The sequence below is a fragment of the Dunckerocampus dactyliophorus genome, chromosome 3, assembly GCF_027744805.1.
Source record: "Dunckerocampus dactyliophorus isolate RoL2022-P2 chromosome 3, RoL_Ddac_1.1, whole genome shotgun sequence".
Taxonomy (NCBI): Eukaryota; Metazoa; Chordata; class Actinopteri; order Syngnathiformes; family Syngnathidae; genus Dunckerocampus; species Dunckerocampus dactyliophorus.
The window spans coordinates 22,156,796-22,291,269 of record NC_072821.1 but is presented as its reverse complement, the minus strand read 5'-3'; the positions used below and the strand labels follow the sequence as shown (position 1 = coordinate 22,291,269).

Here is a 134,474-nt window from a genome sequence, read left to right as displayed (position 1 = left end):
TATCTTGTGCTGACCCGGCACGTCTGTCAAATTTTAAAAGTCAATGTGGCCCCTAGCCCGAAAAGTTTGCCCACCCCTGTATTAGACCATTCCTGCCTGGAAAAACCTCTACTATTCTACCCATTTTCCAGGTCTGTCTGCGTGCATTGTCATCCTTCATCAGTACAGCATCTCTTATAAGTGCTGTAGCCGTAAGAGTCTTACATTTGTGGGCTGATTTTTGAAGTCTCTGCCGATATTTCGACCTTCGACCCAGCACCTCACGATTTGCTGTGGCTGGAACTGGCAAAGGCACAGTCTTTGGAGATAAGGAAGTCAAGTGTTTACCAACCAGGAAGTGAGAAGGGAAAAGTGGCTGTGGTTCTAAAGTGTCACTGTGTACATATGACAGAGGTCTGGAGTTCAACACTGCCTCAACTTCAGTCAGGATAGTTGTTAACTCTTCAAATATGTTTTGACAGATCGCACAAGTCACCCCAACAAGCTGGTCACTCAACAGTGAATTTCCAGTTTATCCCTTTGTCAGTAAAGAACTTAAGTTCTGACCGTTTAATAGTTTGCCACAGTTCTTTAAGTCTTTGTCTCCTCTTTAAAAGGTTCTGGCATTATCAGAATAAATGGTCCTACATAATAAACCCTCGCCTTGCAATAAATATCTTTCAGACTAAGAGGAAGTTTTAAGTTGTCTCCAAATGCACGGCCCTAGGTACTGCACAGGTAAACAAAGCAATGTATACTTTTGCAGTCTGTCCCTTTGTTTTAAGATACAAGGGTCCAGCCAAATCTACCCCCGTGACGTCAAATGGAGGGGACTCACTGACTCGTTTTCGAGGTAAAGGAGCATTGACTTGCGATGCCGCTTTTACCTTTTAGTTTTTTTGCTAATGTGACAACCTGAAATAATGCGTTTTACAAGCTGACTCCCTTTCAAAATCCAGTAACATTCTCTGACTTGACTCAAAATTGATCTTACACCAGAATGCGTGACCCTTTTCATGACATGACTGAATCACTAACTCAGAATATTTGTGATGTGTGGGTAAAACCCAGGGGTGTTGCTCTGTGTAGCTAAAATCAGTGTTCTGTAGTCTTCCCCCAACACTTAGTAGACCATTTTCATCTAGTAAAGGTCTCGAGTCTTTGATTTTAGAGTCTCCTTTCACATTTTGGTTTAACCTTCGCTGGGATATTTCAGAGCAAAAGCAACTCTCTTATGTCACCTTTACCCAGTACACTTCTGCCGCATTTATCTCTTTGGCAGTTAACTCCCCCTGAACTTTCTGGCTGGGCCGTGTATGACTACAAACCTGACATATGCAGTTCTTCTTAACACAGTTTTCAGTCTACCGTACTTGTCTAGGTTTAACAGAGGTTCAGCTAGTTCAGTGCTAGTCAGTTGTACAACAATCTGATACTTAGATTTCAACTCAGTGTTTACCTCATTAGCCACATATTTTCATCAATGCTCATTTCCGTTTCAGCTGAGGTCAGTGAAGTCGGTCCCTTCCACCACAGCTGACACTCAGTGAGGCTCTGCAGGGCTGACCGCATGTGGGCAAATCAATACGGTTTATTTTACCAGCACAGTGGGACCACGATTCCAGGTTCGTGAGCCTTTGAATTTCAGCCACTCTGTTGGCCACGAATGGCTTCCACGGCAGAGCTGAGCTGCAGATCCATTGAAGAGCGATCATCGAGTCTCTCCACAGGCTTTGCTGGTTCCTGTCCAGGTTCAGTAGTTTGGGAAGACTGTGTCCCAACCATGCTCCAACAAGTGCGCACATCAGCTCCAAACGAAGAAACGGCATTTTCGTCATTGGGGCAACTCGTGACTTTGAAGCTCCAAAACTTGTAACACTCTCTCCTTGAGGAAAAGGCTTCTTGAGACGTCATCTGTACTTCTGTGAAGAAGGTGTCGGACGTTTCGCTCCTCATCCGAAGAGCTTCGTCAGCGAACTAATAAGTGCTGGTAGCTTAGGCCTAAAATACAGTAAGAGTGGGCGGAATTGGTGTGTCAACACCCTCCCCCTATTGGTTCGTTACACTAAGCCTGGGCGGAGTAGTGGTATAATCCTATCCTGTTATTAACACCTCCGATAAAAGGGGAAGTGTCGCTCCCTGAATAGGGTATGAACGACTCTGATCCTGGCTAGTTAGCATCTATTGTTCTGGCTCGGCCCTGGCTCCACCTCATTTGCAAGACTAAGAGCTGTGGGTTTTGGTCTCAGTAACCTGCTGAACACAGGGTCCAAATTAAACCTCAAACCACCATTCCGATTCAATGATGGGTTCTGTTGTTTGACAAAAATGGCTTCCTTTACTCCTCTTTCAAACCATCTGTTTTCTTTGGCCAAAATCTTTACCTCGCTGTCCTGAAAAGAGTGATTGGTAGCTTTCAGGTGTAGATGTACTGCTGATTGAGGACCACTAGAATTGTCCCTGCGATGTTGATAAAGCCTTTTTTGGAGCATTTGCTTAGTTTCCCCAATGTAGTGCTCTTTGCATTCCTCATCTTTACAGTGGATGGAATAGACTACATTGCTTTGTTTCTGGTTTGGAGCCTTGTCTTTAGGATGCACTAATTTTTGTCTCAAGGTATTTACTGGTTTGAAATAGGTAGGAATTTTGTGTTGCCATAAGATCCTCTGGAGTTTTTCGGAGACCCCCGCTACATAAGGGACTACCACTCCTCTCCTTTTTACTTCTGTGGGCTTTTGGGTTTCTTTCCCTACTCTCTTCTTTTGACATTTGTTAAAAGCCCACCGTGGGTACCCACAGGTTGAGAGCGCTCTCTGGACATGTTGTGTCTCCTTTTTCCTTCCCTCAGCACTAGTTGGTATTTGTTCCGCTCTATGTTGGAGGGTCCTAATAACCCCCAGTTTATGTTGTAGTGGATGGTTTGATTCAAAAAGCAGGTATTGGTCAGTGTGTGTGGCCTTTCTAAAGACCTCTGTAAGTAGCTGTCTGTCCTTTCCTATAATTACCTTGCAGTCTAAGAAGGCTAGTTGGTTCTCTTTAGTGTCCTCGCGAGTCAATTTTACTGTATTTTAGGCCTAAGCTACCAGCACTTATTAGTTCGCTGACGAAGCTCTTCGGATGAGGAGCGAAACGTCCGACACCTTCTTCACAGAAGTACAGATGACGTCTCAAGAAGCCTTTTCCTCGATGGACAACTCCTGTACGACTGAGAGCCTACACAGACACTCTCTCCTTGGTTGTTTTGTCCTTGCAGATATGCAACAGCACAATAAGCCTTTTCAATTGCATCACAGTAGACATGCTATTTTACAGTGGGTGAGTCTGGCTGAATCTCACTGTGGTACCATCTGGGAATGGCTAGCATGTGGAGAGGTGGTAACCACTGCACACCACTGTTCCAATTTTCCAGTCAAATCAATGGGTAATGGTTCATCTCAACTGCGTCTTCTCTCCCACAACTCTTCAAAGAGGCGCTTCACCCTAACAGTAAAAGGAGTGAGAAACCCAATGGGGTCAAATATTCTGGCTTATGTCTTTATTTCGCCTGTCGTTGTGTTCTCTTTGTCTATTAACATGTTAATTAGTCCCTATTGATCAAATACAAAATCATCCTTCTCTGGTCTCCAAAAGAGTCCTAGGACCTTGAGCACATTTCCATAGCACTCAGTTTCTCCAAGGAACTCTACTCCCTTCTCTTTCCACTCTGCTCTCAGATGAGGTGAGTTGGTTAGCCATTTGCACAGGTTCATGCCTGCCTGAGAGAGAATGTCCTTTGCTCTTATCGTCACATGTACAGCTTCCTGCATGTCTTGAAACTTGAAATTAAGTCATCTACATACAAAGTGTCTGTATTGCCTTCGGGTGTCCTGTCTCATGTTGTTTGAGATGTTTTCTTATCGTGGCAGCAAGCAGGAATGGGCCCGGAGACGCTCCAGAAACTACTCTGTTCATTCTCATAAGACGTACCTCATCTTTACAGTCATTGATTGGAGGTCCGTGCAGCCACAGGACCCGAACAGCATCTTGTCTGTTTTTGAAAGAGAGGTCTGGAAAAAAGCCTTGGTTATATCAGCAGTGAAGGCTATCTCATGCAGTCTGAACTGAATAAGCAAATCTAGCAAGTTTGTTATTAAAGAGTTATTGAGGGATTGGCAACCGTTGTCATGTGATGATGTATCAAATACCACTTTAAGTTTAGTCGTGGCCTTGACTTCTCGTACAACAGCGTGATGTGGTATGTAATATTTTACAGTCTGTTTTTCTGCCACTGTTGTGTCCTCTGCTACATCCTCACAAATGCCTTGCTGCAATGTGTCCTGTATAACAGGGGTCGCCAACTACCAGGCCGGGGCCCAGTACCGGTCCGTGGGTGGGGCCGAACTGGGCCGAGGAAACCTTTCAGGCGCAATGATAAAAAAAAATACACACACAAAAAAATACATTTGTAAATAACTAAATAAAATTTTAAGTAAATGCATAGCAATTTAGAAAATATGGGCCATTATTTTATTCAAAAAATAATATAGTTTGAAGTTTTTGCATGTTTATGCTGTTTGTTGCGAGTGTCCCACTTTGTTTGACGGTCCTCGAACGCACCATTGTACGTGCGCTAGCCTTCTCCCACGCTGCACAGATGGTCAACTACACTGCATTTTTATCGGGTTTTTTTCACTTCATATTTGCTCCCAAATGCCGATACTCTGCGGGAATGTATAAAGGTAAAGTATGATGACGTTATCGAGTGCTAATGTGTATATTTGTTCTGTGCACAGCTTCAAGTTTAGTCATGCTAGCACACTGCCTGTTAGCACACACATCAAGCAGCGGCGCTATAATCTTCCCTCTGAAAAACAAACTCCAAGCTTACATTGGTGGATGGTGGGTCTGCATTCATTTTGTGCTTTTAATTTGATGTTGTTCCCGTCTTACTTTTACACAATACATACTAAATGAGATAAATTACATCGCTATATGACCCCCACCACCACCACCCCGGTCCGCAGAGATTTGTGGGAACACGAGCCGGGCCGTGGCCCCAAAAAGGGTGTGGACCAGCTGTATAACATTGTTGTATCTGGTATACAAGGTTGCATCAGTCTTCACTTTTTTCACAAGACTCTCAAAACGTCTCCTACCCTAAAGTTGTCTGGAGTTTTTTTTTTTAACTGTGCGCCATGGTAGCTCAACTTGGTAGTGTGATGGGAAAATTTGTCATTTACAGACATAACGTCAGTCACATGTTATTTGAGTTTGTATATTGTCTGGGGGCTGAGTGTTACATTTCTATACAGGGGCTCTCTTCATGTAAATTAAATTACTGCAGGTCAGCTAAAGGATCAGCCAAGATACCATTGTTTAATCAGGCTGCCTAGCACCCTGCTTAGCACCCTCTAGTGGAAACTCTGCAAGCTGCAGCCCTCTTTTCTTAATTTCTGCTTGAATGGGCTCACTTGGGACCTTAATCAAAGCTGCGCACACCTGAGGAGTTTCTACTGCTTCTATCTCAAGTCTTTGTTCAGTGTTCCACATGTTCTGAAGCTCAACTCTCACAATATTGCGCATCTCTGTTACAGGACCGGTTCCTGAAGACAGCACAGCAGGTATAGGTTCACTATTAGTAGTGTCAACATCTGGCTTAGCGTCAAACTGTTCACAAACTGAGTGGTGGTGCCTGCGGTTGCGTAGGCTACATGAAACCTTAGCTCTGCAGTACTTTGCTATGTGCTTTGGGCCTAAACAGACATAACACCTGCCCACTTACGTGCACTTACTGTATGGTGTGTACAGTTTTCTGGTCTATAATTAGTGCTGTCACAGTACACACAGGTCTGGGGTGTACTGTTGGCTGTTCGCTGAAGGGACGTTCCACTTTCGAGGTTTGCCCTCACCGGCGCAGGACACCCTTCCTGTTGCCCTATTGGTTGGAGAAGTATCTTTCCAAGTGTGGCCGGGTCTCCCAGTGATGGATATTGCTACAATATTGAATATTGTGGTAAGCTGCATAAGTACTGCACATAGCAGGCAGCCATAACTGTCACTGTGACAGTGTCCTAATCACTCCAAGCTGCGTATCTGGATCTCACAGTCGTCATACAATTGTATGTATACAAACAGCACTTCGTTCCAAAAAGTTAAAAGAAAAAAGTCCCTACTTCCAGGGTTTCGGCACCAAAATGCAGCAGAGTGAAAGCTTCTCAAATAATGAGAGCGAAGGATGTCTTTCCTGGAACTAAAAGTTCACCTTTTTATTGAAGGCCACAAAGGAGCTGCAGCAACGTAACAAAATACATGAACCGCAAAAAAGAGGGAGGCAATGGACAGTACTGAGACCAGGGTGCAAGACCTGCAAATTTAATGGCTTAAAGAGAAGACCGTCGTCATTTCAGAGGTGGCTGCAGTGCACACATGCATGCATGCATACGCATCTCTGGTTCCCGTGTAACAGTCTATCGGTCTATCAGCATTGAGGGTGACACTCTGTGTTTCTGCCTGTCTCATTTTACATCCATAACAATCATTTCTGGCTCCAACAACAAAACATAAACACTCAACTTACTGTAGCGTGTTCGCGGCAGAGTTAAACATGTGTGCAGAGAGCACTCAAATCCTCGCCGCCGCACTTCCGCGACATCGCTGCCGGCAGTGGTTCTTTTGTTTTTTCATTTTCTATATTTAAACGGCAAGGTACATATTTATTGGTTCTACAACGTTGATATTTAGTTTGATATGTTTTTACAGTTTTGCAAAATGTCACTTCAGCAGAATGTGTTTATTTTGTGTTCTTTTGCTAATTGATGTAAAAGTGACATTAGATGTTCAGTTGTCCATTCGTTTGTCATTTGTAATTATGTCTGCATCATTTTCTGCATGTAAAACTATCATTATTGTCTATAAAATGTGTTTTGTGTTAACATTTTTGAGTGTCTGGAATTGGATTGGATTTATTTTCTATGGGAAAATTTGCTTCGGGTAGAGTCCGTATTGGTTTGAGTCGGACCTTCTGGAACGGATTAATGACATTAACCAAGGCACCACTGTACCGCCATCATCTTTATGCTATTTTGTGGTCATTTATCATTATATAAAGGCATAAGTCTGAATTGAACAGTTCTAATAAAAAAATTTTTTTTTTAAAAACTACTAAGATTTGAAAGAAATATTCTTTGACCCTTTGGTGCGCTACTCAAAATCTGGTGAGATAGGAGATCGCTGTGATGATATCACTATCATAAGGCTGAACACACTCGTGTTTATGATCATTAAACAACACACAAATAGTGTTTTGAGGATAAAACATAATTAGTATCATGACAACAAGAGAGCAAAATTGTTCAGTGACAGTTGAAAAAGTTAGCACGCACCCCATGAACAAGACATCCACTTGTAGCTTAGCACATAACCACACTGCTTGTTTGTTTTCAAAACAAAATGTCACTGTGGTAAAAAGTCACATCTGGAGTCCAAAGACCAGAAGCTAGGTGGACAACTCTAGCTAACTAGCTAGCTAGCTGCCGCCAGTGACAGCTGGGCAAAGCGTGGAAACAAACATGCAAGAAAAGTCGTCAAAAGGTTTGATAAGGGAGTGATCAAACACGCTGGCATGGATTGGCGTAGCCTGTGTCAAGCTGTCAAACTGAACCATTGAGGTTTTACAGACTAGTGTTGGTTCTTGTGGCAGTACGGGACAACGAGCGTCCCTCGGCGGCTCAATTTGAGTGTTGGTAACCCTACGTGACAGACAACATATCGGGTTTGCCGGGGGGCTTTGAAAGGCATTTATCGGCATATGCCAATCACATGTGTTTGACAGAAATCGGCCTATACTGATTGGTGGCCGATTGATCGGCGTATCCCTAGTTGCTAGTGCTTTCTTTTGGTTTAATTCTTGTATTTGGCGCTTTATGTTGTGTGTTGTGTGAGTGACTTTGGAGTTAATTTTGATATAATTTCACATATAATATTCGAGTTACACCAAAACTGAACAATACAGTGTAGGAACTGAAGTCGTACGTAACCGGAGGACCACCTGTGTACCTGTATCGAGAAGCCTGTCTGTATCGAGAAGGAACCCATAGACAAGAATGAAAACAATAACATTTATTTATTGATAATAGGGTATACATTTTCATAGTATAATAGCGATATATTATTGGCAAAGATACTATTATCCAATTGCATTTCTATACATAAATACAAAATTGGAGGTAGGGCCTCAAAGATTGATGACAGATTAAAATAAATGCATTTCACATATATGTATATATTATATTCCTATATTCTTTTATATCTTACACCAATTCTCTTTCTATATATATATATATCTACTCTATATTTTCAAATCAAATGATATCATGTTGGAGGCACATATCTATGTCCATAGGCAGCTGTGCCTCACAGAGAACACACAAATGTATGACATTACTCAAGTAATTAGAAATTTAACCTATGCAGTCATAGGTCACACAGCAAAGTGCCAAAATGACACAACCGACATACAATAAGAATACGGATATCTCGTGACAGACAGTAAGCTTTTCCGTGGAGAAATATGTGAAATACATAGAATATTCTACCATTAGAAGACATCTATAAGGCCAATGGTTACCTGAAGATGTTTTGTAACGTATTGGCAAACACCAAGATATACTGCATGGGACATGAATGGCAGTAGCTAAACCTCCTATTGGCAGGTCCCATGTTCCTTTTTTTCTTCTCTTTATTTCCTCTTTACAATTCTAGTTTTTTTCTTTGGTTCGTGCCCAAAGTTGACTTGCAGGCAAAATAAGTCATTCGTTAGATCATTTCTTATTTAGCAAATTTTGTTTGTAAATCCTCTGATAACAGTAACACCCCAACATGTCGACCCGAACGCTTACTAAACATGCACTGACATATACGCACTGATTGAGAAAGGACAAGAGCGTTACTACACATGAACATTGAGTAGAGCAACACAAAGTGCACATGCAAGCTTATTGTCATAGCTCATGAAGCTATGAGGATTTAGCACTTTTTTTCCCCTCGAAACAAAAGCAGGGGTGAGGGCATGAAACACAAAGACACAAAAACATTAGCTAATAATATAATATATGGCCCTTTCCCCCGTTGTATAATGCACCTCGGGGCACACAGGGCTTTTCAAGTTTGCTAAGAGCGCACAGTCCGATACGTCCAACACATGATCCTTTCACCAGTGGGTCGATGCTTTCTAAACTTGTTCTATCATCTTAGAGCTTCAGGCCTTCTGGTATTGTGTGAAAGGGGGCTCCCCAAGATGGCCCCTGCAAACATCTGATTGATAGTTGAGTTCAGTAAAACTACAACACTAAGGCAAACACGCACGCGCAAGCATACACACATCATCACGTTTGAATGAATCAAGCTAAATACACAGCAGCTCAATAAAGCAACACTCTGGAGCAAGCAAGCTATTTACCAACAGGAATGTCACGTGTGACTGCCAAATGTGGGCATTGTTTTGCTTTCTCAACCTCTTGAATCCCATTTGTTCTGTGTTGGCAGAGCAGACATACATGGCTTAGAGAATCAGGGAGACTTCCACATCTCTGAGTAACTCTTATTGCATTCCACCAGAGTTCACTGAAGCCTTAAAGCACAGCTGAAAAACAAACACCTCCAGTGTTAAAGGCATTTTGGATGAAAAAGCCCATCACAACTTTGTGTCAGTGTGGAAATGTGTGTCCAACTGTACTGAGCATAAAAGCTTCAAAGTGCTTTTACTGCAATTTAAAAGAACGTATCCCGTCATGTTGCCTTGGTTCGAATTGTGCTCTATAAAAAAATGTGACGAGGGAGACGGACGTGTGCGCCTACCTGCTACGGTGGCACAACACATACACACTCTTCACCGCTGCTAATTTGTGCCAAGAAACAAGGAACTGCAGTCATTTGGCAGATCCGGGTGGATCATCATACAAACACGGCAAACAGACTGTCATTGAAAGCCTGCACTGAACGTTAAAAATGTTACCTACAGTGAATTGTGCCATGTTATTATGCACTGATGTCTATAATCAACAATCTGGATGTGGCGTCAACTGCTATTGTTCACTACTACTACACAGGAAACTAATAGCTACAGTAGTTGTGCTTGCGCACACTAAAACACTGCCCCCTTGCGTTTTGGTACAGAATTGCAAGTAATGAGCGCAGCCTAGCTAATCTCATAACACATCACTCAACAACAGACGCCTCGGGTTTAAAAAAAAAAAAAAAGTAACACAATAATTAGTTTCCTTGGTAATTACATCCGTTGCAATGACTAATTACCTTTTAAAAGTAATTTGCCCCAACATGGTCACTGAATGCTGTCATTGTCACATCTAGCGGAGTCGTTTGATGGAATTGTGTATACCTGAGACCCAGGACACAGAGAAGCAAGAGGCATTCGTCTGAAATGGCAAAGTCTCCAGAGCTTTCTCACACAACAAAGACAAAAACACATCGGTGATGCGAGAAGCCTTTCCCTCGTCTTATCGCCACCTAGTCACATGTTGCAACAGCCGCTCCTGACATTGTGGGGACGTGACAACACACGAAATCTACACTTTGTACATCTACACGCACAACACGCACACATTCGATCTGTCGTGCTCGCTCTCTCCTCTTGCTAAAAGCTACAGATACGTATATTCATGTGTGTGCATATTTTTGTCTGTTATGTTACTAATGCAGTGCACATTGTGAATCTTCACAACACATATAATACTGCGGTAAATACACGATCTAAAATATATGCACAGTGTGACTACCAGGCTGAGTCTGAAGAGATTTAAAAAGGTTAAATGGCTTCTTTATCATGAACTAAAGGACAGATTAGACTACTTTAGTGCTTCCATGCAATTGGCATGACCTACATTATGCCGTAAGACAAATACTAGATGATGTAATTGAGAAAAATCAGGGATATCACAAATATGCCCTCGGGTTCAGAGACAAAAACAGACCCAAGCCTCCATGAGTCATCCAAGGCCAGAGTATCTCGTGGAGGTGGTGATCATGGTGCATTCACTGCTCTACAGGGAGCTAGGAGGCAGATTCCTCATTTCTAATCTTCATGTCATATGATTATTTGTCAGGGAGCAGGAGCAGTTAGACACTACCTATACAACAATGTATACTGTTGTTTTTTTTAATTATTTTAAGAGACAGGCTTTCCTTGTGCTGCCGATATATGAACATGTATGGGGGATGAAACAGAACAAGAATCCTTTCAAGCTTGTTCAACCTTTGTTTCTCTGTCAGTCGACTTTTTTGTTTTCCTCTTCTGGCTATTCATTATTTTTAAACACACAAATACAGTAACGCACACAAGCGCGCGCGCGCACACACACACACAGCCACATACACATATGACTCCATAGGGAGCAGCTAAGGTAAGTCTAATATTGCAAGTTCACACTGAGCTCTCCTTTTATGACACCATTTGTCACAAGGAATCAGAGTACCACGGAAAGGTGGTGGTGTATTCAATGGTCATGTGTGGGAGGCAATGGTAGACTGTTAATTGAGCACAAAGCAGCAGCAGCCCCTCCCTCCTGAGAGAACAGCAAGTAGGGAAGAGGACTAAAGGAAAAATATTCCCAAATTCACACTTTGGAGGAAGACACAGGAACATGGTGGTGAAGCACATAGTGGAATAAAGGAGGCAGATGGAAAATGAAAGGTCGTCTCAAAGAGGCCATGTGGTCCTCTCCTGGTGTTCCCACCCACCAGGGGTTAGAGCTGTTGGGTGTGGAGCTCCCAGGGCCGCTGTTACTGGTAGGAACCAAGCTGTAAATCCTTACGAGGCAGTTTGAGGCCAAGGGAGCTGGTTCCCAATGGGTCGATCATGTTCTTGTAGCGTTCTCCGCGATGCTTCATGAGGAAGGGACCCCAGTCTGGCTGAGGAGAGCAGACCAGCTTCAAACGCTGCAGGAACAGAAGGCGGAGCAGGGGATGGGTTGCTGCATCATTCCGTCTCACTTAAGCGTTCAGAGTTTGTGAAAATTCTGTCCCAATTAATCTGATATGAGAGCAGTTTGTATGGTTTCATCTATGACCACACATTTCTTGACATGGCCTCACAATATGGAAACCAATTCAAATTCCCCCACAACCCACAAAACCCCCACAAAAACCAATTCAAATATCACTCAAAGTCACACAGAAATGTGGCTGTGACTATGGCAAATCTTGGGAGACTTCAGCTCAATGAACATTTAAAAGAAGTGGGCTGTGTGTTTTTTGGGTTTTTTTTAGCTTTTTGTAGAGCTAGAGCTAGCTAGTCAGTCTAGCCTGACTCCTAGAGCTGCCCTATCTAGTTAAGAACAAGAACTGACGAAGCCTGCTCGGATAAGAGGTGAAAGTCTTCTAAGAGAACCTGAACAATCCAGTCGCGATTGAGTCAATGCCCCTAGAGTGCTGTGACTATTCTGTGACTGTGACTGACAGCTCTAGCTGTTCTATCTAGCATGACCTGACCTGTTCAGGTTGTCTTACAAGACATTTCCCCTCTTATCCGAACAGGTTTCATCAGTTTAGGCTTACAACTAGACAGGACAACTCTCGTCTGACTACCAGAGTTAATCTGATTACTAGATAGGACAGTTCTACTAGAGAGGACAGCTCTAATCTGCCTACTCGAGCTAGTCTGACTACTAGAATTGTCCCATCCAATCATGAACATGAACTGCTGAAGCCTGCTCGGGTAAGAGGTGAAATGTCTTCTAAGAGTGGTTGGTGGTGTTATTTCATGTCTAGAGGGCTCTAACAGCGTTAAAAATGTATTTTAGAAGGTCGTAAACAGGTTTTCTTCAATAATATTCAATTTAGAAGTAGAAGCAGAAATTTACTTATCGTGAACACTGTTGCAACTCACGAACCCCACCCTCAATGAATTTAGAAACACAGCAGAGAGCTGCTTGGTCTGTTGTGCAAAATAGCCATGCAGTTGCTCTTTTTACATGCACATCTGTTTGGGCTGCTCAGTACAATCTGGCTAATCAATAAAACAACAATTACAATCTAATTAAAACATTGCCTGTTTTACAATGATAAGTTTTATGACGGTAACAGCGTGAAGCTGGAATAATTTCACTAATTTTCGAGAGAAATGGAATTGTTTTGAGCACCACAAGCCAGATGCAGGTTCTAAACTAAACATGGCATACAACAAGATAATAGCTACTGTATGTCTAATGACAATTAAATGCCTGTTGAAGGAACTACAGTATCTTACTTTTAATGTATAGCAAAAAAGCAATCAATCAGGCAACTATAAATGGGAGGACAGGCTGCTGATTGGGGCTGCTGTCACAGCTACTGAGGGAACAAAGACGTTATGACAAAATATTCAATTATGTAGTCAACACCCATTAATCAAAAGTAATTAAAAGCCCAGTCCGATTGAAAGAAAGGAGAAAAAAAAGCCCAAAAGAATACACAGCTGGGAGCATGCCTTTCCCTGCTGATGGGGATGAGACTGTTGATTTCTCTAACAGTGTGTGTCTCTTCGTGATTACCTCAATTAGGGAGCCAGGGGCGAGGTACATCTTGATGACAAACATGATGGGTATCCAGATGACAGAACAGATAACCATGAGCCAGCCCAGAACCATGGACCAGGTGGGGTAGGTATAGTCCTCGTAGGTCATCACCTTCCACTGGTACAGACTCAGGATCAAAATGCCCTGCACGGACCAAAAAAAAATCAACAAAATACACATTTAACTACACTACATGTCGGACAGGAGCAAGTGTTAAAACGCAAAGTGAAAATTTCATAATTCTTGTCACAAAGTCACAGGAGGTGGCTCTGAAAAGACCCGTTTTCTTTGTTAGGTACTGTTGGCTCAACAATAGGGTGATTGATTCCTCTGTAATTAATGCCTCAATTACACAAACAAAGCCACAGGCTCCACTGCCGCATATAAAAACAAAGATAGATGATGGCAAAAATGTGAGAAAACAAAGGGGCAGTGTGAAAAAAATACCTAAGAACAGCACATGTGGCTGAAAATGATTAGAATGTGCAAGACGAGGAAACGGGCAATAGGAGGAAGACAGCAATAAATTAGTCTGCATTGATGAGCTCTCCAAGAAAATGGGACATCCCTTGAGAGCTGCATGATGACCAACCAGCCGACTGCAGCTCCATTTGTCAACGTCACCTCTGCTTTGGTGCTACAGATATTTCCTGTACAATTACTAATAGAAATACTGGCTATTGGCCAATGCTGACATGGTGAGATGCTCTGTGCACAGGAGAATACACACACACACACACATGTAGATACACAGGTAAAAATGTTTGCATGACGTGATGGTACAGTATAAGGCTTAATCATAAAGCAATTGCCTATGAGTAACTAAGTTTAATATTATGATGACGTCACATAATTTTTATGCTGCAGAAACAACTTTGTGAAGTAACAGGAATCGAAAGAAGTCATTTTGAATTTTAGCATTACATTCGCCCATTGTCACATTGCGCTTATAATTTTGCTGCTTCACTCTATCACAGATTGACAAAATATACTCATAATCATCACTGTTTCATGGTTGACTACGCCTTATTATTAGTCAAAAAATATGCATGTTTATGAATTTTTGTCCTAAATTCAGCATTTTCCAGCATGAAAATAGCTAAATGAACTAAAATACAAACGTAAGACATTCAGAAAATGTATTGAAAGACACGTAATACAGTATGTATGACAATTATTGTGTAATATTCTACAGTGGTCACTTGGTGTCAGTAATGTTACATTAGCCACCACAAGAAGTCCCGGAAGTACACAATGAAACTAGGAACGCTCCCAATGCTAATGTGTGAGTCTATATCTTATTTTTGATTATTATGTCTACTATATTGTGTAATACGATTGTAAAGGTGACTATAGGAGCGATATTTCATGTCTGGCGAGCTCTAATTTAGTTAAAAAACGTATTTACAAGGTTTTCTATGCTCTAATAACTACAAAAATACTCAATTTATAAATAAAAAATCCTACTTTGCGGAAATTCACTTATCACGGTCAGGCGTGGAACCAATTAACTGTTAATAAGTGGATTGAAAATTGAGCTTTACAGTAAAGGCAATAAAAATTTACAAACATTGAAGTTGAGTGTGTGTTGTGTGTGTGTGTGTGTGTGTGTGTGTATGTGTGTGTGTGTGTGTGTGTGTGTGTGTGTGTGCGTGTGTGCAAGATGCGTAACAGACCGTCAGAATGGTTGGTGTCACAAATGCCCAGCAGAGTCTCCAGAAGTGGCTGGGCTGAAAACCAATCATCATTTCAATATCCTCGCAAAACCTTTGTAGCCCTGCATATAGGAGGGGAAAATAAGAAGAAAAAAAGAATTATTGAATTAAGAGTAGAAATAGGAGAAGGTCAGAAGACCCGGGTTTAAAAGGTCACTCAATTTGCTGGAAAATTCAAGCTATCTGTTTGAATATGTGCTTTAGCCAGACATGGAAAGACAGCATCATTGTCTCGCTGTATAATAGAGATGATGGATCAGGTGGCTTCATTTGTACATACGGACAAATGACACAAACACCCACAATGACATAATCATGTCAACGTGACATGTTATCTGATGGGTCGGGCATCATCTGAATGCTTCACAACAGAGACATCTAGTGGCCAAGGCTAGAATACCATACTCCACAGGGAAAACTTGGGGAGTGCAGTTTAACATGAAGGATGAACCCTTTGATTCCTACAGTCACTAAAGTCATGTTCTCATTCTGACAAACTACTAGTAGTGCCTGTAGTCTCAAAAAGGTAATATATAAATGATGATGATGATTATCCATTAATTTTTGAAACAACAGAAAAAGTCCACACACAAAAATGTTGAAGAAAGGTCTTGTCAGAAGACCAGTAGCTGTTGGGGGGGGCAAATACAACAAGAAGCGACAACTTCATATTATCTTCTCTTACTGTAGGTGTAGTGACCAATACGTGGGTTTATATGGTGTGTATTTGGTGTTCTGATGATACAGTAATCCCTCGTTTGTCGCAGTTTATTGGTTCCAGACCCGATCGTGATAAGTGAATCTCCACAAAGTAGGATGGAATATTTTCATAGTTAGAGCTTAGAAACCCTGTATATGACCTTCTAAATAAAGGTTTTAACATCATTATACTGTATCTCTCTAGACATGAACTAACACCCTTATTGTCACATTACCCAATATAGTAGACATAATATAAGTAAATAAGCCATTTAAGACATAAATAAGATGCATGCTCATGTGTGTTTCTATAAATGTGATCCCTAGGGGAGAAGAGTGCATCTTTTGAATTTGTATTTTAGTTCATTTAGGCATTTTTATGCTTGAAAATGCTTAATTTAAGCAAAAGTACGTAACATTAGCTTGTGCATGTTTTGACAAATAGGCCGTATTCAACCACCAAACAGCATGATTTATGAATATATTTTTGAAAAACTGTGATAGAGTGAAGCCGCAAAATTCAAACCGTGACGTGGCGAGGGACGACTGTACATGAATTGAATACACCTGCTTGAGTGGATAATGTCATCACTCACAGATAGTCAAGTTTCGTGAACGCATGCATTCCCCTCCAAAAAATGTGTTAGTCATTATAAGTTTGTCATGTCAAAGATGTGATAGAACAAGAGCTCCTTTACTCACCGTAGAGGTAAGAAATCCCCACCAGCTCGAAAATGGCAATAATGACCAAAGAGTAGGAGGCTGCATAAGTGTCCACCAACTGTAGCATGTACATGCCACTCTATCACATACAGTACACAAAGACAATCAGAAGAAATGACAGGATTATAATCAGCCACTGTTGTCATACTCAGTGGGCCAGTCGTGGGAGAAGCGTCATACCTCTGTGATCATGGGGAATCCCAATATGAAGAAGGCCAAGCAGCAGACCAGGGTGAAGAGTGGCTTGTGCGTCCTCAAGTATTTGGGGAATTCATCCGATACCGAGGTCACAATGGTCTCGATGGTTGCAAACTGAGAAAGGGAGGAAAAAAGATGTGGATTCTTACAGTTCAACATATCCCCATGTATTTGCTAAATGAACTAAAAATATATTCCAATCCGGAGTATGAACAGATTGAAAAATTAATCAGTTTGAATGATTCAGGTTGCAATAGAGAGACCTGACAGGTGGAGGCTGTCAAGAGATTAGTAAATACCACAAGATGGATAAATACAGGCTTGGGACCCTAAGGAGCAAATAGGATGAATATACAAACAGGCAAATGACAGAGATGGCTTTATGTGTGTGTGTGTGTGTGTGTGTGTGTGCGTGTGTGTGTGCGTGCGTGTGTGCACTAAAAAAAGAACCATGAGGCACCAATCTATCCGCCTCCTCTCGTCGTTCTGAGCCTGAGCTCCCAAAACTAATTTCCTGTCAACATCCCAAGTCGATTACAGTCAGAATGCTTTCCTGGCTTCCTTCGAGCCGCCACTGCTGAAACAAAGTAACATGATAATTTAGTCTGTTGGTTTGTGTGCTGCCGTGTCTTTGTTGCTTCTTGCCCCAACATGTGAAGGTGGCAGTGTTTTATCTAGAGACATTTTCTCAGGATTGTGGGTGCTCTGAACTTTAAAAACATGGGATGAACACGAGTGTTGTCTCTCTAAAATACTGTACAACTAAGCAATGTACGTAGTATGGCCTCCAATCGCCGGACACTTCATTAGGTACACCTGCACAATGTAACCTGCCCTATTTCTGCATAATAGGAACCTAAAATAATGTAGCTCACCATTTCCCTATTCCTCTTTCACTTTGTAAATGTGAAAATCGGAAACATGTTTAACAGTATAGCTAAAGTTTTATCCTACGGTCAATTTAGTTTCCTTCACTCCAATCACACAGACCCCCTTCTGCTACCTGAGAGTTGCAAAGCACTTCATCCAAAATCAGTCCCAAAGGGCTGCATGAATGGCTAATTATGTTAATTAGGTCAATGTGTGTAGCACTGCTTCAGCCGAGTGGAGCAAATAAAAGTGAGTGGGATTGTCATTAGTGATGAAAAGAGCCGTGTTGCAAAACTTTGGGATTAGTGCGAATTGAAACATTGACTGTTTTCACCCTTAGATGCATTCACTGATTGTGCATAACTTTGTAGCGAGACGGCAAGAGGCAAGACTAGCCTAACATTCAGCAGGAAAGCAAAGAACAGCAGTGTGTGTTGCTGTCTGCTCTCTCTGCAGTGGCATGCAAAGTCCATAGCTCTCTCTCTTCCATTCCTCCTGACCACCAGGGGCTGGATGTCTATCTCATGCATGCGTATGTGAAGTACAGCACAGTCACATGTCCATGATGCTTGATGACCCCTGGATAGGTTATATCTCCCAATGTCATCAAGACATCAGTCCCTTCCGCCTTCTTGCTCATTATTACTCCTCCGCCTGCAGGAGCATCATGTCAATGACATCTTCAGCCAAAGACTTTTGGGAACATGAGGTAGGCTCTCAAGTGTCAGACTGAAGATACACAGATAGCTTGGACAATTCTGCGAGGGCTATTAGTCATACGACCCTGACATGTGATTTTATCAGCTATGGTCCTCTACATGTATTGTCCTCTATCTCAGAAGATTACCTTAGAGAACTGCATTCATTTTGGAGGGACAGACCCTGTCTCGTGAGTCGCCACATACAGTATACTGTATGTTGGCCGTGCCATCAGTGTCTCTTCAATGTCCCTTCTGATTGAGGGTTTGCAGTCAGACAAACAGCGTCCATGTCTGCAATGTTGTGTCCAAATCAACCATTGGCAACTAAGGGCATTGTGGTTACTTCTCAGAGTTTCAGGCATGTCTGTCCAGGTTTCTAGGTCGGATGGTGTCTTGCTTAACCGTCTCTTAAGAGTACAGTAATCCCTCATTTATCACAGTTAATTGTTCCAGACCCAACCAGGATACCAGGATACCTTATTTATAAATGGAAGTGGTTAGAGCTTAGAAAACACGTTTATGACCTTCTAAACACAGTTTGTAACATTATTAGACCCCTCTAAACATGAAATAACACCCCCATAGTCACATTTACATTTATTTATTTGCTATTACCCAATATAGTAAGATATAATAAGAGTAAATAAACCAAAGTGACATTGGGGGTTCAGAGTTAAGGATCATGTTTGTATGGGTAACGGCTGCAACAGTAGCCCCGGTTTTTATTAGGGATGTTTTTGCCTGTAGGAGACAGGTTACGAGTTTGGCGAGAAGCACTGTATTTAGTGTGCACGGGTGTAGAAGCACGTGGTTACATGGGCACATGGCCGTGTACACTTGCGGACACAGAAGCCATAAATGGCGCACACTTGCTTGTGCCGGGAAGGAGGAGAGAGGAAAGGCTGGGAATCTGTAATTTTGGTTAAGGGTTCTGTTATGTTTTCTTACGTTTCCTTACACTGCTGCATGCTATCTGCCCCATCATTCTCACATGCAAAGTATGTTTGCCATCCCGGTTTGGTTTGATCACTATCGAAGCTACTTATTATAATAAACCCACCACACCAAGGTATTGTGTTCAGTGTCTCAGTTAAGCGTGTCATCAAGCACGTAGGACCCATTCCGACTGTCTCAGCGGCAAAGGAAAAAAGGAGGCCGCAATAGTGCCTTTTTTTTAGATAATTCAAACCTGAAATAAAAGCCTCTTGTTCCGGCGATCAAGTCTAGTGCTTGTATGTCTCACCGAACATTACAGTAACATTACTGACACCTTGTGACCAGTGTTGAATACTACATATTAATAGTATTTTTGGTTCATTTAGCCATTTTTATGCTTGAAAATGCTTAATTTAGGCAAAAAATATGTAACTTTTGCTTAAATAGGCACATTTTTTGACTAGGAAGCCGTATTCAACCATGAAAAGGCATAATTGACTACCGGTAATATATTTTAAAAACTGTGATGAGAGTGAAACTGCGAAATTCAAAGCGCCCAGTGGCGCGGGACGACTGTACCATCGGTACAGTAGTGGATTCAGGGGAATTGTTTCACTTTCATATTGTTTCACACTGTCATTGGCTGCCCCTTGCACTGCCCAACAGACACCACGGAAATGTTCATGTCCCTGCTCCATCCTCCTCCTACCACTCAACCACCAACGTAACGGAGGCAAAAAAAAAAAAAAATTAAGTGTGTCTGAACACAGCATACATTATTCTACTATTCATTCTTCTTTAAAATATCTTGCTGTTTCATACCAGATTTATTGGGAACAATGTTTAGTTTGAGTTAAATGATTTTCCTGACGTACCGATTGGGCACTGAGCACCCAGGCTTGACCCTGCATGGTGCCATTAAAGGTTACACTTCACAGTCATACTTACTCGTAGTGCAAGATGCGCCGTGACATATGAGAAGTCTCTTTCAAAACTCAAAATCTATGCTTACCTTGGGTCATCCTAACCTCTTCCATCTTATGAACACTTTGAACACATGCATAAAAATAAACTCACAGAAAAGGTAATGGTTACCATGGTATCCAGGCCGAGAGTGAGAAGCATGAGAAAGAAGATGATAGCCCAGAAGGGAGACAAGGGAAGTCTGGTCAGAGCCTCTGGATACACCACAAAAGCTATGCCTGGGCCTAAGACACACAAACACACACACACACACACACACAAACACACACACACATGCACATGGAGTGATTATTGTCCAGGCATGTTTAAGGTAGCAGAACTGGTCTGCAGCAGGCTTGATTCCCTACCTTCATCTGCCACTTTGTCAATTGGCACATTCAACTCGTTTGCCATGAAACCAATGACAGAAAAGATGACAAAGCCAGCAAATATACTGGTGGCGCTGTTTGTACACGTGACAATGATAGTGTCCCTGCAGGGGAAGATAGAAGAGATCGATTCATTTGGAGTTATTTCTGCTTTCCCGAAGTACAGCCATGAATACTTATGGTAGGTTTTTACAATAAACATCTAAAAACCAGAGGTGTGAACTCGAGAATTTTGATGACTCTGGACTCGATTTGACGATATCATCAAACACTCGCAACTCGACTTGGACTTTGACATCAATGACTCAGGACTTGACTCTGACATTAGTCTGATAGCTTGAAAGTGCTTGAGATTTTCAGTGAATGTGTTGAGTAAAATGTGCCCCCATTCAAAGTATTCCACTAACGTGATTGTTATTATGTCACACCGGTCATATTTTCTTCAAAAAACAGAATAATTCAAAATGCATTAAGTGTATTTGTCAAATTGAATAGACTGTTACATTGTTAAAATGGCATTTTATTTGGGAGACACTAACAGTGCTTATGACTCAAAAATTTCAAGCCTATTACATTGGAGATCTGACTTGGACTTGCACATCATTACTTGAGACTTGAGAGGCAAAACACTGACTTGCTCCCACCTCTGCTAAAAAACATACTACATGTCCTAAGTAAAGGGCATGCATGTACATGTACTAAGTGCAATGTGATTTGGTAAAAAATGTTCCATTTTTGTAGTTTTTCTTTATTCTGTAATAATCATCTTTATTTAAAAAAAAACACAATCTTCTCTCTCATACGTCATAGTGTCTTGAACAAAGTATCATATGCGTGTTCCTTACAACATGCAGTTCAAACCATATCCAAATTGTGTTTACATCAGGAAATAAGCTGCAACCATCTTAAAAACATATTGGAAAAAGTATCAGTGAGCAGTTTTACGATTCATCGCCATATGATGACACTTTGAATTCATTTGCCAGAAGCATGGTTTACCTTTTGTGTGTTTACCTGTAGCAGTTATTGTGGAACTTATTGTAGGAGGAGAGCGTGATGAGGCCTCCCCAAGCAGCCGACAAAGAGAAAAAGATTTGAGTGGCTGCGTCTTTCCACACCTAATGAAGGAGAAACCCCAGGTTAGGGAGTGTGACGCATCATCTTTTTACACTTAAAAAAAAGCAGCATTTTAAATACTTCTTTTTACTTCAAGCATCAAGCACCTTTCCATCCATGAGTTTCTCCCACTTTGGTGTGATGAAGTAGAGAATACCATCAGCTGCCCCAGGGAGGGTCACCCCTCTAATCAACAGGATCACCAGTACCACGTAGGGAAAGGTGGCTGTAAAATACACCACCTGTCAAAAGAAAAATTATAAATGAAAAACCATGATGACTGCAGCAAAACTAAATGATGCATTTTTTTCCCTTCAAGAGTCATTTGTAATGTTTATATTTACTAGTACATGTAGGGATAGAAGCAACATGTGTATTAAGCTAAAAATGTGTCTTAAACATGTTTCTCATACTGACATTTTGACTTTGATTGTTGTATTTTGAGAGTTTTTAATGGTTTGAGTTTTCAGAGGACCCAATTATTCAGTTCCAAGGATGCCCGGAGTGCGGCCACAGGGCCATTTCCGTGTTTTACTGGTCCACGGCACATTAAGAAACTAAATTAAATTAATGAGGAAAAAACAGAGTAAAAAGGCACAATGTAAAGAGAAAAGGCAAAAGGCAAAATATATGCGTGGCCTTTTTTGACAAAAAGTGGAAAAAATGTGGACACCCTGCCCAATTCAGGTCACTGTAGGGTGCATGTAATTACTCTCCCCACTAGAGGGCACTATGCTACACGATTATGAAGCGGTCAAAGGCCTAAATACTGTACAGCAGTGGTCCCCAACCTTTTTTGACCCACGGACCGTCTTGTGTTCCCACAAATCTCCCGCGGACCGGGGGGTGCGGGGTGGTTCGTACATTATAGCGATCTAATTTATCTTATTTATTATGTATTGTGTAAAACTAAGACATGAATAACATCAAATTAAAAGTACAAAATGAATGCCGACCCACCATCCACCAGTTCAAGTTCTTAAGTTTTTCCAGAGAGATTATTACATCGCTGTTTGACGTGATGACGTGTCTGGTAAAAGCAGTGCGCTAGCATGAATTAACTTGAGACAAATGTGCACATTAGCACTCAATAAGTCATCAAAACTTACCTTTATGCATTCCCACATAGTATCAGCATTTGAGACCAAATATGAGGTGAAAGAAAAATGGTAAAAATACAGTAGTAGTCTATCTGTGCGGCATGAGATAAAGTTAGCACAACAATGGACATGCGTCAATTCAGACGGATGAAACAGAGAGAATCCGGCCACTTTTCAAAATAAAACATAAAAAAATGAAATAATGGAAATTATTTTTCTTTCTGTGCGACCCTGTACCAAATGACCCACGGCCTGGTACCGGTACTGCTGTACAGTACTGTATAACTACCTTAATCCTGAATAGGGAAGTCACAAAAATCTTGGAAATTCACATATTTTAATTATTTAAAATTAGATAATAATAATTTATCTATGTTATATTAGTATATTTTCTGTTTTTTTTTAATCATTTATATTAATGATTTACCCCAACAATACAGTGCAATGATATTTTATATAATATAGGACTATTACCACAATTTTTGGCTGAATTACCATACCTGTCAGTCCTCACAAAATTACAGCATTTTGAGCTTTTTTTCCCCCCCAAATGACTAAATTAATAAATAAACTAAATTCAGATGTGGGCTCTATATGTTGGGTTGTGAAACATTCCATTCAGAACAGTTTCTATGAAGAAACACGTGACATGACAGCTGCTATATTACTGAAGAATGCATGCCATGTTTATTTACTGATAAGCGCAGCAAGAAAACACATGGAGCCATTTTAGTTTTCAGGTGTTTTTACCTTCCCTGATGACTTAATTCCCTTGGCCAACGAGCAGTAGACGATCACCCAGGCCAGAAACAGACAGCCTGCCAGAGGCCAACGAATGTCTCCTGGATATTCAATGCCTTTAGATATGTGCAGTACATTGTACCTGCAGGAGAGAGTCAACAGCAATGTGTGTTAAAATGAAAACCTACCAAAAACACAGAGTAAGTGGCAAAGTTTCCTTTTCCCCCTCACTAGTCAGAAGCCGCACTCACTTGAAGTACTCTTCACTGGGACTGACGTAGGTATTTTCATCTTCCGTAGCCATGTTTAACAGGTTCTTGAGATTTCCAGCAGCTTCAGCAGAAAGACAAAAAGTGGAGTTCTTGATGGAAGTGGTGTTTTCTTTCCACACGACGCAGGAGTCTGTTTCAAGAGAAAAATAGCATCATCTGTTGGGACACTTGTTAGCGCGTGCTCAGGTTATCACAACAGCAATGAGGTGGAGACGCATGAAGATATGACATGAAGATATCTTGGGAAGAAAGGCAAGATAATGCCTGGTAGTCTGGTGGCTACACTAATCCACACACAGTGAAATATTTCAAGAATGTATTTGTGAATTTCGGAATATTTTTTATATATATAATTGAAGCTTGCAGCTAATAAAACCCAAATTCAGTACAATGTGAAAAAACTCAACTAAAATTAACTGCAGAAACTTCCTGAGGCTTTTAATTGGCTTCTTAATCTGAAGTGAACTGATGAATTAACTGTTGCACGATATTCTCGTGATCATTTCACATTAGAAAGACAAAGGCGAATGGGATATTAGATTTGCATCCAATTGTATGAGCTGTAGTTCTTCCAGTAACCAGCTGGAGTCACTGCTGCGCATACCGCACCGCTGCAGCAGCTCCGTCAGTACAGTAAATATGTCAAGCAAGCAGTTTTTTCTGCTGAATTTACACAATACCAAAAGGCAAATATCACGAGAAATTCGTTGAATTTCGATACACGTTCGATGCAGAATGTCGCCAAACACCTGCCTTCGGGTTTTCCTGCAGGCAAAATTGGATTTAAAACATGGGGTTGGTAGAATAATTACATTATTAAGGACCAAACTGCAATTTCAAAGTAGAAAACGTGATAATGTGGCAAAGGGTCAAATAAGAATATGAATAGTGTAGATTCACATCGAAAACTGTGTGTACAGTGTAAAAAAATGTACACCTTATTTAAACTACAGGCCATGAACGGCGCATATACCGCAGGTCAGGTTTTGTTATCCTGCAGGAGAGTGGTGACGCATTGCGCATCGTTCAGTGTGTGTGTGTGTGTGAGTGTGTGTGTGTGTCTCACCTAAGAGCAGCATTTCTTTGTCCTTACATTCCCCGGTGTTCCACGCATTCCTACAGTTAGCCCATGGCAGTGAGCCCTTCAACGAAGCGAACAGGTAGTACAGTGTCCAGCACATAATAATATTATAGTATATGGCTATCAAGACAGATACTATCAACATGGCAATCCCGCAACCTAAAATAAATAAACGACACGAAATATATCAATTACTCTTAAGGAAAGTAGAGACTGGTGGGTGTTGAATGTTGTTCCAGTTGGTTGCTGCGGTGCATGTACCTTGCAGTGCTGGGATGCACTTCCACACCGACACCGGGCCCTGGCTGGCAAACTGGCCCAGGGACACTTCCAGTAAAAAGATTGGGATGCCGGCAATGCCCAACATTGTCAGGTAGGGGATCAAAAATGCACCTGCAAGGAAAGGCACACGAAGATAGGGAAGAGTGTTTTTTTAAATTAATATTTTACATTTTTAAAAAGGGAGAATGTCTTTCCATTCTTTTTTAAATAAATGAAATCAAATAGATTTGGCTAGAATAATAATTACTGTGTGATTTTTTAAATGCATATTTATATTTTTCTGGTAGTTAAAGGCCCATATGAAATAGTCCCAAGCATTCATATGCTGCTATAAATAAAACTATGTGAAAGCCACGTCTCTCTTACCTCCACCGTTCTGGAAGGCAAGATAAGGAAATCTCCACACGTTTCCCAGTCCCACAGCATAGCCCACCATGGACAGAATAAAATCCAGTTTATTGGACCAGTTTCCCCTGGCCTTATTCTCATCCCCTTCCTCGTCATCGTCAGCCTGAGAGGAGAAAAACGTCGAGATTATTTTTGGAAATCTGACTCACTAAAGGAGAAAAATCCCATTGGGACAATTTTGAGAAGGGAATTTTATGAATGAATGAGCACATCTGACGTCGTGAGACATAATTTGGTACAAAAAACTCCAACTTTCATTGAAAATGCACTATAAGAAACCTGTAAAACTTCAGTGGGAGTGGGCACACTTTTAAGTGACACAGTTCGCACTTGGATTCAAACACATTTGAAGTGATCCGACTTCACGAAATAGCAGGGCTCTTTAAAATGGCTTTGTTAGGTCGACATCAGCACATTATTTTACCCCCGGTTGTCACATGGTCATGCATGGTATGTGCAGTATCACATAGATTCAATATATGATAAGGACAAAACGTGTTCTATCGGCACAAAGCATCGACTACATCAAATATGTCAGTTCATTCTTCAATTAAAAGTTGTGAGGGACTGAAAGACCACAGTCTCTTTTCAAATCAGTCACTTTTGAAAACAAGGACGAAAAGGATGAGCGCGTGGACGTAGCCAAGCGGTTCATTTGTCAGACTTACCGGGTTAACGGTGCCGGCTTGGACAGTCATGTTTCCATCTGTCCCCAGTATGACGGTGGTCTGGCTCATAGCGGTCCAGTTGGCTGCGGTGTTGTTCTGCTCCGTGTGCTGCGTGGCATCCCCGCGGCTCGAAACCGTGGAATCCTTACGAAAGGCCGAATTAGCTGCAACCGACGCGGGGACAGCCGGCGCGGCGTTTTTGAACGTCCCATACGCTTTATTTGTGTCCGGTTCTCCGGGTTTATTTTCCGTGGGACAAAAAGTTTGGCTGTCGTTGCACGGAGGCGCCGGGTGGTGGGGAGGAGCGGTCGGCTGAGGGGGTGTGTTGTCGGCCTTAAGTCCCCCAGCGTCGCCCGGGACGCAGGCGGCCGGTGGTTGCTTGGCCATGTCTCTTTGGTCGTCCTGGAACATGGAAGCGTGTGATGAGCACCACAGAAGTGTCACAAGTGTAGAAAACGTGCAGCTGCGTTTTGGTGTGGAAAAGGTGCCTTTCTGCAACGTTTTGGGGATCCATTCTCCACTCACAGCTCACAGGCTTCGGTTTCTGTGTGTGCGTGTTAGTGGGAGGGGGTTGCTTTGCTATACCCCTCTTCTCCCCTTCTGCAGGATTCTTTAATTTTACGGCCCATTTCCCCCAAATGTCATTCAGCCTCACACATCCAAGATTTTTTATGGGCAATAGACAAGCTGCTGCGGGGCTCTGCGGCTTCAGTCTCCCGAGCAAGCATGCAAGATCACCGGCGTTACAATGGGCGGCTGACCTGGGGCTCCGAATTACTACACGAGTGTGCGGGAGCAAATAGAATTGTTACAAACAATTAATGGACGAAAATCAAGTGATTGCTTCTTTGTGGGGATGATCGAACAAAATTAAGCAGCAATACAAGCTTTGCATGTAAACAAAAGACAATAAAGCTCAAATCGGTGTCCAAATGTGCAGAAAAGTCAAGTTGGAATGAATGTGCATCCGCAGCTTGCAGTCCAGCACCACCGAAGACAAAAAAAAAACACATCAGCACTTTCCAACATTAAAGTGACAAATTCAAGTCAAAAGTGTCAAAAGAAGCTCAGCATGCAAGTGAAAACACGGTGAGGCGGTAGAGGGGAGCAAAAAACTTACCATTCTGCAGAGCTCTCCAAAGAGTGTGGAAGTGCTGTGGCAAAGATGAGAGAGGTGAGCGAGCAGAGTGCTTGTGTGCGCGCCAACGTGAGAGTGCACTGCTTTTCTTCCAGGGGCTCCGTGCGTCAGTGCAGGGCAAGGTGCCCTTGGCAGGACATTTTCTTGATAACTTTGATAAATCTTTCGGCCTTGTGGTTTCCGGATTTTTAAAGCGACACACCGCGTCGACGAGTTGGTGACAACGGAGCGTGCGTGGAGTCGACGCTTTGGTGTTACGCAGATGCGCACCATGCATGAGTGGAACGCCGGACGTGGATTTCATTTTTTTTTTACACACCAGTGTCACTTGAAACTACAGCTGATGATTGTTGGTGACGATTTTTTCTTCGCGGTTTATTGACGTCCCATGTGGCAATGCATGTGCAAAACGTAATTTTCTACGCACACACGTAACAACTAGTTAGTTGATGTTCCGAGATAATGCACTACAAGCCTCTTCTCTGTTGCTTTGTGCCAATAAAGACATTGTCAAGTTTTGGGGTGCCTCGTGTGTGTGTGTGTGTGTGTGTAAGCGTGTGTTCTGTAGAAGTGCAGTGCTTAGATCCTCAAATACTGCATTGCGCCTGTAGTCTTCCAAGCCTCCCGTTAAACAGGAAATGCTATATTTATTTGCATTAAAGCAATAAAACATGAACCAGTCACCATCCTTCCCTTTAGATTGATTGAATGGGGCTACTAGTTCAACTTTAAAATCTGGTTTGCTTTTATTCGTTGCAAATATACACTTTGCGCACAGTTGCCTATAGCAACCTAATGAAGCCATTGTTGTCAATATAATTAGAATATATTCGCACTTTAATCTTCATTGTGATACTGAGGTAAAATCATTGGCCTATAATGTACTGTATTATATGTAGTGGTGCTCAGAAACGTCATCAACGCAATATATTAGGGCTAAGCATGTTTGATGATTTCTAAAGTGCAACAAAGTTATCACCCGGAGGTTTGAATAAAGGCAATTACAGGCCTTTACTTACTGGCCTTGTAGCAAAAAAGAATGTTTACTCAGCATACTCAGCATACAAAACATTTTCAGTGGTGAGATACTGAGGAACCAACGGTTGCCAGGGACCACTTTGAGGAGTTTTTTTTTTTTTTAAGGCTAAAAGTTATACCTATATCTTTAAAGAAAGCTTTGTGTTATTGTCATACGGACAAAAGGCTGAATAACTCAAATTTAAAGTTATATATATATTTTTAAATCTTTTTTTTTTACAGACAAAATACATACATATGTAAAAAGTTGAACAAAAATGCACGATGTAAAAATAAAAAGGGGAAAAACATTGTGCCTTTTTGCCCTGTGTTTCATTTTTTTTTTAAATTTTATGTCTACAATGTGCCGTGGGCCAATCAAAAAACAAACCACAATTGGCCCGCAGAACGCTCTTTGGACAAACTTGTTCTAAGTATTAAAAACCCTCGTCAGTACAGTACAGCAGTGCAAGCACGTTAACGGATATTAAGCAGAGTTATTGCTCAAGTCAGATTTTTTTCAAACTACCTTTAAAAGGTTTTACATTTTAAAACGCAATTTTTTGACGAGTACTATTACTAAATTTAGGTTCATATTGTGCACAATACCTACCTAAAACAGCAGAATGTATACTCCTAGGTGTCTTTCTTACATGCCTGCTCTGTTTGCTGCCTGCCAATAAGGGAGAAATCACGTGTCATCTGACGATGACGTTTCACCGATTCAGTGTTTATGCTACATGGGGGGAAGAATCATATGAGGTTTAAGGTGCTTTGTCTCCGTTTCCAGCCATTAAATAGAATAAAACACATTTTTTCACCATAAACAACATGAGAGCCGCTGCGGCTCTTTATTATGCACACTGCCTCTGTTCTAGATAAGAGATTGGTCTTGACTTTAATTACATTGTCAACTAAGAATAATTGTAATTGATTTGTGATACTAACACACACGCTCGCCTTGTCTTACATGCTTTGATGAGCTTCCCAGCCTTACACAATGTTCATACCTCACTAGGTTTTTGTAGAAAACTATACCAGTGGAGTGTTACTAAATCAGACAATCTTTGCATGCTTAAGAGAAGGGTTGCCTGTTAATTAAGTATAATGAATGGATCACTCCCACTGTAGTGTGGGTGATAAGCAGCAGCATCCATCCAAGGCGCCTGGAAAGCAGTGATTCGGTGATGGAGGTCACCCAGAGGCCCACGACTCCCATCATCATCATCACCCTCATCACCATCACTCTTGGCTGACAGGGACCTGCACACTTACTACTGCGTCTGCTCTTAACCACTGAGACACTGCCGGATAAAACACAGCTGACATCTGCATTAAAAGTAAAACTTTCGTTTAAAAAATTGCTTAATTCTGGCAATGAATGGATGAATAGATGAAAGGGCACGTTTTAAAAGCACTGTGCAAAACCAAACTGTCCATTCGGAGTGCTGCAGCTACAGGGGTGAGACTTTAAAAGTTGAACGCAATCTGTTCCAGGTCACATAGGAAACCGTCAGTGATTGACAGGGGCCTAGTCCAAGGTGTACACTGCCTCTTGCGCAAGACAGCTGGGATAGGATCCAGCTCATTCATGACCGTGAACAGGAAAAGTGGTAGAAAATGAATAAAGTGCATTCATAAGTGTTCACAGCGCTCCGCTTTTTCCGCATTTTATGTTAGTCATTTTTCGCCTCAAAATTCTACACACATGAAACATGCAAAACACAGGTCTGTGCCTTTCCAAATCATGTCCAATAACTGAATTTATAACTGGTGGATTCCAGTTAAGCTGTAGAAACATCAAAGATAATCAGTGGAAAAAGGATGCATCAGAGCTCAATTTTCAGCTTAATGGCAAAGGGTGTGAATACTTATGCATTTTTTTTTAAGGTTTTTATTTTTAATATATCTGCAAACATTTAAAAAAATATTGTCGTCATTATCGGGTGTTGTGTGTAGAATCTTGAGGGAAAAACATGAAGCAATGGCAACTTAATGAATCCGCTCCAGTCAATCTGTCAACATTATAAACATTTGGTGACAGTGAGGCAATGTTTTTAAGTAACATTTAACAATACTAATGGCTACACAGGTGTAAATATAGATTAGCCACTTGAGCAGTGTGATACGTTAACAAGTAAAACACTCAACTTTATTGACAAATGCTGATTTATCCTGCCTACTGGAAGTCAAGGCACTGAAATTCTACACACCATGCTGGACAAATGTATTTGGACATTGCTCAAGTCTCACTGCTTTGAATGTGAGTCACATACTGTAATTACAGGTGAATTAGCTGTCTGTGGTGGGTCTATGCCAGCGTAGGTTGTCTTCAGTTATAAGGCTACATTACCCAGTCAGACACATACAGTACATATACATACACTCATCATGGGCTTAAATGTCTTATTCATTTCGGGCCCTTAATGATTTATTTGAACTGAGTCATAAATACAGTTTCAAATATACATAATCACCCAAATGTTTGAAGATGTGCTGCAGGATGGCTTAACTTGACAAGGCCAGCCCTGTGATTGACATGATGGCAGTTGGGAAAGGATTTGTTTAAGGGGCGGTCCACACGGGAACATTTTCAGGTCGAAAGTATTTTATCGTTATAGTCCTTCATGTCGTTCTGGGAGTCCTGAAACGGTATTTTTGGAAAATGGCTTCCAGAGTGGGAAAATCTGATAACGCCGGCTTGTCGTTACAATGTAGAGAAGCAAACCGCTACCTTCTGAAAACAATGACGTCATCGTCACAACGCCATCACGTGCCCAGAAGAACAAGAGGGATCCCTGCACATGAAACAACAATGGTGGACTACAGATTGGACTGTGATTGTGGTGCAGTTGGTGTTAAGAGCACTATTGCAACAAAACCTTGCAGCCCTGTATGAACTACACATAGACCAGAGATGTATACACAATTACACTTGTTTTTGCTTGTGTGTAGCGGAAGACGCATGCATTATTTCTTGTTTTATAGTTTGTGAGTCACGTTGTTCTGTCTGTGTGTTCGTTTACAGCGCCACATGTAGGTGTGTCTCATGTATTACATCGTTTTCATTGTTATGAACCTGAAAATCCATCTTGCAGCATTCCCGTGTGGACAGGGCCAACAGCACTTATTGGATGGACCTATACACAGAACAATGGGAAAGTCCGCGCAACTCAGTGGAGATCTGAGGATGGAGAATTGTACCTCTGGAATTTGTAGATTGGGCTGATGGGCTTCCCTTTTCAAGAATATATGGGGTATTTCAACTATATGGGCATCATATTCCTCATTCATCCTGTCGGAGTCTGTTCCAAAGTACTGGAGTAAAGCCCATTAGTCAAAGTTTGGCTTTAGGAAATACAATGTGGGTGTTACAGTCCTTTCAAGCCACAACTTTCAAGGCACAAGAATGATATTTTGTGCCACAAAGAATGCATACCATGTCCAGGGATTATCATAGGATCAGCTTCTTCACTGAAGGATCTTCATCTTCACTGGAGGCCATGGTTGTCATCTGGAAAAGTTGGGAACACCTTTGCACCCCAGGTCAAGGTGGGTGGGAAATCAGGGATTCCCCGCTGAGATCGCTACCTACAACACAGAACTGCACTCTGGTGGCAGGGCAAGAATTTACCCTGTTCAATTTCAACCAATTTGTCTAACCATAGACCTTTCCATGCCAGCTCTCCACGGTTGCTGTCCACAGCTCCTTAAGGATGGGATAAATGCAGAGAACACATTTTGATGTGACAACTGTAAATTTACCTTTACCCAACTTGAAGGATGATTCAGATATTGTTCCATGGTTTCTCATCAGTGACCTCCTGCGCTTTAGGACCTCATTGACAGTCAAATTCACGCCAATGTCACTAGCGCCATACATCACAGCAACAAGAAGAGTTAGACAGTATTTTCTTTATTAAACACAAGGAATGGCTAATTTGCTTAAAAAAAGAGACGGGGGCAGCAACACTCATGGCATTACTTTCACGACATTACTGAAGGTAGTAGGTCAGCTTTCTGTCTCGAAGAGTCAAGGTGACCAACAGCGAGCGAGGGTCCTTTTTGTTTTTACGCACCGTTATCTTTCCTTGAAGCTCTTCCCCTACAAATCATAGAGAACATATTAGTACATTAAACATGTTTAACTGGGATGGAAAATGAAGTCAACAAGAAAATGCAAACAATCATGGTCAGGTAAAAAATAAAATAAAATTCTGCCGTAGATGACATATATGTATATACAGTATATCCCACTGGACATCAGATGGTGTAATAAAATAATTCAAAATTAATCAAAAGACAATTATCCCAAATAAAAGATGAACTATTGCTGATAACTGTTCCCAGCCCTGCAGCAGCGTAGCAAAGCTGAGCTCAGATCTCTGCAGTGTAAGAAATGCACTGATGCCCACAGAAATGATGATGTGTGTGAAAAGCAAATGTGGTTTAATATATGTTAATAAGCACCACTGCCTTGTGCCTATATATGTGCATGAATGCAGGCCGTCCTCATGCTACGCTACGCTACGCTACACGCTTTTCACCGCCGGAGGTTACAAGAGGACATGGAGGGGGGAAAATGCTGAGCATGGCGCTTTCTTCCGCAAAGCACTCGCCATCTCTTCTGTCACGTCTCAGTCGTTGCCATGCCAACACTACTGTTACACAGTCCTTGCTGCTGCTGGCGCCGCACTCTGGGACTGTCACTCCAGTGCAGAGAGGGTGACGCTTTGCAGCAGAGTTTATATTGCTTGCAAAACGAAACCAAGAGGCAAAATGAACAACGGCATTGCAATTAAAATGAAGGAATATTACAGAGGTGAGAAGTATCTAGGCGAGGGGCACAAGAACAATGGGCAGATGAATGCATTTTTATCTCTTCAGATTGGCAGAAAAAAGGTTGTTTTGTGAGAGGACAAACAGAAATTGTATCATAAGCAGCTCTCTTCAGGCTAACTGGAAAGATCCACCATACGCTTTGAGAAAACAGTCTATTATTATATTATAACTAGTGCTGTCAAAAATAGTGCATTAATGCGGTAACAAATTTATTTCATTAATTACATTGAATTCTTTAGTGTAATTAACGTATACGCATCATGGCAAGTCACTGCTCTCTGTTATGACGGACAGCAGCACAGTGTAGCTCCCTACCGAGTCACAGAGTCTGACGCTCTTTTACAACTTTATTCTGACCTGAACACATAAACAGCAGTGCAATTCCATAACCATATATGTATCTCCAACTCCAAACAAACGCGTCTCCAGTCCATTTGTCATTGCAACGACACTTCCTCATCACAAGACAGACTGCGAGATGCATTCACTCCAAACATCACAACGTCTTTATGATGCATGTATGTGTGGTCTAAACGAACAGAAATGCAAAGGACGCTGTTAAAGAAACCAGTGTTAGGCAAAGAGATTTTCAGATACGTGTGCCATCTCTTAACTTGATTGAAATTTTCAATTAATTTGGCGTTGTTAACACATAAAATATATATAATCCTGCCCTGCCATTTATCTTGAATAAAAGACAGTAAAAACGGGCATATTTCAGACATAGTGCGACATGGTGATTAATCCCGATTAATTAATTTGAAAACCATGATTAATCTCATTACAAATTATAATTGGGGTTGTCAAATTATTAAAACAAATAAAATCCCAATATCTGGTCCCCCTAAACGTACATTTCCTGTTTGCCATGTTCTTCATGTGTTCTGTGTACATTGTGAGTGACTGAGTGTTCATTTACGTATAATTTAGGTGTAAAATCCGGTTTACACCAAAACTCAGTTCAAAAATCAGGAACGTACTGTAACCCAAGGACCACCAATCACGGTCAAAAGAATCAATACTTAACTTTTGGTAACCTTTTATTCAATTTCAGTAGAAATGTCTTACAATATTTGGCTATTCGACGATTTGATTCGGAGGAGTCTGATACGACTAGCAACCTTGTAGTCAAATCATACGAAAATGTCATGTGATCAAGATTGTACCATTCTGACTACATGGGGGGGGGGGAGGCACGGCTGCTACCGAGCATACATTTTTACATTGAATGAAGAACATAGAAAATCCTTAGTCAAAGACAGCCCTACAAACAACTGTCAAAAACAGAAAAACAATATATACAACTAGGGGTGAAATGATTCCTCAAGTAATTGGGGTACCTCGATTACTAAAAATAATCAAGGATTTTTTTGTACGTCAAGGAGTCGCCTACATCACCAACACGCTTACGACACCCAGGAAGAAGAGGAAGAAGAAGGAAGCAGATGTTTGGTTGAATGAGCGGGAAGACTGAAGAGGCGAGAGAAAAAGACAAGGCGAGAAAGGCAAAAGGCTAAACAGCAAATTGAACACCGTGATGTGTATCCGTTGTAACGTGGCCTCCGAAGACACTCAGACTGGAGCAAAAGACCCGAAACAAAGTAAAATTAGCGTAGCTTAAATCAATAAGATCAATGTTAATGTACATTACTAACGTAACATTAGCCGTATAGAGTGCTAGGTTTCTTTTAATTATGACTGTCGAACGTGTGGCTAGATTATTATGATGGTATGCCTATAACGTTAATGTGACCTTTTTCAGGGTTTATTTCATCTGCAAAAAGACAAAATGAGTTAAGATGGAAAATAAAAACATTTTAGCTCACTAATCAGTAGCTGGTCATTTCTAGCAAACAGTACTGGAACAAGAAAATGTGTGTCTCAATTTCTTGGTTGATGGATACAATATTCTAATGTGTATGTGTATTCGGAACCAGAGGCTATGTAAAATCACAGCAAAAATGATGCATTCGCTCACGTTCTCGTACGTGGAAATCTTTCAAATATGTATTTCGGAAAACGTTATTACTAAGACACTCCATAACGGGAAAAAAGTTCAGGAAACAACCAAAAAATAAAACAGAGAAGCCACCTTTCTTGGCGTTTGCTAATCCTGTCGCTCTCATCAAGTGAATCCGAGTATGGACACGCTTCAGTTCGCAGTGAGCAACAACAAGCAAAAGCTATACTAAAATCGAAGTTAAAACATTGTTGAAATTCAAAAATGTAAAATGTAAAAATACTTGCCTCATAACAGAAAACTATAGATTAGTCATTTCCTCATACTGCTTCATCTGAATGCTCCAGCTGTATAAGTGCCCAAATTTTCAATCAATACCATCAATATACAGCACCACCAAGATTACAAAGCCCGCTCTGTTGCAAGAAGACAAAATGGAAAAGTAATATAAATAAGAGGGGAAAAGTCTGAACCACGTATTGGAATTTGTGAAGCGACCATGTTGTTGACACACGCACATCGGCCTGCTTCACAGTCCCTGCCGCCCTATGATGACTCAAAGGCGAACAGCCGAGGTGTCCCTGGAGCCTCTCTACCCGGGTTCTGCTGAACTCCAATGCCGGCACCCTGGCTGAAACGGCAAGGTGTTCCACCAGGAAGAATGTCCAGCATGTGGCGTGGTCTGGAGCTTCCAGCAGCGTGGAAGGTGTGTGAAACCCCTGGAACCCCATAGGCTTGGCTATGGAGCTAAGACTTTAACAGTTTAGCGAAACGATGGACACATACAAGAATGTATTCATATACTGATTTGGTGTCAGAACGCAAATAGATATGTTAGAAGCAATAATTTCATCTGCCGCATTCATGTCTGACGCGCAAGATAAACTTTCATTGCTGTTCGATCATCTTGTTTTCAACTATTCCATGTCTTCATGCATCACACCATGTACACTCACACACTCATACAATTGGAGCAAGTAATTTCAACGACATGCACCATTAGTCGCTTTAATCTGCCAAATATTGTAAAAGCATTGTGTGCCCCTCCCGAGTGTCCTGGCGGAAGTGACGCAAATGCCTCGAGGTTACGTGGTTGAAACCCGGCTATAAATAGAGTTGTTCTACTATCAGTTAGTAGTATGTATGCCATTACACCCAAATACAGTACTAGCCCTTCCAAAACAAGTTAACCGTATGTGGAAATGAGTGTGGGAATAGAACTGGGCTTTCGCTGCCATGTTGTACATCAACATGTCAGTGTCACTAAGCAAAACCAGGCCGGCAGACACAGCCCATTTTAGACCAGTCAATCTTCATCAAATTACTTTGTATAAAGCACTAGTGATTCCTTTTAAATGTTCTAATTTACATTCGTAGTATCTGTCATTCTGCTGGATAGACTCAGTGTACAAACCTTCTGATTATTATAGATAATGCCACTCAAAAAACCCTAACAAATCCAAAAGCCAAGGACCGTCGAACAAAGTGGGACAAGTCCGCGTTCGAAATTAAACATGCAAAAACTGTAGGATTTCTAACTGTGTATAACTTTTGGATTAAAATAATGGCCCATATTTCCAAAATTGATATTCCTTAACATACAATTTGATGTCGTTTTTCACAAATTATTTTATTTTTGTAAGTATTTTTTTTAATCATTGCACCTGAACTTTTCCCATAGCCTAGTAGTTGGGGGCCCCTGCCTTACAGCATGCTTAGGGATATGGTGTGTTCTTTTGCACATTTGAAAATAGAATGAAAAAAAGAATGCCACTTTTTTATTTATTTTGTAATGCAGGATCAACAAATGTAACCGATGAATTGTGGCGGCATGGCTCAGGTGGTTGAGTGGTCGTCTCCCAGCCTGAAGATTGTGGATTCGATCGTCCCGTGAACGTGTCGAAGTATCCTTGGGCAAGATACTGAACCCCGAGTTGCTCCTGATGCTGCGTCATCAGTAGGTAAATGAGCTAGCAGTGTCAAAGCGCTTTGAGTGCCATGGAGGTGGAAAAGTGCTATACAAGTGAAAGACCATTTACCATTTGTATCTAATTGAATCATATCATTTGTACACAGTATCGAATCCTTTTGTTTTGAAAATATATTGTTTTTTAATCGTATCAACCTGTGTATGTAGATGCGTATCGAATTGTTTACCACAACGAGATGTACATCCCTACTTATTATAGATTAAAACTTCTTTATATCTGCAATTAATTATGATTATGTGGTAACTGTGGACAAAATGTGATTAATCACGATTTAATATTTTAATAGACAGCCCTAGTGGTGATGAGGGTTTGAACAATGGGAAAGCCCAAGGATCTCAGTGAAGATCAAGAAGGACAATTGTAGATTTACACAAGCTATTATTAAGCTTTATACTCCAAGCTCATGCAATTGGATGTGGGTAAACATTATTTGGACATGTAACAATTGTTGATCATACAGTATTATGAGAAAAATTATTCAATTTTCATTAAAGCACCTTGTGATCCTAACAAATGTTTCTGAATGAAGTATAGTTCCATTTGACTTATAAAACTTATGTCACTTGATCTGTAAATGCCGACAAATCCACCACGGTTTGTGCATGCACAATGGCTGGATGTACTGCATAAGTAATGCAACATATTAGCAGCAACACAGTGTGTAACCCGTCTACCAGTCCTCCATAGTATTTTTAAAATAACCTTTTTGTCTTCTTCTAGTAAGAAAACAGTGTCTATTGATAAAATGATTTAACGCTGAAGCGAACATTCTCTGACCTCTCAACTAACTCTGCTCTCCTCGATCTCAATAAACCAAAGCTACTTCCTGGGCCTCTGCAGTTCAGAGAAGTTACGTTTTGGCTCAGGGCTGCAGCTGAACAGCTCAAGGACCACCGCAGTTCAAATGAGACGAGCCGCTGGAGAGACGGGCATGAAAACGGCCCGGGAACAAGGAGCACCTGGTTGTCCAGTGAATAACCTGACAAGGACAGGCATACAGTTCAAGTTCCATAAGTGATTCTTGGCACAGTTAAATAGGCCAAACATCGCAGACAAAACAAACTTAAACCGCTTTCTCTGGTAAACACTAAGTAGGTGAAATTGCGAAAGAATGACCCTCCTCTTCAATAGCTGAGCCACACAAACACACCAGAGCATGACAAATGATTTGCTGTTTAATTTATTACGCTGCCAGCCGAGAGGATTTGCAGGGATGTTTTGTTCCAGCCGACTGCGTGCATGCTCTCTCTTGCGCTGGCACCTCCCACAGAAACACAGCCTGAGAGTTAATTACTGTTGCACTCGTACCAACGCATCAAAACGGATTCGCTTTCTGCCGCGATAAATCACCGCAGACAGTCGGCACAAACCGCTGGATGTTTACAGCTGGTCCTTACTATAGCCAATCAGCTCTGAAGGCCATTCTCAGCAAAAACACATAAGAGGTCGCTGTGTGTTTTTCTACGTGTGTGTGTCTATAAGACAGTTTCATCAACTTCAAGGTGACTTTAGGAAGTTCTTTCTCTTATAGCCAGAGCATAGTTTAGTGTAGAACTATGCAAGCACTCTCGTGAATTTGAGTGTAAAAAAGGAGCAGTGAGTCTGTGTGTGTGTTATAAAGTATACCATACACCCTATCAAGCGATCAGAGAATGCTGTTAAAAACTCAATTTCTGGTTTACGGGCCCTGGAGGAGGTTGAGGACCGTCTGGGTGCCGAGGTGGAGAGAGCGCATCAATAATCTGCTGCTCTCTCTTTCTCACCTTTGCTGTGGGTCTAATTCTCTTCCTCGTACATGCATACACTCAGCAGCCAATTCATTCAGTACGCCTGCACAATTAGATCAGGTGGAAGGTCAAAAATACATAAGCAAGATATAGGAAATGGAAGAATTTATGTATTTAGGAAAGCCGCTTAAATGAAAAACTAGGCAATCAATGCCCAACATAACTGTGCTTTATTATAGTCACCCATTTCAAAGTCCCAAAAGCTGTGAAAAGCTCCAAATCCTCCTAATTACAATTAACAGGCAATGGAGCTATCATGACTGTATATTGGGACATCTATGAATGTGTACTGAGGTTCTGCAAATCTATAGAACAACAATTTCACAGCTTTTCAAACAGAAAACTGCAGTGAATAGCAATTTCCCCAACTTCTAATACATACTAGATTGTAAATACTGGGAAAAATCTTTACACAAATCTTTACACAAATCTTTACAAAAATGTAGCAAGGAAAAAACGAAGGCAAGACTTCAGCTCACTCAGGAGATACAGCAGTAAAAGCAGAAATGAATTCATATTGCATATCACTACTCAGGCTCGGTAAAGTCGTTACCAATAACTGCAACATCTTCAAATACAATCTCAGAGGCTGCCATGCAGAGCAATAAGCATATTCACACAGAAGACTTCTCAGATCCAGTGTGAAAGGGTTTGTGTGTAAATTGAAATCAGGCAGGTTGAACATATTCACAAGCAAGTGATTGTATCACACCAAGGGATAATACACTACATGGGTGCAGATTAGGGGTGGGCATCGAGTCTCGAGCATCGATGGGAACTGGGACTAACATTCCGATTCTCCTGGGATCAGTCAAATGTTTTTATTTCGATTCCTACTTTCGATGCCTACTTCTCCAGCTGGAAGAAATAGCCGCGAACACCAGCAAAGAAAAAGCCAGCTAGCACCAGTGAAGAAGAAGTGGCTAAAAAGTTTGGCTGAACTTCATAGAAAAGAGCAGTCGGCTCAGTGCAATTTTTGCAACACAAAGATATCATGCAAAGGAGGGTGCACGATCAACATGATGAATGTTGACATATTCATGGTGTAAAAATAACAGATTACCTCGTCTTTGATGCGCTACGTTGGACTTCCTCTCAGTGATCAGAATTTGATAATTCAAACAATAAATCTGTTTCATGCCAATGTAATCGAGGATTTCAGGATGCTAGCGGATGTGGATAGGTGTCCGTAAAGGATGGAAGCTACGGCGAAGCAAGTTTATCATTTGCACAGCAAGTCTCTGTTAGCAACAGTCAAGGGACCTTCTCAACTCATACAACACACTTCCAGCCTTCAAAATAAAAACACTTTTTTGGCTATATGCTGTTTACCTGTGTTCACAAAATAACGGTGTCATAAAAAATAGCTTACAACAACATTGAGACAACAAAAAAAGTATACTACTTTTCAAAAATAAACATCTTTTGTGAAAGTGTACTCCTGTAAAAAGAAACTTCAAAACATTTATATTCAAGTTGAATATATTTATTTACTTATTGAAAATAGCCCTGTAAGAATTTCATAGTAACGTTCATAGTAAAGTTGATCAATTGAACAATTCAGGGAGAAGTTCTGCTTAGTGCCCTCATTTAAACCATGCAAACTTTTATGACCATGCCTTTTAAAATCATCAAGATCATAGTTCATCATTTCATTACTACTATTATGTGTGACTGTTTCAATGCAGCATTGTCCTTGTGGTTGTTGATATTATTTTGTCCTTTCCGTCAGGGTCTTTATAGTCATCACAGACATTTATTTGCTGATGTAGTTCTGTATGCTTCTGTTGTTCTGTTATTGTTGTCACAATTGTTGCTGCTGTTGTCCTTGTCTCTTGTCTCTTTTTTTGTCCCCCTCTTATCCCCCCGCCCCTGTTTTCTTTTCTCTTCTTCTCTGTCCCCTCCTGCTCCGGTCCGGTCGCTCCAAATTTGCTTAATAGCAAGCATCTAAGTCAAATAAATCCTGTATAACAGGGGAAGTGTATATCACACTTCTCCCTGGCAGAGTAAATCTGTTGAGCACTTGAGGGCATTTAGATCTACAATTCTATCTGCTTTAAAGGCTGGACAGGACAGGGGTAAAATATAAATAAATAAATAAAAAATGTAAAAATAATAATAATAATAAAAAAAAAATAAAATCATCAAGATCGAGAATCATTAGGACCCGGAATCAAATGATGCCCAATCCTCCTGCAGATAGATAAAGCAAAGGTAACGTGCCACTGTGGAAAACATGTTCAGCACATAACTAGAGCATTTAAACATTGTATATCTGTATACAATTTTACTTTGCAATAGTTTAGTTACTGTAAAAATGGTATCATGATTCAAACCTTTACATAAGGCCTCATATTCACTTCCAAGACATTCAAGCACAACTGCATCCATAGCTCACCAGTTGACCAAATTAAATCAGTTCCACTCCTCGCATTCCTATTGCGGCATTGCGCTCACATTCAGCTCAATGTATCCGACCAAGGAGAGTACAGAGCCTGTATTAGTGTCTGAACTGCATCAGAGGTTCTGAAGTTCTTATCATGGCGGCTGCTGCCAGAGCATAGCTAAGAGCCAACTGACTTCGAGCGTTCGTGTATCCCACAGGTCATTTATTACAGTAGGCTCCATCAGATATCCAGTAAGTGAGTGGACAGTCTGTCCCCAGAGCCCATTCATCCTCACATCACCAGACATAGCCATGATTCCCATTATGATACAGTGCAAACAACACTGGAACAAGCAATGGGAAAACATAATAGATGTTTAACCTCAAACATGCACAAATTAGCATGTGTTGCTTTGTAATATTTTGTTGGACCACCTTTAGCTTGTATTGTGGCCTAGGTTCCCAAAGTGGGGTACGCCAAATGTCATGGGTAGGGTTGGGCATCGAGCATCATTGGGAACAGAGTCTAACATTCTAATTCTCCCGGAATTGTTCATTTAAAAAATTTTTGGCCCCTACTTTCGGTGATTGACCAGCCCGCAGAGTGACAAAAATGGCCGCATAACATCAATGAAGAAGTCGGTAAATATCAATGAAGAAGAAGCAGCAGGAAGCGTTTGTGTTCATCCTGTATGCATCCATTTCAAACATGGATGCCATCCTATCATACAAAGGAGGGTGCACCACTCGCAGGATTAAACACCTCAGGCATCACCAACGTTTTTTCTTGTGAGAGCTACTTTTAGAAAATGAAAATGGCCACGAGCTACTCATATTTGTAGAAATGATTTTCATACCTTATTTCAACCCAAACAGATCAAATATGCTTGTTTTACCAAAACATTCACAAAATGCTGGTATCCACAACTCACATTTTATGTTTCAGAATACTTTTCTTTCTAGTGTTCTCACATTATTAACTGAAAACCTGAATGAAAAGGAGGCTTGCGGGCACCTCATGTGGTCGTGGGGGGCTACCTGGTGCCCGCGGGCACCAAGATACCATTGACGATGCCTGAGAGGCGTTAGAACCTGTGTCATCTCCATCAGAGTGAGAGTGGGAGGGGGAGGCTGTGGGTGGTGATGGATCCTTTTTACGTCCACGTCCACGCCCTCAGCCTCCATCACTGCCCTGATACTTCTTGGCAGCGGTCTTCGAAATTTTCTTCGGCATGATGGTGATGTTGACACTTGCAGGTTATGATTCGAGTCATCAAGTGGCAGCCTTTTTATAGGCTACGGCACGTGATCGCCGGCCATACGCTGCCGTGCGGTTTGCATAAGTTAGACTGGCGTTGGGCATAAGTTGTGAACGCCGGCAACACGCTACGCATTCGTTGGTATAAGTTGTCTATAAGTTACAGAAACGTTCTATATAAGTTACTAATACGTCATGTCTACGTCGAACTCGTTATGAATACGCTATGTATACCCCCAAAATTGAAATAAATGTCGACAGTTCAACGTATGCAATCGAAATGATCACGTCGGGCGTGCGCTGGCTAAATTGTCAAGGTGTGACAGGGCCATTACCGTGATCGCTACGTTTTCAGCAAGTGTATGTTAAGTAAGTTGTAGTTGAATGCATGGTTTTTCTGTCGAACGTTCCCATAGTTTGTCAATAAAGAAAACTGAAGCGTTAATGAACGTTACTCCTGTAAAAAAATAGGCTCAGATGTTATTGGGTGCTATCGGTAACAGCGAGTAGTGTGTGTACACAACAGGTATGTTTTTGCAGACGACAATGCTGTACACTGGAGCAGACCAAAATGTGTTATTGCTTCTGTGGGTTTTCTGCTGTGCTACTTAATTATTGCCTACGCTGCTTCCGAATTCGGGCAGGTGCATCGAGTGAGACAGAAAGGTTGGCATACTGTAGATCCGGTTAATTTTGAGATTAAAAACATTCTGTGTTAAAAACAAATCCTAGTGGAAACACCAACATGTTTTGTTTTTATAGTGGTGACAGCGTGTGTGTGCGTGTGTTTGTCTGGCAGATGATAACCCAATCATCATATAATAATACATTTAATTTTCCCTTCATTTACAAATAAAAGGTAAAAACACAAATATTTTTCAGTTTTAAAAAATAAATAAATAAATAAATGGAACTAACCTGAATTAACCTGAAAAAAAAAAACCCTCCAAAGGAGTCAGTGCCTCAACAGCCATGGACTTCAAGGCACGTCATTGGTGTCAGTCAAGCTTTTATAACACAGCCTTGTTCTAGAAATGGTGCAAACTCGGGAGCCTTTTTATTTTGCGAGCTTAAAACCTGGCTCATCTGGCAAGCTGACTTTATAGTGATAATCATACATTCTTCAGGTTAAGATTAAGCCAATTTATTGAATCATAAGAACAGACTAAACACTTCCTAAAATGTATTAAGTGAGCCTGTGGAATATTTGTTCTCTTAACATTTGCATGAGTCTATAACAGGTGTCTCACACTCATTGTACCCATTTTTGTAACATTTATTTTTAGAGCTTATTTCATCCCAAACAAACTGAAGATGCTTGTATTACACAACATTAACAAAATGTTGGTATCCACAACTCACATTTTGTATTAAAACATCAACAACAAATTGCATTGATCTGAATTTTGTATTTCAAAATGTATTTCTTTCTAGCGTATCTCACGTTATTAACTGAAAACCTGAATGAAAACAAGGCTCATGGGCACCTAATGCGGTCGTGGATGGCTACCTGGTGCCCATGGGCACCGTGTTGGTGATCCCTGGTCTATACAATGACGATCAATATTTCATTGGTCAGGAAGAAAGCTCTTCACTTATAACTGTCATGAATCAAGTCAAGCAAGAGGCTATCAGATGAAGTTTCACATGCTGTCTCTGACGGCTGACGTGATTTGTTTGGATCCCTCGCTGTGACAGATAACAAGTGTCAAGCGGTCCGAGTACATCCCTACTGTTGACAGAGTACCTGACAGCCTGCTGCCGAGCACTACCGGAGCCCCAGACACAGTAACACATAAAATAGTACTACTAATACTTAAAAACTATGTTGGATGGTGTTTCTTACTGACCAGCCTGGACTGCAATCGGTCGCTTCAGAAGGAAGACAGTCTGTTTCCAATGGGTCTTTGTGACGTGGGGACCCGTGGAGAACATCACCTGGCCAAACCATCAAAAACAGTGTTCTTAAGCTGTTGTAAAAAACCTGCATAAAATTCAAAATTGAATGAAACATTTTGTCTATGAAAGCATGCAGATCTGAGAAGTGCTCTATTCATTGTTGGTTTCCATTAATATGAACCACAATCAGAATATAGAAAAAGGATTTTCAGGTCTAAAAGTATTCTTGCTTTTCTCAAAAAACCTCACCCAAAAAATTGCAACTCTACAACTGTGAATGTGTTTTGCTTTTTCGTTGGTGTTTTGGGTCTTTTTTGTGAGGTCTAAAAGAATGACGGGTGGTAAGAAAGCTTTGAGAAGAGAAAGATATACAGCCATCGCTCGCTACGTCGCGGTTCCAACATCGTGCCCTCGCTCTATCGCGTTGTTTCAAAAATTAATAACTGATCGCTGTTTCATGGCCTATTACTGGTCAAAAAATATTGAAAGACAAGTTATATGTAGTATTTTGGTCACTAGGCGTCAGTAATAATACACTGATGAGACATACAGTACCTGCATTAAGTCAGCCATGGATGAAGAGTCCGACATGACGTGAAAAAAATTTCTCCTCCGTGTGGCAGTGGTAAGTTTTTGGCTTCTTACTTTGTCCTTCTTTCCTACTCAGTTTCAAACCTATTCTTAAGTTTAGAATAAATGAACTGAAGGCTAACTAGTTAGTTCGGTAGCTTGCTATGCTTAAAGCAGAGGGAGTCTCTTGTGTTGTAAACAAAGCTAGCAGTATTGTCGGAGTGTACGTCTATGTATGCCCGATAAACGTTAGACTGGCTCTCTTGTTATCAATCAAGTGACAAACATAGTGAGGGTGGATGGTAGGCTAATGCCTAATTTTTTTTAGGCATTAGACTAAAAAGGTATTATTTTTTTGCCATGCGATCGACCCACATTACGTTTAAGATACTTTCCCAATGCTAACGGTTGTTATGTCTTATTATTGCTTTTCAAGTCTACTATATTTGGTAATACCAGTATAAAGGTGACTATAGTGGTGTTATTTAATGTCTACGAAACTCAAAATATAAAAAAAACCTTTTTTATAAACAGTCATTTGTCATAAACAGGGTTTCTATGCTCTAACTACAAAAATATTTATATTTATTAGTATTGAACTGTACTTTGTGGAAATTCCTCTAGGGCCGCATGGTGGCCAAGTGGTTAGCATGTGGGCCACACAGTCATGAGATTGGGAAGACCTGGATTCGAACCTCTGATTCGGCATCTCTGTGTGGAGTTTGCACGTTCTCTCCGTGCGTGAGTTCTCCGGGTACTCCAGTTTTCTCCCTCATTCCAAAATCATGCATGTTAGGTTAATTGGCGACTCTAAATTGTCCATAGCTATGAATGTGAGCGTGAATGATTGTATGTGCCCTGTGCTTGGCTGGCGACCAGTCCACGGTTTAACCCGCCTCTCACCCAAAGTCAGCTGGGATAGGCTCCAGCATACCCCTGCATTCTAATTAGGATAAGCGGTATATAAAATGGATGGATGGATGGATGGATGGAAATTCCGCTATCGGGGTCAGGGCTGGAACAAATTAACTGCAATAAATGAAGGACGACTGTACACCTAAAAATTACAGTATGATTAAAGGTATAGTTCAGATCTTTTTACATCAAGTTGTACGACATCACCATTAGTCGTAGCGCTTCAACAGAGACCGTTGTCCCGTGAGTAGAGTTCTAGTCAGCTTTTATGGTTGAAGAACGTAGTTATGGCCAGTTGGCGGGGTCACAAAAGTAAAGCTGTTTCCTTCTCAAAACAATATGTGTTCAAAAGAATAACACTTTGCATCACAAAACCGAGGAGGGACAGAGAAGTACAGATTTTTTAATGTGTGTGATAGCATACTCATCACAACACATTTATCAGTAAATGTTAAGATTGTGTTATTGTTGTGATTTTTTCTCTTTCTCGCCTTGGTGTGCGTCCAAGGCTGTGTTTTGTCTCTCGACGTGACATCACAGCTGAGACGGTGGCAGTTCAGAAAACTCGCTGGGAGGGGGTTGTGATCACAACTTAATTTCCCTCGTATTGTATAGTTGTTGACTGGAGGATGACAGCAGTATGACAAAAACGTTTTATTAAGTGAGTACTTTCATTTTGTTATTTATATTAAACATTTTTTGGTGACATGAGCACTTTAATCCTAATTGCCAACATTATGAAAGAATACTTCACGAGTGCCAATGAAACAGATATTTTAAACATTGGTTCAAATCCAAGGGAGGACTCCAACCTTTTGACCAAATCTCGACTGTGATGTCATGTAGAACACGCTGAGCACTCAGAAGGTTATATGAACTTGGCATCAGTGTTCCAACCGGTCGCTCCTCCTGGGTAAGTGCTTATATCAGCAGTGGACTAGGTCGCCTGTCGATTGCCGACAAACGCCTCGAGGAGAAGAAATAAGCTAGAGCGTGAACGTAATTGAGTTTCCGTTAAATCGCTTTGCTGTTGCCAGCACTGCTTACCTTGTTGCAGCAGCCTTTGTCAAAGAAAATGTCAAAGTAGCCGACAATTGCCTGCAATGAAATATGAGAGCTGTGTTAGAATGTGACATAACAAACACCTAGATTTGTTTGGCTATATCCCTGACATGTAGGGCTGACTGTAAAGGACACAGAAGTAATGTGTTAATGAGTAACATAATGTTTTGAGTAAATGTATCATAAAGACAAGTAAACACTCATACATCTTTTGTGTATGCTTTATAACAGCGCACCTCTTGCTACATGAGCAATATTACTGTACAAGGTGTGGATCCTTGCATATACACGACTCAGAATTCGCAACCACGCGAATCTGTAATGAAAAAATAGTTTTTATTCATAGGAAAACCTGCTTTCTGCTTATAATCTCCATAACTAGATCATTTATTGGTAGAAAACCCATCTCCTTTTCCCCAAGTTGGTAAAGCTTGAGTTGCACAGAAAGTAGTGAGAGGCAAATTTCAACTTGCTTGTGGAGATGTTGTTAATATGCAGTGAATCAGGTGGATATTTACACAGTCACACTTGCATGCAAAACAATACTAATTTATCGTAATTTTTAAGCTCACAAGCCATGCTGGGAAGACCACAGGCACACTCCCCAACAGGAAGTTACACAACATGCCTTGTGGGTTATAGTATAAAGTAGTACTGTTATGCATCTATATTTGATATTTGTATGTCAGTGTTTGTTTCAATAAACACAAGGTCTGTGTAACACATTTCCACATTTGTTATCATATTTTTTGCTGCAACGTGAGTGTGGGGAAAGTTTGATTGATGACCTCCTGTCGGTTTTTCTTAGTGTCAAAACATCATTTTGGGGTGGGGGCGTCTCAATTACGTGCAGTTTACTTTCGGCGGGATCTCTTGTACCACTATTTTCTCCTTTCTTGCGCCACCAACCACCTTTCTCATTTAGGCTGAGTCAACACCATGTTCCATGTGCTCCCTCTCACCCCATCAGAGAGGCTTGTCGCTGGACAAAAGAAATACATTAAACAGCAACCTCCAACAACATGGTGGAAATTTTGCTGATGATAACAAAAAAAAATCACCTTGGAACATGAAATTAGAAAATGTTGCTATATTGGACTATTGCACCAATGGGTGGATGGAGAGAATTGGTATCAAATGTGCATTTCTGACTTATTTTTATCAGAGTTTATAGATGGACCTTTTCCTTAAGTTTTAGACTTAAATCTACAAGCCCATAGAGATAAACTTACTTGTAGTCTACTACAAATAAATACACCCAAAACTCCAAGAATGGAGGTATTGTCCGTGACCAGACCTGCTTTTGGTTCACAAAAAACAACCCCCAGGATGATTCTGCTCCCATTTCTCCCCCCACTGGAGGAAGAGAGGTACTCTATCAATCTCGGGAGCACACTTGTAGTGGCACTGAAGCAGAACTAATAGCTTTTAATCCTGACGCAGCTGACAACTTCGAGGCTGGCTCTCAGAGACAAAGAAGATCTGAATCAATGCAGCAAAGACTAGGGAGATTCCTTTTGAAAGCTGTGTTTCTTTGGTGTGCAATGGCTGGAGTATGGTATGGTAAACAGCCTCTACAAAACAGTTTCAGACATTTTATGACTTTTGGCTAGAGCGGCCAGAATAGCTCAAAGCTTGAAGCAGCAGAAGAGGACAAAGAAGAAAAAAAAGCATGTCAACCCAATACAATTACGGCTTCTAATGAACGCAGCAGAGATGCTCAGTGCTGTGGTAATTAGGAAATTTGCTGTAATTACTCGGCAGGCAGAGCGGTTTCACTTCTCTCAGATGGAGATTACACTCACTGTGCCTTGTTGATGACAACCTCTCATAAGCGAGATTGATCGGCACTTGTTTCGTGTAACTTTGGGAGACCGGAACTTCAAAATTTGGCCATTGTGAAACACAAGCCCAAATAAATGGTTAAATGTGAAGCCTCACACCCACATTAAGCCACTTTAAATTCAAGTATGCACGTATACATTTTATGCAACACACTTGTTTGATTATTATGACTTGGTGTTTATTTAAACTACGCAAAGGAATAGAGGTATATAGCAGGGATGCTCCGATAGATCGGCCACCAATCAGTATCGTCCGATTTCCGTAAAAAAAAATTGCTTGACCGGCATATGCCAATAAATTCCAATCACAAAAGCTGATCACCTGTGGCTAACACTATCCTTTGTGCAGTGTAGTGTCTTGCCCTAATTAACATCTTGGCTGCGGTGTCCTCGCACTTTCCTTTAAAACAAAAGCAATCAAGTCTGCCGTGTGGAATCTAACTGCTAACACATGCCACGAAAACTATCTGGGGGGGGTAGCACGTCAAAAGGTTTTAACACTGCATTTGAAGAACAACACCTGACGGAGTATGGTGAGTTTTGGAGGCTCACGGTGTGATCATCAGTCAAACGGAAGAAACAGGAAGACCTAGGTTCAATTCTCCCCCGGGCATTTCTGTGTGGAGTTTGCATGTTCTCCCCGTGTGCGCGTGGGTTTTTTCCGGGCACTCCGGCTTCCTCCCACATTCCCCAAAACATGCAGGTGAGGTTAATTGGAGACTCTAAATTGTCCATAGGTGTGAGTGTGAATGGTTGTTTATCTATATGTGCCCTGCGATTGGCTGGCGACCAGTCCAGGGTGTACCCCGCCTGTCGCCCGAAGTCAGCTGGGATAGGCTCCAGCATGCCCCCGCGACCCTAATGAGGATGTAGCGGTATAGAAAATGGATGGATGGATAGTTTGTGATTCAGAGCAATTTTGTTGAAGGCAAAATTGTGAAGGCTTGAAAACCGGGTGAGAGCTTCATAACTAAACAGGATGAGAGTGCCTGTTGAGTGGACAATGAGCACCAGTGAAGTCAACAAGCACCAGTGAGTCCCTAAAAAGAACAAAATGCAGCAAAACCTCAGCAAATGTTAATCGTGGTTGTGATAAGACGAAGGTGTGAGACACTTGAAAGTTGTTACAGACCTTCATTAATTTGGTAGAATGTGTTCAAGCACTGATTTGGCATTAAATCAGTCCAAACAAGCATATGCGGGATGTGCTGGACCAACAAGAATGGGGTCTTCCATTGTGAAAAGATACATACATCTAAGCACTTGAAAATGTGTGCTGCTAACGATGGTGTGTCAGATAGCACACCATCTTGTGAAGCCCATGTGTTGACATGCTACTGATATATTTTGGCAGTAAAATGCAGATATAGCCAATGTTAGGCAGGAGGTCATGTCATGGTCTAGTGGTGTAAATAAAAAAACAATGTGATGAAATAAAAAGGTAATCCATTTCCGCTCTGCCCAACAACTAACTCCTGTCACAGCACTGTTGTAGTAAAAATGCTCATTTTGACCCAGGTTGAAGGCAAGCAAGCAGCCCTGATGTCACATACACACAACCACACTTGAAAAACAGGAAAAAGCGGAATGAGTGCATTTAATTTTCATCAGTGTTTTGCCCTGAGCCCTGAATGTGTCTGTGATAAGTGATGACAGTGGACTTCCTGATGGTCCATGGAGGAGGCTATGAAACACTGCAGCGCTCTGGCCAAGTCTCCAGGAAGAGAGGGGGGGAAAATTAATAATTATCATCATGGATAACACCACAGGGAGCAATTCATCATTGCTCCCCTTTCGCCTAGCTATGTGTCAGTTAGCCGCGTGGCCCGGCCAGATACTATTATACAACAGTGGGGGGACATTAAGAGGAGGGAAAGGGAGGATTGCTGACAGGGATGTGGGGGGGTGGAGGCAAGAGAGGAGAGGTCTAATGTGCTTTTGATAGGGTTTACCCAGGCGTGGAGGCTTCAAGCATGACCACCTCACAGGCACATTGGGTGTGAATTCCCTCGCCTCCCTCTCCTCTCACCCTCTGCCAGATTGCTGTTGTTCCAGTGAGGTGGCACATGAGTCATCCTCGCCAAGTCTACATCCAACCAGAGCTCCTCACACATGATGTCCTCAGACAACACACAGAAAATGTGCACTGTAACAGCTGGAGAAAGTCCTTTTTCAGCTGTGCAAACCCGACCGCGACCAGCTCCATCACACCGCCTTGTTAATTAAAAAACACAACTAAAGCCATCCAAGGTTCCCCGAGGTTCCCAAAAACACTTCAGTGGAAGATTTACACAAAATTTGAGCAACAGACTTACTCTCACTATAAAACTTCAGGGGCCCGTTGCACAAAAGCAGAATTCAGACAACCAGGATAAATGACTGAGCTGAACTCAACCAACCCAAGACGAGAACATATAGGCTTAATTGGTTGCACAAAGCCCAAGGCAGGATGAATAGACACTGATTAATCAAGTCAGGTGAAGGCAATCCCGGATGGGCGCGCATACTCAGCTTCCTTAATTAGACCCCGCTATCGATCACAGAGTCCTTGATTCACCATGGCAACGAGAGCGGCGTACTTTCCCCCGACGGAAGTAGAATTCCTCATAGCGCCTTAAGAGGATGTAAAAAAAGCGCAAATAAAAAAAACAAAGGCAACACAGCCACAGTCAGAAAACAAAGACAGAAGGCGTGGCAAAGTATTGCAGAGAAAATGTGCAATACTTTTTGTGTACGTAGTGCAAAAATGCACACTCCCTGCTATGCTGAAACCATCATAATTAAAATCCAAATAGTCAATGTTATGTTTATTGCTTGTTTAACAGATCAGGAACAGCGGTGTACAGTACAGTCTTCTGGGTAATGTAGTACACATCCACATGAACCAACACAATTAATATCTCCAAAAACCTAGTCGCACTGTGATTATGAATCCATTTAACTTGGAGGTGAAATAGACAGCAGATGTGAGTGAAATTGTGTAAATGTAACTCCATCAGAATGTATGACTCTTATCTTGTACATGTGTGTTTCTATTTATATGGGATGTGCATTCTATATACAGTATGTGGGAGAGTGTAAATTATCTAATAAATCAGGTTTTCTTTCCAGCCGGTCACTAAAGCAGGTGATTTTAATGATCAACACCTCCGATTTGAGGGAAGGAGCTCATCAATTAAATCACCTGCCGGAAAAACTGGTTGGACAGAAACTCTGCAGTGCAGTGTAATAAATGATGCAATGATTGCAACATCATCTAAAATGTATATTTATCTACAATGATTGAAATGGATGACAAATGTTGAAATAATGACAGTGGGTGTAATTGAATGTGATAATGTGTAGTGGGCAGTGGATTAATTATTGGTTTCCATTTATGGTGACTACTGACTGAGATAAGGGATGAGATTAAATAGATCCTGGACTTTAGCCTGGTCTGGAGCAGGCTAACTTCACAGAATAAATCTCCATGGTAACTTATTGTATGTCAGAACATATCCCACTTTTCACTAGCCCACTTTTGTGCAACCGGATCATGGATAAATTGAGCCAGGATAACCAAGATATCCCGGCTTAATCTCGTATCCTAGTTGTGTGCAATGGGCCCCAGGTCTGTTTCTCCATTTTTAACAACAGTGACGCAACATGTGAAACACACATTCAATTAGTAAAAAATGAAAACAAATACTGTACAACACATTTTGGTAGTTTACAACCATAAAAGTAAGTAATTTGTAATGTGTTGTAATATGACAAATTGCCAAATTGAAGGTCTCACACCCTAGGGAATCCCTGGGTTAAACATTCCCACAAATAGAAGTGTCAGAAGCATCAGATACTGGTTCAAAAATAATCCAATTGTGCAACTTTGAACGATTTAACCTATTGTATGTTTGATCCTTATGTATTGGCCTCACTTTATGTGCCACAATCTCACTCCGCCAAACAATTAGCTGAATTATTACCTGAATGGTTTCTGGCTTATTATAATTCCTAGTCACTACTCACTCCTTGTAATGCATTATTAGCTCTTTTCACACTGCCGGAAAGTTCCACATTTTCCCCCTCAGTCACTGCTTTGTGGGAAATACAGACCTGAAAAATGTGAGCTTCACGGGTAAAATAAAAAGCAGGGATGTCTGATAATATCGGTCGATATTAGCATAAAAATGAGATTTTGGCTCATATCAGTATCGGGTTTTCTGCCAACATGACATCAGTGTGCGAGAGATGATTTTGTGCACCACACAGCAACAAGCTTGCTAGCTCAGTATGTCCACAGCCTGAAATTATTTTGTATAATTTATTTATTTAAATTTCGCCTTCTGATTGTAAACATGCAATTTGCAATGAGTGTAAAGTGATGCAAGGGGTGAGTAAGGCGTCTGTTCATTTAATACTTCAAATCTAATATCACAACTCAGGAAGAATTACTCTGAACCACATGCAGGCAGCGCACCTGCAGCACAATAATAAGCGATCATAGACAGATGGAATGAGCTCAGTTTTATAATAATCACTGTATCACTCCAGGGATTCATATTTTGCACTTACTTTGTTCTTATAGCTTCCACATTATGTCGTTGTCAGCATTATTTATTGGGATTCTCCTGACTTGTTGATAGTAGAACATGTTAGTTTAGTTGACTATTGGTCATGACTTTTGCGATGACTATTTTGTTTAGACAAAACGCTTGAAAATAAATACATGAATCTCTCGTTTATCGCACTTAATTTGTTCCACAGCTGACCGTGAAATGAATTTCTATGAAGTAACTCCTTATTTATAAATAGAATAGAAAATCGAACATAGAATATTTTGAACCTGTTTACAACCTTCTAAACACAGATTTTAGCATTTTAGATCCCTCTGGACATGAAATAACACCACGATAGTCACCTTTACCTTCTATTACCCATTATAGTAGACATAACAGAAAATAAGATATAAATGACTTGCATGTTAGCAGTCAGTCATGTGACTTTTGTATTTTACTTTCTGCAATGGCTATTGTCTCGTCAATGTAACATAACTGACACCTAGTGACCTGTATAGAATCCTAGATATCCTCACACCAAATATGTACCTTCAACCTGTTTCATTTGATATGCTTACGACTGTACACGCTTATATATCAATAACACATACTTTAACATTATAATTACTTCTTTGAGTGGGTGAGTACAGTATGTCTTCTCAATGTCTTATATTTTAATTAATTTAGTAATTTTAATGCTTGAAAATACTTCATTTTGGCAAAAAACAAATACAATTTGCTTAAATAAGCATTGTTTTTTTACTAATAGGCCATAGTCAACCGCAAAACAGCACTGATTTTTAAAATTAAAGTATTTTGAAAAACTGCGATAGAGTGAAGCAGTGAAAGTCGAAGTGTGAAGTGATGAGGGACGATTGTATAGCACTTTTCCAAATTTACAAAGCATATTGCAATACGGTCTTACAGTATTTTGCACAAAGTGTTTATTTGTGAAACGCATCCAGTGGCATCACAGTAAAAGAAGCATCATATGTTCATTCATTACACAAGATGTGACCTGACATTAGTAAGAGCTGCTGCCAATATTGGAATTGGTTGATATTGGTATCTGTATTGAAGTGCGGGCCAATGCTGGTCTACAGTTCCTCGATCTATCGCGGTTCAAACATCGCTCCTTCACTCAAAAATTAACAAATGATCACTGCTTCATGGTTTACTATGGCCTATTAGTAAAAAACAATGCTTATTTAAGCAAATTGTATGTGTTTTTTGTCTAAATTAAGTATTTTCAAGCATTAAAATGACTAAATGAACTAAAATACATTATAAGGCATTCTCGGTCTAAATTAAAGGGGAACTATTACACAAATTTTCACAAATAGCTTTCTAGATCTTCCATACTCTGCACTTCTTCCTGCAGTGTTTCCTGCATCCCGACGTAACGGTCTGTGTAAGACCACCACCAGCCCTCCTCCAGGTACCCCTCCCGCCGAGCCCACTCCGCTATGATTGGTCACACTCCCAAGTGCTCCCGACGACTTCCCGACAGCTGCCGAACCCCTTTTGTCTGATTACTCACACAAAATAAACACAGTTAAAACACTGATAAATTGTTACTTACGGCTTCTGACTTTTCAACACAACCAAGGAACAATGGAAAGGCGGCAGACTTCAGTAACAGTTTGGCGGATAGTCCAGCTTCGTATTGGCCCATGTTCATAAAACAGTCCCGTGTGAAATGCCAGTGACAGAAAAGCATATTTTTCTCTTGCTGGCCTGGGAGCCATACGTAACATAGTAAACAGAGCAGAGCGAAGCAGAGTGGGGTGAGGGCCGGACTACAGTGTTTGCCTGGGCATGCCCATATAAGGAAGTCCAGGTTGCATTGACGTCAATGAAACTCTGTGTTAAAAAAAAAGTAAGTAAAAAGTAAAACACAGCGTGCAGAGCCATCCAAAACTTCTCAAGCATATTCAAGCATAAAAATGTTGTAAATGAACTAAAATGCAAATTATAATCATTATCATTATTTATTTATGTCTTAAATGGCTTAGTTTGTCTGATTATACCTACTATATTGGGTAATATGAGCGTAAAGGTGCCTATAGGTCAGGGGTCGGGAACCTTTTTGGCAAAGAGAGCCATGAAAGCCACATATTTTAAAATGTATTTCCGTGAGAGCCATGTCATATTTTTTAACACCGAATACAACCAAATGTGTATATTTAAGAAAGACCAACAATTTTAGAATATAATAAGTCTCTGAATGTATTCCTTTTAATAATGTTGTTATATTGAAGCTAACCAATAATAAATAAATTACTTTTTACCATTAATGCGACTTCTGGTGCTGCATGGTTTTGTGCCCTACTCCCTATCTTTCTTTCTTTTCCTCTTTCATCAAAAGGGTTGTCTCTGCACAATTAGCTAGCTGACTATTTGATTAAAGGAGGGACGACCCCAATAATAATCAAGTTTTGGTGTCTGACACGGAAAACATGGGAAGGACAGCTGGCATCGTGCTAGAACATCAAACGGATGGATTAAAATGCGTTAGAAAGCATATTTTTAATGTTATTTTTACACTGTGATTTCTGTAATGTTTTACTTTAAAATGTCAGGAAAACAAATTAAAATAAACACATTTTATGGTGTTAAGAAATGTCTGAGAGCCAGATGCAGTCATCAAAAGAGCCACATCTGGCTCCCGAGCCGTAGGTTCCCTACCCCTGCTATAGGTTGTTATTTCAATTCTAGACGGCTCTAATAATGGTAAAAATCGTCTCTAGAAAGTCCTAAACAGGTTTTCTATGCTGCAACTACATAAATAATCAATTTATTAACATTGAATCCTACTTCAAGGAAATCCACTTATCGCGGCCGGGTGTAGAACAAATTAATCACAATAAATGAAGCATTATTGTATTGGTAAAAAGACAATATCGAGCAGCTCTAATAAGAAGAGTAACAGAAACGGCCATGTGAAAGTGAATAGTTGACCGCTATGACAGGAATGTAAAGGTTTGAGCGCGGACACACGTTTGGTTTTGTGTAAAATGCACAGGCAGCTAAATGAGTCTCTGATATGGCAATTTGCTGGGTCTCTGTCACATTCTCAGCACAAATGTACACTTGCGTATTAAAGATACACTTTTGGATTAAATCTGGAGGGTTTACCATTGGCGTACTTGCAGTATCTTAAAGGCGTGTATGCATTGTGTTGGTAGTATAGTTTAGTTTAGTTTTTAAAACAGTTTGTTTGTAGAACTTGAGCGTGAGAGATGACCACTGAGACATTTTTGCCCCTCAGGAGTAATAAGGCTTTAAATGAATGTCATTATCTCCCGCTGTCTCCATCAGAGCTGATGAGAAATATTTACTTCCTGCAGAACTACAGGGCCTCAAAGACCAGGTCACTCAAAAATATTCCACACCCATTGCAAATTAAATTACTTTGCAAAAGGTAGAAAATTAAACTACATAAATTTGACTTGTTCTCTTATTTTAAGTATTATTTTGATGAGGAACTGGTTAAGAACATATTTTTTGTCCCTGGTATATCCTGTATGTGGTTGTGAGCTACAGTATTTGAAAGCAGACAAAATATGTACAAGCATATGAAATGTAAAAAGGGGTAAAGAAAGGGTGGCTGTGAAAAAAAAACCAAGAGCAAGGATTTATCTTGTGTGTGAGCGGCACAGACGCAGGGGTTGTGCTGTTCATTTAATGCAAGGTTAGGCAGGCTGAGCTGATGAATGGACTGTCGACAGGAGAACAAAAGCAGGCGCTCCATCATTGGGCGAGAGGTGCAGCAGCTCTTTCTCACCAATCCCTGAGCACTGGTCCAGGAGCAGTTTACCCTTCACACATCCTAACCTTAACTACCACTGAAAATCTACAGACAATACTGACTCCAGATCTGTATCTTTATGGCAGCAGAGCCTTGTGCAGGTCAATAATCATCCGTAAATCCTGAGCACAAGCAACGTTGATGCTACAGCAGAATAAGAACAAAACAATGTTGACTGGCGATACCTTCTTCACAGAATACCTGCATTGTATGTGCTTGGCTTTTGATAGAAGAAATTATGCATACTATTGTCCATATAACATTCCAAGACACTTAAATACTCTTCTACTGTATATCAGCAACACTTGCTAAGCATAAAAAAGCAAGAGAAAAGCAATTTGCAACTGGAAAAGGGCATTAAGTGCCTTGTCAATAATGTCCCATGATCCATTTTGCAGTACTGCATGGACATGCCTTTGCTTGAAAAAAAGACAAAATGCTTCCAAATGTAATTAAATCCAACAGCCTCATCTCCAAGTAAACACAAGCCAGATAACCACATATTGATTATCCATTAAACTCATACAACCAAAAAGTGCAATATCACTGCACCACAACACAATGCTCGGCTACATGCGCCACCACATGCGCCACAATGCAGAATATCAGAAGACATTAAACTGGAGCTCTTCTGCTGTGGGCTGCACATTGAAATGTGGCTCTGTCATTGGAAAAAGTTCAGGTGAGGTAGGTGGTGGGAGGAAAAAATAGCTGCTAGCATCTCACCAAATAGGCTCATAAACCATTGCACACGCTTTTGTGTTTTCAGCTGACCTCCACCAAGGAGACAACTTAATTCATGTGTTGCAATCATTTGTGCAGTTCACCCATACAGTAACTTGTAACTTCAAATTGGTCTCAGAAGACAGTATGTAATTATTTAAAAACATTTGCTTACCTATACAAATTGTTGAACTATAGCCTAACATTTAATTGGATATGGTTTTGTCAAAAGATAAATTCAGTGTCAAATCCCTGGATGTTGTTTAGCAAGTAGTATAAATCAGTGGTCCCCAACCTTTTTTGACCCACGGACCGGCTTGTGTTCCCACAAATCTCCCGCGGGAGGGGGTGGTGGGTTTGTACATTATAGCGATCTAATTTATCTTATTTATTATGTACTGTATTGTGTAAAACTAAGACAAAATGAATGCCGACCCACCATCCACCAGTTCAAGCCTGGAGTTTTTCCACAGAGATTATTACATTGCTGTTTGACGTGTCTGGTAAAAGCAGTGCGCTAGCATGAATTAACTTGAGACAAATGTGCACATTAGCACTCAATAAGTCATCAAAACTTACCTTTATGCATTCCCACGTAGTATCAGCATTTGAGACCAAATATGAGGTGAAAGAAAAATGGTAAAAATACAGTAGTAGTCTATCTGTGCGGCATGAGACTAAGTTAGCAGTTAGTTAGTACCAAACAACCCACAGCCCGGTACCGGGCCGCAGCCCGGCGGTTGGGGATCAATTTGCATACACAACATACCAGTACACTGACGGAGGTGGGTACACCCCAAAGACATGACACCCCACACTCAGAAAAACAATCTGGTGTATGCTGTCGAGTGCAGTGAGGAATGTGCCAATTTTTACACTGGGGAAACCAAGCATCCACCGAGCAGGCGCAACACAGACGGGCTAACTCTTCAGGTCAAGACTCTGTGTCAAGACTCTACCTGCACCTCAAAGAGAATGGGCACTCTTTTGAGGACAAAAATGTACACATTCTGGACAGAGAAGAAGGATGGTTTAAAAGAGGTGTAAGGGAAGCCATCTACGTTAAGGTTGAGAAGCCATCTCTGAACGACATCCCCTTTCTCCCACATACAATGTCGTTTCATCCCTTCCTAAAAGACTCAGTCATTTAGCTTCTAAACAAAAACAAGGCACAGCCACCTTGGTTTCACATGGGTCCATGACCATCATTACATTTGAATTGGATGCTAACGAAAGTGATACCATCCAAACGACCATCGTTGGCGGGCAGAGGCCCCACTCCATTGTATTCTAACGATTTGACACCACTAAAGAGCCAAATAATTCCTGTCTGGACGTGCCCTCCTCCTTTAGAGAATAAATAGATTGGATCTTGCACCAGGCTCTCAAACTAGAGCTGTCCTATCTAGTCTGACTGGTGTGTGTCCCACCTAGTCTTTGCACATGAACTGATGAAGCCTGCTCGGATGAGAGGGGAAAAGTCTTCTAAAACAAACTGAACAGTCCAGTTGCGATCGAATGCCGTGAGAATACAATGACCTGGATGAATGAGAATATTTGCAGGCTTAAAAATTTAGCTTTTTTCTTTGATTAGCCAAACTGTTTGCATGAGGAATGCATGCATGCAAAGATACACAGAATATTAATTTTAATTTGTCCAGCTCTTTACGAAACCAAATAAAAGATTTGTTGTAATGCAAAATACACTTAACAAAAAACACAACAACAATTGTTTGCTACAAATTATGGGAGATCACAAAAGCTGATCACCTGTGGCTCGTACTATTGCACCCTGCAGTGATCCCTGCGTGCAGTGTATCCGCCTTCCTTCACACTGTGCAGGCGTGTCAAAACAAAAACAAACATGCCTCCCATGTGGAACTTGATATATGACACTGCCAACACATGCCACAAAAAATATCTTGAATATCTTAAATATCTTGACTCATGGATGACCGGTATCGGAATCGCCAGCATAAAACTTGTGATCAGAGCATCAGCATTCAATACATGTCCTTCTAAATCAGGTGTGAGCAAACTTTTTGACTCACTGGCCACATTGGGTTAAAAATGCTGATTTAACACCCAATTGCAACAATCCACCTGGACTTATTTGTCTGATTATAGCTGCAAAGGTGTTATACAATCGGCTGTCTGTACTTGTGTCCTGTTTTTCAGGACCACTATAACCATCTGGAGGTTGCTTTACATTACTGCATGCTAAAAATGTTATGACAGACCACCTCGAAAAACGGAATAGAATTAAACAGGTTTTTACTTTTTCCTGTCGGTACTTGGTTACTTCCCAGACAAAGAACACAGCAAAAAAAGCAACAAACAAGGCGAAAAACAAAACTAAATGGTAAAAAAAACCAGCCTTATATCACTTTTCTGCAGAACTTTGTCACAGAAATCTTGCTTCTGTAACCATCTCCGTCACATGGGCTCCAGCTGCTCTGTACACCACCCCCACCCACTCTGCTGTCTATCAAAGCCTCGTCTTCCTGGAGTTGCTGTGACGCAGTCCTTATGATTATGTAATGAGCTGCACATCACTAAAAAGCGCAGTCTCTCTCTTCAGAAACCATTAGAATAATTTGAATAGTTCAAGACTGACAGTAACTTAAAAATAGCATTGCAAATCCTATTGCCGGCGACAACCAGTTGTCCTCGCCAACAACACAGGGTTTGTGTTTTATATGTTAACTCATAAATGAAAACTTTTGGATAAAAAAAACATCACTGTAGACGCCTCAGTGTGTCTCTAAATTATACTGATGTTCATATTTGTACAGTATGTGCTTTACCGTGCAGTCTGTGGTGTTTGTAATCTTCAAGCAGAAGTCAGATGCAAACTCCAACTCTGACAGGCACACTTTGTTGCAGTCAATTCTCTGTTGAGTGTAAAAATGAAATATTACAACAGTGACTCCATTAATATACAGTATTGTCATCCAAAATATGAAACTTGGAAAAACATCAGGTCATAAGCTTTTCTTTGCTTGATAACATACTTTTTAAATTGCAGGAATCCCTATCAATTCACACAAAATTTGTTCAAGTTTGAATAATCTGTGTTTCTGGCCACTGATTGTACAATAACAATACAATCGTTACAGCAGTAGCTCAGATCTAGAAATGTGGCAACATTACTGGTTTAAGATGCAATGGGGCACAGTTTGCGCTTGGATAGTGCTGTTCTCAATGGCCACTTGGCTATAATGAAATAATTACTATCAGACAGACAATGATAATGAGTTAATATAAACTCAGAACATGGAACATATTGCACACAACTTGATCTGTGCAGCTTGCAATGATTTAAGTTTCCTCAATTTGCCCTCATTGTTCTTGCTAAGAAAAGAAAAAAAATCACGTTTGCAGGAAAGTATAATTCCATGAGAGGGCTCTCAATTTTACGGAGTAGCAGTCAGCCTTAATAGAATGTTATTAGATTGTATCAATGAGAGCCAATGGATGCGAGTCCATGTAATTTGTGGAGAGGGGCTGTCTATTTGTCACTGGAGGGGAGAAACTATTGATTAGAGGATTCAAATTCCATTATATCAACTTCACCCCTCATTCATCACATCCACACATGGGTGGAAGACATGCTACTTAGCAAACAGGCCAACTGGAGCTGAAACGCACAATGGTATGAGAAATTAGAAAATAGTGCACTGCAACGCTAAAAGACATTAGAGGAGGTAACTGCGTTTAGACGTGGAACTTGTTTGACTTTCTTTAATGTCAGCGCTTTCCCATCAGCTCGGTGAAATGTGCTGTATTCACAGCGGGCTCAAAGTAATGACAATTCTTTAAGAGGAAGTTAAAAGAAAACTGCACTTTTTTGGAATTTTGCCTATTATCCACAATCCTTATGTGAAACATGAACACACATATCCTTCCCTTTTCTGTGCTACTTAATGGGACACACCTATTCTGCCTTTAAAGACCTCTTAAAAAAAAAAAACCCTCCAAAAACGCCAACAATGCCCATTTACATAACGTGACCTGCATATTAATCAAGCTACAGCGACATTGTTATCGTAGGAGAGCTACTTTTCTGGGGTAGTGACACAGCGCCTGGCTCACAAAACCTCGCGCCACTGCGAGTAGTGATGTGCGATCCGACTGATTTATTTTCGGATTCAATACGGAGTAAAATTCAGACCAGCGATACAGATACTTTGTGCAAATACACCTAACGTGTTGGGTAAATTATAAAAAGTAGTGTATTTCAAATCATAGCATAGCCCATTAAATAAATATGAGACATCAGGCGAATTTATTCATCCATTTTAAACAACTGCATATCATTTAGACAGTAGGTTCACAAAGTGGGGTACGCGTGCTCCCAGGGGTACACCAATAGTAATGGGGGTACGTGAATAAAAATATACAACAATTATCGCCTAACGCTCACAATTACGAGTGCGCCTGAACACTTCACGGTGCAAGGAGAATGGAGCAGAAAGTAGACGCAGCAGGGTTTCCCCTACGATTTTCTGAAGCTGTGGTGGTGGGCTGCACGGGACTGCTGCTGTTGTGTCGTGCCACTACTTTTTTTTGTTTTTATTATGACAAATAATTTTTATGACTTATTAACTTATTTAACGTGTCTCCAACTTGCAGCACTATTAAAATTACTTTGACAGAAAGAAAGTGAGCTATTTGTGTTTTATGTGACTGCCAACATTTAAATAGTACTTTATTTACAAAGGACATCTCCACTCATTGTGCTCATTTGTCATTAAAAACAGGTGTTATGTTTGAAGTGAGGTGAGATCCACCTCAGCGGCATTGCCCCTTGCACATGCGTGATTCATGGCTGCGTAGAGCTCCACTATGCTCTGTGTGCCACAGGAGCTGACAGTGCACTGACGTCTTGTGACTGCTTTGGGGCGGGGCAGACCTCTCAGCAGCACCTGCTGCTGTTCAGTGAGAACAGAAACTGCAGATAAATACATGCTTTCACTTTTAAGTCCCAAAATAACAGAACACTCTCCAACGACGGCAGAAAAATGTTGCTTGGGTTGTCGCTAGTGGCTTTTGAGAAAATATGTTGCCAAGAGGGTTTGGAATATCGGCAGATTTAGCGGCAAAGTCGCCAAGTTGCCAACACTACCCAGGAAGGAAGCTCATCATTCATCATATCATGAAAGTACCTGGTACTACATGGCCACAGAATGTATATAAAACGTTGGGGTTTTTTTGGAGGTGATTTAATAGAGGGCTCTATAGGCGGACTAGGTGAATCCCATTACACGCATTGTTAGCTGCCTCATGCTAGCAGTTTTTCTCTGTTCAGAGTGCACAGAAAACAGACAGAAATGTGTGTTCATGTCTCATAAGGATTGTGGATGATGGGCAAAATTCCCCCCAAAAAGTGCAGTTCTCCTTTAAGCGCAGAGTAGATAAAATGGAAAGCTTGTACTTTTTTTAATGCAATTTATTCTTGCCTCATGGCATCTAATTTCAAATAAACTTGTTATGCCCATTTACAAAAATATGCAATCCAGATAATTATTAGTTAAAAAGTTCATCAAAGATGTAGTGATGGAAAAAAAAAAAAAATTCTTGATTCCACCCCCTGCAACTATTTTTTTGTTGAATCCCAAATGTGGATCATGGTTTCCACCCATTGGCCTGGGAATGTTTTGTATCCCTTTTTAAAATCATTGTTTTCAAATGAAATTCTATCTATTAAGACCATTACACTTTTAGATGACTACAGTGTATACCTGTATGACTGAAGGCTCAGAGATGAGCGTGTCTGCATTCACCACTTCTACCACAGCCTCTGGCACCACGGCCTTCTTCATGCATGCCATGTTGAATCCGTACACATCATCCCAGAATGCAATGCGTTCTTGGTGCTTCTGTTTATCTCCAACTGCTGCCAAGCTGATGTTACAAAGGTCTGGGAAGACTGGGGAAACAAGGGAAGTGAAGGGACAGCAAATTCAAAGACATGTTTGAACTTGGATTTTCTTGTAATTTACACAAGTTCAAAACTCTACAGACTTAAATATGCTCACCATCTGGAGAAATGTTTGATGGTCATACAGGAAAGATGGCACTATTTGGTCACAATGCAAAGAAGTGTGGTTGCAGGAGTCAATGTGAGGCTTTCAAACCTAAGAACACTGTAGCAACTGCCAAGAATGGAGGTTCTAGAATCATTCTCTGAAGCTGATTGGTTACCAATGGTGCTCGTGCACTGCATATAGTAGATGGAAAAATAAAGACTGCCACCGCATTTTTCAAATTCACCTCAAATACATAGCTATACACCTGAAAATTGGAGGCACGTTTGTGCTCCAACAGGACAATGATCCCAAAACAGTTTTGGACATGGATAAAGCAAGCATAACAGTCAATGTCGATTGTAGACCACTGGCAACAAAGGTGAGTGCATCCCGAGTGAAAATATCCAAAATAATCCAATTGGAAAGTTTCCCTTCCTGGTGTCCTGTGACTTGTTAGTGTTACAAGGTGTCAGGTTTGAATAAAAACTGTGGTTTAATAGGACAGGTTCCACTCAGAACAGGCTTTGCCACGGTCGACCAAAGACGCTGAGTGCACATTTTCAGTGTCATATCCAGATGGTGTGTTTGGAAAACAAAAAATGTATTTGCAGGGCTGTCAAAGTTAACACATTAATAATGAGAGGAAATTCCCTTTAACCCCACTATTTTTTTTGACACACGATTAATATGCACACGTCTTGTTTGACCCTGTTTGATTTTTCTGTATGCCGCCCTTGGTGGAAAAAGTTTGAGCATCCTTGCCCAAAGAAAAGGCATGTTTCATGTCGCCTAAATGTAAGCTATCCAAAGCACTCAATACGTTTCATTACAGAATGCCTTAAAGTCCTGTGGGCGTGGTGCTTTCCATCAATTTCCTGAAGCAAAAGTAATGACTGAATCTATCACCTAATCAAAACATGTCCTGGTTTTTGTCCTACTTACAAACTTTATACTGTAAACGTTGTTAAATCTTGGCATTACATCACAATGTCTATTTATAGAGAAGCAGTTAAATCTTTAAGATGTATAAAACATGACTTTTAATGTGTTTTCACATCTGAATATTAAGATACATTGGAATGGTTACCCTGCTGGATGATGAGGTTGGGGCTTCGATGTTGGCAACCCTACTGTGAACCACCATTAGCCAAGTCAAGGGCCTAGGGCCAAAACACTTACACAAAAAAGGTTTTACTGTTACATTATCAAAATAACATGTACTGGATGAATCTAAATGAAAACAGCCTTGCTTGTGGGGATATGTTGATTTGAGCCAACATCAATCAGCATTATCATTCATGGCAATGCATCAGATGATTGAAAAGCCAGTATACCATTAAAACTTGTACATTAAAGCCAAATAACAAGTACACATCCTACAAGAGGCAAAAGGAGAGATATAGCCTATGTGACATTACAGTATTTCACAGCTACAGCGGATACCCACAGAGTCATGATTCAGTATTCTCATCCCCACAAATTTACAGATTTTTGGTTAAAAAAAAAAATGTTCATCTTATTTCTCCAAAATTAGGATTTTCTTTTTGCAGAAATTCACATTCACCCTCAGTCGGTAAAAAAAAAACAACTCCCGCATCTCCTATACTTCAGAGCTACTACTAATCGTTTAAATATGTAATTCTGAAAATGCTATAACTAAGATAGTCCATCATAAGGGCAAAAAAAAAAGTTCAGGAAGCAACCAAAACATGCCAAGAAGCCATCATTCTCTGCATTTGCTAACCCTGTTGCTGTCGTTGCATATACTTGATTGAGCAACATCAATCACAGTTTATTCTATCACCAAATGTAAGACATTTTTGGATTTGGAACTATTCAAAAAACACCATAAATATACCACCAAGACTGCAAAGCCTCTTATGATGAATGGAAACAAAAAGGAAATGTAAGATAAAAGCGGAGACGTACCTGGATCCAGGAGAATCCACACAGGGATCCACGCTCTATAATGACTCAATGGGTAATATCCAGCAATTTCACAAGTGACCCTAGGTCAACCTTACGTATGATAACGTACGTAGCGCCACAGACATACACGTCATATCCGCTGACGTAATTAAACAGAAATACGGATATATTAAATATGCCGTACATATAAAATATAAAACAAAACATAAAATGTTATTAGCTCTGCTTTTAATACAGTCAGCCCCCACAAACTCACAAATAAGCTCCTCACACTTGGCCTGTCTCCCTCCCTCTGTAACTGGGTGTTTAACTTTCTCACAGGCAGACCCCAGTCAGTCAGAGTCCACAATCGCACATCCAGCTCAAGAATTGTGAGCACTGGGACCCCACAGGGGTGTGTGCTGAGTCCACTCCTCTACACACTCTTCACCTACGATTGCGTGGCCTCCCAGAACAACACCAGCATCATTAAATTTGCGGATGACACTACAGTCATCGGACTGATCACTGGTGGTGTTGAAACATCATACAGAAGAGAGGTAGAGGACCTCATAGCTTGGTGTCGTGATAACAATCTCCTTCTCAATACAGATAAGACTAAAGAGATGATCATCGACCCAAGAACAAGGGAAAAGGAGCCGCATAGACCCCTGTTTATTGGTGAGACTGAGGTGGAGAGGGTGAAAACCTTCAAGTTCCTTGGCACACACATCAGCGAGGACCTCACCTGGTCTCACAACACCCAACAAATTATGAAGAAGTCCCAAAGGAGACTGTACTTCCTGAGAAGACTGAGGAAATTTGGCATGCCCACCACAATCCTGAGTTGCTTCTACAGATGCACTATCGAAAGTGTCCTTACCGCCTCCATCACTGTTTGGTACGGTAACTGTACAACACGTGATAGGAAGGCACTCCAGCGGGTGATCAAGACCTCACAGAACATTGTTGGGGCAGCCCTCCCCTCACTGCAAGACATTTATAAATCTAGAGTCCTACGCAGAACACACAACCTCATCAAGGACAGCACACATCCACAACACTCATTATTCACACTCCTACCGTCAGGCAGACGCTACAGGAGTTTGAAGTCCAGGACCACAAGGCTGGCAAACAGCTTTTACCCACAGGCCATCAGGCTCCTCAACGAAGCACTCGCACACGCCGCACGCAACACACGCACACACTCATAGCACTTTATTTATTTATTTGCATTATTTACTTGTATTAATGTCTCTTCTGTTGTTGTTGCTTAATTTATTGGTATATATGTTTATGTGTGTATGTTTCTTATGTTCTTATTCTTTCTTGTGTTTTCTTTCTTTTCTTGGGAGAATGAACAGGATAAGATTTTCATTGCATGGTATAACTGCTGTTTTACTATGCACATGACAATAAAACTCTCTTGAATCTCTTGAAAATGCTGCGTTGCTCTCTTGGAGATGAATGAAGTATCAATCCATGTCAATTTCACAAGTGACCCTATGTAAACGTTATGCAATTTACGTAGACAAACAGGCGTACACTCATAACCGCTGATGTTCTTCCTCTTCTTGTTTATGGCGGATCGCAACTAATGTTTAGGTGCATACCGCCACCCACTGTAGCGGAATGTAGACGCGTTGTGCACATTTGCAGTGAACCCAGTAGTGATTACTTCCATGATACAAAACACACACAGAAATGTATTTGAGGATAAGCAGCATAGAAGATAGATGGATGGATGGAAGGCAAAGGATTTGGCTGTCAAGACAAGGAAACATGGCTGCTTTGTGTAGGACTACTGCCATGGAAGGACACAGCTCACCAAAAGAGAGAGAGACGATGTTTTAACGGAATTAGGACGCTGTTCAATTCTGACACGGATTCAGTAAGCGTTGGATTGTTCACCCAGTAATAGGGAATGTGAGCTGGGATTGGACTGTCGTGAGACAGGTTAGTTTCACCCTATTGATGACGTGTTCTCTTGTATGAAGTTGAAAAAAATCTGTGTAATGTCTTTCGGTGCACTAAATATCTCATTTTACATGTTCCTATATTTCTGAGGCATAATGTTTGAGTGTAGTTTCTTTCATGTTGTTTGTAAAATGAACCCGTGAGTCAGACTGTTACATTGAATAACGGCCTCCTGCAATTTCCAATGCGTTGACAAGCTCTTCGTGAGTTTATTCAAAGCTTATGATTAGCTCCTGTCAAATAAAGAGCTCACAGACTCGTGCGCGCCCCAATATGCCACTTTACGACGTGGATATGTGCGGCTGATACACCCGTGCGGCTTATATAAGAATAAATCAGGTTTTTCCTCTAAATTTAGTGGGTGCGGTTTATATACCACAAATTACGGTACAACAGTCAAGCAGGGTGGATTATGTAGATGCGACTTGGAGAAAACTCCAAGATAGCTGGGATGACCTAGCAGCCTGCAAAGCCGTGTACCACCAGTACAATGACCAATTTTTTAAAAATTCAATATCCAAATATGATTTGGAGATTGTGGCTGGTGTCGTGCATGAGTAATCTGTTTGTGAAGTTTGACAGGAAGGAGTACTGAATATTGGATGAATGCTGCGATGTTCGTGTTTTAAGAACATTTGATTGTTTTTAGCAAATTAACTTCTGAATGGTCAGTGTTTGCTTGTAATTACAATTGTTACTCAAAACGCTGTTTAGTTGTAAAATGTGGTCTGGGCTCTGGAACATTTTTTTTTTTTATCTGATGTGTTTGTTGGACATTCCACTGTATTTGAATTTTGACAAAATGCCTGTGTAAAAAATCCTCTGGTGATTGGAGTGTTATTATACAGTATAAATAGTTTAGATGCCTAAATGTGTGTTTTTATTCTTGCAAGCCATCAAATGTATTTTCTGTGGCCCTCCAAAGGGGGTTATAAAGAGTTTTATAGAAAGAAAAAAATAAATTACCAAAAAAAAAGCAACAACCTTGGCTCCAGGCTTCAATCTACAAAAGACTAAAGCTTTCTATCATTTTCAAAACATCTCTCTTTCCATGGGTATGTTCTATTTATTTTGCCAGACATATGGGTTGCTACTCGGTCTCACACAACCTTCAATGGATCGGTACATAAATTGTGAGAATGGATGGTGACAGCTCAGTGATGGGCATCTCATGGCCTCATTATTAGCCAATGCCTGCTCGTGACCATGTGAGTGTCACCATACCTAATGATGGTGTTTGCACACTTCCATACAAAGAAACATCACTTCATTTTACTTATTACTGAAGCTAGAGAGTAGTCATGCATGCCAGGTCGGAGGTGTTGCTGATTTGACAGAATTTAGACATGCTTGGCTAAGAGAAATGGAGACAAAAAGTTGAACGCTCGAAAGAGGGGTTACTACAGTGTGAATGGAGAGGGAGGGAAGATGAAGAGAAAGGGGGCACACGGGTGTCCCCAGATTCATGGCTTTGACATCTGCGTCCTTCTCGACTCGCTGCTCTCAACCCGTTTGTCATGCCCCCCCTGCACATGCTCTCTCGATCCCCCTCATTGGTCGGCTGTGAAAAAGTAGATTGTGTGGGAGGGTTTGTGGGGCAAAACCAGATCCCTTTTCCCAGGACACTGTGCTGCGCAAGGCATGCTGTATAAAATCCTTACATTTAAGGATGAAGGGGAAATCAACTCGGTGGGGGAAATGGGGAATTTGCTGCAACCAGTTTCGAATATAGCTTACACACTATTATAGAAGTAACACTGATGGGAGGGGTCTTGCACTAAACTAAAAGACAGACATTTATGAAACTGAGGAATTGTGCATTACTAAATGAAAGGCCAAAGCTCAACATACTAAAGCTTAGCTTAAGCTCTTTATATTGTCTGTTCATATAAAGTGACATTGTACAGTTACAGTGTATACAGTTACGGTGGAGCATTCACAGCCCAGCAAATACACAGATTTTTAGCCACATTTTGGGGTTTTTTTCCCCCATTTTTTGTTCCCCAAAAATAGGACATTTTCTACTGAAAACACATCATTCACCCTCGGTCGGTAATAAGTAATAAATATGTGATAATACAAGTAAAATGTGCAGCTGATCATGTTTGTTCGTCAAGCGTTGAGATGTTGCACTTTGTTCGGCGGTCCATGTCCGCACCATCGTTGTGTGATGCGACTGTCTAAACCGTGACTCTGATTCCATCTGTTCATTGATCATTTACATTATCATTCATTAGTGTTGAGCACCTATACATCTTATACTTTAACTGTGTGAAGTAAGCGTGATAGGCGTATTTAGGGCTAAAAGGGCCCGACATGACTCATCAACTCTGTTTAAATATGTTATACAGCGGTGTGAAAAAGCGTTTGCCTCCTTCCTGATTTCTTCATTTTTTTGCATGTTTGTCACACTTAAATGTTTCAGATAATCAAACACAACAACATCCAAAGAACTGCAGGCCTCACTTGCCTCAGTTAAGGTCAGTGTTCATGACTCCACCATAAGAAAGACACTGGACAAAAACGGCCTGCATGGCAGAGTTCCAAGACGAAAACCACTGCTGAACAAAAAGAACATTAAGGCTGGTCTCAATTTTGCCAGAAAACATCTTGATGATCCCAAAGACCTTTGGGAAAGTACTTGGTCTGGCGAGACAACTTTTTGGAAGATGTGTGTCCCATTCAAGTAACGCAGCATTTCAGAAAAAGAACATCATACCAATAGTACAATACGGCGGTGGTAGTGTGATCGTCCGGGGCTGTTGTTGGAGATGAAATTCTCCACAACCTCCTAAAAGTCAAAGGACCACTTTGGAAAATTAATCAAGTCAATTTCACCTCCTCCTTGCGTGTTTTTTAATCTCCAGTTATGAGAAGGAAGAAAGACTCTCACGACTAATTAGATATTTTCCAAATGTATTGAAGAATTAGTCAGACATAATAATTGAAAAATAAATCAGACAGGATACTTTCCACAGTCTACTGGTACCTAAACCCCGTTTGATTTCACATGTACCCATTTTCTGGGTGAAAATGAAAGAGAGTCCCCCCCGATCGTCCCATAGTTATTTTTACACTTGTTTGCTCAGTCAACTGGCGCCAGTCCATCCAAAGATAACTTTCTCCTGAATTCCTTGACGAAGGTTGTGACGCCAGCAGATGATAACCGGCTCCTTTGCTGTCCCGCTAAGACTTACTGTAGTTGTTGACATAAACAAAACATACTTTTCCTCAGCCTATGTCAAGGTAGTTTTGTCTACATTCTGTCTGTTTAACCTTTGACACACTTAAACAGATCTTTACCTACTCCGCTAAATATTTAATAAAGCATTATTTATATACTTGTAATCATTCACTAAGTTATTAGACTAATTGATTAAACAGTTAAACCTATACTGTACTTATTTTAAGACACTCAAATATAATTCAATCAAACATCAAGGCAAACAGTTATTCTGGAATCTACTAGTAATAACGATTTACCCAGTCAGTAAATTTATTTTTTTCCTACACTGTTTTGCTGCTTCAGGACCTGGAAGACTTGCTGTGATAAATGGAACCATGAATTCTGCTGTCTACTAAAAAAATCTTGAAGGAGAATGTCCAGCCATCTGTTCGTGACCTCAAGTTGAAACCAACGAGGGTTCTGTAACAGGACAATGATCTAAAAGGGGTAAATGATCTAAAACACACCAGCAAGTCCACCTCTGAATGGCTGAAGGAAAACAAAATGAAGACTTTGGAGTGGCCAAGTCAAAGTCCTGACCTGAATCCGATTGAGATGCTGTGGTATGACCTTAAAAAGGGGCGCTTCATGCTGGAAAACCCTCCAATATGGCTGAATTACAACAATTCTGAAAAGATGAGTGGGCCAAAATTCCTCCACAGTGCTGAAAGATACTCATTACTAGTTATCACAAATGTTTCATTGCAGTTGTTGCTGCTAAGGGTGGCCCAACCAGTTACGGTATTTGGTTTTTGGGGGCAATCACTTTTTCACACAGGGCCATGTAGGTTTTGATTTTTTTTCTCCCTTAATGATAAAAAGTTTCATTTAAAAACTGCATTTTGTTTTCCATTGTGTTGTCGTTGACTAATGTCGTTGACTGACTTAAATTTGTTTGACGATCTGAAACATTTAAGTGTGACAAACATGCAAAAAAAAAATAAGAAATCAGGAACGGGGCAAACACTTTTTCACACCACTGTATATTGTTTGTAATTATGCTCTACATTGTTCGATTTTTGAAAGCGAATGGTATATTCACAAAAATTACATTTATAGTTCATGGCACCCGCCATGATGATCCAGCTCTCACAGTTCAGCCTCATTTTCGGAAGTGACGTCATCGGGGTGACACCTCTCAGCGAAAGCAGAGTAAACAAAGGCTTCTCGAACAATACAAGTACAGGGTTTCCACTACATGTAATTGTAACATGTAAAAGCTAGGATAATTCATAATGCAGCGTGTGGAGAACATACAAATCCTTTATTTCTAAAATCAAATATTAAAATTTGCTGATTTAGTCAATTTTCAAACAGCTAAAATTATGCATAAAGCAAACAGTAACCTGCTACCCAAAACTGTCATACAATACTTTTCTACAAGAGAGGACAAACATGATCTCTGGGAAAAACTAAACTTAAAACACTTATACGAGAGAACAATGCTAAAAACCCACAGCATTTCAGTATGTGGAATTAAATTATGGAACGGATTGAGTAAGGAACTCAAACAAAGCACCAAGATGAGCGATTTCAAGAAACAATACAAGCAGTTGATGTTTGCAAAATACAAGGCAGAAGAGTCTTGAACATATGTTATGTTTATTTGTATTTATTTATTTATTTGTAATATTTATTATTATATATGATTATTTATTTATTATGATTGTGGAAAAGCCTTGACAATTATATTACCATATTGTTACATCTCCTTATCACTTTTCTATGTATTAAAAAGATCACATATGAAATATAGGAAGTGAATAAATGTAATGCAACAGATTGTGAAACGCATGGGTGGTAGGATTAAATAAGCTTTGGTTCTTCCTACTCCTTTTGGACATATGGAACTGTGAATTGTATTATATTGTATGATGTATTCCATTGTATGCATGTTCAAATAAAACTAAACCATTACCATTACAATGCACCGGAATTGCCTGTCTGCCGTTTCGGCACTTGCTCATGTGTGACCATAAAAAAGTACGCGTCTTGTGTTGATGTTCACTTTGTTCCTTATTATTCCTTATACAGTATAAATGTGTAGTCAATTGACGACAGCTTGTCACATGCAAAGCCTATCTATGCAGCGTGTTCAATCTCATTAAACTTTCTGGCGTCTTGACCCATTTTGCACTGCCTCTCTGGCAGTACCTAGCTAGCTCGTTTTGTCCCACGGGCGAGCTAGAAGTGGTGATCACGTTCATGCTAATGTACTTTTCAAAGTGTCAATTAATCTTGCTCTCTTGTTATCATAATACTTGGTGGAGTGGAGATGTACTTCGTACTAGGCATGTGAATGATAAACTGATGCGACCGAATAAACAGTTTGAGGAGCGACTGACTCCAATTAGCCGATAAAGAATCGGCCACAAATTTTGGATTATTCGATTGAGGAGACATGCACCGGGTATGGTGATAGAAGCTATCGGTTGACAGTGTCTTATAAACTATGCATGGGCTGCCGGCAAAACGCGCCGGCCCCTAGCTAGCGCCGCACGTTAATTGCTAATGCCGGACGCTAATTGCTAGCGCCGGCCGTTAGCTGCTAGCGCCGCCCACTAGCTAACTAGCTAGTACTGGCCAGTCAGCCAGCTAGCTAAAACACAGAATGTCTTTGGATTAATTTCAAGGAGGGCACAAGCAGAATTCCCCAAGAGTTTGATTGTTCACCCACTAATGAGTGTGATCTAGGTTGAGAGTGTCGTGAAACAGGTTAGTTTTACCCTATTGATGTTGCAATAGTTATCATTGTTTGAGCAGTCAGACTAACAGAGGCGAGTATGGGAACTTTTCAGCTTTGTAACTTCATTAATTTGAAATGTTGAGCCCGGAGTGATGAAAACACTGTGCTCAGTCTGAAATGTTGTACGATTATCATTATGACATTTTGAGTATGGTATTGTTTACTTTTTCGAGCTAAAACAGCATTTTCATCATACTTCTATTTCTACTCGTCTGTGCTTGGAAGAGATGTGTCATTATTTAAGGGGCTTTGCACTATTTATTTATTTTGTATTATTAATTGGACAAAAGGTTCAGATTTGTGTTTTTCACTGTTATATTTTACATAGATGGAAGGATGGATGGATGCTTATTGTAATTGCAAACAGTATACAACCAGACTTAGTTTGGTGGCTCCGCTTCCATATCAAGCAACATTCAGACATGTTGAAACTTAAATGTTGCAAATCCAAATTTAACAGGCATAAATATATAGACATAAAATATAGAATGTCAAGTATTGATCCCATCACGAAGAAGGAAGTTTTCTTTTTTGGTCTGTGTCTAAACAATATACATTTGACATGTTTTTCTGTGCGTTACAGCATACTTGGGGATATGATGTGCTCTTTTACACAGAAAATACTGTAAGCATGCCACTTTCATACAATTGTCATCTTTATTTTATAATGTAAGATTAATGTCTACATCAACAAACATTAGCCGTAGAATTGATCGTTCTGTTTAAAAAAATAAATAAATAAATGTTTCTGGATCGTATCGGAACCCGTGTATCTAGATTTGAATCGAATCGTCTATCACAAAGAGATTTACATCCCTACTTAGTAGTATTAAGATATACCTTTTGGTGCAACCTGGACACATCAGTCACGTGCTTTTTTCGGGTCTTACATCCCTCACCCGGGTGACCCAGGCGGGAGTGATCACGTCCCGACTTGTGTCCAGGTAGTGCACTACGCCACGCAGCCCTCCTCAACCAGAGCAACCGTGAAGCCTTTTCAGCAGCTTTCATTATTTTTTTCACAGCCCTTTACCTGTGCAGCCCTTAGATTCCTGGGAGTCCGAGGACTCAATATAGAAACTGGCCTGCAAAGCCCCTTCAACCCACTTCAATGGTTTCACAGTGGGCTCTCCACCCTTTGCTCCAACAGTCAGAAACCTTTTCAGCACACTTGGCCTTCTTCCTCTCCATGGCTTCCTCTATCCGATCTTCCTAAGGGATCTTCCTTAGCTCCAGTAGCACCACCTGCTTGCTTTCCCTGGACATCAACACCATGTGCGGCCTGAGTGTTAGGAATCTCAACTGTTTGCCAAGGTCCACAAGCAGTTGCCAGTCCTTTGCTGTTGCCAGCAAACCACCCTGGGTGGTCTTCTTTGAGGGCTGGAGCTTCTCACCTGCTCAAACAAAGAAGATGGTACACTTGAGGAGATGTTAATTCCTGTGCAGATGGCGTCTGCTAATGCTCGCAGCACCTGGTCATGTCGTTCAAATGATCCCTTCCTCTGGCAGAGTTGGCAAGCAGGTGAGTCCACCAGGCACCAGGTGAACAGGTTGGCGAGGCTTGGGAGAACGTCACACACTGACTGGACCACAAACTTGAAGTGGTATGGCTGCATCTTCCAAATTTCTGGCCAAGTGATCTTACAGCCAGCAGCATACTCCCAAGCCCCGTTTGGACATGCCCACCATTCTGCTAAAGCAAGCTTCCTCCACTTCAGCACGTACCTCCTCCTGGATCAGCTTCCGCCTCTCCCTTCTACTGGCTTTACTATAGCTATGTTTTAAATTGCTACCCAGCCCGGCCTGCCCAGTAGCCACTGTGCCCACCAAGATACTGTGTCCAACCATGCCTCCACCCGTTCCACATCTTCCTGGTCGCGCCACTTCCATCCTGTTCTGACCTCCACATCTGCTGAGGCGACCTTTGGGGCAGTGGAATCTCTGTAGAGCAGGACTCCTCTGGCTCGGGTGACCTTCAACTCCTCTGCTAGACTGCTGAACGGAAGCTGCAGCTTGGTGTTATGCCCGAGGAGTGCAATGCTGCTTAAAATAAATGGCAGGCCGAGCCACCTGCGCAGGAACTGGCTACTTTTCCTTTCAAAGCCTTCCACAGTGGTGATCGGGACTTCATAGACTAGCAATGGCCAGAGGAGACGAGGCAGGATGCCATGCTGGTATATCCAGGCCTTAAACTTTCCAGGGAGCCCAGGCTTGTCCCCAGCCGAGACCCACTTTTCGAGGTCATCAGTGGTACTTGACGTGCAGGCTTTTCACTAGCTTTTCTGACACTAATAAGTTGCTCAAGCCCTTGGAGGAGCCGCCTGCAACCGGGCACTGATGTTGTGGATACAGTCAAATCGTCCATAAATGCTCTAATTGGGGGTTGCTGGGTTCCAGATCTGCACAATGGACCTCTGTACTCAACTTCCCCGACTTCACGAGCATATTCATAGCCAATGCAAAGAGGGACGCAGATATTGTGCATCCGGTAATGCCCTATGTAAATTGTCCATAGTTATGAATGTGAGTGTGAATGGTTATCTATATGTGCCGTGCAACTGGCTGGCGACCAGTCCAGGGTGTACCCCGCCTCTCGCCCAAAGTCAGGTAGGATAGGCTTCAACATTCCCCGGTGACCCTAATGAGGATAAACGGCATAGGAAATGGATGGATAGATGGATGCTCTATGCTGCTAGCATTCTCCTCTTTGGGAATCCACACACCCTCTGCGTATTTCCACTGCTGAGATAGTCCCTTTCCTCCAGATGCTTCTGTAGATCTTCCAAAGACGCTCCAAAAGCCTGGGGCAGTTCTTGAAGACCTTATATGGTACTCCACTGGGGCCTGGTGTTGAGTCTCTGGCACACTTGATGGCCTCTTTGACTTCCTTGAGGGAGGGTTCGTTGATGTTAAACAGGATGCTGGGTTCAGGTGGCGATATAAGAGTAGCCCAGTAGCCAAGATCTTGCTTTCTCATGCCGTCGCTATAGGTGAGGTAGCGACTTGATATCCTCCTCTAGACATATGAGTTGACCACTGCGTTTCTCTCCTAGCAATCTTTAGTGAACCCAAATGGATTGGCAATGAAGGCACTTCGCTTGCAGGCCCTCTCCTTTCCCTTCTTTTTGTGCCAATCAGCCCGCCGAAGAGTAGCTCGCCTGTCCTGCACCACAACTCAAAGCTCTGCAAGGGCCGCCCTGTCTTGCTCACCTGCTTTCTTATACTGGCTCTTACGTTTTTTTAGTTCTTGTCTGAGTTGGGTGATTTTTGCTTCACGCTGGTTTGGAACCGGTGCTGCAGTAGTCGTCTTGGTGGCACGTTGTTCCTTGATGCCAAACCTGCCTGAGGCGATGTTCATTATGAAGCTGCTCGTTGTCCTCAGCCTCTGGTCCACATTTCGCTTATATGTTCCTTCAGGGGGGGCGTATCAACATCAGCATCAAACTGACGCCACTCTGACTCTTTGTTGGCGGCGGGCCACAAAACCCGACGATGTTTTGATGCGTTGGGATATAGCTTGTGGTGCTTGGAGGGTCTGGGCGCTGTGGGGTCTGTCCGGGCCTAGCTCCTCGTCCGTCTCACCAGGTGCTGTATCATGTCCAGACACTGTCCCATTAACTTTCTCGTGCAGCCCATCTTGGTCTGGTGTATCTTCAGGCCTGTCGTGTTTTTGCAGACCTTTCCACATCTACAGAGTGCACTCAGTTTATTTCCATTGGTCGTTACCAGAATATCTGTCCGTTCAGGGTTCTCATCCTGCCCATCTTTGAAAGTAAAGTACAATTAAATGTTGGCAGTCACATAAAATAGTTCACCTCTACTTTGTTTGTCAAAGTAGCTTTAATAGTGCTGCTAGTTGTATACACCTGTGCTATGATAACCCTAGACTCTCAATTTATATTGTTTATAAATGACAGATTTCTATAACAAAATAACAAAAATATTTCAATTTTATTTTGTTAATTGTGTTATTTTGAATACATTACGGGCCGCACGGTGGTCTAGTGGTTAGATGTTGGCCACACAGTCACAGTCTGGAGATCGGGAAGACCTGGGCTCGATTCTCCCTTGGCCATTTCTGTGTGTAGTTTGCATGTTCTCCCCGTGCGTGCATGGGTTTTCCCTCCCACATTCCAAAAACATGCATGTTAGGTTAATTGGCGACTCTAAATTGTCCATTGGTATGAATGTAAGTGTGAATGGTTGTTTGTCTCTATGTGCCCTGCGATTGGCTGTCGCCCGAAGCCAGCTGGGATAGGCTCCAGCATGCCCCCGCAACCCGAATGAGGAGAAGCGGCATAGAAAATGGATTGATGGATGAATACATTACTGAACTATTCATTTCCCATGTAGTTTTACTCAAACAGGCATCAAATTAAATTTAGGTTTGTGTCAAATAGTAGAAAATGTACTTTTGTACTACTCACATCGTACTATTGAACGAGGGAACAAAAAGAGACTCAACATTTTAGACTCCCGCTTTAAGTACTCTGAGCAACTTTGCTAAATTTTCTCGGTTCATGTTTTGCTGGTTGTTGAAAAACGTTGAATAAGTTAATAAATAAATAAGTTATAAACATTGTTATTTGTCATAATTAAAAAAAGCTCGACACAGCGGTGGCAGTCCCATGCAGCCCACCACCACAGCTTCAGAAAATCCTAGCGGAAACCATGAGCAAACAATACATAATATATAACACGTTTAAGCAAAGTTGATGAATCTTGTCAGGGAGCCTTTAAACCTGGACTGTGTGTTTAGCATTTAGCTTGTTAGCGTCTGTCGCTAGCTAACAATGACAATTGAAGTTCTGGTTCTGGAGCTAAATCTAATCTAATCACTTTTATTATCAAATGTTGATCCGAATTAAGTGAACGTCAAGCTAGCAGGAGGGTTAAGAAGGCTAGGACATCGTATTAAAAATAGACATTGTTGGGTTTATTGATTACTCGCAGACTTTCACCATTCCCTGGCAGGCAAGGTATGTAACCCCTGCAAAGAGTGGGAAGCTACTGTATTTGACATCTACATTAGTGGCCACGCTTCTGGAAAATCTTTATTAGATTGTGAAGCAGCAAGGATTTTTGCTATAATCAATCAAATGTGTGTGTGGTCAGAAGTCATTGATGTTGAACAAGAGGGGGTATAGGTCACAATCTTCGAGGTTGAGGTCAGGTCCAGTCAAGTTCTTCAACCCAACCATGTCTTGCCTACCTCCAGCAGTGATGGTTGCAAATAGAATGTCAGGGTTAAAAGCTCTTGACAAGCCATATGGCCATCCTCTGACCTGCCATCTACTGCACTACTCAGTTCACAAATCTTTATATGTACTGTCATCCTGGCTTTCTAAATGTGCATGGTGCTTGCACGTGTGTGCATGCGTGCGTGCGTGAGACCTCCACCTCCTCATGTCTCAAGAAGTCAGTAAAAGTAGTGTAGTGGAACACTTTCCCAGTTGGGTCACATTTGAGATGAGCTTTAAACCGAATCAGGAAAGGATGACCAAAGAGATACAGAATACACACCAACACAAATGTTCTTTACGTACTGTACACTAAAACAAGGGTGATCAAGCTTAACCATATATAAGATTAAGAAGCAGTTGTGCAATGAGATGGTTGTAGATAGCAGCTTCAAGAGCAGTTCCGTCACAAGTCATAATTAATCATCTGGCGGTCCAGTTTTTCCTTCAGCAGATAGACCTTAGTGTAATGCCCAAAATAGTATGATAAAATGCTAGCACATAATTCAAGCACTAACACATTCATTTTATGTTCCTGCTCACTGGTTTCACATGTTATTAGACCAGCCATGAGTGGATGTACTGATGGCTGTTATACGAGGGTTCCGAGAGGATTAAAATGGCCCCCTTCAGCTGTTTGTTGCAACTCCATTTAGCTTCACCCTGATTAGTGGGTGGGACAATAATGTGTACAAGTCATGCACGAGTGCATTTCCACGAGTGTTGAGTGGCCTTTCTTGCTCAAATCTAGAATAAGCTGCTAGACAGTGGTGCCTTAGTTAATGTCCATTAATCCGTACCAGAAGGTCTGATGACTGACCAGAACGGACTCTAACCAAAGCAAATTTTCTCATAGAAAATAATGTAAATCCAATTAATCCGTTCCAGGCAGCCAAAAATGTTAACACAAAACACATTTTACAGACAAGAATTATAGTTTTACGTGCAGAAAACAATTACAAATTATAAATTAATGGACAACTGAACATTTAACACTTTTAATGAGGCTTGTTGGACAACCCCACAAAACCATCAATTAACAAAAGAACACAAAATAAACACATTCTGCTGCAACCACAATTTGCAAAAATGTAACAAATATATCAAACTAAATATCAGTGTTCTAGAACCAATAGACATGTTTGCCGTTTATTATAGAAAAAAAAAAAATTGCCCTAATTTTTTATGTCAACCGAAAAATGTGTTACCCGAACGGACGTTAAAAGGTATCAACTTAAATTCTGTGGAAATTTGGCAACAATTCGCTCTTCCTCCCTCGCGGCAATGGTGAAGTCACTTCTCAAACTACACACAGAGATACAACTTTCATCTTTATTATTCCGATTATGGATAAACTAACGCTGCGGTAAGGTGCCTATATCTATAACAAAAGTTATCCGTTCGCTTGTAGCAGCTAGTTATGTAGAAAAAAGTGAATTTTTGAGGGCTGTGCGTGTTATATATACACACACACACACACATATATATACATATACACAGTGTCCCTTCGCTCTACCGTGGTTCACCTTTCGCAGTATATTTTTTGGTGCTTTTTTGTTTTTTAAATTACAGTGTATGAACGCTGTTACCGGCCTGGCCGTTTAAGAACTATTGCATTGTGGGAAGTTCAGTGTCTCCTCTCGCTCATCTGTCTGCAGCGTCCATCGTTTTCTGTGTCCTGATTGGCTGTAAACCATTGTCAATCAATCTCCTTCGTGCCGCCCTGCTTGTCTCCTGTGTCATGGCTAGCTTGCTTGCTTGTAAATGAATCTTCGGTTTGAAGGACTGCAGCAATATGTTTTAACAAAGATACAAAAATGCTTGTACAGCGCAACGGTGCCAGGACGAAAAGACACGGTCACAGGAGGAAAAAAATACATGTGAGTGATTTAATTTCTTGGGTCCTACCTGTAGGTTGATCATTAAAATTCAAACATAAGTTTGAACTTCTTTGAGAGTGTTTAAACAAGAGAGAAATGTGCTAAAATGTTAATGCCCATCTGAGAAAAGTGTATGGTGATGGGTTTTACAGCCTAAAAGCATATATAATCATTGCAAAACAAATGAAGTTGGCTACTTCGCGGATTTCACTTATTGCTGTCTATTTTGGGAACCTATCACCCGCGTTTAAAGAGGGAACGCTCTATATGTTGACTTATAGGTTGCATGCTGAAAAATTGCATACACCCCGATATACAGACCTTTCCAAAAAATTAGAATGTCATGGAAAAGTTGTTTAATTTCCATAATTCCATTCAAAAAGTTAAACTTTCATAGATTATAGATTCAAGGCCCACAATTTAAACGATTTCAAGTATTTATTTGTTTATTTTTACATAATTTGGGCTTCCAGCTCATAAAACCCACGAAAACAGGAATTCCAAAAATTAGAATACTGTGAAGAAATCAGCCCAAATTTTGCAGGGCATGAATGTTTTAAACTGAGTGTCACACACTAATCATCTCCTAAACTCAAATCACCTGCACAGACTTCCCCAGGTGTCATTAAATTGCTTCAGTTTGGTTCAATTGTCTCAGTTGGGTTCAATATGGGGAAGACTGCAGACATGACAACTGGCCAGAAGACCATCATTGATACCCTCCATAGGATGGGTAAGCCACAAAAGTTCATAGCTAAGGGGGCTGGTTGTTCACAGAGTGCTGTGTCCAAGCATATCAATGGAAAGTTTAGAGGAAGGGCAAAATGTGGCAGGAGAAGATGCACCAGCAAAAGAGATGACCGTGGGCTTCAGTGGATTATCAAACAGGGAAGATTCAAGAATCTGGCAGAGATCCAGAAAGAGTGGAATGAGGCGGGAGTCACAGCTTCAAAAACCACCACATTCAGACGCATCCGGGAGATGGGCTACAACTGTCGGGTTCCTCGGGTCAAGCCACTTCTGAACCTGAGCCAACGTAGGAAGCGTCTCCACTGGGCCAAGGAGAAGAAGGACTGGACTGTTGGCCAGTGGTCCAAGGTCCTCTTTTCTGATGAAAGTAAAGTGTGCCTTTCATTTGGGAATCAAGGTCCAAGGGTTTGGAGGAAGACGGGTGAGGAACAGAACCCAAGCTGCCTGAGGTCCAGTGTGAAATATCCACAGTCCGTCATGATTTGGGGTGCAATGTCCGGTGCAGGTGTTGGTAAACTCTGCTTTCTTAAATCCAAGGTCACCGCAACAGTCTACCAGAATGTTTTAGAGGACTTCATGATTCCTTCTGCTGAGGATCTGTATGGAGATGCAGATTTTAATCTTCCAGCAGGACCTGGCCCCTGCCCATACCGCCAGAAGCACCAAAACCTGGTTTGATGCCCATGCCATCACAGTGCTTGACTGGCCAGCCAACTCACCGGACCTAAACCCCATTGAGAATCTATGGGGTATTCTCAAGAGGAAAATGAGGGGCACCAGACCCAACAACAAAGAAGAGCTGACAGCAAGCATCAAGGAAATCTGGGCTTCCATAACTCCCAGGCAATGCCACAGGCTGATTGCTTCAATGCCACGTGGCAGTGATTAAGGCAAAGGGATTCCCAACCAAGTATTGAAGATTGACATATCATTTTGAAAGTACCATATTTTGATTGATTTGATGTGATCCTAATTTCTTTCTTTTTTTTCCTGCAAAAACTGAGAAGTAAATGGTGATTTTTTCACAGTATTCAAATTTTTTGAATTTCTTTTTTCGTGGGTTTTATGAGCTGGAAGCCCAAATTACGTAAAAATAAACAAATAAACACTTGAAATCGTTTAAATTGTGTGCCCTGAATCTATAATCTATGAAAGTTTAACTTTTTGAATGGAATTATGGAAATTAAACAACTTTTCCATGACATTCTAATTTTTTGGAAAGGGTCTGTACATGTACAATGTATACTCGTATTTATCAAGACAGTAAATACATATTTTATGCTTATAGTAGGAGGTAGATCTTTGGGACTTGGTCATTTTAAAAGTAGCTCGCAGGCTGAAAAAGTGTGAGCACCCCTGTTTTAGAGATTGCAACAAATAAATATTCAAACAAATTCCATACAATACTTGAGAAAACATAAGTTTTAAATCATAAACACTTAAAATGAAGTTGAGTACAAAGTTTGATATAAGATACCTATTATATTAATCATGGGCAGAGCCGGCTGGCCCTACCCAAAGTGGCGCCCTGAGTGACATTTTGAATGGCTCCCCCCCTCTATCGGCAATTTACAAGGCTTGCAAAAGAAACTGAACGCCCTTGCTTTTACGGTTGTCCTCAATTTGTAAGATAACTTGTCACCCAATATAAATGTTTAAATTACAAATTTAAAAAAATCGTGAAAATACAGAATAAAAGATAGAATTACATAGTTTTCTGAATAAATTTGTCATAAAATGTCATCTCATCTCCATCTGAAATGAAATGTGTCTAAAATAATGACACAGCATTTCTTTGATCTTTCATGTCTTTATTGAACACAACCAAAAAAACTGCTTGTGGAAAATGTATGTGAACCCTTAGAATTAATAACTGGTCAGTAAAGACATGAAAGACATGCATATTTGTCAATACACTGGACTTAGATGAAGGTACTTTTAGCATCCACCTATAATCGCTTAATGGGCCATTCGGTTGTGATCATGGGTGAAAAGGATTAAAGAAAAAACATAAGCCCTACCTGAGCCACCATCAGCCAAATACAGATCTCGGGCCACCAGGACTGAGTCCAACATGGACTCAAACAGCAAAAAGTAACCCTAGGAAGAGAGGGCATACGTCAACATTCTGGTAAAGAACAGAAACCTTTTGGTACAAACTGATGACAATAAACTTCAGAGCATGTAATAAATGTACTATGGGATATGCCCAATAACGGCTTGATAATTAAATTACTTTAATAATTGTAGCAGTGAAAATTTAAATTCACCATGACCAGGAAAGGCGGAACGTCAGTACAAGGGCTGCCACAAGCATCCAAATTTGACCCTGAGACGACCTCCTGTTCCGCTCCGGTGGCTAACACATTAACTGTGGTATTATTTCATTAATGCTGAAAATGCATTTTTGTCTACATCATGTTGGCTTCTGCTGACAAATGGCTTTTTCTCCCTGCTATGCCTCAAACTAGCAGATCAGCCAATTGGACCTGCCATGCAATTCAATATGGGATGTGCGAGTTTAATATTTGGGTGTGTTCAAACAGAGGATTGTATGGTGCAGGGGTGTCAAGCTCAATTGCACAGGGGGTCAAAATTCAAAGCCTACTTTAGGTTGTGGGCCGAACTGGACATTACATCCCTCCCCCCAATTTTGGATCTCTCATTATTTTATCCTGAAATTTTTAAGAATAAAGCACATTCATACGCATCATCAGTGCACACACACAGATGCTTGTTTGAAGTTGCAAACATGACAGGACATGCCCCAATAATCCAGGCTCAAAATATAGTAGTTGGTCAAAAACTACCCAAAAAAATAATATTATGGTCAAACTTAGTGCTAATGAGACATTTTCTCAGACTGGATAAATAGCAGTGCCGGGATTGGAACATACAAAATAATGCACCCTTGTGGTTACGTTTTCTGGTTTGAACTGGAATCTGTGAACCTGGCACCCTTATTAAGAATAGATGTGAATTCCGTACTAGATACAATATTGTTTTCACTTTTAAATTAAAATGCTTGAGGAGTAGTTTATACTGAAGGATTCGCTTAATTCCGCAGATGGCGGTAAGCACTTTGTTTGATAAGGTCCATGGGGTGGGCCAACTCAATGCTATTTTCCAAACAGTTCCGTGGGCCGGATGAAATTGCAGGCCAGATTTGGCCCCCGGGCCTGACTTTAACACGTGATTTTTTTTTTTTTTTTTTTTTTAAATAGGATTTGGAGCATCAATAATACTGAGCATTAGACTGCATCAGCATTGGTTTTTTCCTCTTTTATGGAGGGCACAGACGAACAAGGTGAGGTGAGGGCCAGGATGGCACATTTAAACTGGACAGAGGAAGTATATGAGCGTATGATGACAATGCTTTTTAGTATATGACATCAAGTCCGGAAGCTGTGCACAAAGTAAGATAGGGGAAGCCGAATAGTAATTTAGTGAAATAGGAGCCTTTTTATTTATATTAAGAATAAAGAAAAAAGGAGAGGGACAAACAAGGGAAGGAAACATGATTTATAACTGTTACTTTAAAATAGTCAACATCACTGTCATGGTCCAGAGTTTATAACATTGACAGTGATGATGTGGATAAACCCAAAGCAACCTGAAGGTTGTAAAAGGGATACACTTCATGTTTATCAATGCTGGATGGGTCTCAAACCAAAGTCAGACGAACACATTGTTGCTGACTGCGATCCACTCCCTGACCTTTAACGGTGTACCGTTTTTAAAACCCTCACACAGCGTACACCAGCCTCATAATTTAGTGCCCAATTTCACGGGACACTGCTTCACTTGAAGGAAAAAGGGATACGAGAGAGGCCTGAGAGCAGAGTCCCACCTTAATGGTCAATGATAGTCCTGGAGTACTGCCCCTACTGCCTTGACAATGGTTGACACCCAACAATTTTATACATTTGTAATGTTAATTACCTACATTAGATCCTCTTTATGGTGAGGTGCAAAGAAGCAATATTACTTAAGTTTGTCTGTGACAGTAAATCCCTGCTATGGGTCAAATTAAATATAATAGTTTTCATTAACACTGATCCCTTGAAGATCATTTACATTCATTTGAAAGTGAGTGTGTGCGTCTGTATAATTAACTGCACATAAAACCAAAACGTATGTATTATATCACTAAGCTTAATGTCAGAAGCAAAGGGGAGGAAGGCAAAGAGAAAGGAAAGATTGTTTATCATCAATTAATTACAAGCACGGTGAGAGCAGTTTGGCATCTCTCATGCCCGCCTCCACCTGGTTATGTGTAATTATGAGACTGATTGTAAAATGTTAGTAAAAAACCAATAGAAAACATTCAGTGCTGCTAAAGTGATCAGTGCCTCACAGCAAAACGGTATAGGGTTCAAATTTGTGTGGGGTTTGCATATTCCCCCTGGAGGAAAGAAAATTTTCTTGAATTTTGTAAAGCTGTACCCCATTTGAGAGTCTTAAGCTTGCTTTATGCTTCTGCTCAGTCTCTTCCCTTTCTCCCAAAGCCTTGAGCAATAAAAAGACTAAAAAGTCTGGGAACATTATTGAAGCTGGAACTAATCAATGTTACAACTGCAGTGTTTATTGCAAATGTTGATCTGAAATCGGAGGAGAATGCGTCACAAAGGCGCTGTACACCCTTTGAACGAGTCGTATTAGGGATGTCCCGATCCACATTTTTTGGCTTCCGATCCGGTCAGATTTTTTTTTTTTTATATAGTCTTGATGATCCGATACCGATTGTTTTTTTTTTGTTTGTTTTTTCCAATAATAATAAGCTTTTGTTACAAACATGAATTTGCGGGATTTAATATGGTTATGAAAATAGCTCTTCAAAGCATTAAAAATAATGCAACAAAAGTACTGCTGAATTTTTTATTACACAGCATGGCCAACAATATTGTTTGGCTTTTGTAGCAAACCTCTGAGTCAGGTCCCTAATCCAATAAAAGTCCATCCAATAAAAGACAAAACTGGAAAAAATGGGCCTGTAAAATACTTTTATGGTAGGACTAATAATGTGACATGGTTATAGATCAATTTGTGGAGTGATTTAGAATATCTGACTTTTTTTTTTTTTTTTAAACAAACTCTTCGGGCCCAATGAAAACCTACGTATTAAGTTTTACTTTTTCACAAATTCTGTTTTTTTCAGAATTCATTTTTTTTTTTTTTTTTTTACCTTTTCCACTTATTTTACCAGCATAGAGTGTGTGCTATTTGGGTTAGTGAGTAAAATGCAAAAATCCTTACATTTACTGATGCAATACATCATTGGCCCATGTTGTCCAGTAATTTAGAAATGGATGTAGCTTAGCTAGTTTTCTAATGGGATGTCAGCTTCAGCACATATTGATACAAAATCTTCAACAAACTGTAATGCCCGTGCTTGTGATTGAGGAAGATGGAGTCACAGATGTAATTCCAACATATGTGAATGACACCCTTATTTTTTTTACACAATTAGACAAATGTGACAAAGAGCGCTCTTATTTTGAAGGCCGGAATGTGTTGTGTGTGTTGAGTTAGGCAAGTTTATGAGCGCTGGGTGCGAGAATAAACATACCTCTTGTCTTTTTTCACTCAGAACCTGCATGTCGTCAGTGGGCATTGTGAAATGGTCCTTACATTAAAGCAGTAAAACACAACACAATGGAAAATATACTCATCCAATATACTCATCCAGCCTGAGTTGCGCACATACACAGCAGCACTAGCTAAACTAAGGAAACCCCGCTAGCTTCCATTCACGCTCCGTAACAGAGGAGATTCCAAGGTTTTTTGCCACCGTTTCGACATGTTTAGTAGTCGAGGAAAAGGCTTCTTGAGACGTCATCTGTACTTCTGTGTAGAAGGTGTCGGACGTTTCGCTCCTCATCCGAAGAGCTTCGTCAGCAAACTAATAAGTGCTGGTAGCTTAGGCCTTAAATACAGTAAGAGTGGGCGGAATTGGTGTGCCAACACCCTCCTCCTATTGGTTCGTTACACTAAGCCTGGGCGGAGCAGTGGTATAATCCTATCCTGTTATTCACACCTACGATAAAAGGGAAGTGTCGCTCCCTGAATTGGGTATGAACGACTCTGATACTGGCTTGTTAGCATCTATTGTTCTGGCTCGGCCCTGCCTTCACCTCATTTGCAAGACTAAGAGCTGTGGGTTTTGGTCTCAGTAACCTGCTGAACACAGGGTCCAAATTAAACCTCAAACCACCATTCCGATTCAATGATGGGTTCTGTTGTTTGACAAAAATAGCTTCCTTTACTCCTCTTTCAAACCATCTGTTTTCTTTGGCCAAAATCTTAACCTCGCTGTCCTGAAAAGAGTGATTGGTAGCTTTCAGGTGTAGATGTACTGCTGATTGAGGACCACTAGCATTGTCCCTGCGATGTTGATAAAGCCTTTTTTGGAGCATTTGCTGAGTTTCCCCAATGTAGTGCTCTTTGCATTCCTCATCTTTACAGTGGATGGAATAGACCACATTGCTCTGTTTCTGGTTTGGAGCCTTGTCTTTAGGATGCACCAATTTTTGTCTCAGGGTATTTACTGGTTTGAAATAGGTAGGAATTTTGTGTTGCCATAAGATCCTCTGGAGTTTTTCGGAGACCCCCGCTACATAAGGGACTACCACTCCTCTCCTTTTTGCTTCTGTGGGCTTTTGGGTTTCTTTCCCTACTCTCTTCTTTTGACATTTGTTAAAAGCCCACCGTGGGTACCCACAGGTTGAGAGCGCTCTCTGGACATGTTGTGTCTCCTTTTTCTTTCCCTCAGCACTAGTTGGTATTTGTTCCGCTCTATGTTGGAGGGTCCTAATAACCCCTAGTTTATGTTGTAGTGGATGGTTTGATTCAAAAAGCAGGTATTGGTCAGTGTGTGTGGCCTTTCTAAAGACCTCTGTAAGTAGCTGTCTGTCCTTTCCTATAATTACCTTGCAGTCTAAGAAGGCTAGTTGGTTTTCTTTAGTGTCCTCGCGAGTAAATTTGATATTGGTGTCCACCGCATTGATGTGATCTGTGAAAGACTGAATTTCTTGTTTTTTGATTATGACAAAGGTGTCATCCACGTATCTAAACCAGTGCCTTGGTTTTGTCCCTGAGAAGGATGTGAGAGCCTGTTTCTCCATCTCTTCCATGTACAGATTCGCCACTATGGGTGAGACTGGTGAGCCCATAGCACAACCATGAATGTGTCTGTAGAATTTCCCTCTAAACTGAAAATATGTGGTGTTAAGGCAAATTTCCAGTAATTGGCAGATGTGGTCAGCACTAAGTTTTGTTCTCCGATGCAGAGTTGAGTCCTCGAGCAGTCTCTTCCTCACCACCGAGACTGCTGCTGAGGTGGGGACAGATGTGAAAAGTGAAGTCACATCATAAGACACCAAAGTTTCCTCTGGCTCCAATCTGAGGTCTTTGATGCTCGCCACAAACCCTTTTGTGTTCTCTATATGATGATCAGTGTTGCCTACCAATGGGGATAAGACTGTTTTTACATATTTCGCTACATTGTACGTGGTAGAGTCAATGCTACAGACAATGGGTCTGAGGGGAAACCCTTCCTTGTGGATTTTTGGAAGGCCATAGATACATGGTGTAGCCTCCCCAGGGTATAACCTATGATACATCTGTCTGTCAATTAGTTCTTCCTTCTCTAACTTTTGGAGACAGTGTATGATTTCTTTCTTATACCTACTGGATGGGTCCCTTTTAAGTTGCTCATATGTGTTGGCATCACTAATTAGACTTGTTATTTTTTCTTCGTAGTCCAATGTGTTGAGAACCACTGTGCATCTGCCCTTATCAGCTGGTAAGATGGTGATGCTCTCATCTTTCTGCAGAGCCGCTAATGCTTTCCTCTCACCTAACGTGATATTGGACGGTGGTGGTTTGGCACTACTGAGAAGGGCCGATATTCTCAGACGAAGGTCCCCTGCCTCTGTTCTAGAAAGGTTATTGTTCCTGATGGCCGATTCAGCTGCTGTGATATAGTCTACTGTGGGTATCGTTTTAGGAGTCACTGAGAAGTTGAGACCCTTGGTTAATACTGCCTTCTCTGTCTCCGAGAGGCTTCTGTCTGACAGATTTTTGATCCAATTTTCTTTAGTATTGGTCTGATTCCCCCCATCCTTAGTGTTTACGACAAGCTGTGGTCGATTTTCCAATAGAAGTTTCTGGAATTTTCCCTTATGCCTTTCTTTGGTTTTGCTATGGTGCTTCATATAACCTGATTTGGTAAATTCACAAACCTCCTGATAGGTTTCGTGCGTAAGCTTGGTTTGCAATCTCTGATAGAAGGTTTCTACTTCAGACTGTTTATTTTTTATCTCTATGTTAAGTCTCCTAATTCTCAAATTCTGTATTTTTCTGATGTAGTTTTGTTGCATTTTCCTTGCCAAGTGTCCTTGCTCAAGGGACGCTTGCCTCATGCATTTGGGGATTAACCTACTCTGCCTGCATCTAAGATTAAATCTGAGGTGGTTCCTTAAATCTGCTAATTTAAGAGTGGCCTTTTCTAAACTACGTACCAGCAGAAGGATGTCTCTCCCAAAGTTGGTCGCAATGCGTCTGTGTAGGCTCTCAGTCGTACAGGAGTTGTCCATCGAGGAAAAGGCTTCTTGAGACGTCATCTGTACTTCTGTGTAGAAGGTGTCGGACGTTTCGCTCCTCATCCGAAGAGCTTCGTCAGCAAACTAATAAGTGCTGGTAGTTTAGGCCTTAAATACAGTAAGAGTGGGCGTAATTGGTGTGCCAACACCCTCCTCCTATTGGTTCGTTACACTAAGCCTGGGCGGAGCAGTGGTATAATCCTATCCTGTTATTCACACCTACGATAAAAGGGAAGTGTCGCTCCCTGAATTGGGTATGAACGACTCTGATACTGGCTTGTTAGCATCTATTGTTCTGGCTCGGCCCTGCCTTCACCTCATTTGCAAGACTAAGAGCTGTGGGTTTTGGTCTCAGTAACCTGCTGAACACAGGGTCCAAATTAAACCTCAAACCACCATTCCGATTCAATGATGGGTTCTGTTGTTTGACAAAAATAGCTTCCTTTACTCCTCTTTCAAACCATCTGTTTTCTTTGGCCAAAATCTTAACCTCGCTGTCCTGAAAAGAGTGATTGGTAGCTTTCAGGTGTAGATGTACTGCTGATTGAGGACCACTAGCATTGTCCCTGCGATGTTGATAAAGCCTTTTTTGGAGCATTTGCTGAGTTTCCCCAATGTAGTGCTCTTTGCATTCCTCATCTTTACAGTGGATGGAATAGACCACATTGCTCTGTTTCTGGTTTGGAGCCTTGTCTTTAGGATGCACCAATTTTTGTCTCAGGGTATTTACTGGTTTGAAATAGGTAGGAATTTTGTGTTGCCATAAGATCCTCTGGAGTTTTTCGGAGACCCCCGCTACATAAGGGACTACCACTCCTCTCCTTTTTGCTTCTGTGGGCTTTTGGGTTTCTTTCCCTACTCTCTTCTTTTGACATTTGTTAAAAGCCCACCGTGGGTACCCACAGGTTGAGAGCGCTCTCTGGACATGTTGTGTCTCCTTTTTCTTTCCCTCAGCACTAGTTGGTATTTGTTCCGCTCTATGTTGGAGGGTCCTAATAACCCCTAGTTTATGTTGTAGTGGATGGTTTGATTCAAAAAGCAGGTATTGGTCAGTGTGTGTGGCCTTTCTAAAGACCTCTGTAAGTAGCTGTCTGTCCTTTCCTATAATTACCTTGCAGTCTAAGAAGGCTAGTTGGTTTTCTTTAGTGTCCTCGCGAGTAAATTTGATATTGGTGTCCACCGCATTGATGTGATCTGTGAAAGACTGAATTTCTTGTTTTTTGATTATGACAAAGGTGTCATCCACGTATCTAAACCAGTGCCTTGGTTTTGTCCCTGAGAAGGATGTGAGAGCCTGTTTCTCCATCTCTTCCATGTACAGATTCGCCACTATGGGTGAGACTGGTGAGCCCATAGCACAACCATGAATTTGTCTGTAGAATTTCCCTCTAAACTGAAAATATGTGGTGTTAAGGCAAATTTCCAGTAATTGGCAGATGTGGTCAGCACTAAGTTTTGTTCTCCGATGCAGAGTTGAGTCCTCGAGCAGTCTCTTCCTCACCACCGAGACTGCTGCTGAGGTGGGGACAGATGTGAAAAGTGAAGTCACATCATAAGACACCAAAGTTTCCTCTGGCTCCAATCTGAGGTCTTTGATGCTCGCCACAAACCCTTTTGTGTTCTCTATATGATGATCAGTGTTGCCTACCAATGGGGATAAGACTGTTTTTACATATTTCGCTACATTGTACGTGGTAGAGTCAATGCTACAGACAATGGGTCTGAGGGGAAACCCTTCCTTGTGGATTTTTGGAAGGCCATAGATACATGGTGTAGCCTCCCCAGGGTATAACCTATGATACATCTGTCTGTCAATTAGTTCTTCCTTCTCTACAACTCTCTACAACAGAACCCATCATTGAATCGGAATGGTGGTTTGAGGTTTAATTTGGACCCTGTGTTCAGCAGGTTACTGAGACCAAAACCCACAGCTCTTAGTCTTGCAAATGAGGTGAAGGCAGGGCCGAGCCAGAACAATAGATGCTAACAAGCCAGTATCAGAGTCGTTCATACCCAATTCAGGGAGCGACACTTCCCTTTTATCGTAGGTGTGAATAACAGGATAGGATTATACCACTGCTCCGCCCAGGCTTAGTGTAACGAACCAATAGGAGGAGGGTGTTGGCACACCAATTCCGCCCACTCTTACTGTATTTAAGGCCTAAGCTACCAGCACTTATTAGTTTGCTGACGAAGCTCTTCGGATGAGGAGCGAAACGTCCGACACCTTCTACACAGAAGTACAGATGACGTCTCAAGAAGCCTTTTCCTCGATGGACAACTCCTGTACGACTGAGAGCCTACACAGACGCATTGCGACCAACTTTGGGAGAGACATCCTTCTGCTGGTACGTAGCTTAGAAAAGGCCACTCTTAAATTAGCAGATTTAAGGAACCACCTCAGATTTAATCTTAGATGCAGGCAGAGTAGGTTAATCCCCAAATGCATGAGGCAAGCGTCCCTTGAGCAAGGACACTTGGCAAGGAAAATGCAACAAAACTACATCAGAAAAATACAGAATTTGAGAATTAGGAGACTTAACATAGAGATAAAAAATAAACAGTCTGAAGTAGAAACCTTCTATCAGAGATTGCAAACCAAGCTTACGCACGAAACCTATCAGGAGGTTTGTGAATTTACCAAATCAGGTTATATGAAGCACCATAGCAAAACCAAAGAAAGGCATAAGGGAAAATTCCAGAAACTTCTATTGGAAAATCGACCACAGCTTGTCGTAAACACTAAGGATGGGGGGAATCAGACCAATACTAAAGAAAATTGGATCAAAAATCTGTCAGACAGAAGCCTCTCGGAGACAGAGAAGGCAGTATTAACCAAGGGTCTCAACTTCTCAGTGACTCCTAAAACGATACCCACAGTAGACTATATCACAGCAGCTGAATCGGCCATCAGGAACAATAACCTTTCTAGAACAGAGGCAGGGGACCTTCGTCTGAGAATATCGGCCCTTCTCAGTAGTGCCAAACCACCACCGTCCAATATCACGTTAGGTGAGAGGAAAGCATTAGCGGCTCTGCAGAAAGATGAGAGCATCACCATCTTACCAGCTGATAAGGGCAGATGCACAGTGGTTCTCAACACATTGGACTACGAAGAAAAAATAACAAGTCTAATTAGTGATGCCAACACATATGAGCAACTTAAAAGGGACCCATCCAGTAGGTATAAGAAAGAAATCATACACTGTCTCCAAAAGTTAGAGAAGGAAGAACTAATTGACAGACAGATGTATCATAGGTTATACCCTGGGGAGGCTACACCATGTATCTATGGCCTTCCAAAAATCCACAAGGAAGGGTTTCCCCTCAGACCCATTGTCTGTAGCATTGACTCTACCACGTACAATGTAGCGAAATATGTAAAAACAGTCTTATCCCCATTGGTAGGCAACACTGATCATCATATAGAGAACACAAAAGGGTTTGTGGCGAGCATCAAAGACCTCAGATTGGAGCCAGAGGAAACTTTGGTGTCTTATGATGTGACTTCACTTTTCACATCTGTCCCCACCTCAGCAGCAGTCTCGGTGGTGAGGAAGAGACTGCTCGAGGACTCAACTCTGCATCGGAGAACAAAACTTAGTGCTGACCACATCTGCCAATTACTGGAAATTTGCCTTAACACCACATATTTTCAGTTTAGAGGGAAATTCTACAGACAAATTCATGGTTGTGCTATGGGCTCACCAGTCTCACCCATAGTGGCGAATCTGTACATGGAAGAGATGGAGAAACAGGCTCTCACATCCTTCTCAGGGACAAAACCAAGGCACTGGTTTAGATACGTGGATGACACCTTTGTCATAATCAAAAAACAAGAAATTCAGTCTTTCACAGATCACATCAATGCGGTGGACACCAATATCAAATTTACTCGCGAGGACACTAAAGAAAACCAACTAGCCTTCTTAGACTGCAAGGTAATTATAGGAAAGGACAGACAGCTACTTACAGAGGTCTTTAGAAAGGCCACACACACTGACCAATACCTGCTTTTTGAATCAAACCATCCACTACAACATAAACTAGGGGTTATTAGGACCCTCCAACATAGAGCGGAACAAATACCAACTAGTGCTGAGGGAAAGAAAAAGGAGACACAACATGTCCAGAGAGCGCTCTCAACCTGTGGGTACCCACGGTGGGCTTTTAACAAATGTCAAAAGAAGAGAGTAGGGAAAGAAACCCAAAAGCCCACAGAAGCAAAAAGGAGAGGAGTGGTAGTCCCTTATGTAGCGGGGGTCTCCGAAAAACTCCAGAGGATCTTATGGCAACACAAAATTCCTACCTATTTCAAACCAGTAAATACCCTGAGACAAAAATTGGTGCATCCTAAAGACAAGGCTCCAAACCAGAAACAGAGCAATGTGGTCTATTCCATCCACTGTAAAGATGAGGAATGCAAAGAGCACTACATTGGGGAAACTCAGCAAATGCTCCAAAAAAGGCTTTATCAACATTGCAGGGACAATGCTAGTGGTCCTCAATCAGCAGTACATCTACACCTGAAAGCTACCAATCACTCTTTTCAGGACAGCGAGGTTAAGATTTTGGCCAAAGAAAACAGATGGTTTGAAAGAGGAGTAAAGGAAGCTATTTTTGTCAAACAACAGAACCCATCATTGAATCGGAATGGTGGTTTGAGGTTTAATTTGGACCCTGTGTTCAGCAGGTTACTGAGACCAAAACCCACAGCTCTTAGTCTTGCAAATGAGGTGAAGGCAGGGCCGAGCCAGAACAATAGATGCTAACAAGCCAGTATCAGAGTCGTTCATACCCAATTCAGGGAGCGACACTTCCCTTTTATCGAAGGTGTGAATAACAGGATAGGATTATACCACTGCTCCGCCCAGGCTTAGTGTAACGAACCAATAGGAGGAGGGTGTTGGCACACCAATTCCGCCCACTCTTACTGTATTTAAGGCCTAAGCTACCAGCACTTATTAGTTTGCTGACGAAGCTCTTCGGATGAGGAGCGAAACGTCCGACACCTTCTACACAGAAGTACAGATGACGTCTCAAGAAGCCTTTTCCTCGATGGACAACTCCTGTACGACTGAGAGCCTACACAGACGCATGTTTAGTAGTGTTCGTAAGGTCCCTATTATCAACCAATGGTCGGAGCGGCACAAAAACAAAAGACATTATTGGTAAAAATGTATGTTTAACAGTAGCAGTAGTAGTGGTCACTCCCCTTGTAGTCAGAATGGTACAATCTTGATCACATGACATTTTTATATGATTCGGTGTCGAGACTGATTGTTGAATCAGACTCCTCCAAATCAAACTGGGCGACTATTCTAAGACACTTCTAGCATAAACCTAGCTTTATTATGCTTACTTGGACAATGACAGAGATTATATGATTTTTTTTATTTTTATTTTTTTACAAACGGTCACAATTAATAGGAAAAAATTTAAGAGTAGCGGCTTTAATTTAAGAGGTTTCACAACAATATGAAAGACAATTTGATAGAATATGTCTATTTTCAGGGCCTCAACAGCATCTGGACAATAGTCTGTGACAATAGTCTGTGAAACGTCTTAAAGTCGCTTACATTTTGATGGTTTTATTTGAAGACTGGTGGTGGTGTATCAGAGCAAAATCATAAGTATTTCTCACCACCTTTTGTTGTATATTTTTGATATGCGATTTCCAACTCATTTTTTCGCCTTATGGTTTATTTTCTTTCACTCTTTCTATATCCACTCAGTTTATTTGTATTTGCTATTTCTTTCTGCTATTTCCAATAGCATTATTTTAGTTTTACTTAAGTTCAAGGATAATCTGCTTCTATCAAACCATGACTTTAATATGGCCGTTTCATCCTTGACCTTTTTAATGACTTCTTGTGTGCTTTCCCAGAACAAAACGCAGTGTTATCATCCGCAGATAATACCAACTTTAAAACCTTTGTCACTTTCCAAATGTCGATATACAAATTGAAAGGTTTTGGTCCCAATATTGACCCCTGGGGTACGCCACACAAAATTTAAACTCGCAGATGTATATTCTCCTAGCTTTACAAATTGCTTCCTGTTTGCTAGGTAGCTTTTAACCCACTTCAAAACTAATCCTCTGATTCCATACCTTTCTAACCTTGTTGTTAAAATATTGTGATTAATTGTTGACATTCACAAGTTCTGGTCTTAATGGCTTATACTGTATTTGTATTCTAGTCCATTTTGCCATTTTTATGCTTGAAAATACTTGATTTGGCCAAAAAATGTCCAATTTGCTTAAATATGCATTTTGTTTTTTTTTGGGCATAGTCAACCACGAAACAGTGACCATTTTAATTCATTGTTTGAAAAAACGCAATCGTGTGAGGCAGTGATGTTCGAACCGCAATGCAGCGAGGGACTGTATACAATAAAGAACCAAATCATCAAGTCACCAAATCAGCAAATCAGGGCATGTGTCACTAACATGGTGAGGCCGAAGGAAAGAGCCAAGTTCAGACAGCCAGGGTTGTGCAGGCATCATTCTGCACTATATCCACTTGGCATTTACATAAGAAACTAATGAAAACCCTAATGAGAATGGGCTGAAACAGCTTATACGCATTAACAAAATTAGCATATAAAACATTCCCCTGTGGCCTCAAACACATCTACACTTGCACCAACGTAAAAATAAAACACACACACTTTTATAGCTTTGTTACATCTGTCTACATTGTTGGCACACATTCACCTTGATACAAAATGCTTACTTTTCTAGAGTATTCTCAACAGAAAAGTATTTTCCACCAAGGTGGTACAGTGACAGCAAAAACTACCAGTCTGAGTGGAGGACTATAGGCTGAAGAAGAACCAATTCCATTTGAGGGCAGAAAACACGGTGAATCACAACATTTTTAAAACATTGGGTGAGTTATGTTCTCTACAGTTTGCCTCTGTAGGTTTTTTATCATTCTTATACACAAGCAAAAGGAAAATCATCAGTTGCTGCAATATTGGGGGTTATTGCAGCAAGTGGATGATACCTTATTGGGGAAAAAAAACTGATGTAGTGTTTTGCTGGAGCATATTAGATGCATGTTAACCTGTGACAAATTCTCAAAGCAAGGATTTCACAAAATTGGCGAATCATTTTCCCTTCAAAATGAAAAAAATTTCAAATTAGAAATTTTAACAAAAACTATGATTCTGAATTCCTGAACACTATAAAACTACCGCAAGAAACACAAAGCTACTAGAAATGAAATTGTTCAGCCTATATGAAATAACTGTTCATGGCTGTCACTCACCCATCTCGTACACGTCCGTAGCACACAAATGCAGTCTCACGGAACTCACTGACTATTTGGAGTCATTGTGTGGTTACTACAGGCCATACATTCAATGATAGCTAATGTTAGTTGCTAAACTTTGCCAAATTGCAGCAGGAACCCGCTGCATACAGTCCCTTTAAATCAATTATGTTATGATTTTCATCAGCACTCTGAGCAGGCTAAAGCCACACCCATAACGAGACTAAACTACTTTTGTTGTGGTGCTAGGGTTGATCAATAGGGTATTTACAAACCACAGTGATTGGGGTGCAGCTATTCTAACCCCAGGAAAGGGAAAAATAGTTCTCATTACTTGGACTATGTTGTGATTTAGCAAAAAGAAGCAGAGAGGTGTTCTACTATTACATATACATATATATATGTACAAACTTGTCTATAGCGGCCACTAGAGGGAGTCTGCAAAAGTGACCGCTGTAGACAGGTGGCCTCTATAGACAGGTGGGCGTCCAGTTTGAAAGTTGACCAGTAGAGGGGAAAAAAAAGGAAAAAAAATAATAATAATGTTGACCAGTAGAGGGCACTGCGGACTGCGGATAAAAGTTGTAAAGCACTACTAGGCTTGTTATTATCATGGTTCATGGTTCATGGTTTTAATCCTGAACATGCATGAGTCAAACAGTAGCACATCACATAGTACAATTCACAATTTTGCATGTCCAAAAAGGAGTAGGAAGAAGCAAAGCTTATTTAATCCTACCCCTCATCAGTTTCACATCAGTTGCAATACATTTATTCACCTCTTGTTCTTCCAAGTGTACTTTGTAGGTCTACATGACAATGTAGTGCAATCATAGCCAAGGTCTTTACTTACTAAAAGGAAGCTAGAGGCTTAATAATAACTGATAGAATATATCCACGACCCACAGAACAAAGCTGTGCTAGTAATGTCTTACGCTTGTTTTTAATATTTTACTTTTTATACGGCAGAGTGTCATTACAGCTTTAGTTCATCGGGAAGTGACGGTGGGCGTCCCGAGCAGGAGAGCTATGCTCAGTGCTAGCTGTGAGTGTTGAGAGAGTTGGGAAGTGTGTTTATGTTGGTGTGGATGTAAAGTCCTGCAGTGTTCTCCGCTGTTAATAAAGCCATTAAAGTGCATCGGCGACATGAGTCTCTCCTTCCCCACAACAAGCGGCATTACAGTATTGACCAGTGCACGCCAGGAAATAAACGGTGTCATTTCTTACAGGCATTGGCTGGACAGCTATGTAGTGGGGCTTGTTTAACCTTTTCCTTGTGGGCAAGCAGGAAGGAGAGACGATGCTGAGAGATGTGTGTGTGTTATGAGCTGCTGTCTGGTGGCCGCGTTCAGTAAATAAAGTTGGCAGAAGCAACAGGAGAAGTTTCCTTCTTTGCTTCGGAGCTGAATAACACTGACAAGTTAACAGACTAGTAGCGAACGGAAAAGAAGACAACTTTGTTTGTGCCGAATACAGAAGATGAGGACTTTGATGGATTTGTGGATGAGGGTTGATGAAAAATAATGTGAGTACATTCTAAAATACTTCAATTAAGTACAACTGAACTCAGTTTTGCTCCCGCTGCCGCATGCATGCGAGCGTATGTTGTTTTTTTTTATTGTAGCGTCGCTGGGAGCACGTCCTGTTCCCAGCCTAATTTGCGGTAATGTTTTGGTGCAAATGCTCTTAAAGTTACATGTTTGACCAGGAAATAGCAAGCTCAAAAGAAGACGGCTTTTTATGTGGAACAACTGACAGTTTGTGTGGATCTTGTGAATGATTGTGACTGAGCTAGGACTCAGTAATTAAAGTCTACACACGACGGCTTCATTGATTGAAAAACAAAACTTTTTCGTGCATGAAGCTTCTACTTGAGTTGGTAATTTCGCCGCTATATGCAGTCAGATATTGACCAAGGGAGACAAAATGGGTGGCCGCTGGCCGCGTTGGACAGGTGACTGCTATACACAGGGTCTATAACATGTAAATTTGCTGGGGGGGAATTTTCAGTGGCTTCTATAGGCAGGTGGCCGTTCTATAAAGGTGGCCGCTAAGACGGGTTTGACTGTATATGTAATATATGCTGTATATGTGTGTGTGTGTGTGTACATGTGTGTGATATTTGTGATGTTTTGGGCTACTGTGTACACTCTCAGTGGTGGTTTGGTTGCGATAGAGCGGATATCTGCAGTACAGACATGTGGAGTAGCCGAGCAACTCAACCATATATTAGCCTCACGTGCACTACATAACCAGCCACTGGACTTTGAAGTCTTCCCGTCTCCAGACTATTTTTTTCCCCCCTGGAACATACAGGTGAAAACATCGCAAGTGAGGTGAAGGAGTTTCTCCAGGAATGGGACTTAAATAAAAAATAAGAAGAAACAAGTGTGTGTAACTACAGACAGTGGATCTAATGTTGTGAAAGCAGCTGCCCTGAACAACTGGAATAGACTGGCTTGCTTTGGACACTCTCTACACAGTGACATAGGTAAGCTTACTTTTAATTTCATTATTATTTTTTTTTAATTACATGGGTTAAGGTTTGTAGCTTTTTATACAAGACTCCGCTGAATTTCATTTTATCGTGATACATGCTAAGGTCCATATCGCCCAACCCTACATTCAACACACACTTCTGCCTCAATTACTGCAGATCATCACTTGCAGTCCCAGGAGGGCCATAACAAAATAAAAGAGAAGGCCTGTGTGCATGAATCTGTGTGTCTGGAAGTGTGTATGCCCCCATGCTTCACTGAGTACCAGGCAGCAGTCAGCAAGGCTCTTGTATATGAGTCTGCAGTCATATGACACCATATTACCATAAACATATCACACGCATCACTGTAATAGATTTCAGTGTGTAATCGCTTGGTGACTGTGGATTGTGCAGGTTGCAAGAGAAACAAATTTCCATTTAAATTCACACAAATGAGAAACACAGGAAAGATAGCGTAAGAGCAAATTAATTTGCTACGAGGTTATAGAGGTAGTTCTACAAGCATTATTAAATCAATGATAATGATGTTATGCTGCACTGAGAGTGGAAAACCTAAGGTAAGGGCAGCATGATGACGTAGGAGTGAGCATGTCACAGTCTGCAGATCTTGCAGTTCTCTTGCAGTTCACAATATTTTTGGGATGTATCAAGATACGACGATACGATTAAATTCAGCAGAGTCTTGTATAAAACTTTACAAACCTTAACCCATATAATTAAAAAGAATTACATTAAAAGTAAGCTTACTTATGGCACTGTGTAGAGAGTGTCCAAAACAAGTCAGTCTATTCCAGTTGTTCAGGGCAGCTGCTTTCACAACATTAGATCCACTGTCTGTAGTTACACACACTTGTTTCTTCTCATCAACCCCATTTCTGGAGAAACTCCTTCAACTCACTTGCGATGTTTTCACCTGTGTGTTCCAGGGAAAAAAAAACTTGTCTGGAGACAGGACGGCTTCAAAGTCCAGTGGCTGGTTATGTAGTGCACGTGAGGCTAATATATGGTTGAGTTGCTCGGCTACTCCACGTCTGTACTGCAGATATCTGCTCTATCGAAACCAAACCACTTCCATATTACAGAGGTACCTTCCCGTTTAGCAACAATTTCTTCGTCTATAGTCTCCGCTTCTCCTCTGCCTTCAGTCATGCTCATTTTCTCTCTTTTGTTGTTTTGTAGTTTGCTGTGGCTGTGGTACATCACAGCCTGGTCAATACCGCGTCAATACAGTGCGCCGCTTCGCGCTGTCGCAGCAAAAACACGTCATCCACTCTGCTTTTTTCCGTTTCAAATGATCATTTATACCAGTACAAGTCATTTTCTTATCATTGGAAGAATTTATAAAAATGATCAGCCAACCCTTCTCTAAATGGTCCACATTTGTGCGCTGTGATTGACTGACAGTTCATGGTGTATCTTACCTCTTGTCCCATGTTAGCTTGGGTAGGCTCCAGCTCACCCATAACCTTAATTAGAACAAGGGGCATACAGTAGAAAATGGATGGATGGCTGGATGGACAATGTTTGGGGACTAGAGAATTTTTTTCCCCACACAAATTCTGAGTGAGTGAGTTGAATTAATATTTAAAAAATGTACCATATTATACTTTTTTTCAACAATTTTAATTCTCAGAGGCCCCATATATAAACATACCTGTATTGAAAACGCGTTACCCAAAATCTAGCCTTCATGATGGAATTTAGACACTTTGGATGTATTTTAGCAAGCCAGAACAGAACATGGTGTTTGTGTGTCAGCTTTAATACCAATTAATGATGTGTTGGTTGCGAACGAATCGGCTCTAAGAGCCAGCTCTTTCACAAATGAACGACAGGGGCCGTTTCACGTCATTGGGAGCTGATTAGTTTTTCCCTGCTTTTTTTCCCCGTTCAAGATGAATGTCATTGGTCAAGATGTGTGGCGGTGTCCACACTGAGCAGGGGGAGGGACGGGGTTAAACACACTGTAGTGCTCTTAAGAGCCGATTCGTTGATGATAAAATTTGCATGAAGAAATTTGACGTACTTTGACCTAATTTGTCTACTGAGATGGGTATTTGTTTTTGTATTTTAGAATATATTTTTGTAGCTGTTCATTGAGGTTTAAATAAATCTAAATAATAAACATTTGACATCATGTATTTTTTACATTAGTAATTAATTTTACACAACACACATCATTTGTGTATGGTATAAAAAATATTAACAAATTAAAAAATTTGGGGAGCCACTTTGGAGCCAAAAGAGACTGCTCTTTTTAGTGAGCCCAGCCAAAAGAACCGTCTCTCTAAAAAGAGCCAAAATTTGCATCACTAATACTAATGAGCTGAGGTTGTTCATGCCCGTCTCTGACAAAGTGTGTGGCTACTAGAAACGCTATTTGTGCACTTTAGTCACTTTTACATACAACTTCGCACTTATCCAACATAATAGATGGCATATACACTATCACACACAACAATGTACCATCAAAGTGGAGGGAAGACACAAACGTTAGCAACACTAGATCCAGGCTTCATTTTAAAATACTAGGGGTGTACCGAGACACTCACAAGACGAGACGAGACGAGACACAGGCTTGGGTCAACGAGAAAGAGACGAGACTTTAACATTATTTTTAAGGAAAGTACAGTACAATGAAAAAATATATGACTGAACAGAGTTTTTAATTTAACCGAGTCACAAAATGCAGGTGCATTTTCAAATGTTTACTGTCCCTCAAATTATTACATGAACAATATTTTTGTCAACATTATTTTGAGACCAAATTAAACACTAATGTAGTAACAAAAATAAAATCTAGCTACTGGGATTTCAGAGGGCGGAACTAAAAACTAACTTTTATGTTGGTTGATACAACCAACGACAGCGTTGCTTCCATTTTTCCACCATGTTTGCCAGGAGGAAAAAAAAATGAGGGGCATGTTCATCTAGCTATAGATGAATGAGAGGCAGGACCATGTAAATGAGAAAGGAAGTTTTGGTTTTTTTTCATTTGACTTGACCAAAACGTGATCAACTTGACCAAAACATTGAACAGAGTATATACGTATACAGTTTACTATGTTGGCTCCTCTTGTACAGTCTACAGATTCTAAGATTTTGACTTACAAATCCAACAAAACCACAAAGAACAAAATATCACAAGTTAAGAGTGACACACTGGTCTCTAAAAAGACTTTCTCAAGTGTTTGAGACGAGAAATTCTCATTTTACATAAACACACTTGTGAAAATGTCAGTGTGTATGTGTGTGAGAGACATGAGTGATTGACAGTCCGATAGACAAAGGGACAGGATGACTGATGACTGCCATCCACTTCTGAGGCAGGTAAGGCTCTCGAGCGCTGATAATGAGGCTAAAGGAAGGGCAGCTATTAATTTACCTTCTGCTGCCACAAACACTCATACACACACCTCTTCAGACTTGATGAATTCTGACATGTTTGTCTCTCTGCAGTTGCACTGCAATGTAATGTATGAAATCAGACTTTAGCTAGACAAAAATAGGTTGTAATAATAGGTTAACGTCTCGGTCACCTCACATGTTTTTCCACCCAGTAGCCTGGCGCCTTGGTCCAGAAGGAAACAGTCAGTAAATTACTACACAAACATAGCCATGAAAACTAAAGACTAAAAAAAACTTTCAAGTTCAATCACATCAGGGTTGCACAAAAAAAAAAAAAAACAACATTGTGATCGAGTCAGCTAACATACAGACTAATTTCTCGATCGCATGTGACAATGGAGGGCCGAAAGGCTGCAGGTTTTTCTCTCCAACCACTTGCTCCAGCAGGTGACTTAATTGATGAGCTCCTTCCCTCAAATTGAAGGCGGTATTGATCATTAAAATCACCTGCTTTAGTGACCGGCTGGAAAGAAAACCTGCAGTGTCTCAGCCCTCCATGGCACGAGTTTGACACCCCTGTTCTAGATACAGTGGAACCTTGGTTAGTGTACGCCCCAGTTAGCATATTTTTCGGTTAACATCGAAAATTTACGCCAAAAACCTGCCTCGGTTTACGGACAATAAGGCGTGCTCCTTGTCGTGTTAACACACTGCATGAGTCCAACTGTGTTCTTAATGTATTTTTAATCACACAATGTCCTGTTAGCAGCCTATTAGCTTCGACTGCATGGAAACAAAAAACGGAGGTCAGCTCCATTGCCTGTATGATGTCATCAGCAGTTGACTATAATTCTTTGCTAACTAAAAAAGCTATGCACAAGTCTCAAAAATGTTAACACGAAACACAGTTAATAGTTTCATATTTATTGTTTTACATGCATAAAACAATTCTAAATACATATAATTGATGAAGAACGAGATAAATGAACTTTTACCTTCACTGAAGACGTGATTGGTGATGGACAACGTGGTAGCAAGATCAACACACACACACACACACACACACACACACACACCACCTTTGTGTTTTGCCATGGGTTATTTCTAAAATTCAGTGCTTCTCACCTTTGTCAAATGTTGGCACTTGCAACTTTCTGTGGCTCCATTTCGGGGCTACTTGCAGCCGTGAGGTGAGTCTTTGGCAAGAATCACATCTTCAATTAAGGTAAAAGTGACGTTAAATGTTAATTTATCACTTATCCCCGGTTTATAAGCCGCTATTTTTTTCCTCACACTTTGAACTCTGCAGCTTGTACAGTGATGCGGCTAATTTATGGCTAAAAACTACATTTCCCAGTATGCTAAGAGTGCAGCTTCAGGAAGTAGTGATGTGGACGAGCGAAGTGGAATCTAATACCAACTTTTGTAATCTTATGCAGTGATCGTGTTGTGATCTGACACATCTTAAAGTAAGTTTGATCAAGTGTAGAATTACTACAGCTTCTGTTTCGACTGCTCAGGCTGCCAACCGTCCACTATTACCTACGGGTTTTGAAAGGGTGGACTACTGCGTGATGAGGCTAGCCCAAGCGTAACGGCTAATTTGCCTCGAGACAAAAGTGGCTCAGAGAGCGACAACGAAAGAGAGCAAGAAAGAGTGACTGACAAAGTGTGTGACAAAGGAATTATGAGGCTGTTCAATTGTGACGCTGAAGAAGACGACCTCAATGGTTTTAGTTCCCAGGAGGAGGAGGAAGACGCAGATGAATGACTTTTCTGTGCACTGTTCGATAACATTTAGGGAAAAAAGCATTTTTATTTAATCAAAAGTTAACAAATGTTAACATCTTTCTATGTACTAAATATCCCATATTACGACGTGGTATTTGTTAGTATGTGCGGCCTACATACCGGTGTGTTCTATTGTACGGAAATTACTGTACATTATTTCTTATGGGAAAAATTTATTCGGTTAGAGTCAGACCTTCTGGAATGAATTAATGACGCTAACCAAGGTTCCACTGTTTTGTGAGCGAGAGAGCATGCCATTTTCTGACTTAGTAGATTATTGTGAAAAAAATCATCCCAGGGAATCGCGATTTCAATATCAAGAAAATCGCGATTCACATTTTTTGCAGAATCATGCAGCCTTAATCAATTAAACATAAAATCCATATTGGAATGCAATAAAAAGTATTTTATTCCAGCCACAACTGCTTGGGTATTGCCCATCTTCATGTTCCATCTCCATCTTCCATCTTGCTTTAATGCAAGTTAGTCAATTGACAAAAACATTTCTTACTTTGGTATTTGTGGGCACCACACTCTAAAGCAACCCTAAAAAGCTAGCAGGTCCATCACCTGTGATTGATCTTGTTGTGAGTCTTTATTTATTTAGTCTTAGGACACCTCATGATGCCCATCAGGCCTCTAGCCTCTTATCTGATTCCAAATGTTTTTCAGTGTGCCAACAGCAAGAGGACCGATCAATGGTGTGAGTTATGAAATGACAGTAGTGGGGCTAAAAACAGTCTTTCAAACACTACCAAGACAGACAGACAGACACTCATCTGCCCACTTCTCCTCAATCACCATCACCACTGACACAGCGCATTCATCACTCGCCTCTATTAGTCCTGTTAACACTGTCCGTTTGCACACTCTTAACGATTCTGACAGCTGCACATTAACCATTTGTTTCGCGCTTCTCCTGTACTCCAGACTGTATTGGCAAAGAAGTAACGTATTGCTTCAAAACAACACAAACTCTGTAAAGTAATAATTCTGGTTGGTTGATAGTAAAATCATCTGTCATGTCAAACCTAACCTAATTATGAAACAATCTCTACAGTACTAGTAGTTATGATGGCATGTTTCATAAAAATATCAATTGTGCACCTATCGTTGTGGCTGGAGAGCGGAGATGCCATTAAAATCAAATCATTTGTTTTCCAACATGGGATAAGTCAGACTGTGACATTTACTACAATAATATCATTTTTAATCCAGTTGGCTGCCAATAATGTGTGTAGCACAAACAAGAAATTTGCCTTGGTAGTCCATAGTCAACTGGAATTGACTATTTTCACCTGACTGCAGTGTTGCTCTCCTCTTAAAAGCATATGCTTTGGTTTATACCCCAACAGCTGGGTGCCATTTTGATACCGTGCACAACTTTGACCATGAAAAAGGAAGACTGTGTTTACCACACTGACTTACTTGTATTGCTTGGAAACAACCACGCGTATGTAAGATGAAACATTACTGGTGATGACTGTGCTCCTCTACCAGGTACTGCCAACAGATAGGGTTGATAGTGCACTATAATGAATAGTCAAACACTGAGAAATTCTGAGACCTCCTAGAAAATAGTCTTGCAAGATGTGACCCACTGAAGCGGCATAGAAAATGGATGGATGGATGTGACCCACTGATGCCACTCAGTCATATATCTTGCAGCTGGGCATGGACTACTACTACTACTACTACTACTACTGTGTATTCTCACCTAATGACAGCTGCTTGTGTAGCTTGAACACTGCATTATCTGATGACTTTGAATGTTGTGTGAATGTGTCGTCATTTGTCAGGGGCTAAGCGGCAAACCCATTCCATGTTTTTATGTCTCAGTGAATTATGCATGACTGTTAAGGACCACACTATAATTCCAAATTAGGATTGTTAGGCCTTGACTGAAGTCTACATGAACTCGACACACTAGGTCAATGAAAGTTCTTTCAGAGGCATTTTAACATATCATGAAGTCATTTACACTGGCAAGAAAGTCTATACCGATACAATTAATATTTTGTCATTTATTTTCCTTTTTATGATTGGTGAGATTTGAGGGCAACCTTTTAAATCTTGCCGTCTCTAGAAATGTCAGCGACTGGTGTGGTGATGAGAAGTGACTAGAAGATTCTTAGATATATTAGCACTCTGTGATCCAGTGTCATCAGATATTATGCCCCCTATCTTTCACTGTTCCACGAGCATGTCACCCGCCGAATTTCAATTTCCCCGGTGAGGGGATAGGAAGGCTCTGTCTGACGACCCCTGTTCGTGACCCTGGGGTTTCACGATGGATGGGGGAGGTGGAGTGGACAGATACAGGATGCTCATGAATTAGGGATGACTTCAGTGGTGCATTCAACTTTGGCCGTGCCGCCTGTATCGCCACACACAATCTCCCTGATAAATGGGCATCAAGTCAAAATAAGACTGCTCCTCCTGGTTAGATATTCAGGGGAGCTCATATTTTAAGCCTACTCCCATTTAAGACATGTTTAAAACATGTAGAACAGCTTCTGCTACAATGGATTCTGCAAGGTTAACTGGACCATCTATTCTTATTATCACATTCACATTCTATCAATCCATATTTTCTCTTATTGTCTTTAAGGACCTTGGTTCATGCTAAAACAGAAAAGGGCCTTCCCCAAATTGGTCCCACAAAGTTGCAAGCATAGAGTTGTCCAAAATATGTTGATAAGATGAATAATTAAGATATGATTTCCTTGTATGTGCATGCAAAACTTAATTTGTACAAGCTCTGTACAAGAATTAAACACAGTAATTTATCAAGACTGGCATATTTTCAAAAGTTTGCAAGAATGAAAACGGCTTCAGGTACAGCTACAGTATACATGTACAGTACATATTGCATTCCTGTATACTGACCATCCATTCAGAGATGATGATATCCACCTTCTCTACAGGTAGGCCAATGTCTTCTATGCAGCCTTTGAGGAAAGTGATCTTGTCCTCCAGCTGGTTTGACCTGCAGGAAACAAAATATTCAAGCGTTACAAAACTTACAAACTGAGCAAATAGTTAGAGTTCATCAACTCGAGGAGGGCCCCTGTGGTTTCTACCCAAATGTCAAATCCTGACATATTTCATTACAGGGCTGTTCGCTCAACCCTGTTTTTACCCTCTCTCTCGCTCGCATGCGCGCACGCGCACGCGCACACACACACACACACACACACACACACAGACACAGGGGAATGGCATGAATGATAAAACACTGGCTACTGAAGAGTATGTGAATGCCCCTCTTTTTTTACTTCTAAGACAGTGCAGTGCGTAGATTAAGTTGTGTGTCACATATTTGTTGACTTGTGTTTGTTTGGCACCATGGGGGAGGTAGTTGTCTGGATGGCTGCATGTGAAAAGCTACTTCAACTATCAAAGGGTTATCTCAGATTGACTGACTGACTACTTACAAGTCATGTTGCCAGGTTATGTGTTAAATGTTTCAATTAAATACTTTGAAAGCAACTTGCGGGCCGGATTCAAATGCTTAGCGGGCCTGATGTGGCCCCCGGGCCGTAGTTTGCCCACCCCTGACTTAGTCACACAACTAATGTTTTGAAGACAAGAAATAATTATAATGGTAACAAGAAAGCAAGGTTGTTAATTGACGCATTAAAAAAGTAAGTTAGCACATACTTCATGAACGTAATAGCGGTTCCCGGTAGGACAAAAACAAGCTCCAAAAGAGCCGCATTGTTTGTTTGTTTTAACAACAAAATGTCACAGTGGTAAAAAAACAAAAAAAACAAACAAAAAAAAAGTCATTTGGACCAGAGGCTAGGCCAGGGGTGGGCAAACTACGGCCCGGGGGCCACATGCGGCCCGCCAAGCATTTGAATCCGGCCTGCCAGTTGCTTCCAAAGTAATTAAACCTTTAACATACAAGATAGCAACATGACTTGCTAGTAGTCAGAGTTAATCTGAGACACCCCTTTGATGGTTTAAGTAGCTTTTCATATGCAGCAATCCAGACAACTACCTCACCCACGGAGCCAAGCAAACACAAGTAAAAAAAATTGTGTCACACAACTTAACCTACCCACTGCACTGTCTGGGAAGTAAAAACGGAGGGACATTCACATACTCTTTAATAGTCAATGTCTATTGACATCCTCTATTCATGAACATTCCGGGTGTCTTATTCAGTAAAAAAAACCCTGTAAAGTGTAATTTTGTTATTTGATCTGGTTTGATATTTAAAGTGCTCCTGAAAAAAGGGACACAAGTACATACATATAGCAGATTGTATGACACTATAAGTCCAGCTGGACTGTTACAATTATAAGTGGAAAATAGCGTGCATGTGTCAAATATATAGTCTGGCTCTCCGGCCAATTTTGTTAACTCAGTGCGGCCGGCGAGTCAAAAAGTTTGCCCACCCCTGGGGTAGGCGGATAACTATAGCTAGCGAGCTGCCGAAATTGAGACAGTGGAGCCAGGCAAAATGTGTAAACAAAGATGGTAGAAAAGTTGAACTGCAATGAGATTGATATGTGAGCGATCACACACGCTGGCATCGATGTGACCAGCTGTCGTGACTTGACTCCACCTTTCACAGACTATTTTTCATTCTCAGGGTAATAAGAGATGTCCCTTGTCAACTCAATACGGAAGGAGCATTTTTATCTGGTCGCACATGCGAAACTAGATGAAAAATTCACTCGCGCTGTCTCATATTTTTGTCACAAAATGCGACCATTTAGTCGCAGTCTGTAGTCCCGGATCAGCATTGACAGTTCATCTGAACTTTTGGTTACTCAGGGAGGTGAACTGGAAGAAATTAACTAGTCCAACAGAGGTGTCAGAATGAGGTAGGAACTGTAGGATTACCAGTACGGCTTGAATGATCCCTCCCTTCAGTCCAGCCATTCTCGGTATCAATCTCTGTGAATATTCCATTATCATGACACTTAATGTTACCAAGGACGGAACAATTACTCACAGTGGCCAAGAGTGCATTTCTGTTGCAACGATCCTTATCTTAAACTGTCTTCCCCTTCTCTCCCTCTCTGCTCGGGCTGCTATCACCTCCTCCCAGAGTCAAAGACCCCCACACCCCTCACCCACAACCCCCAGCCTTCACAAGAGGGAAACACTGTAATCTCATTATTGGGGTAATTTAGAGGACAATGTCAGGGCTCAGAGATGAGAGTCAGTATCTGTGCAGCCTCGTAAGAAAATGTTTAAGTGCCAGGCTGAGTGTGGGAGAAACATAGGCTGTGTATTTCAACATAGTGAGCAACAACTAGAAGAATATCACATCAGTGCTTCACTCACTCATATTTGCTCACAACATCCATACTATGAAAGTGATTGTGTCGCAATACTGCATTACACTGACAGTGCGTGTATGATATGCTGCTATGCTTCCAATACTACTTAACATGCAGGTAGCAAATACACAAAACATAAGGGATTTGCTTTGTATTGACATGAAAAAGGGGGTTACATATACTGTAAGCACAAATGAATCCCCCTTCTTGTATAACTACTAAAAGGTTGAGTTTCAAGCATCTATTTCACTTTGTGGTCACAATCCAGAGCATTTTATTGGACAATCCATCAATTCCAGCCATTAAAAAAAAAAGTATCTAGACATTATCCATTAAGGAAGTGACTGTGAAGGAAGAAATTCAGCCTTTCATTTAAACTTCAGCTGTGGAGAGGAGACAGGAGATGGATGCTCTCGTGCAACCAACAGAAGCCACTTTAATTACCATTCTGATATTAGCAGTAAGGGGAAAAAGAGATATAAAGCCATAACCAAAGCAGAACCTGTTTGCCACGTGTGTTGCTTTGAGGTTGGCGTGCGATGTTCACGGCTGGCGAACCTGCGACGCACCCTGCATGCCAACTCATGCTCCCACAGCGAGTCAGTGGGCTGCAAAATTAAAATGTCCTATTCCTTCAGCAAACCCTGTTGTTTTGCTTATAAGAAACTCTCTTATGTAACGACAATAATAGCAGTCGTAAAGACTGTTAACTAAAAAATGTTTCAAGAGGCAGAGCTGTGAAGGAGGACGAGCATGTAGGTACGTAGATTTAGGAACGGCGCAGACTCTGGTGGAGGTAAATGGATTTGAGAACCCAAGCATACACTAGAGGACTGGAAATAACCTAGCACCCTTAATAGAATAATGTATAAAAGTTCCAGTGAAGGTATTCGACATGTTTGCATGTGCCCAAGTGCATGTGTGTCAGCCAATTTCAAACTGCAGAAGCACACACTATTCAGTCAGACTACAGGTGTAAAGGGATATTTCTGATTTTTTGACGAAGTTGTACGACATCCCCATCAGCAGTGTAGCACTTCAACAGTGAAGTTGTTGGGCTCATTTAAGTAAAGAGTTTGGCTTCTCAAAACAATACGCATACATCCAAGTCATTGTTGATGCGCTACACTGCTGATGGGGATGTCATACAACTTCATGTCAAAAAATCAGAATTATTTAAGGCTAACTGACTAACACTCTCAACTGTGTACATAATGTAACTGCTACCAACATAATACACATGACAACTGAAAGCAAAGGTTGAGTTTAACAAACACTACATTTGGAACGTATGCTGACAAAGAAAACAGACTGGGTGTACTCACAATAAGCTATCTGTGCTGTGCGTGAGCCCATTTGACACCTAAAAGTCCCAAAGTTCAGTACACTACCCCTTCTCCGGCATGCTTTGAAGAGGTGGGCCAGGGCTTTGCACGATTTGTAGTGCACAAGCACAGTCGCAACATAGACATCGACCAATTACTACAATGTAATCTCTCCTCACCAATTCTTAATGATAACCTTCATGCTGCAGAAAATAAATAAAACAGAATGACTCGACTAAAACCTTTTTTCACACCAGTAACACACTCACATTGTAAATAGTAGGAAAGGTGCAAGCATAGCAATGACATTACAGTAGTTAAGGTTTCATTCCATTTAGATTTCGGAGACTGGCGCATGCAACTTTAAATTCACTACGTGCTATATAGAGTTCTAAATCTCAAAATCTACGCAATCACCTCAATTTTTTCCTACATTCATCATCTGTACAAATAAGACAGCCAATCCATTCCAGTGTCCAGGGTTGAATTAAAATGCAGCACATGGTCACAAGCAATCACACAAAGCAGAGCTGTTTGAATTCTTGCGCCAGGAATGGCATAAAGTCATCCAACAGCAGTGCGACTGGTGGAGAGCATGCAAAGACGCGTGAAAGCTGTGATTAAAAATCAGGCTTATTCTACCAACTATTGATTTCTCAACTCCTAAAGTTAAAACATCCCAACATGTTGGGATGCTTAAAACTGAAAATGCAAAGAAAAAAGTATCTTTTTACTTTGTTTTGACCGTTTTTCATTTTCAGCAAATAAATGCACTAAATTACAATATTTTTATTTGAAATTTGGAAGTAATGTCAGTCATTTATAGAGTAAATGTATAAAATAAAACATTCACTGCTTCTCAAACACAAACCTATAAATAGTAAAATCAGAGAAAGTGATATTTTGCAGTGGTCTCTTATTTTTTTCCCCAGAGCTGTAACTGTAGTGTAAAGGGAGGACGACACATTAAATACTTGCTACTTAAGCCTTTTACACTTCTGTTTCTATACATTTGTGATTGTATTCTAATAAAGAGGCTGAGAAACAATTACACATGGTAGTTACAGCACTGCTAATACTCTCTAATTAGTAGAAAATCAACAGGGACACTAACATTTTTTTTTGGTTGCTTGAAAATGCTTTGTTCTTGTTTTTAATAAATTGATGGCATGAAATTTACATTTGTGTACGGTGACACCTAATGTCACTTAGACAATGGAACCATAATGCAGGTCAAAAGAAATTGTGCAGTAACACAAGTAAAATTTCTTATGAAATTTATCTTGAGGACATGTTGCTGTGTGTTACCTGACAATGTCCATGGCCTGGTAGATGATTTCTGATTGGTCAACAGCAATGACTTTCTTGGCTCCGGCCCTGGCAGCAAACATTGATAGTATGCCGGTCCCACAACCCACATCTAAAACGACCTTTAGGAAGAAAAGAGGATAAAACAGGCACAAGTGTGAATAAAATATTCCTGGATCTTTGTACAGTGTGCTCATAAGTATTCATACCCCTGGCATTTTTTTGGTATTTCTTGTATATTTCTTTTCAGATTGCATTTATAATGCTGTGGGGCTGCTTCTCAGCAAGTGGGACCGGGAACCTCGTTAAGGTTGACGGCATCATGAAGAAGAAACAGTATATCAAGATACTTCAGGAGAACATCAGACAGTCTGCTGCGAAACTTGGTCTCGATCAACATTGGATCTTCAAACAAGATAACGACCAAAACATACCGCCAAAATAGTCAAGAAATGGTTTGAGGAAAACAAAGTCAATGTTTTGGAGTGGCCAAGTCAAAGCCCGGACCTCAACCCCATCGAAAATCTCTGGAGGGAACTAAAGGTGAAGGTCATGGCAAGAAAACCCACCAATTTGAAGGACCTGGAGAGAATTTCGAAGGAGGAGTGGGCCAAAATTCCTGTGGAAACATGCCAGAACCTAGTAGTAAACTACAGGAGACGTCTCAAATCTGTAATTGCAAATAAAGGCTTTGCCATTGATTATTAAGTCATGTTGTAGCAGCGGGTATGAATACTTATGAACATGACATTTTTTGTGAAATAAAGCACAAATAAGAATGAAATTCCCCAGAAATACATATGCTGTATTTGTGAAAGCCTGGTGCAACCCTTTTATGTCATTTTTTGTAGAATAAATGCAATCTGAAAAGAAATATACAAGAAATACCAAAAAAATGCCAGGGGTATGAATACTTATGAGCACAACTGTATGTTAAATGTGTAATAAAGGAGAGTCATTCAGGACTGCATCAGTTTTATATCATTGGGATGCCACAAACAAGATGTCAACAAGTCCAAATACAAGTGTGTATTTAATGTTTGACTGTATGTCACCAAGGAGGATCTGAGGATACACCTCCATCTTTGACTGTGTTTTAATTAGGGGTGTCACAAGTTCAAAGATTAAAATGTGGCAAGATTTCTTGTTCCGAAAAAAAAAAATGTCTCGTGGGCACCAGGCCTGGAACGATATTCACACAAATGAAAATGAACGGATGAATGGATAATTTTGCCAGCCTCAATATATTGCCATGTGCATGCACGTCTGTTTTCATTTTCTCTCGACTCCAAACAGGCAAGAAAAAGAGTTCACTCTGTGCATTGGTTTTAGCACCTTGGCACGTTTATTCCATACAACACCATGTACAACATCAGCCCTTCTGTCTGTCATGCAGTTTCTTTGTCTCAGTGGGTGGAGGCGGGACCGCTAGCATACACACAGAGTGCAGAAGAGTGTAATTTAGTAAGAAATAATATTGGCAGATTGCAATATACTGTCATATATTTTTGAGATTTTGTCATTTTGGCAACAAAATCTCGGCTCGTCGTCATAGACACCCTTCGTTTTAACAGATGGACAGAACATGCTCCACTCAGATTACTACGATAGTCAAGGTGAGAGATACTTAAACCACAAGCTGTTTTATCAGGATTTGGATGGCAAACTGAGCCAGATAAGGCATGACAGGGAGAAAGATGCAACATGGTCAGAATGATTGCTGGTCATCAATCACTCAGCTTTTTCAGAACCTTGCTTAGAATGAAGAGATGGTCGTGTTCACATTATGCAGATGAAGTAAGCAGATGGACCAGAAACTACATAAAAGTTAATGAGATGGACGACAAAGGGTCACAGCTATTTGTGTGTTCCTGATTCTGAGACTACAGGACCAGATTGAAAAAGCACAGTTCATACCCAATGCAGTATGGGCTTTTATTATTGTGTCAACCTGGTGGCTGGTTAAATTTTCCCCAGATCTTATGAAAAACAACACTAAAACATGCCAAAACTATGAACAACTCTGTGTCTGTGTTATCTCTTTATATTTGAACAGTATGAAGCACTGTGCTCCATGCTGTCCATGCACCATTGTGTTTCGGTGATGATGCCTTCAAGCGCACTATGTAATTCAGGTTTAACTGAGTGTTTGGTAAATAGACTTCCAGACACAAACTGAATGCAACAACAGTCAGCTAGCATAGGCTCCAGCATGCCCCCGTGACCCAAGTGAGGACAAGCGGCATAGAAAATGGATGGTTGGAGAGCAGCGAAGCATACAAAATGCGTGTCAAGTACAAAAAAATGCATACATGTTGGCAGGTCTGTGGTATTTTTACAATATAAAAGAAATAGCAAACTAAGGATTTCACCCATTTATGTTCATCATTTTTGTACTATATTGTAAGCTAATGCAGAGTGAGGAGAACGTTTTACATGGACGGCCACTGACAGTGTTAATAGACAATGGTGTGATCAAATGTACAGCAGTTCTTTTTGATGACAAGAGGTCAGAGGAGAATGACCAGACAGCAAATCCAATCAAATTGAAAGGCAATAATAACTTAACTACTCATTACAACTGATGTATGTAATTCAATTCAATTCAATTTATTTATGTAGCGCCAAATCAGAACAGTTGTCTCATGGCACTTTACACATGAAGGTCAGACATACATGAAAACAGAGAACTAACTGAAACCCCACATGAGCAAGCACTTGGCGACGGAGGCAAGGAAAAACTCTCTCTGGGAAGGAACCTTGAACAGAACCCAGGCTCTGTGGGGCGGCGGCCTGTCTCGACTGGTTGGGTTTAGATAGAGGAACATAGAAGATACATATCAGCGTATCAGGGGTCAGGGGTCAGTTCTAACTATATGCTTTAGCAAAAAGGTGGGTTTTGAGTTGACTTTTAAATAGGGGGCAGGTGTCTGCCCCCCGGATTGAGTCAGGGAGATGGTTCCATAACATATCTTATCTTAATTTTCAGATTTGTATATGTTTCGTAAATGAAAAAATGCTGTTCTTGACACTTGTCATATTTGGGAACTAAAGGAAAGATCATGACCAAAGAGGACACCAAAGTTTCTGACTGTATTGTGGGGGGTGAGTGCAAGGCCATCTAGGGCAGTAATATAATTTGAAATCTTGTCGCTGAAGTGCTGGGAACCAAGGACTATGATTTCAGTTTTATCTGAATTTAATATTAAAAAGTTAGAGGTCATCCAGATCTTGAAGCCAACGTGGTGTCTGCACGCATCTGATCGCCTGGAGGGAGCCTATGCGGAGTCTCCCACAGAGCACCGTATATACAGCATTCAAAAGGGGGGACTGAATGAAATGTATTTTATTGCTACCAGTGTAAAGTATGTCTGTTTCATATCCACTTGCTTGATGGTTGCATGCATAAAAGGCTATTTGTTCCAAACACCTTTGCTGGCCAAACTGCTCCTTAAAAATTGGGTTCCTGAAGCAACATGTCACTGCTGTTGACTTCTTAATCACATCTATTTTGGGGCTTCAGGGGGAACAATTAATTTGATCATCTATGCCATCACTGGTGTTTAATGCCTGACACCAGCTGTATGAGCATGCGCTCATGTGTACATAACACTTTCTGTGTCTCTATTTGAGGCCGCTGAGCCTGCAGCCTCACATGGGGCTGCATGTACAGTGCTGACACATCTAAACATCACTGTGCTCACCAGTCACATTTACAGAATGTGCACTCGACCAAACGATCTTTGCAGTACTATAATAAGAAAATCCTGGTTTGTTTTCAATCCCCCTCCTCCTGCAGGTGACGCCTTCCTCTCTGCCAAATGCGTCACTCTGGCAGGGATAATGTACATTCCTGTCTATGCGACCTGCCTCCCACTCCTACACACTCATCCCAGTGCTAACCAGCAGCCATCCATTTAATGGATGGCCATCATACGGCCCACCGCTTCCTGGGACTATCAGTGATGGAAACATGAGGGGTCTTTGTTAGAAGGCGTAACTAGTTTGTTTTGCTAGTTGAGGCCTGTGTTTGTCATCAGCACTCTGCAGTCGACATTGAGTGCTCTAATAAAGTCACAGTGTTTTAAAATCAGACACTACCCTCTTAAAGTCTTACCTGGAACATGCACACTTTTTTCTGTGAAACGCCATGTAGGCCACAATGTACTGTACATGTAAACTTTTAAGCATACATTGTAATTATACCCACACATTTTAAAAGACTTACAGTAGAACGTGTGAAAGTATTTATGTACTGTATTTATGTGCATATATTGAGTTGGCTCACCTTGTCTCTGAACACTTCAGGGTTACTGTACATGAAGTCGCGGTAACTCTCAGTTCGCACTTTATCCTGTGAAAAGGTCAGGACAAATGAAGTACGGTATACAACTTCCAATTGTTTTACATAAATCAGCAACGGAGAGAAAAAAAAGCGGTCGTCATGCGAGGGTGCAAATTAAGCATTTATATTTGAAAGACAAACATCACCAAAATAAAGGAAGTGGTGAACACTACCATAAGTTTCTGTTTTATTACTGAATATATACTAACAGTCTTGCTGTAAATTTGTAATTCAAGGTGGCTGTTGCAGTATGAGTAGTATAGCAAAGTTATGCACCAGCCATTTAAAACTAATGTAAAACTAGAGCTGAAACACAAAGAAAAAGGCAACCGCTGTGTGTCATATATCTGAATAACCAGAAGTGTGATATGTCTTTTCTTATCATTTGTTTATTGTCCTACTCCAACTATGAAGTGTATTATACTACATGTATAGTTTTAATGTTGTATTGTTTTGTATTATACCTGCCCAATGACTGCAAATGAAAATAAGCCGTTTGCTAAACTGGTACATTTACTGAAATGTTTACTAATACGCACTGTCCCTGTCACTTTAAAAGCACTGAATAAATCCAATCAAAATAAAATGTCTATCAGCATTTTGATGTAAATTTGCTGCAATCATTTCTAGTGGAGAGTAGGAGCTTGCCAAGCAAACAAATGTTGCATCACAAATGAGAATGAGAATGAATCAAGGAAGGAACCTCTGATTCCTTCATGCATTTGTGTTGGTGGTTTAATTTCCTTTCCAAAAAAAGTCGTTTACACAACACACTTGACTAAAGCCCTTTATCTGAAATTAACCTCAGCTCTTTATTACTAATTGGCACCTATCTATAAAAGTGGGGGACAATTTAAAAGTCGTGTAAAGTAAGCAAACACCACACCTTGTTTTCCTTACTTTCTCCCAATCAGACCGCAGCATACATAGTGCGTCAAAGGTGAGCCACATCAGCTTGACGCAAACCCAACACAAAACGTAACAGTGCTATGGTCCAATCAGGCACCGTGGTAGGATTTGTGCAAGCACTGCAGTAAGTAAGACGCATGCACTCACACCTCTACACAACCCCTCTCAGCTGCCTACACCCTGACACTTCACCGCTTAAGCAGTGTAAAAATTCATTTTCATTTTGCTGCAAAGTTGTTGTGTCACATAGGAGCTTATTACTGACTTATCACTTTTGCCAAAATGTCTTATCTGTATGAATACCCGCATACTGAATGATCATTTGTGGTACATTAAAGTTCTTCAGCTAGGACGCCCAATGCAGTTAGCTGTGTTGCAGGGAAGGGGCTCAAAAGTCAGAAATCGACACCTGCAGAACTGATGTGCGTCAGTGTGAGATTGCAGCTCAAACCTTCAGCATCTCCTCATGGATGCCATAATGGCCATAGGAGCTGAAGTAGTCTTCGTCCTCATCATCTTGAAGCGCCGCTATACTGCCCATGTTAGCAGCGGTTCTTCTGGTTTCCGCATTCAGCACCAAACCCTGAGCCAGCAGCCTTTAAAGAATGTGACATAGATTTGCGTTTACCATTTCATATATTAGGACATACGACAAAAGCAGTGACCAGAAAGCACACTCAACCTTTATAGCATACAGGACATAGCGGTAAATGGAGCAGATGAGAGGCATTTATCTTTCTAGCGCACTTTTCATTCATCCACCTCCTCCCTCCCCTATCTCTCTCTTTCTGTAATTTTCCCTAACTGCCTCTCTTCCAGCAACCCCTCCTCACTTTAACCTCTGTGCTGCAGTGGAATTTTTCCATCCGCTTTTTTATCTTACCCCTTCCTCTAAAACTTTTTCCATATGGTAGCATTTGTTAAGGTTTCAGCAATACTGTGTTCCTTGTGTCCCTCTGCTGGTCAAATTACGGTACTGCAGAGGTTTGCAGCAATGTCCAGAAAAACGCGCTGCAAAAGCATCCAAACAAACCAAAGAAAAGTCGAAGCCCTTTCTGAGGTTATAAATAAATAAACTAACAGTGCGACCTTGTACTTATAGGTTTGAATGAGGAGACACAAACATGACTGACTTAAGTTTGTGCAGGTCTTCCATGGCGCGAGCCAGTGCCTCCTCTGAGCGGCAGGCTCTCTCCTCAGCAGCGTTTGCCCTCTGCAATATTGCATGGTGGGACTGTGCCCCTGATGGCTCGCATGCTGACAGACCCACCTCTTGCTGACCACACAGCTCCTCTGGGTCTACAAAAGGAAAAAGTACTTTAAATTAGAGGTTTAAGGGTTTGGTTTCGTGTTGTCCTTTAACTTCATCAGTGGTTTATAATGGTCGTAGCTCACAATTAGTGTTTCCCATTAGTGTTTCATATATATGTGGCGGCCCGTCACAACCAGATTTGAGGCTACCTGTTTGCCCTAGCTCATAACCACATAACGCACCTCGTCTGCGGGAGAATAAGTAGGTGGAGCAGGAGGGATCGGTGTTGCCAACATAGTGGCTTTGTTACTATATTTAACCAGTATTCAGATCCCTTGCTAGGCCCCTCCCTCATCTAAAAAAAAAACAACCAAAAAACAAACAAAAAAAAAAACACCCCAGTGGCTCAGTTTTGTTTGTAATCCCTGTTTATCGCTGCTAATTTGTTCCATATCCAACCGTGGTAAATTTACTTGAGCATAGAAAACCTGTTTAAAACCTTCTAAATAGGTTTTTCAACATTATTAGAGCCCTGTAGACATGAAATAACACCCCGTAATCACCCGTACACTCATAACCAAATATAGTAAACATAATACTGTACTACATTGTATTAGAATATATGAAAGAATTTAGACAAACCAGACTGTAGACAAGGCAGCACGTTTAAAAGCCATTGTGGAGTTTCGGGGTTTCCGTTACAAGTAATGGGTCATGGCGGGGTGCCACGGCTCAGTAAAAGCTGCCACTCCTTGGGAATGAGTTGTTTTTTTAACGTGAAAACAATGTTAAGTAATACAGTGTATGGATGGAGATATATGCTATGCCGGGGCGCCCATTGCGGCGATCACGAGGGTAGTGTGAGTCGCGTGTCACCTGCATGAAAACGACCCTAAACATTGACATCATTACAGACAGTAAATTTAACTATAAAAAAAAAAAAAAAAAATTCCTGCCACAGCGACGCAGGAGCGGCACGACACAGCGGCGGCAGTCTGCCTCCCATGCAGCCCCCCACCACAGCTTCAAAAAATCCTAGGGGATTTTAATGAGTTTACATAAAACTACTCAGAAATCACACACTCAAAAGAGCAAAGATACTTTCCACTGTGTAATAATGTAGGAAGCACATGTGAAAGACACAAAATGTGGGTGGATGCTGCATGAGGGTGAGCCAATCGGTGACAAGGATACTAAACAACTCCCTGTACTGTAAAGTACGTGTGCCCAGGCCTTGTATTTTCCTTCATTTAGCAATTGTTATGATTGAAAATGCTTTATTTAGGTCAGGAATACATACAATTTGCTTAACTATGCATATTTTTGAGTAAAAATAGGCCGCAGTCCACCACGAAACACAGATCATTAATTAATTAATTAAGAAAAACCATGATATAGTTCATGAGAGATAGTCAAACCGTGATATTGCGAGGGATTACTCCATATTATTACGTCAAAGCCCGTAAACCACAACGGCCACAAATAGATTGAAGTCTCGTGGGAAACACCAGATCAGCCTAACTAAATTATGCTAAAAAATGTAGATAAACACCATATCAGTTCTGCATGGTCTGAAGAGGAACATAGTATTTGACCCTATTAAAAACTAAATCCACACATCTGGGTCTGCAAGCAAATCATAATCTTAGGCACCACAAACGCCAATTTGTCAGTTAACAATCCCGCTTGAAATGCATTGCCACAAGATGACGTTCCACATCTCCTCTCTGTTGCTTTTTCTCAAAAAGTAGGGGTTTGTGTTGACTGGACAGACACACTTAACATAAATAAATCCTACCAGTTTGGAGTAGAGGGTCATCCTGTATAACGGGCCGGAGGAAGTCTTCACTCTCCCACGGTAAGGGACCGTCTGGCAGCCCCATCAGGCGTGATGGTTCACATTTCTGAAAATACACATTTGTTTTCACAAAACAAAAGTGTCTGCAACTGGGCAATTTACTCTCCATCGCCTAGAGTATTACAGAACTACTTTCACTCGAAGACAGTGTTCTCACCGTTGAGCGTATGAAGTTGATCAGCTTTATGTAACTGTAGTCATCCACATCTAGAAGAGATTATTAATAAAGTTATCTCAGTGGAAGACAGAAATAACTTGGCTTTCCCACTGATGAAAAATATTGCAGTGTGTAATTACTGTGTTTGTTTATCACATCGACAAGGTTGATGTGGTGCTCAACTGTGCAATGCTGCAGGGTGTCAGGCACCGAATTCAGCAATCTGGGAGGGAAAAAAAACATGGGACTTAATACATAACAATAACATTCCCAGAATAGGCTCGGCTTTAAAAAGGTGGACACTATGAGGGTTTCCTGAAAATGATTACTGGCCACTACCAGTTAGTAGGGACGTCACAAGATCTCACGAGACTAAAGGGATAGTTCGTATTTTTTGACATGAAGTTGTATGACATCCCCATCAGCAGTGGAGGCCATTAACAGTGACTTACCCCACCCCCGGCCATCTTGTTTACGTATGTGTTCCACAGCGGAAGAAGATGCTAGCATCTTCATCACATACACATGAACGCACAGGTAACAGTGCGCAGGGATACGGCGGGAGACAAATAACGCCGAGCGTTTTGTGGGGCTTGATTTTCTTGAGAAGGCATTTTTGTGATGCAAATGTATTAATCTTTTGAACGCACATTGTTTTTAGAAGCCAAACTCTTTGCTTAATTGTCCCCAGCAACTACGCGGAACAAAGTTCTTCATCACAGAAATCTGACCAGAACTGGACTTAGGAGATCAAGCGGGGGTAAGGAATACAATGCTGATGGGGATGTCATACAACTTCATGTCAAAAAATGCGAACTATCCCTTTAAAACCTAACAAGATTTCTCGTTCAGAAAAAAAGTGTCTCGTGGGCACGAGGCCTGGGACGACAAATGAATTAATTAACCACAATAAATGAAAATGAACTCAGTAATTATGCCATCCTTAATATATTGCCATGTGCCGCACGGGGCACACCACACTATTTGAGAAGCACTGTACTGAACAATTTGTTTCCCAACTAATTAAATTCAAGTCTGAGTCAAACAGTCTAAAAATAGCTTTTAATGGGTCATGTCATTTTTTTCCATGGGGCCCAGAATTCCTGGCAGCATCCCTGACTGTATCTACATCCATATATTCACAGTCAATACAGTAACCCAAAGTGCTAAGACCAGCTGTTGAGAACTGTGACCAATAGAAGATTGCCAAACAAAACTTTGCATTGTCTACAATAAAAACTGTATGTTTGGTTAGCAACTGACTGGGAATTGTTTTTTTTTGTTTTGTTTTATGTCTGCAACAAAAATCTACTTATTTATTAGTTTGGATGCAAATACTATAAGCATGCTTGGTATTCCAATTGTTTTCTAAATGGTGTGACACAGAATAAGATTTAATCAAAAAGATAAGTCATATTAACGAGCGTTTATGTCTGGTAGGGGTTATGGAGCCCTCCTCACCTGTCACAAAACAAACAGGTAATGTGTTGACTGTCCTCCTCCATCCACTGCCACTGCTCTTCGTCTTCACCGGAGTCGTCATCAGCGTCCGAGAGCTCGGGCATGTCCTCAACATCAGCAGAAGGATCTGTTCAAGTCAAACTCTTGCAATGAGAGAGGCAGAATAGTTGCCACTCTTAACGTCAGCTGTTACATGTTACGTAGCCAGTAACACAAAACGACACATTAGCTTCATGTGCTTTAAGGTTAATCACAATGGGAAATTCAGTTTTGCAACAATGTCTATTATGTCGGGTTAGCATCTCTTAAATTAGTTAGCCAGTATTGAATGGACTCACGTGTGTCTGTGCATTCCGCCATGATGCCGCCTTGCTTTCCGATTACTTCCTGCTGACGTTGATGACGTATAATGCACGTGTGCGTGGTATTTACAAACCACCACAAGATGTCGCTAAAATACAAAAAAAACACTTCCACATAGAAACGTTATTTCCATTTTCTGCCTGATATCTTAGCTGTAATTCACAAATATTTCACTCAGTGCCTCAATAAGACAAAGGTGAAAATGTAATTTGACAAAATTTGACCAAAAAAAGCCCAAAAGAAAGAAAAGAAACGCTGACTTAAGTCATATGTTTTATTGATTAAATCAAATTTATTTAGAATAAGAATATGTGTGTGGGCGTGTGTGTGTGTGGGGTGGGGGGTCAAGCACAGAAAGATTAACAATAGGTGGAGGTTAAGGGAAAAACAACCCAAATTGTCTTGGTTGGCTGGCCTTGTGCTTAAAAGTCCATCCATCCATTTTCTATACTGACGATCCTCATTTGGATTACAGGTGATTGCAGCCGACTTTGGGGGAGAGGCAGCGTACACCCTGGACTGGTCACCAGTCAATCACAGTTTACTTAGTTTAAAAATCATCTACTTTAAATGTAAAAGTGTTTTATTTAAAAAGCAGGAGACTGGAGCTTATAAACCACTAGTTCCCGTTAGCATTACATTTCAGTGATTTAAAAAAAGGACACACATGCTGTACGAATAGGCATAGCTAAACCATGCTGGTTTAGGGTACAGTAGTACTCTAAACTCGTTTTAGTACACAGCTGGTTTCTAAATCAGTGGAGACTGTAAAAACCTGCAAAACTAATAACAAAAATACAAAAAGTAGGACTGAGTTCACATGCTGACATTAGAAATGACCGAGTTCACAAGTAATAATAGCGTTGACATTGCCATTTGTTGGCAATCATAACCAGATATAACCTGATCAAAGGCACCACCAGTGTCATCTTCATTTTGCTCTGCTTGTTGGCCCGGGGTGGACTCTACACGTGGTTTAAGTTCAAAAGGAGATTCTGTTGACTGAGGTAGAATAGGCTGTGTGCGCATGAAATAAGGTGTAGTGTTCATCTCTCCAGTGGTTGAGGGGACAGCAGTTGTATAAGCAGTTGTGTTCACATGAGGAGGCCATGGCGTCCACCCTACATCATGAGGCGTCACCTTTGCCCTCACTGATGGATGAATTCCAGTAAGAGGATAAGAAAGTCTTTGGAAAGGTTTGAACTTGCCTTGGACTCTGACTTGCTTGACTGCTAGTTGAGGACGCCAACTGATGGGCTGGCTTCCTATGGAGTAGTCATTAAGATTTGGCTTTGATGAATCATAGAGGCGCTCACTCTGGGTTGGAAAACTTGTGTCCGAGAACTTTCCATTTGCAGAGCCAGTTTTAGGTTGCCTTCTGTCAAAACCAGGCCTGAGCCGGCGGACTTGGGCGTATCCTTTCCCTTCAGACATTCCATCACTGATGAAAATCCTTTGAGCAGACATCTGGTTGCCTCCAGATTTGCCTTTAACTATAGAGCCCACCTTGCTGCGGGCGTGAAGGGGCCTGATGTTTGAACGAGATGTGCTGCTGTGTGAATAAACGCCTACTGGAGCTTCCTGCTCTTGAGAATGTAAACGATTTGCAGAGTTGGCGTTGCCTTTGAGGGGCACTCCACCCGGGGACATTACAGAATCAGAACCTGCTCGAGTGAACTTGCCATCAGAAAATGAAACTTGTTTGTGTGCAGGTTGGCTTTGCCGTATACCAGCTTGGGACGAGCTAAAGCTAGATTGAAAGGGTTTCATTGGGCCTTTTGGAACATTCTTGGACTGTGTGCCAGGACTGTCGCGGTGAGGATTAAGAGTTTTTGATCCACCTTGAGCAGGGTATATGTTGCCACTTGGCTGTCTCCCCAAACGTGGCATCCTGTAACTTGTTGTCGGTCTAGAAGGTCGAGGCCATCTTTTATGGTCAGCGCTGTCACTGTGGAAGCCCACATTGGCCTGTCTTGCCTGGAAGTGCAGCATGTCACCTACACAGACACAACAATGACACAAAACTCTACAGACTATTTCAACATAACTCAAAAGCTGCAAATCTATCAATCAATTGTTACCTTTTTGTATCATCCCACTGTTCACATGAGCAACCATGAGGAACCAAAAACAGAGCACAAAAAGCCTGCAGAATGAAAACATATTGAGCAATAAAACCTTGTAAAACATGCTTCATTTTAAAGCATCATATACCTCATAAAATCTGTCCAAGTCATTTTTATGTAGTTTCAGCAGGGCTGCAGCAACAGTACCAAGTAACCACATTTAAACCACTGTCTGAAAACTCCCTCAACTGTTCTTCATTTGGACTGATTGCTTTGGTTACTGTGGTAACCACTTTTCAAGTCTTTGCAGGTAAAAAAAAAAAAAAAAAACTCCAACAAACTGTGTATAATACTTTTACCTGTGCGGTTTGATTTGCGTAGACAAAGCGCTCATCAAGATTGGCTTTTTCATGTATTTGACCTTTCATTTCTGTAAGTGGTGCAACTTCACTGAAAAATGAAAATAATATCCATTTCCTATGCCACTTATCATTAGGGTCGCGGGAGTATGCTGGAGCCTATCCCAGCTAACTTATGGGTGAGAGGCAGGGTACACCCTGGACTGGTAAAAATGTCAAACACAAAACTAACAGCCCAATAAAAATGATGTATTAGTTTTTTTTTGCAACTGTTTAATGTATACCTCTGGGAAATGCGTACAGATTTTAAACGACAAAGGCTGTCCTCCAAAAAAGGTACCCATCCTGTAAGGCAGAGGTGTCCAGCCCTGGTGCCATTTGCGGCCCACAGCTTGATTTTTATTGACCCCCAGGGAATGTTCTACACATAAAATTAAACAGGACACATCATTAAAGAGGATTTGGGCCACAATGAAGAGAAAAAAGTTTAAATCAGTACATTGAACTACACTGGTGTGTTTTGAATGTGTTTAAAAAAAAAAAACGAAATGAATGTATGACGCTTCCTTGTATATTTGAACTTTACAGCAAATTATTATGTTCCTATGTCAGCTTCCAAGTGCATGGTGAAAAATAGGATAACAATTGTAACATTTCATCGACGTTCGAAAGCTCAAACCATACTGGGTCTTCTCAGAATCTTATCATGGCAAATACTGTACAATGTCTTTATTTGCATGCACAGACACAGCAAAGTCAAACAGCTGTTGAGTGTACTTTCAATAGAGCTTCCTTTATTTCTAAGGTTCATCTCCCCCACCCACTTTTTTTAAGCTGGAGCCAGCTGACTTCGGAAGGCTGTAATTTCATTAGTCTATCATTCATACATTCTCAACAGCTGGACAACTCTGGTCTGTAAAAAAATAACTGTTTAGAAGGTTCAACAAAGTCTAAATTTAAGTCACTAAATCTGAAATAAGTTCCATGTTTCAAAATGTTTGAAATGCAAAAAAATATGCTGTCCTCATGGTTGAATGAATGTACACTGTAAAGTCCAAAAGCACGCTCAACTGAGATTAACAAGTAGAACAAACTTGTTTAAAAAAAAAAAAAAAGCTCGTCTCACTTGAGTGTACCAAAATGTAAACATCTATTGTGGTCAACCATAACTATTAAGTTCAATTTACTTGTTTTTTTCGAGGCAATCGGTTTGCATGTTTGTTTGTATTTGAAGTAAGGTTAACTAATGGATTTTACAGTATATTAACATGCCAAAAATATAATCACATTTGTATTTTCCTTCTATTATTTTCTGAACATTTGATAGGACTTTTTATGAATTGTTAAAAACTCGTGAGCAATTTGAAAAACCTTAGAGCAAATGGAGTTAAACATTGGATCACAAGAGGGCGCTACGGCATAAGAGATTCAAGCTCTGAGTTTACGCTCATACAAGGTCATTATTTATTCATAAAGTTCATTCAAAGTGCCATGAAATTCAAGAGTAATAATGCAATGCAAAATGTTACTTTAACATGATGCTTTATACTGAATTCACAAGTTCAAACAGTAAAAAGTAGGCTTTACCCAATTTTTTGGATTGAACCAACATATAATTAAATACATATTATTCAGAGCATGCAACAATTGCAAAGTTTAAGGCAGTGGTTCACAATTTATGAAGAGTACAGAACAAAAAACAGAAACAGAAAACACAACAGTGTTACAGCACAGATAAATAAAGACATTAAAAGTTACATTCCTTTGACATGAAGATGTGCTGACCCTGAGCGGCATGTCAACAACTGAATTCATCTGAGTCGCCGGTTGGAGACTCGTAATGTAACTAATCTCACCTGAGAGTTACTTCTTATCACTCTTTCCCAGAGTGCTGATGGCTTTGTTCTCCAGGATCTCAGCCTTCTGCTCGGGTTGAAGCAGAGTATTTGACACCATTGCTTTGGCCACTGTTCGGATTGGGATGGACATGGATGTAGAGCAAACTGCAGAGACGGCTCCAAAGAACTTCCTGGCCAGCCACTCGCTAGGGCGACTCTCTTGCCGGTCCACCAGCAAAATTCTGTAGAAGAGCAGATTACACTTTTAGGAAAGGCTTATGATAATATGAAAATGTTTCCAAGACATCAGACAGACAGGTAAGTTCCAGCGTCACATACTATTGTAAAATCACAGCCGCAAACAAAAGCCACGTGGTATCATAATTAGCCCGATTACAGCGTTGGAATTATGTCAAACTAAACACTAGACAGCAAACAGTACATCATAACAACTCATGAAGCATTACATAATGTTTGGTCTAATAGACCAGCCTTTCCCAAACTTAGGGTCCGTAGCTGTTGACTGTCAAAGTAAAACGCTGTCATATATTTTATTGGCACACACACTGTATTCTCTGCCAGTGTCTTTTTAGTCATGTTTTCTGTCATCAATTCTTGCTTTTTGTGTTCTTAATCATGTGCGTTTATGTCATGTATTTTAGTAAGTAAATTGGCTACTTAGGTCTTGAGTTACAAAAAAAAACACGTGGAAAACACTGCTATGTAGTTTATACACGCAGATTAATTAGAAATTAAGTATTTATTACGTATTCTTGAATGGAAACTTACCCAGGTCTGTAAATGGCATATCTGTCAAAATCCAGTGCCTGTATATCTGCTTCCACTTGTCCCTGGAGGAAATCCATTAGTTTTTGTAATACACAAATAATGTATGAAAAAATATTTGATGAAAAAGAGAGAAACAAGAATGAGGATATCACATATGCATAAATGAGAGCCACCTTCACTTTGAGGTAGAGGAAGCCGCTGTTTTTATCTGCTCCTCTCGAAGACTCCAGATGAAATTGTGTGCAGCCTCCAGCTTTTGCGAGCTCAGCAGACTTTAATACGTAGTCATGGTCAACCCGAATGAAGCCTTCCTGAAATCCGGAAGACACAAAATTGGCATTGTAGGCTATATTAACTAGCAATCCTGTGATACAGTGACAGTAAATGCATTTTGGTGATGTTTAACTCACAGCCCCTGCTTTGGCCCTGGTTGTTCCCAGGCAGCAGTAGCCAACATCATGGCCCTGGAATGCAGCTGCATAATCATCCAGCTTTTCAAAGTCCACCACTTCTTGAACCTGAAGGCAGAAAAGATACAATATGAAGGAAATAACACACATCTATGCCACCTCTTAGAGGAGCCTTTAAGTGGATTGGTAGTCGGTCAACTGACCAGGTTTTCATATGCTTTGTCCTCAAAGGTGAGCTGTCTCCTCCCAATGAGGGTTATCTTGGAGAAGATGTTGCGCTCCAGTAATTCTTGAAGCAACACCCTGCCAGTTTCGCCAGAGGCCCCTAGGACGAAGCAGCTCTTATTCTGCTGTCTGAAATTTTCCTCCAGAGTTTTTATGTCTGCTGCAGCCATTCTGTGTGCCAGAACAAATAGATACCTTACAATAGCACATGTTCATGTTGGACTGGTCCATCAACACCCACGCCTTCTACAAGAAGGGCCAGAGTCGCTTCCACCTGCTGAGAAGACTGAGGTCCTTTGGTGTGTGCAGGACTCTTTTACGGACCTTTTATGACTCTGTGGTGGCCTCAGCCATCTTCTATGCTATGGGCTGCTGGAGAGGGGGCAGCACGGACAGGGACAGGAGCAGGATCAATAGACTGATCAGGAGAGCGAGCTCTGTCCTGGACGATCCTTTGGGCTCCGTGGAGGAAGTGGGGGAGAGAAGGATGTTGGCTAAGCTGACATCCATCATGGACAACACCTCTCACCCACTACATGACACTGTGGGTTCCCTTAGCAGCTCCTTCAGCAGCAGACTGTTACACCCACGGTGTAAGAAGGAGAGGTTCCGCAGGTCCTTCATACCGACCGCTGTCAGGCTCTACAACACCTGCACCACCTGAACCATGTTGTAGCCACTATGTCACTATGCATTCTTTACTTGCGTATCTTGCTTGCTGCTGTAACAAGTGAATTTCCCTGCTGTGGGATAAATAAAGTACAAATACAATACAATACAATCTTCAGCTAAGCTCAATAAATGATGCAGGCAAGCATAAACATGCTACAAACATGTTTATCGTCTTCGTTCACTTGATAATGTAATATTAATATGGCAGTTGACATTTATTGACGACAAATAATGTATTGGTGCATGTTTTAAATTGAATGAAGATCTTGGTGAAGTAAGGTGAACTGTTTATTACAAGTGTAACATGATACAGCTAATGCAGTTGAATATCAGATGAAATATGTCGAAATTAAACAGTAACCTTCTGAGTGTCATAGCTTTTTGTTATTGCAGTAGTACAGTAGGTGTAGAAATGCACTGCATCTAGGGAGATGTGCGATACAACGTACAGTATATCCAAAATATCCAAAACACTTCTTATATCAAATCTGTGATGTTTTACATTTATAAAAGCGTAGTTTTGACACAACTCGTGTATGGTATTGATTTAGATTGCACAGGTGTACCTATTTAATTTCCGATAAGTGTCTTCTATGACGGTTGTATTTAAAAAACATGTTTAATTTGCCAGGTTTCGTCCTGGAGTTAAGCTTAATGTTGTCTCCCATAAGAGGACAGTGAATAGTAATCACTTGTTTGTCACTAATGTAGCCCACTTAGCTTTAGATCCAATAAAATATCAGTGTTTCCGGGTGAAGACGACGGTGCCGCGTTCATCTTTACCTGGTGAGGTGCACTGGCTCCGGATCGTCGAAACACTTAAGAACAACTGCGACGATGACGACCAAGACGGTGAAAACGGCTGTAGCTTTTCCTAAGGTGGCGCCCAGTTGTTTTAGAAAAGGCATCACTCGGAGGAACGTCAACAGTAGCAGAACACTTCCTGGTTGTCTCTTCCTGTGCCTCTGATTGGCTGAGGAATGCGGAAGAGCCAGCGCTCACAGAGTGTTGGTTTGTAAACAAATCCACTGCGGTAGTGCATTTTTGTTATTTAGACTTGTACATTGTAGTAATGAATTGTCCTCTATGATGCTGAGCCGCCAGTGAGATTGTTAAATATTTCAGAACAGGATTGCAAGTATTAAAATGTTACTGAATTTCGTGGAATATGGTCATTTGGTAATGGTAATGGTTTAATTCAACTTGAACATGCACTCAAATTACAGTGGAGCTCATCACATAACACAATTCACAATTCTGCATGTCCAAGAAGTAGTAGGAAGAAGCAAAGCTTATTTAAACCTACGCCTCATCAGTTTCACATCAGTTGCAATACATTTGTTCAATGTACAACCGACTTTATCATGGTAAGAAATTAATAATAGCTGATGAAAAGTTGACAGAGACTCAGTTTGATGGTGAGTGAGTACAGGCAATGTACCCACCGAAAATGAAGAGTTTGTAGTCAGTGCAAGACTGGTTAGATGTGCACAGTGGTTCAGGTGTCTTCTTTCTTGTACTTTATAAACATCAACTGCTAGTACAGTTTCTTGAAATTGCTCATTTTAGTGCATTGTTTGAGTTCCTTACTTAATCCGTTCCACAACTTGATTCCACACACACAAATGCTGAAGGTTTTTAGTGTAGCCCGTGCATATAAGTGTTTTACATTTAATTTGTCCCTAAGATCATATTTCTCCTCTTTTGTTGAGAATAATTTTTTTACGTTTTTGGGTAACATGTTATAGTTTGCTTTATGCAGAATTTTAGCTGTTTGATAGTTTACCAGATCAGCAAATTTTAATAATTGTGATTTTAGGAATAAATGGTTTGTATGCTCCCTGTAAGCGGCATTATGGATTATCCTAACCAACCCTTTCTGTAGCATAGTTAATGAGTGTAGTGTACTTTTATAGTTGTTTCCCCATATCTCCACACAATAGGTTAGATATGGTAATACCAGAGAGCAGTAGAAAGTATGGAATGATTTTTGGTCTAGAATGAATTTTGCTTTATTCAGTATTGAGTTATTTATAGCCACTTTATGTTGTATATTTTTAATGTGAGATTTCCAGTTCATATTGTTATCTATTGTGACCCCGAGAATTAAATTTTCGTTTACTCTGTCAGTGTCTGTGCCTTCAATTTGTATTTGCACATGTGTATCGTTTTTGCACTTACCAAATAGCATTATTTTAGTTTTACTTAGGTTTAGGGATAGTCTATTATTATCGAACCATCTTTTTAGTATAGTTAATTCCTCTATGATTTTTTCCATTAGTTCCTGTGTGCTATCTCCACAGCATAACCCGGTTGTATTGTCTGCAAATAATACCTATTTCAAGTCCTTTGCGACTTTACAGATGTTGTTTATATATAGAATAAACAGTTTTGGTCACATTATTGATCCTTGGGGTACGCCGCACGATACCTTCAAGAGAGTTGGACAATATCGGCATGGGTCATTGGCAAAAAAGCCAATATCGGACATCCGTAGTTTTAACTAAATGCTGAAAAAAAGATGGTCTCCGCAGGTTTGGAATCTTTTTGTCAACATTGTCATATGTGTGTGATCTTCAAAGAAAGAAATACTTTACAATGTTTTTACAACCTTTTAGTGTAAGTCTGTAAAAATTACATGTAGTCAGTGAAAACTTCTCAATATTGCTAATAGTATTTGATGTGATACATGGTGAATAAGATAAGATTAGATGAGCGTTTATGCAAAGAAAGGATACAGGTTTCCCAGTACAGTTCTTCATTTGCTGTCTACAGTTTTGTACATCTTGGTGCAAAGTACTGTATATGTGCAGTGCGATCATGAAGTGGCATAAAACATAAGGAAGGGGTGAGAAACAGTTATGAAAAAGTCAAAAAAAATAATTTCTCTCCTTTCTGATGAGCTCGCTACTCTGCATACATTGCATTTTGTCAATATATTTCGAAGCTGCTTGAGTAACTATATTGGTGAGTGACCTGATTCTGTAGTGTGAATCAAACCCTATAAAATGCCTTTCCCTTTTCTCAGACCTTCGGGGGGTTTCATTAGGCAAAAGCTCCACACAATGAAGGCAAGTCCAGTCACATGCAATGAATTCATCAACTCCCCATGTTTCTAACACCCCTGCCACTTGGAACACAAGGAATCGACCCAATCTAATAGAATATGATGGCGCCAGGGATGATCCTTTAAAGATGTCAGCAGTAAGAGACAGAAAGAAAAGAGGCTGAGCTTGAGCGAAGAGGCCTTAAACTGGCACTCTGCTCAAATGAAATGTCGCATCTTTGTTCCTGAGCCGCGGGTGCTAATTGGGCCTAGCGGTGGGGAGGAAAGCTGCTGCTGGGCTCCTGTCTGTTGCACCTGTTGGGTCATTGTCTGAAGCATTGATCAGACAGAAAGTTGGAGTAAGAAGGCTTATGGCTCACTGGGTGTGTGGCAGAAACGTGGTTCAATTTCCTTTTTACAGCTTCGCTGCTGGAGGTGGAAATACCAATGGTGGTCAGTGGTCAATTGCGTTTGACCATTGTGTGGCTTTTACCAAAGAACGTATAGAATTCATGTTGTTACACTTTAATCGCTGTCCTTCTGGCTTTTCTCAAATTTCCACAAACACTCGACGTACAGTCTTAGCTAATGCTTTACTTTCACGCATCACCTGTTCAAACACAGAACAGCTGTATGTACATGAACTACAATTAGCCAATGTCCTCCTATCCCGAGGAGGTATTGACTAATACTGATTTCAACTGGTAAGGCCACTTTGCCGAAACTTATATGACACACAAACGTATATCCGCTGTTAGCAATATGTTTTACTGGGTTTTCAATTCAAAGTATTTTACCAAACTCACTGTCCACTGTGACAAATAAAGCTGGCAAAGTAAATAGCAAAGACAATTACCGCCCTATAGCCCTAGCGTACCTTATCAAAGGTCTTAGAAAGAGTTATATTGAATAGAATTGAGAAGTTTGACAATCAGTTTGGCTTCAAATCCAGACTTGGCAGAGATATGTGCATTTTTGCTTTAAAGGAGGTTACGGACTTGTACAACAGGCATAATACCACCATTTTTATGTTTTTGATGCTTCAAAAGCTTTTGACCACGTAAATCATGAAAAGTTATTTGACAAATTGCACAATAGAGGAGTACCAAAATATTTAGTAAGAATTTTAGTGTGCTCACCAGTCTATGTCTGTTAAATGGGGAAACTCTATCATCTCCCTTTTGTGTGAGTAACGGCGTGCGACAAGGCACCATTTTGTCTCCCCGTTTTTTTTTAACATCCAAGCTGCTGAATGAATGCAGGACTTGGCAATACCACCTAAACCACCTGATGTAAGTTGGCGATTCAGTGATTTGTTTTTGTCCATTCGGTGCTGGTCGACAGCAGTTGTTAAAGAGTTTGCTCACAGTATGGCTTGGCCTTT

At 40.9% G+C, this 134,474-nt stretch overlaps 4 protein-coding genes across 7 annotated transcripts; all 4 read right to left on the bottom strand.

Moving 5' to 3' along the window:
- Positions 1-8,061: 8,061 nt before the first annotated feature.
- On the bottom strand, positions 8,062-27,700 carry slc6a5 (solute carrier family 6 member 5). Of its 2 annotated transcripts, XM_054770109.1 has the most exons (16): positions 27,509-27,700; positions 26,389-26,790; positions 25,679-25,823; positions 25,292-25,423; positions 25,016-25,189; positions 23,929-24,079; positions 23,687-23,819; positions 21,944-22,078; positions 21,735-21,838; positions 20,700-20,824; positions 20,464-20,576; positions 16,844-16,975; positions 16,643-16,742; positions 15,203-15,303; positions 13,503-13,670; positions 8,062-11,910 (listed from the first exon to the last, which is right to left on the bottom strand). In XM_054770109.1, the coding sequence occupies exons 1-16, from the start codon at positions 27,509-27,511 to the stop codon at positions 11,755-11,757; spliced, it is 2,274 nt and encodes a 757-aa protein (XP_054626084.1). In that variant the 5' UTR covers positions 27,512-27,700; the 3' UTR covers positions 8,062-11,754. The 2 variants fall into 2 exon arrangements, with proteins under 2 accessions (XP_054626084.1, XP_054626083.1); XM_054770108.1 differs by lacking the exon at positions 27,509-27,700 and having other exon boundaries at positions 26,389-27,439.
- A 4,743-nt stretch (positions 27,701-32,443) lies between these two features.
- On the bottom strand, positions 32,444-123,707 carry prmt3 (protein arginine methyltransferase 3). Of its 3 annotated transcripts, none has more exons than XM_054770110.1 (16): positions 123,661-123,707; positions 123,323-123,449; positions 122,002-122,084; positions 121,862-121,911; positions 121,645-121,750; positions 119,728-119,893; positions 119,046-119,190; positions 117,629-117,694; positions 113,341-113,462; positions 108,297-108,396; positions 83,910-83,988; positions 63,874-64,061; positions 60,937-61,023; positions 47,199-47,249; positions 44,618-44,705; positions 32,444-32,648 (listed from the first exon to the last, which is right to left on the bottom strand). In XM_054770110.1, exons 1-16 carry the CDS (start codon positions 123,680-123,682, stop codon positions 32,539-32,541), a joined length of 1,590 nt encoding a protein of 529 aa, XP_054626085.1. In that variant the 5' UTR covers positions 123,683-123,707; the 3' UTR covers positions 32,444-32,538. The 3 variants fall into 3 exon arrangements, with proteins under 3 accessions (XP_054626085.1, XP_054626086.1, XP_054626087.1); XM_054770111.1 differs by having other exon boundaries at positions 123,323-123,463; positions 123,661-123,706; XM_054770112.1 differs by lacking the exons at positions 44,618-44,705; positions 47,199-47,249.
- A 794-nt stretch (positions 123,708-124,501) lies between these two features.
- Positions 124,502-125,803, bottom strand: LOC129178568 (uncharacterized). The gene is made up of 2 exons (XM_054770906.1): positions 125,767-125,803; positions 124,502-125,682 (listed from the first exon to the last, which is right to left on the bottom strand). The coding sequence occupies exons 1-2, from the start codon at positions 125,801-125,803 to the stop codon at positions 124,502-124,504; spliced, it is 1,218 nt and encodes a 405-aa protein (XP_054626881.1).
- Positions 125,804-127,560: 1,757 nt separating this feature from the next.
- htatip2 (HIV-1 Tat interactive protein 2) lies at positions 127,561-130,996 on the bottom strand. Its single transcript, XM_054770970.1, has 6 exons — positions 130,828-130,996; positions 129,351-129,543; positions 129,148-129,255; positions 128,911-129,048; positions 128,738-128,799; positions 127,561-128,190 (listed from the first exon to the last, which is right to left on the bottom strand). Exons 1-6 carry the CDS (start codon positions 130,950-130,952, stop codon positions 127,974-127,976), a joined length of 843 nt encoding a protein of 280 aa, XP_054626945.1. The 5' UTR covers positions 130,953-130,996; the 3' UTR covers positions 127,561-127,973.
- Positions 130,997-134,474: the final 3,478 nt, after the last annotated feature.

Coding starts and splice junctions, on each gene's coding strand:
- prmt3 (XM_054770110.1), bottom strand. CDS start 123,682: ATGGCGGAATGCACAGACACAC. Junction 117,695..119,045: donor TCCATGAGGAGATGCTGAAG/GTTTGAGCTGCA, acceptor ACCTTTTCACAG/GATAAAGTGCGAACTGAGAG. Junction 32,649..44,617: donor ACCGATTGCAGTCCAGGCTG/GTCAGTAAGAAA, acceptor TATGATTTGTAG/GGGAAGAGCTTCAAGGAAAG.
- slc6a5 (XM_054770108.1), bottom strand. CDS start 26,799: ATGTTCCAGGACGACCAAAGAGACATGGCCAAGCAACCACCGGCCGCC. Junction 25,190..25,291: donor GTGCATCCCAGCACTGCAAG/GTACATGCACCG, acceptor TATTTATTTTAG/GTTGCGGGATTGCCATGTTG. Junction 22,079..23,686: donor GAATTAAGTCATCAGGGAAG/GTAAAAACACCT, acceptor TTCTTTTGACAG/GTGGTGTATTTTACAGCCAC.
- LOC129178568 (XM_054770906.1), bottom strand. CDS start 125,803: ATGGTTGCTCATGTGAACAGTGGGATGATACAAAAAG. Junction 125,683..125,766: donor CAGTGGGATGATACAAAAAG/GTAACAATTGAT, acceptor GTGTCTGTGTAG/GTGACATGCTGCACTTCCAG.
- htatip2 (XM_054770970.1), bottom strand. CDS start 130,952: ATGCCTTTTCTAAAACAACTGGGCGCCACCTTAGGAAAAGCTACAGCC. Junction 129,049..129,147: donor CCAGGGCCAAAGCAGGGGCT/GTGAGTTAAACA, acceptor TCCGGATTTCAG/GAAGGCTTCATTCGGGTTGA. Junction 128,800..128,910: donor TCCTCTACCTCAAAGTGAAG/GTGGCTCTCATT, acceptor GATTTCCTCCAG/GGACAAGTGGAAGCAGATAT.